The sequence below is a fragment of the Telopea speciosissima genome, chromosome 2 (genome assembly GCF_018873765.1).
Source record: "Telopea speciosissima isolate NSW1024214 ecotype Mountain lineage chromosome 2, Tspe_v1, whole genome shotgun sequence".
In the NCBI taxonomy this organism is placed as follows: Eukaryota; Viridiplantae; Streptophyta; class Magnoliopsida; order Proteales; family Proteaceae; genus Telopea; species Telopea speciosissima.
This window is the reverse complement of record NC_057917.1, coordinates 4,332,998-4,442,663: the sequence shown is the minus strand read 5'-3', so window position 1 is coordinate 4,442,663 and position 109,666 is coordinate 4,332,998. Positions and strand designations below refer to the sequence as shown.

The following is a 109,666-nucleotide window of genomic DNA, read 5'->3' as shown; positions in this document are numbered from 1 at the left end:
GAGCTTTGAAAATCACCAAAGGAAGCACTTTCTTAGGTTCGATAGATGGAATCTGGACAATGAGAAGGAAAAGTGATGAATGGGAGCGTGCAAAAAACGAATCGTTATCCCCTCTAATTCGCTGCCCCCTCCAATTCCACCAATTGCCTACATAGAGGGCAGAAATGATCACCTTACCCCCTGCCCGAAAACACTGCCCAAGATGGGATCCACTCTCCCCTATTAGAGGAATTGGAGGTGCCTGCGAATTGAAGGTGATAATTATTTGAAAAAAACTGGAGAAGATTCCTTTACTTTGTAGAAGATGTGCCTACACGTCGAAGTAGTAAAGGCCTCCGAATAAAGCCCGAGACTTGGGGTGTCAAACAGTCGGTTTAGTTCGATTTCAATTTTTACGTATATATCAAGATAGATCGAAATCGGATTGATAAGGTGTTCGGTTTGTAAAAATCAAACTAAAACCGACAGCTATTGGTTCCTATTGATTTCGGTCCATTATTGATTTGTTTTTAATGGTCTTTTATCGGGCTATAATCGGTCTGGTCTCTATTTTTCATATATAAAAAGGTAAAGGGGAAAGCACACAGCCACTCCAAGTAAGCAAGCGGGCGGCAGGCAAATGGGAGAGGGGGAACAAGGGAGGAGGTCTTTTCACTAGGAGTGGAGAGAGGCAGACACAGGTTGGGCATGTTGAATTTCATTTTATTTTTCCAGTTTCGGTCCAAACGGTCGGTTTCAATCCCTGAACAGTTTATAAAAACAAAACCAATACTGAACAGTAATGGATCGTTCGATTTCAATTCAATTAAACAATCCGAGTGGTCTGGTTCGAATTTTTTGTGTGTGTGGTTCCCTGACCGGTGCGGCTCCCTAGTGCCTCTCACAAGAGAAGGGTGGATCCCACCCAAACAGAGTGTTCGATCAGGTATCCTGGGTGGATCCCACACCCCTTCTTGTGAGAGACACTAGGGAACCGCACCACTCATGAACCGTAGACGATATAAATCTGGTTTGGTTCCGGTATCATACACCCTCTCACGCTCTCTTCTCCCTTGCATGTTGGCTCTTCTTTTAATCATGCAACGTCCCCTCCTCATGCTCCCATTTGTTTGGCATGTGAAATTCCATCCCACACTGGTTGCATGTTGATTCCCTACACAAAGTTCTATTTTTTTTCTCAATCTCCCATCCAAACTGGATTGGGCTCCTCTGCAGCGCGGCAGGGCATCCAGCACACATCAGACGGCCCTGGGCACGTAACCCAACACGGGCAATGTATGGGACCGTGTGCCTGGGGCAGCAAGGCCATCCGATGTGCATCAGACACCCTGCCGCGCTGCAGAGGATCCAGGTTCCCCCAAGCTGTTAAATGGAAGGCACAATACCCAAAGACATCAAAGTAATAAATGCTTTCAGACAAGTTTCCTGTGACCTTTTAAATACTTTATGTAAATGATTTACAAAATACCACTGAGCTCCAATTTCACCCAATCACAATTGAATATATAATGTTTTTTTTTAAACAACTAACTTTCAAATGATCCAGTTTGATACACACACAATATTAATACTTACATTAATATTTTGGAATCACATTCCTAAAATATACAATTTGACAACTTTAACAACTACATGTTCAATTTTGTCCCTAATTGTGAACAATTAAAGTTCAGTCTAAGAATAGCCTATTGCCCATAAAATAATAATGCAAATTAAATTTTATTTAAAAACTTTAAATTGAGTTTGACGGACACATAAATCCAACAATAAAAAAATTCTGTTCCTTTTCCTTTTTTACACCGTAGTTATTATTCCAAATAGTTTCCTCATCTCTTTCAATCTCTCTGACTTACCAGACAGATTGATATCAAGAGCACAGTACTATGGAGCTCTGAACTATCAGATTTGGACACAAGCCAAATCCTTCCTCCCAGTGTGTGCTGCCAGAAAGATTCTATGAAACTTGCTTGAGCAGTTTGAGTCACTCTCAGCTCCAGTCCTGCACTCCTGCTTCCATTACAGCAGCACATGATGATCCTCAAACTGTTGCAGGCATTCTCTTCAGGTACAATGATCTAAAGTCCCAAAGGAAGGGACAGTACAGGCATGCCATGTAGCTAAATGGGCCATCTCATTGCCATCACCTGGGTTCTGGACAGCTCCCTTGCTTATGGAACCGCTCTGGTGTGTAAATTCATGAACTTTGTTTAATGAAATCTGGGATTTTTTGGTACCCCCTCCCCTAAACAAAGAAAAAAAGAAGACAAGCTGTTGTAAATGCCCTTGTGATCCAACCTAAGAAAATGTAAGGGTGATTCTCTTCCCTCTCACATGAATCTTCCTAATCATAGTCTCCTCCAACAAAATATGATTAGGCAATGAAAAAACTCTCTTCCCCACTCTGTCTCCACTCTGTTTCGCTACCTCACAGGGAGTCTAGGCTGATGGTTACCTCCGTGCTGAAATATCCTACAATTCAACTTCCTCTAACCTTTAAAAGCATGTATCCCCCTTTTTGTGCTGTGGCTTCATGTCTGTTCTGAAAATGTATTGCATCAAATTCTCTCTCTGAACTCTGAGCTGATATTCCTTCTGCAGGCAATATCTGATATCTTTAAATCTTACTGTTAGCATTTCCATTGGCTTCAAATTGCTTAGTTTGAAGATGGAGGCAGAGATACATACCATGTATTGTTAAAATTGACAAAGCCTCAAAAGCTTCCTCCATTACATCAGCACCAGTTATGAGAAGATACAAGAAGTAATAATGGTTCACATAGATCTTCAAGATCTTCAGAAGTATGAGCTTGATGAAAGGTTGTAATGTGAAAGACTACCAAGTCACACTCTTGCCTTTTCTCATCATCCCATCACTTTGTGATTTATAGAGCATTTCCAAAATTAGGGAAGAAAAATGTAGTATATGATCAACTGAAAGTTAAGTTCAGTTGCAAACAAGAAACTTCCCAGAATCTAGTCTAAAAAGTTCAAGAACCTTTCATAACGAGTTAAAAACACATATTGAACAATGTGCAAATGCAATCATATTGAAGGAAAAACAAGAAATATACTAACCAAGCATTGCAAACCATCATAAGAATATGATCCTCTTCTTTCCACATCCAATGGTTCCACTTATTTTGTAAGACATGGTAGGCACCAGTATAGTTGTATTTCAATTTATTACTAGGGTGCTATAGTACATGTCCGTTCCTGACAGACTGCCTAGGTATTTGCATATGAGATAAAGCTAGACGGACTATGCATGATATTTTTGTGTTTAGTGCCTAGCAGAATTTCTGTATGGCATGTACTCCCACTGATTCAGATCACCCAAAATATTGTGTTACAACTTGTAAAAGCTGAGAATAACTTTATGGAATTAACTCAAAACTATTACAACATAAAAAGTGAGAACAAAAAGAAAAAGGTGCATACTTACAACCTATACATGTTTTAGCTAATGTTGCACTCTCTGGAATTTCCAGTAATACCTTCCTCAGAAGAAGCATCGCCGTCCGACAATCCTAAAACATAAGCCACTCCTCCCTCGTCTTCTTCATCACTCTCAAGATCAGCCCCAGGGAACCTCCTTTCAAAGTAAGCCAAAGTTTGCCTTCTCTGCAGCCTTAATACATGCATGATAACATCAGGAGTAAGTGTTATCCGTGAACGGTCCTCTCTGCCCTGTCTGTTAGACTCCATTATCTGTTGAAGAAGAAGAGAAAAGATTAGAAAACTTGGAAGCTGGAAGCATTTGGAGATGGGACTGTAATTTGAATTTAAGGACATACCTCATCTGCATTTCCAGGCAATGATTTGGAATCCTTGGCGATTGGAGCCCAGAGCTTGACATTCTTATCTAGTCCACTGGTAGCTAGAACAGGAACATGTGGATGGGGCTCAAGATGGTTCACTATGTGCCTATCACCTTTTATTAAACGCAATAGTTCACCTCCCTTCTTCCTCCAGATGAAAATATGACTACAATCAGACCCACTCAAAACATACTCATCATTAGGGCCGAATAAACTCACTCCTTTAACTGTTTGTGAATTCCTATGTCCTTTGTAGACCTGTGGTTCATCCAGTTTCCCCAAATCTTCAGTTGGGATAGACGATGGATCGGACCCCATGCCCATGTTCTTTTGAAACAGGTAGACAAGTTCATCATTATATGATACAAGCAGCTCACTCTTGTAAGAATAAGCCAATGCAGTGATGTGAACACTTTCAGTTTTGATCAAGTGACGGGGGCAGAATGTATTTACTGGCCTATCTGCTTTACTTGACGAATCCCATTGGCAGTTCCTTATGTCATAAACACGGGCATATTCATTGGAGCCTCCCACAGCAAAATAGTTAGGATTTCGTGGGTCAATCACAATTGAATTCAACCTTATGCTTCTGTGAGCCTTATTGGTTTGTGGGAATGAAGAGCAACATAAAATCTTGGTAGCACAATTACTTCTTAGGTCAAACTGCAAAAGTAAATCATGAACCAATTTAAAAAAACATGGAGCCAATTGGAACTTGTATTACAAAAGAGACCTACATGCTGTATGAAACCATCCTCGCCACAGCTGTAAAATATGTGGGGACTCCCTGGCTCCACAGAAAGCTTGTATATACGACCCTGGTGCTTCCCCAAACATTTTGTATCAACCTTGCCATTCTCTAGGACCTGGCCCAGCCTGACCTGAAATGCAATGAATATGCTCACATTTTTGGAAATGTGGAAGCAGGTTAGATGGTATCTGGGAGATGAGGTTCAAAGCATGCCATATACAAATTCTAACTCCACCATCGAAGAAACGTAGGATCCCCTACAGTGTAGAACTTTCAAAAGGAATCTGGCAGACACAAATTTTTATATACGGTCATATTGAGGGAGTAGTTCAGCAGGCACCCTGAGCAAGCTCATATTTCTCACTTTGCCCTCAAGCTATATTCTTGGATATTAAAAATAAAGGAATAAACTCTATGCTTGAAAACCTTGTTGCCATATTTTAGTTACAATATCAGAATAAAACTCAACCAGCCTAGATTGATGAACCACGTGATGCATAGTTGTCTGAGTTTCACGGGCTGTCAATTCTTTTTCAAAAACGAAAAGAGGAAGAAAGGACAAACGAAAGATGCTAAAAGAAAAGAAAGACAAGAGTTTTTCAAGACCTTCATCAAATCCCAATTCATTGTGCAAATAATTTGTGAGGCACTTACTATCCAACTAAAATTATCAAATAGGCAAGCACATTCACTATACTCAACACTGAAGCTCAAGAATGAATATAGAAATATACCTGACCATCACCACCAGAGGTTACTATTGTTCTGTCATCTGTGAAAGGCATAATTCTGGCCTGGAATATATTGTCTGAATGGCCAGAAGAGTAAGAGAATTTTTTAGTTTTGGCTGCCCAGTTCCAAAATATTACTTGTTTGTCATCAGAGCCTGACACTAGAAGGTCACCAGCAGAGTTGAATTGCGCAGAATTTACACAACCTCCATGACCCTCTAGCTTCCCGTAAAGATCAACCCGTTTCACCAGAGCCTGTTCCAGAGATAAAGACTAAATAAGAAAACTAGGCAAATCCCCAAAGACCTAACTATTTAGATATAGAGTGGGAAGACACAGGAATTAAGAGAATTTGCATTCTTAGTTAGACACAATTAAGAAAAAAGTATTGAAATAATTATAGAAAATACTACCCAGAACGAATTCTTCAAATTTTTTTTATCGAAACCTTTTTTGTGGATGGAACGAATTTTCTGAGGTCGATATTTGAAATTTGGGAATGAAGACTTCATGTAGACTTTCTTCACCTAGCCAATGGCGCAAACACGGAAAACATCCTTTTACGTGTTACAAAATATGTCTACCCATTCCAAAATAAACCCCGAATTCAGACTAGAATTCTGCGATAGTCCAAGCTTCACACTAATTAAACAAAACTTCAACATCGAATTATGATTCTCAGCATCAAATTCGATTCCTAGAAATGAAAAGGAAAGAAACTAGAAGAGAGAAAGTAAAGGATCCAGACCTCTGAACCACCAATTCGATAGGCAAAGGTTCTAGGTTGAGATAAACCAATCTCCCTCCGCCGTATCTCCGCAAACCCACCTCGAGATACTTTGGAACTAGACTCCATTTTGCCGATTTCAGAAAACCCTTTAGTCCTTTACTGTCTCGGATTGAGAACCTCTGCAACAAATCTTGTACGGCTATTTATGTCTGAGAGGGAGACGAGATCGAATCCTCAACCTTTAGGTAGTCGATGATGGGAGAAAAGATATGCAACCGACATCACCTTTGGTTTGCTGAGACTCTGAGAGTGGCAGCCAATGGAGTGTTTTTAAAGGAAAAATATATTATGTGGAAAGGGGATTACACATTGCTAGTGACTATTTTCCACAGAGAGATAAATAACATATCTGACTCTTGGTTCGGAAAGTCTTGGCCTTATTTCCCTGGTAGTTTCACAAGTCATGGTCATATTTGAAAAAAAAACAATGGAAGTAGTTTTGTATCCGGGAGTGGCCTACTTCAGCATTCTCACTGTCTGTCTTTCTTTTCCTTCAAATAAGGGTACAGAGGTGTCTTTCACATAGGGAGGAGGGAGATAGACTCATGAGAACATGGTTCGTGATCTTGGTATCGGCTGGATCGGATCGGATCGGCTAATACAGATCGGGATCCCCCAAACTCGGACAAATATGACACTTTTGTCTCTGTTTTCTTATTAAAAAGTTAATTTTTTTTACATTTTTACCCTTATCGGTACAGCTGGATCGGATCGGTATCAGAATCGGTCTTGGCCAATACCGATCCGATCCGGCCAAAATCGACCTATCCGATCCGATACCTCAAACCATGCATGGGAGTGTTGGACATAGTTCTTTTTCCCAAAAGAAATTTCATAAGCAAGGTTTCAAACATTGGTATCGATATAATATCGATTTATTAGTATCGATTGAGGCAGATATTGAAATTTGGCCAATATTTTATCAATGTAATGGTGTGATTTTTGTATCAATGCTGATTATGCATTAGAACTCAAGCAACACTCAAGTTCAAATACATCGCAAAGAAAATAAGGGACAAAGATAAGTAGAAGAGTTTGCAGATTGTTAGCTGGATAAGGATCGCCAATCACCCCGATATAGATATAGTAGGTGATATGGCATATCACATATTGATATCTATATTGCTATCTTTTCCTGATAAAGTGCTATCCGTGTATAGCATCTCAATTGTATTTATCCTCTATTTAAGGATAATAGATCTCACCCTCGATAACAAGTTGAATTGGGGTTCTCTTTCTTACCGTGGAGTAGGCTTCTAAGGAAGACCGAACCACATAAATCATGCTCTCAATGTGTGTGTGTGCGCGCACGTGAACATGGTATCAGAGCAGATTTGGATATGAGGAAATTCATCTGGTGCTATCGGTGATCTAGTTCTTCGCAGCAGCGAAGTTCTCTTCGATTGATGCTTTGGTTTTCGCAACTGGTGATCTGGTTCTTTGCAACAGTGAAGTTCTCTTCAACTGGTGTTTCGTTTTTCTCATATGGTGATATGCTCTTTGCTACAACAACGATTGAGCTTGTTCCTTGCAACAACAAATAAATCTCTTTCTTCTTCTTCCATTCATGGTTAAGTCTAGTACATCCATGGATGCAAGTAAATCGGTTTCACATGACGTGAACAATCGTCTTACATTAGTTTTGCTGAACGGCAGAAGTTATTTGCCCTGGTCCAAGGCTGTTTCCGTTGCTCTTGGTGGTCGATCCAAGTTTGGCCATGTTAATGATCATATTAAGGCTCCTGAACCCACCAATTCTAAGTTTACTGAGTGGCAAGCTAATGACAATTACTTGGTTATGTCATGGGTTTTTAATTCTATGAAACCACAAATCTATGAGATATTTGCATATTTTGAAACCGCTAAAGTCATTTGGGATTCATTGAAAGATATGTACAGACAGGTTGCAACTCTTCTCGAATTTTTGAGTTGCAACAAGAACTTGTGCATATCGAGCAATCATCCAATCAATCCTTTATTGAACATCTTGGTAACTTAAAAAAATTGGGATGAACTGCATCAATATCGCCCTCCTGTTCAAACTGTTGACATCTATGCTCAGCGTGAAGAACATGATTGTATTTTTCAATTGTTGGCTAGTATTCGGCCTGAGTATGAGGAACTCAAGCGCCAAATTCACCATACAGAGAGAAGAAACTTAAAGACGAGTGATGCACTTTGACTCCAAGACAGAGGGAGAATCAAATGAAAATTCTGCTCATACTGTCAATGCCAATACCAATCCAAATCACCAACTTGGCAATAGTAAGTGTTCGATTCTCTTCTTCCAGGGGCAGAGGGAAAGGTCGTAGTTCTGGTTTTCGACCAAATTTTCATTGTGAGCATTGTAATCGAGATGGTCACATTAAGGACCGGTGTTGGGTTCTATATCCCCACCTTGGTATCAATATCATATCGATTTATTAGTATCGATTGAGGCAGATATTGAAACTTGGCCAATATTTTATCAATGTAATGGTATGATTTTTGTATCAATATTGATATTTTTTTTATCGAAAAAAAATTATGCATTAGAGCTAAAGCAACACTCAAGTTCAAATACATCCCAAAGAAAATAAGGGGAAAAGATAAGTAGAAGAGTTTGCAGACGATGCTAAAAGATGAGTAGAAGAATTTGAAGACCACAAAACATCGATATTTGAAACCATGTTCATAAACTATGCATTTTGGCTTTCTCCATGTGACAAATGAATAAAATTTTCTTATTAGAAAAAAAAAAAATGTTTGTGTGACTCTTAACAATTTTTTTCCTGATACTCTCTCTCTTCCTTGTTATGTGAGCTATCTTTAATTCTTTATATGAACTAAAACTCCTTCTCGTGCTCCCATTGGCCTTACATAGGAGATTCAATCTCATACCAAGAATGTGTAGATCTCTTTAACGATGTCAAACGGTCAGTTTAGGCTAGTTTCGATATATATTTTTTTTATAGTTTTATGTTTCTTGGGTTGAAATTGGACCGATAAAGTATTTGGTCGATTTCAGTTAGATCCAATCAATTTCATTATGTTATCGAATTATCAATCTATTAGTGGTCTGGTATGAAATTTTCATATATATAACTAAGGGGGAAGTTTTCATACACAGCCGTGTATGCATGCACGATCATGTCTCCTCTCACAAAGAGTTGAAAAGTCATAAACCCCCACCCATTAATTAATGCCTTGAAACTCCCACCCTCTTATATACACGACTTACACAACCGTGTATGAAAACTTTCCCCTATAATAACTAAAATTTTCATATATATAAAGAAAAAAAAAAAGTGTACACCCATATTTTGTTTTGGATCAAACCCATATTGAGTTTTGTCGACTTCAATCGGTCTTATCAACCAGTATACTCGATCTCGATTTTTAAAGATTTCTAAAAACCTAAAAGAGTACAATGGATTTCGATCTTTTCAATCCACTTTGTCTCTTTTTTGACACCCCTAGGTCCCTTGTCCATATTGCAACTGTTTTAATCATTTCTTCATCCATTTTAAAAATTGGTATCAATCTGACCAATATATCGATGTGATTTAACTTCACTTTTGTTAATAATATTCAATTTTTGAAAAAAATTATTTTAAGAATAAAATTTTATTTTTTTTGCATGAAAACTCCATCGGTGGAGCAAATATATTAAATCTCATGGGGGCATGAGGGAGAGAGTACAATTTCGAGGAGATCCTCTAAATATAAAGATTTTCCCGAGCCCAAATAAAAGTAGCACACAACAGAAAAGTATCTCCTTCAGTTTTCTACACGGCCCAGTTTTCTAGTTCTTCTAATAGAGAGTGGTGGATTTCACTTGGGCAAAGTGTTTGGACAAGGGTAAGGTGGTCATTTCAATCCCCCTTATTAGAGAAACTAGAGAAGTGGGGAACTGGAGAACTAGGTTGGGTAGAGAACTAGAGGGGCTAAAGATCCAGCACACATCCCACTTAGAGATAATAGGCACAAACATTGTCATCTCTTTGATGGAAAAAGAATTCTGTCCGAAATGTGATCTATGCTAACACTCTCATAATTCTCTCTCTTCTCTTCATATGAAAAGACACCTCCATCCCCTTATTTTGAAAAAATAGATAGAAAACCTTATTATTGGATACATTTACAAATTTTTGAGTGAAGTGTTTCGCCATGAAGATGAAAGTAAATTCACAAAAAATAAAAAAAAAAACTGACGGACGAGGTGAAGTGGGAGCAAAAGTCCTAAAGTGAGTGGGATCATAAATTTTTATTTTATTTTTGGATAAAGAATGGGACCATCAAATTGATAGATGTTAAACTCATTTATCACATCAGTGGATAGTGGGTACGGTGGTTATGAAATCTATTTGTCATTCTGTTTTGAGTTTGAAACACAGAAGTTAGTAATACTTGTATTATTAACCCCCCCCCCCCCAAAAAAAAATAATAATTACTAGTATGGTTCTAAGTATCGGTATCATATTTGTGTATCGGTCGATATGTATCATTATATCTGATATAGTCTAATTTCAACCCATCCATATCAGTAGTGTAATTGTATCCACTGGAACTGATACAGATTGATACCGTTACATACAATTAGGGGTGTTAATCGGTTGGTTGGGTCCGATTTTGATCAAATTGAATCCATTACGATTGATAATAGGCCAAACCGAAACCCAAACAGTAAATCAAAATTCGGTTTGATCAATTTCATTTGGATCGGTTTGTTACTGGGTTAACATAACGGTTTCTTATGGAGCCATTATCAGGCTGCTATTTGTTCGGTTTCAGTTTTTCATATATTGCATTTATAAAATAATGAAAAATGGCTTTTTAATCAAATTTTTTTCTTCCAATTTTTATTGGTTTTGATCAGTTTGATTGGATTTCAATATCTTCCGATGTCATAAAACCCTAAACTGAAACCAAACTGATACGGATTCAATTTGAATTGAACAAGTCGGTTTCAATCGGCCTGACTAGTTCAGGCAAGAAATTGACACTTCTACAAGCCTACCTCTAATCTTAAGTCTAAGGCATGATTTTAGGTATCGTATTAGTATTGGTAGAGACCGATATTGATTTTTGACCGATTCCATAATGATGTAGCAATACAGAGGAGAGACCAAGGATAAAAGGTTAAAAAAAACAAAAAAAATCAATTTTTAAGAAATCAGGGTAAAACCATATGCACTGATGTTTTATTGTACAGGTTTTGAATTATGGTATTATAAGCCCGAAATCAAACCAAGCTACATTGAAAACCAAAAGAACTCGAAACGAAACCAAAGTCAGCTCAAAACCCAAACCGAAACCAAAACCAACTATCTCGATAAGAAACCGACAACAATCTGACACCCAATAAAAAACAGATTTTTTTCATAATTTTATATAAATATGTATGTTAAACCGAACTCAAATTAGACTGAAACTGAAGCCAATCCCGATAACAAATTGATACAATTCCAAAACCAAACCAAATCCAAGTTAAAACCGAACTTTCTTTATTGGTTTGGTTTCAAATTCATTATTCTCACACCAAAATCAAACCAAACCTAAGCTAAAGCCGAACTTTCTTTATTGGTTTGATTTTAGATTCATCATTCCCACACCAAAACCATCCGAACCGATCTTTATCCACTTCTTGGTTGATAGATGTTTGTAATCTTTATCCCCTATATTCCACTAGCCCTTTTTCGGAATAGAAATCCCTTTACCAAAAAACAAAAAATTCTCTCATACCGTATGGAACCCTCAGGTCTTTCGATGAAAACCTATGCTTTACCCAATTACCCCAATATGCAATGGGAAAAAGGGAGAAGTTTCCAGTTTTACTTTTGTTTTTGGCAAAAGCCAAAAGGTACCATGGACCCATAGCCCATACCGTTTCCCACAAGCAATGACCCGTGTGTTGCACGGGAAATTAAAAAATTAAATATATAGACCAGATCGAGTTTTCCTTCAGCCACGGTCAGGGAGGCCTTCCAATGGAATTGAGAAAGACATTAATGACCTTCAATGAGTGTATGTTTTTTTTCACACTAACAGTGAAAAATGAAAGAAAACTTTTTCCTAATTATTATAAGGGAAAATTACAAGATTAGCTAACATTGGGTTTTGGTTTACAGAATTAACCACCAAATGTTTATGTTAACGGAACTAGCCAGTTTGAGTTTGGGTATTACAAAATTAACCAAAACAGTACCCCACCAAGGATCGACGGCGATGAAGACTCATTCCAATCTTCGATCTCCATGAAATCCTTTGTCCCCAATTTTGTCCCTGTTCTCTCTCTCTCTCTATCCCAATAGAGCTTCTCCCACTCCCTCCGGCAATGGCTGGCTCTGGTTCAGGTGTCGGTGCATGTGGAGATTTTGGTGGATCAGATTCAGATGAAACAATCTCAAGCACAACCTATTTGTGAGGATCGACAATGAGAGGCAGGGGCAGCAGTGGCCGTGCAACAATAAATCCCCAAGTTTTACTCTACTGATATGGATTGAGTTATGTACCTTGGTGTTACTGCATGCATGGGGCTTGCATGGCTAAGTATAAAGTACCAGCATCTATGTGTAGTTGTAGTTTTAGTAGTTCAAATATGTAGTTACGGGAGTGGGAACTGGTAAGTAATTTGAATAAATAAATAATTTTTGGGAGTTATGAAGCATGATGGGAAAAGTTATTGAGTAGAGAACTAAGTTCGTGCATTATACATGTATTCGTACATTTTATTGAAAAAACATACTTTTTCGTATAGATTATTAAAACGGCTAAAAATTGCATATTTTACAAGTGATCGTATTATACATATATAAATTCAAATAATACTAATATAATACTTTTTATTTTACACTAAGTTAATGTAATTAAAAAAAAAAAAAACGAAACTAAAAAACCAAAGTCCAAACCCTTGCCCTTAATGGCTTAACCCTTTCAGCCTTTCCTATTCTTCTCATCTTTTGTGTCTTTGAACTTTAGCTGGCGCCCGTCAGTGATACCCGTGCCCCATTGCTCAATGGTGCCAGCAAGATACCCACTGCCCTTCCTATTCTCCGTCTCCGTTCACGGTAGTAGCCATCGGATGGCCAGCGGCGTGATTGCAGAGGCGGACAAGCGGTTGCAGCGTTGAGTCGCCGACTACTCTGTTCCTCTTCTTCTAATTTTGCATTTCCTAGCGAAATCTCTGGAAGAATCCATGTCCATTTCTTTGTTTTGTTTCATCTATTGATCTTTCTCTGTAGTTTCTATAGAAACTTTATGTAGAAATTGGTATTCTGTCTTCTCTAATCTCTGCAGCCCATATATGTTGCAGTTTAAACTTTTAATTTTTGTAGTTTCTTCGGCTCAAGCAAAGGCTCTCTGCAAGATATTTTTTTGGTAAAATGATTTGGATAAGATGTAATTGGGTAATTAGTTGGTTTTTAGTCATTTACGGGGCATGTTTACGGAGTATTAGTTGGTTTTTAGTAATTTGCTCAAGCAAAGGTCCTCTGCTGATTTTTGCTAATTGTTGCGATTACCTCTCTTTAATCCAACACATTTAAAAGGGATATACGTACATCTCTCCATACTTAAACTTTTGCTAATTGCTATGATTACCTCCCTTTAATCTCCCTTAGTTAAATGATGTATGTTGTATTCCTTTAGAATGTTAGAGAATGTTTTATGGGATTTTCATGGTTCTAGAATACATTATGTCTTACTTTTAATTTTATGTTTGATGAGATACTGTTATTGATATTTTGATATGTTAAATGATAATCTTATGAGATGTAATAGGGAATATTATGTTGTGTTTATTTTAGTTGTGAAATTTCTTTTTGATAAAATCATTGTCTATATACATAGTGAATATATGCCCGTATTTTTGCTTATATAGAGGTTGTATTAAATACGTATCGTATTATTGCTGTATCTATTTTATGACGTCGGATTTTGAAAAATATTATCGTCGTCTAGTCCGTTTATTTGCCATACATATCCGTTCCCATTCAATTGTCATTCACGAACTTACTAAGTTAGAAAATATTTTATGTGCATAATTCACTTGTATGACACATCATTGTTTGTTAAGGGGTAAGGAATGTAAATTTTATAGTAGTATAGTAGAGATGCTGGCAATTTAAGTAATACGATGGACAATTAAAATCTAATAAAAACAAGTTTAGATGTGATTGGTTGAGATCTTGCAACAAAAAAGAGAAGTAAGGACCTTGATCTCTTCTACCCTAATGCAAACCTCCATGAAGACAAGGTATACACTAACAAGAAGGGATGGGTTGGTGGTAAATATCAGGTTGACTGGGAGCACAGATGAGAATGGTTTTCATTCTACATTGAAACCAAACATGCATTTGAAGAGGATTAAGGATGGAGACGGGGAGAACTGGTATAGAAAGTTAAGAACCCTATCTGAAATATTACAGCCACGATGGGTTATTGGAAGGGGAAGAGGAATTCCACATGAGAGGGTGAGTACTAAGGGGAGAATGAGTAGAACTTTAATTATTGGAGAGAAGGAGAATTTTGAAGAAGTTTTTTATAGTAATTGTCAATAGGCTCCATACAATGTCTATAATTCTAGATGCTCATAAAGATTTGAGACTTGTCAACTGGGGAGAAAAAATGGTTTTATATACAATAGAATTGCAATCATAAATTAAATCTACAATAGAAATAACTTTTCTGATTTTCTTAAACTTGAAACGCATTAGTTTATCCCATTTGCTTGTAGTTTGTATAATCATTAAACAAAGGGTTGAGAGTACACAAATTCATTAAACAAGGGGATGAGAATATCAAAGAGAACATTCTTATCTTGTTACAGAAAAGACACTCTGTTTATCAATTTCCTCCACCATCTCATTGTTAAATTTGGATTTCTTTTCATCTAGTTTATAAGAAAATGAGACACAAAAAAATGAACATATTTGCATTAGATATCTAAGTTTAAGAATGAGATCTAACATAAAAGATTTGGATTTACTATAGTTTTTGAGTGTGGGAATTTGTGCTGCTCTACTAACAGAGAAAAGGACTTAATATGCTGTAACTACCATTCAAAAAATTGTATTTATCATTATAACATTTGAGTTTTGTGTTTTTTTTAATGGGAAGTCATTTTAATTTTACCTTCCTATCATAACAACCTCATTTTTATATGCACATGACAAACAGATGAGATGAAAAACAAAAGGAAGAGAAACACAGATATTAATGCAAGTTACATGATTGAAGTTTGTAATACTGGATATTTATCGAAATTGTAAATTAAAGGAGTGTCTGAATGACACTTCCATTGGCGCATTTGGAATTTGACATCTTTTTTACTTTGCCCTTTGTTTTATTCTAAAATATTGTTGATTTGAAGGGTAAAAAAGAACTTTCAAGCTAATTTGAAACCATAACATTAAATAGATTGAATTACCATAGAGAAAGGAAGGAATGTGCGCAGCCTTACCCTTTACGCAAGGGTAAGGCTACATACATTATGACCCTCCCCAGGCACCACAGTGGCGGGAGCCTTGTGCACTGGGTACACTCCTTTTTACAATTTCCTTTTCCTCCTTTGCTCCATTTCCGCCCCCACAAAGCTCTGGCCTAATTCTAAGGTATGTAAACATACTGTTTGAAGGTTTTTTCAAGACCATAATCGAATTATGTAGACGAACTATTTAGGAAAACTCTTAATTTTTAGACGAAAATTTCAAAAACACCTGAAATTTATTTTTTGAATTTTTAATTCCAATCCAAAATTTTAAAACACAGACGAACTCACGAACACTACCAACAAACTTCTCAAACCAAATCGAACTTGAGCCGAACCAGTCCGCCGAATTTTTCAAACCCTAAATGAACTAATACGGCGAACTTTTAACCACTGACCAAACATTTGAAAACCTACAGAACCCTATCTGAACTATTTGGCAAACATTACCGGCCTTTCCAAACCCTAAACATTTTTGAACTACCGACTTTTATAAATAATCCTGGACAACGTGCCTGTTGGTTATCTCAGATCCACATGAGGACCAGATTTGATGGGCTTATCGATGGAATGGGATTATTATCCTCTCCAATTCCCTACAGCTAGGTAGTGTGGCAGTGCTAGTGTGGATGTTTGACATGTAGCAGCTCGGACATCCAACGGTCCAAGCTCATTGACTATGTTGAACTCAAATCGTTGGACGTCCGAGCTACCACGTGTCGGACATCCACACTAGCATTGCCGCACTGTCGAGCTATAGAGAATTGGAGAGGATAATTTTCCGATGGAATGGGAAGGGATAGAAATACTAGATGATGGATGGATGGATGGATGCCCTAGCTCCTCTCTCTCTCTCTCTCTCGTTCTTTTTTCTTCCTACCAACAGTAGGAACCGCAACTATGGGGACGGAAAAGGGGTAGATTAAAAATGGATCCCTCCCTCAGACCCCAATGAGGTAACTTCTATTAATAGCTGTGGGATATATTGTAAGCCAAACCCCAATAAGGTAACTTTTATTGATATTTTAATGCTTTGACAAAGGTATTGTAATGCTTGCAGTCCTATAGTTATAGTCATATGAGACCCACATGGGTTAGAATAGAAGAGAGTGCATTCATGCGGACTCCACATCTCAACATATGAGAGGTCACATGTTGGAATCTGCATTCCGGCGTTGTGTATATCTTTTTCCCATGAATTATAAAGAAAAGTAGGGGGAGGGAGTGTACTGCCCATGCCCAGACATTGGGGACAAATTGACCGCCTTGTCCTCAATGAATTAGGGGAGGAGGAATTCCACATGGGAGGGTAGGTATTAGAGGAGGAGAGGTGGAACTTTGATTATAGGAGAGAATAAAAAAAAGAGTTTAAAGAGGTTGTTGATAGGGAATTTTGAGTAAATATAGGGTGAATATAGAGGAATGATAGTAATTGCCCTAGTTTTGAGACTTGTTTAGACTTTAAACATAGAAATCGACAAAGAAATTCAAGGGAAGAATCTTAACGGAATCTTAACGAAGAACGCGTTCCGACTTAATGTTCCCAATGCCATTCGATAAATCCATATCACTCAACTAAATCCTTCCTTGTCGATGAAGACACTTCAACAAAGAAAATCAATACTAAGTGCCTAAATCCACCCCCTCCCTTGGAAATCCTCTTATTCAAGTTTTTCCTCTCAAATAAATATCTATATTGCCTTCAATTCTTTGTGATCACTTCGCCTTCTATAAAACAACAACAACAACAACAAAATAATTAATAATACTCATATATACAATGGAATTGCAATCATAAATTAAATTTATAATAGCATAATTTTTTTGACTTTATTAAACATGGAAGGCATTAATTTATCCCTTTTGCTTGTGGTTTGTATAATTATTAAACAAAGGGTGGACATGAGGGTACAATTCAATCATCACCATTGCCAATTCAAGAAAATATCGTGCACCGAACTTTGCAAGCAAGAGGTAAAGATTGTTTAAAGGCCTTTCATAAGATTACTATTGTCAATCAGGGGGTGTTGATCTCAAAGAACTGCCAATTTATCTAGATTACCCGTTCCTCAAAATCTTTAAAATAAGTTCGGTTAATTGTCGGGCGAGGCTTTGTGTCTTTTGATCTTCTTATGCGAGAGATATGTCGTAGCTTTTAGCTTTATTGTAATGGAATTGATAGCTTACTTGTATCAAGACCAGTTGGGAGACTATACAAATTCATTAAACAACATGATGAGAGTATCAGAGAGAACATTTTTATCTTGTTACAGAAATTTTTTTTTATTTCTTACAGAAGTGACACTTACTCTCAATTTTCTCTACCATTTAATTTCTAGATTTGAATTTCTTTTCATTTAGCTTATAAGAAAATGAGAAACAAAAAATGAAACTAATTTTCAATAACTAAAAATTTGCGTTTGATATCCAAGTTCAGGAATGAGAACTAACGGCAAAGATTTGGATTTATTATATTTTTCGCTCATGGGAAATTTTGTTGATCTACTAACAGAGAAAGATACTTAATATATTGTAACTACTAATACAAAATTGTCTTTATCATTATAACACTCAAATTTTATGTTTCATTTAAATCTTTTGATTGATTGGGAATTCATTTTAATTTTACTATCCTATCATAGCAACATCTCGTTTTTATATGTACCTGACAAAAAGATGAGATGAAAAACAAAAGAAAGAAAAACACAAATATTAATGCAAGTTACGTGATTGAAGTTTGTAATTCTGGGTATTTATTGAAATCATAAATTAAAGGGCGTATCCGAATGACACCTCCAATGGTGCATTTGGAATTTGACACCTTTTTTAATCTCTCTCTCTCTCTCTCTCTCTCTCCTTGCACAGCCCTCTCTAACACTCCCTGTAAAATTGCCACCACTGCTCACAACCCCCTCCTCATCCTACCAATTTAATCAATTCTTTCATAAAGAAATGGGTAAAGAAGACAAGGCTTGAAGAGTCTTCCATGTAAGTGTTTATATAATGAAAAATGGAATTATGAAATTTAAACAAAGGGGAAAATGGATAAAAAGTTTCATGAGAGGGCAAACAATTAAATTTGAGGTCGAAATTTGAGATATGGAAAATCTGGACCATCTGCTAGATATCTAACGATCTGAATTAACACACAATTCCTTTTCCTCCTTTTTGACTTCCTTTGTACCAACTAAAGCCTCGTTTGTATAGAGGGGACTTTTATATGGGATGGGGAAGTTGAGATGGGAAAATGCATGTGCCTTCAAAATCCCATCCCTATCTTTTTTGATTAATCTGGGGTGGTAAACTTAGCAAAACTCATGAAACATCATTAAATACTGTCTACTGATGTGACACTTCAAAATCCCACTCCTACCTTATCCAAAGCCCACCAATTGTTCATGGAAAAAGTAACTTTACCTCAACATTTTCATCCCTACAAAACCCCATTGACATGTAGGTCCCATCTTCCCAACAATCCCACCCAACCTTCCCCTCTAAACAAACGGGGCCTAAGAGTCTATTTCTTGATATGGAACTTTAGGCATCCAAAGCTCTATTTTCACTCCACAAAACTTTGGCTTAATTTGCTATGGTTTCAAGAATCAGGATCAATTGATCTTTGTTTTAAGGGGAAAACCCTAGATGCCATGAAAATATCGATTCTATACCTGATTCAACCCGACTTGGATCCTAATTCCAAGTTTTGAATACATGTACTTGGTTCAATATTCAATACGATGCAATGCTAGACTTAGCCTGAGCTTTTACTACTGCCACATTGAAGTTGAGTTGATAATGAGTATATATCGGTGCAAAGTCCACGATTCTTTGGAAATGGCAAACCTAGATAGATTTCATTTCCATAGTGGTCCAATTCGGTCGTCAAAAGTCAATCCAAAATGTTATAAGACACATCCATTAGCATAAAATAACGATTCTAAAATCCAAAGATACTCCTTCATCTAGCTTGTAACCTTGCACTCCCTAATAGAAAAAATATAGATTCCTTTACATCATTATGGATTTGAAAGATAGGTTCGCGTGCATCATTTTCCACAAGGCATCTTGCCCATGTCACTAATAGAACGACATATTTTACCATTGCAACTACATTTATCAAGCAATTCATGAGATTTATATAACATCTCTAAGTTAAAAAAAGAAAAAGAAAAAGAATTCTTCCAAATATAAATATAAAACAGTCAAAAGAGGACCTAATGAAATTGAAGAAATGCATTACGCATACCTGAACACATAATTATTTTATTAATAAATAAGTTAAGTTAATTATATTACTGATAAATAATAATAAACACAAATACTTACAAATAACAAAGATTGTACGTCAACTTTTGTATGTCATCAGCATTTACTTTGCTTTCATTTAGCAAGACGTAATAATGAGGAAGTCGACTTGTATAACCCTACAATAAAAAATTAAAAGGTTTTTACGAATAACAATATCTAAATGCATTTTTAGCAACAATATACTCATTATCAACAGTAGACAAAATATTTAATGCGACGATCATTTCACTCTCCCTTGAGTCTAGCATCAAGTCACTATCTCTCTTCATCTATCGTAAAATAATAATAATAAAAAAACCAAATCCAAAGATGATGTTGTTTGAACCGCATAGCCAATTAGAAATTGAGAACAGATAAAAAAGGAAGCTAGTTAGTTAGTTTTAAAGTTAACAATGAGTCTATGATCCTCTAAGTTTGGATCCAAAGAATCCAAACAACTATTCATATAAATCAAATTAGAGGGTGGTAACCCCCATTTTAAAGCTACAATGATATGATAGTATTCATTTAAGACTACAATCAAATATGTTCTATACATGCTGTGTTAAAAGTAAAACACTATACCTAGTCCATATAACTTCATATATAATCAGATAATTAATTTCCACAAAATTAGGTACTTTGAAAGACACCAATGGCAGCACAAAAAGTGGTATAGCTATTAAAGATAAATTTGGAAGTTTGTTTGGAAATTAAAGGTGTATCAACAGTTCAAAGATTTGTTTATGGAAAGTGTTGATTAATGGGATAGCTACTAAAGATAAATTAACCAAGTTTTACTCTAATGATATGGGTTGTGTTCTGTACTTTGTGTTAATGCATGCATGAAGATTGCATGAGGCTTGCATGGCTAAGTATAGAGTACGTAACAACATTTTTGTGATTTTGGAAGCACGAGAGTATATATGGGAGTACGGGTTGTTGAGAGAGATGAGACGGGGATTGTGAAAAGGGAAGGCCAAGCAAGGGTGGGAGAGATGTAGAGGGTAAGTTAGGGTGGTGGAGGAGCGGCGATGGGTTGTTGGAAGAGGAAGAGGAACACCGCATGGGAGGATCGATACTAGGGGGAGAAGGAGAAGTAGAATTTTGAATTAGTTTTTGATAGGGGACTTTGAGTAAATATAGGGTGAATGTAGAGAAGTGATAGTAATTATCAATATGCTCTATACAAAGATCTATAATTCTATATGCTCATAAAATTTTGAGACTTGTCTACTGGAGAGAAAAAAATGGCTTTATATACAATAGAATTGCAATCATAAATTAAATCAACAATAGCAATAACTTTTTTAACTTTTTTAAACATTCAAGGCATTAGTTTATCCCTTTGCTTGTGGTTTGTATAATCATTAAACAAAGGGTTGAAAGTACACAAATTCATTAAAGAAAGGGATGGGAGTATCAAAGAGAATATTTTTATCTTGTTACATAAAAAACACTTACTCTATGATCAATGTCCTCCACCATCTCATTGCTAGATTTGGATTTCTTTTCATCTAATTTATAAGAATATGAGAAACAAAAAAATGAAAATATTTGCAGTAGATATCTGAGTTCAGGAATGAGAATTAACGTAAAAGATTTTTAGATTTACTATAGTTTTTGAGTGTGAGAATTTGTGCTGCTCTCCTAATAGAGAAAGAGACTTAATATGCTGTAACTACCATTTAAAAATTTGTCTTTATCATTATCACATTTGAGTTTTGTGTTTTATTTAATGGGAATTCATTTTAATTTTACTTTCTTATCACAGCAACCTCATTTTTATATGCACATGACAAACAGATGAGATGAAAAACAAAAGAAAGAGAAACACAGATATTAATGCAAGTTACATGATTGAAGTTGGTAATTCTGGATATTTATTGATATAGTAAATTAAAGAGAGTATCCGAATGACACTTCCATTCGCGCATTTGGAACTTGACACCTTTTTTTACTTACCATTTGTTTTATTCTAAAAAGTTATTGATTTGAAGGGTAAAAAAGGATTTTTAAGCTAATTTGAAACCAGAACATTAAATAGATTGAATTGCCATAGAGAAATGAAAGACTGTAATATCAAACCCATTGAACCATTAATATCTCTCTCTCTCTCTCTCTCTCTCTCTCTACACAGCCCTCTCTAACACTCCCTGCCCCAACCTGCTCCATGTAAACTCTCCACCACTACTCTCAACCCCCTCCTAATCCGAGTCTGGTGACTCTTCATGTATATGAGTGTACATGAACGATTCACAACCGTTCAGATGGAATATTCTCACAGATTGGATTCCATCTAAATGACTGTGAGTCATTCATGTACGCTCACGTACGTGAAGATTCCCCGCTCACTCCTAATCCTACCCTCTCCCTTGTTCCCTATTTATCTAATCATCTCAACATTTTATTGTTGTAGTAATATTAACAATATCCATCGAGATCATCGACCGATTTAATCAACTCTTTCATAGAGAAATGGGTAAAGAAGATGGTGCTTGAAGAGTCCTCCATAGAAGTGTTTAGATAAAGAAAAATGGAATTATGAAATTTAAACATAGGGAAAACTAGAAAAAACAGATTTCATGGAAGTACCTTTTTTGGTGATGATGAATTTGGGGAAGGGTATGAATTACCAAAAAAGAATTTACAAGGGTATGTATCTTACAAATGAAAATTATTGGGGAACTAAAGGTTATAAGAATTTAAAAACATTGGAAAATTCAATTTTTTAGGCCATTATTTTTTTGGTTGGCAATCCAGAGCAAAATGATGGACTGGTTAAAGGAGTTGAAATTTTATAACCCAATAGAGTTAGTCAAGCGGCAAATAAAAGCATCTGAAATCCACAATTAGCAACTGAGTACCATAAAAAAGGTTCATAAACATTCCTACCCCAAAATAAAATAAAAAATAAAAAAATACATACACATCTAAAATGCACAATTACCAACTGGTTGCACAATACTTTCTATTAAAGGTTTTTCCAAAACCATAATCGAATTATGCAGATTTAGACGAAATTTAATCTCCGATTTTTTTTCATTACAACCAGAATTTTTAAAACCCAGGCGAATACTATCGACGAACTTTTAAAAATGACCCAAACTTTATCCGAATCAATCGGTCGAACTATCCAAACCCTAGCTGAACTAATACGGCAAACTTTTAACCACTGATAACTTTTGAAAACCTACCAAACTTTACGAACGTTGCAGGTCTTCCCAAACCCTAAAAAGTTTTGAACCACCGACCTTTCAAAAAATCTGGACCATCTGATAGATATCATAACAATCAGATTTAACACAAAAAATGGATTTGGACCATCATCTGCTAGATATTTAACTCTGCGAATTAACACACAAAATGGATAGAATTTCCTTTAACAATCCTTTTTTTCCTCCTCCTTTCTACAATTCTAAGAGTATTTTTTTTTACATGGAACTTTAGGCATCCAAAGCTTTACGCTCCCCACTAAACTCTAGTCTATTTTGAATGATTTTTAAAATCATAGTCGAATTATGCAACCCTAGACAAACTATTCAGACAAAGTCTTAATTTACAGAAGAAATTTTTTTTAAAAAACTGCTCCCAAACTGTATTTTCCTAACTTTTGATTATAATCCGAATTTGTAAACCATTGACGAACATTAACACCGAACTTTCCTATAGAATTTTTAAATTCTGGCCGAACTAATCTGACGAATTTTTAGATCTAGACGAACTTTTAAAAAACTAAATTAACTAAAACGCCGAATTTTTAACGTTATCCGTACTATTTGGCAAACGTTTTTTTACCGACTTTTCGAAACCCAGCAGACCCTGGTAAACTTACAAACCCTAAAAAATTTAGAGTGGAGTAGAAACGTTCTTTCTTACTTACCTCTCTGGGTAATGCTGCGATGGTTGATCACCTCATGCTGTTCTTGATGGATGAATGGCTGGAAGGAATTCCAGATAAGTGTTTTTTTTGCAGAGGAGAGGGTTTGAGCGAGCAAGTCGTGTAGACAGAAGATTTAAAACCGAGGAGGGGAGCAGGTAGCACACAAATCGCGTTTGACGAAAAACATTTTTAGGGCACATGAAACTGCCCTACGCTTGTAATTTATATTTGTTGTCTGGATTCAATTTTTTAACATTCTCCGATGTGGGATATCTTGTAAGCCAAACCCCAATAAGATAGCTTTGATAAAGGTCTTTTAATGCTTGTAGTCATATATTTATTTTGGTTAAAAAAAAAATAGTCCTATAGTTATAGTCATGGTAATAGCTATGTACTTCTAATATACTGTCCCCTCCCCCCCACCCATCCACACACCCACCCACCCAAAAAAAATTTTGGTTCACGAAAGTCAAATTTGTTCTCTCATGTAAAATAGTAAAAGTATCATACATCAGTGGGTAATTAATTTGCAAGAAAAATAAGTAGTCATGGTGCTACAAAAATTTTCTAAAAGGTCATTTGATCATTTTGTCAAAACTAAACCATATACCTAAAGTCTTAAACATAGCATTCCCAGGGACATATCAGTGTGTCAGCACAATCAAGGTTTAAAGTATCAATATCGGATATCATATTAGAAGGATGATTTTAAGAGATGTATAGTATCGTATTGGAGTTATGTATGAAAATGGTCAAGACACACATGGAAATACATTTTTAGAACAAAAAACAATACAAATAAGTAAATATATAACATGTATCATTCATAAATACTAAAGTAGAGAATGCATAACGAAACGAGAGACTTTTATTGATTTGAGAACAAATTTTTGCAAATGATCAAGTTTGATGTGTCAACTAACTTAATTTTACCTAAGTCTATTGATTTATAGGAAAAAAAAAATTTGATTAAAAACTATTATTTAAACACAAATATCAAGTTTTTATGAAGCCTACCTTTTTCGGCATCTCTTTCAATCCCTGTTCTCAAAAATAACCTCGTAGTCTAATAGTTACATGGGTCTTTAATGCCCATATCGACATGTAACGGTTGGTATTGACCACATCGATCTGTATCGAGCCATATGGCCAATACATAGAACAAAACCTTTTAACGTACATATTTGTCGGTATTGTATCGGTCAATACAATACGATACCAATAGAGACATACTATTTTTTTGTTTCAAAAAAAGATATATATCGTATCAGTATTGACCGATAAGATACAAACTAATACTTAAACCATGGTTACAACCAAGTAATTTCCACAAATAGGTACTTTGAGAAATTTGCACATCACACCAATGGCATACACAGTGCCCAAGGCTCCTGCCACTGCGGGGTCTGGGGAGGGTTATAATGTACACAGTCTTACCTTTGCTTTCACAAAGAGGTTGTTTTCAAACTCAAAAATGGTATCATTCATATGAGACCACATGGGTTAGAATAGAAGAGTGTGTTATTTGTATTTTTAATGAGTTTAGGGCATTAATGATCATGCAATTGGGTTAAATGAGAGTATCCGTAGGTACACATTCTTCTTGATTGTGTGGATTGTATTTTTTGGCTACAGACATATATACATTCAATTTAATTGAAGGCCTAAGTTAAATTAAGTTGTGATTAAGTAACGTAATAGGAGTTTATGGCATTAAGGGATCATGCAATTGAATTGAGTGAGAGTATCCACAGGTACACACTCTTCTTAGTTGCATTGATTGTATTTGTTGGTCCTAGACATAATTGTATGACATACTTCAATTTTAAATTTTATATGAGTTTAGGGCATTAATGATCACATGATTAGATTAGATGGGAATATCCATAGGTACACATTCATTTTGATTGTGTTGATTGTATTTTTGGACCTAGACATAATTGTCTCACACGTACAATTTAATTTTAAACTTTAAGGTCTTATGATGATCATTATGTAACAGTTAGGATATAATGAGAATATCCGCAAGTATACATTCTTGATTGACTGTGTTGATCTATATGTGATAGTCTAATGATAGGAATATCCACAGATATATGTCTTACTTGATTATTATGATAACTTGAATGTTTTATCCTAATGTTGTCTTCCAACTAATGTTAAGTGAACCACTATTATGTTACTGTCTCGATCCCGTAGGATTGATTGTAATAATGCAATAGGTTGCTTTTATGGAATTTAATATTCTATTATTATTGAAAACAAAATACTATATTTAATAAGCATGAATTATTATTTAGTGGGCTCACCTTTAACAACATAAATAAAGCTTGACATGAAACCCGAGTCGGTTAGTGTCATCTACATAGGCAAGCCATATGAGAAACCAGTAAGGTCGCAATTTGCAACAATTGCCCAAACACTGTTCTCCACAAAAAAAAAAGTACAAACACTATCAGATATGCTTGTGTTTTTTCGAGAACAACAATGGCCCAAGTTGCAGGTGGCAATCTGTTTGTCTTTGCTCCACTTGCTCTGCTTGTTTGTAACTTATTAAACTCATATGTTCCTCCTCAAACTGGAAACAAGAGCATTTTAAATATCTCATCACTTCCTCAATCCGAAAGACCTTCAATTTTAGCAATGGTGAAAGCCGTCATGACCTTTATCCTTCAGAAATGATCCGACCAACTCCAGCAACAGCCACTACTTCTGCATGGAGCCATGGAAGACGTCGAGTGGATTCTTGGCGAGCTCAAATCCCTGAGACCTTTTCTCAATGACGTAGAAAGAAGGATAATAAGAATCAAAAGAGACGCGGTAGTGGCTTCATGGATTCGATTACTCAGATGGGTTGTCTTTGAATCCGAAGACGTCATTGATGGGGTCATGGTCAGAATGGAGTCACGGAGACTCCTGGGTTCTCCGGAATCCATAAACTTCATTCACCAGCAATGATTCAGTAATCGATTCATGAAAGTCTGGAGAGAATTGGAAGATATTCACAAAGGAATTGATGGATGTGGATTTAAGGCTTCCACCAGCAAAGAGAGAGAGAGAGAGAGAGAGAGAGAGAGAGAATCGACCGGGAAAAAAAAGACCATTATATTTCAAAGATCGGGAGTGGGAAAGAAACCCCATTCCAGAATGGGCTGCATTCTTGGTCACAATCCAAGAATTTGAGAATAGAATGCTTAGCGAACAATTTTATTTACTTTTAAGAACACGTTTCTGGCCAAGAATGCATACCAAAACACAATCTTAGTTGCCATGGGTATTTGAAAATCTTCATGCATATCCACTGGATTGAGGAGGCATTAATAATATTAAGGAATTCCTATTAATGTGATTTCGTAAAAAACAGAATTACGCTAATGCGCATTTCTACAAAGAAAATGCCTCACAAATACGCAAGTCCTTTCGCCCCCCTGGGGTGGTCGTAGATCAACTAACTCAACTATTGCTTCATGCTTGGTTGCTCAGTACACATATCTTCTTGCTTGCTGAGTAAAGGAGAACAACAACACAGGTATGGTTCACATGATTAACAGTTTCTTCGAACATTTATACTATGATGGTCGGAGGTAAAAATATCAAAAATATATGCAGGAGAGGATTAGAATGGGCATTGTTAGGTACATTCCAGTAATATACATCTTTTTTTTTTATTGCCCAAGAATACGAAATTGACCTAGAATGCATACCAAACACAACCTCGTCTAAATTTGGGTATAATCTGGCATTTTTCCCTTTTGAAATAGATCATCCTAGCAAGGACACATCCCTGTTCAAGAGAATGAGAAAGGACATAGGAACGTAAACCAACATCTTCAGACCTCTTTTTACTTTATTCATCAAAATGTTGAAAAATAATGACATTATTATCTATCACAGAAAACTAAGAGGAAAGAGTTCACTGGAAGTAAAGCAATTAGCTCATCATGGGCTTTATTATACAAAAAAGTAAAGAGTTTAAACATGTATGAATTTGATGATACAAAAGCTCACTTCTAAGCGGGAAAGAAGAAAACACTCAAAAGGAAACTCTTTGAGAGCGAAGTTTCTGCAACATGCACATCTACTCTTAATATTTTTTTTTTCAAAATTCAGCTTCTCTGCAGAAGTGACACACTGGAAATGGTGGTGTATCAGGAATTCCAAGCTCCTCTTTACAAAAAAAATGAAATCTAATGCCTCTTTTGATTGGGGGATCGGAGACGCAGGGGGGGGGGTATAAAAAAGGTAAAAATAAATTTACAGGAGCTCAATTATGGATTACTGACTTCCTATTGTAGAATGATATTTTTTTTCTATACCCAAAAACTTCCCAAACATTTTGTGTAAAGATAGATATACACTAAGTGGAGCTGCGAATCACACAGCAAAGTGGAGTCATACTCTGCAGCCTGCATCAGATTCTTTCCTATATTGACCCAGCAAAATCTGTTCACTGCTATTGTTGGATCTCATGAGTTTCATCTTCACACTTCTTTTTCAAGATAGTGAGAAACAACATTATGGTAGGAAATTAAAGAGGATCAATCGTCCTCCTCTGGCAAGGATGCAAATGAGAAGGGTCTGAACTTATAGCCATCGGCGAAGTAAAACTTGCCCATGAATTCCACCCAATGAAGACGCAAAGCATGGAGGAAAGCACTGAGAGTTTCCATCATAAGTAATATGAAGGCAGTGGCAAATGCAAATACTGCAAGCCCAGCCAGTCTGATGAGTATGTTGTCAAACCTGCCACCATAATCAGCATTTGTATCAGTAAGAATCAAATTGCAGCACTTTATAAATATCCAAAATCAACATATAACTGATGTCTGCATGCACCTATCATATGCATTTGCAACTCTGCATGGAACCAGGGAATTTTCTAGATCGATTTGCTTACTGATTTAGTTATCAAATATTATATTGATTCTACTTGGGAAACCTTAAGGTTGCAGTCACAATATCTTCATAATATTCGCTGGACTAAGCAGATTTCGCATATACAATAAGTTGAAAATGAAATGTGCATAATACAAGTTCCCTACACCGAGTGGAATGACATCTCATTTAAGCACACCAGCCACAGCCAAACACTTTGAAAACCTGCCCTAGAACACACTGAAAATATTGCTTCTAGTATTTGGTTCGGTTTATGACTAAGATGGCATGCAAATTCGCCATCTTACAATCCATTTTCCATGCACCAATTGAAGATAAACAAAAAATTGAAAGGAGTAAGATTGAAGAGTACCAAAGATAGAGTTAGAACTCACCCCCATGCAAGAAGGAGGACTTTCTCATAGAAAACAGTTGATAATTCCGAGTGGGCTAAGCTGTTAGGGCAGAGCAGGGTACATCAGCCAAACAACAACAATCTGAATTGGAAATGAGAAGAGAAACAAGGAGCAAGATTTTGATGTACCTAAGAGCCCAAAGCCGAAGGTAAGAAGCAGTATTTGAGACTGCACCTAGAACAAACTCAATGGCATGAATCATTTGATGGACGAGGACCTCACTAAAATTGAATTCTTCATGACGTTGCCGTGCAGAACCAAGTTCTGAATCCAGATCCATCTCAGATGTACCTAGAAGCCCATATGTACGTCCTTGAAATCTCTAGAAACATCCACAGAGATGAAATCAGAAAAAGTTTCGTGATTATTCAGGTCCTTCAGGCAAACAGTCTCATTTTCTTGTTTTGTAAATATAAAGAAGAATATACTTCTATATCACATGGAGACCTCTATTTCAGCCTCACTTTAGAATATGAGAATAATCAACATTTGAATTAAAAGAAAATGAAATTGGTCAGCATAACAAAGTACATAAACAGGCAGTAATACTGTTTTCAGGAATTCCTAAAAATGCCTTTGATTCCCGATGAAAGCAACTCATGTAGTAGTAGTCATAAGAAGTCGTTAAGTTCTGTTCATAGTTTTTTAAGTTAATTGACAAAAGTATAGACAGAAAAGCATAGAAATAACACTATTTAAACAAGCCAGAATCATATTGGCATTGCATTTCAATTTTCTAAGAGAAATATATGGTTTCCTGACATTTCATGCAACAAATAATTAGAATGATCATCCAGATGTCTGTGTGTTGCATTGGTAAAGCCTACGGGTGTCATCCACAAGGCCTTGATTCAAATCCCGCCTTCATCCTTCCCCTTCCCCACTCCCTTAATCCCCCACGCTTTACTTACCCCATGGAAGAAAAAAAATTTAATCATTATGAGAAAATCTTAGTAGGCAACCTATAATTCATCTCAATCTGGTACCCAAAATAAATACATCTCTCATTAATATGATTAAACCAAAATTAAAAACTTCAATGACCAATGAAATACATTTCAAATATTTGTCCAATTCATGTATGATATTGGCAAATAAAAAACCAAAAGCGTAGCTAAACATTCAAAGCTTTCAGTGTTGATAAATGAAAAATAAAAACATTAGATAAATCACTACTGAAGGTGCAAGGGAACACCTTTTAATAAATCAGCAAGAAGAACTTGCTAGGTTCAAGACGTGGGTAAATGAAATCATTAGAAAAACCATTTAATAAATGAACTAACAAGTAGAAGCAACAAAAGGAAAAGGAAAAAAATAGAGCAAACGGGAAAAAAAACGGATCTTCCAAGCTTAGAGCTGACCAGCCAGACGAACAACACGTGAGGTTGACTTATTTCAAACATTATTAGATCCAAGATGCATCACATAAGTGAATCCGACATCCACATTACCTCTATATGAATCTTCCTCAAAATCAAAGGCTTCGGAAAAAGCATCCAAGGAACAGCAACAATAGCCAAAAGCAACAACAATATCTGCGAGAAGAATAACAAGATTCAGGCAACTTTGAAAAAAATATCGGGGTAATACTTAGCACCTAGTAAATCCAATGGTAAGATTAGTAGCCAATACCTGCAATGGTCTCTGAGCCCACAACAATTGATTATCACCAATATCGTCAGTGGGGCTCAAGAACATATAAATCATGACATGATATAAGTCTGCTTGAGACCCTGTGCACCACTTAATGAGAATGAGGAGTGCAAGATACCCAAAGAGGCTGTTGAAAAAGATCATCTGTGGGACAAATTGATACCTATAAATAGATTTTAGGATCAGAAACCTCTTCTCCAATGCCCTTTGGAAGAAGACAGAGAAATAACTTAAAAAGTATTGAAGGAAAAGGAGGGGAAGAGAAAAAAAAGAGGAAAATGGAGAGGACCTTATATCCAAAGAGCTGGCAAAGAATCTTGCATTGAAGTAACTTAATATGATTCCTAGGTTCATCTGAGCCACACCAAACAATATAGACATCTTCATTTTAAGGGAGTTAAGGAAAGGCAGCTCTGAACGATTTCCACGCCAGCTGGGATCCACACCAAATGGGTATGTATCACGGTACTTGATTAGACCAGTTGTACGCGCATCACTGATCAAAGCACGCAAAATTAATTATAAACCATCCAGCAGAAAGAACTCAAGTTTAGAAAACCCTGAAGATACTAGAAAAGCATACAAATAGCTGAAGTAGATCAATAAATTAAAATGCATATATGCAAATTACAGTGCTGAAACCATGTGTATGGAAGAAAAAAAAAAAAAGTGATTAGGTATAGAAAGAAAATTAAGAAAAGTCATAAGCGCAATTGCCATGTTATTAAACTGAGAACAAGATCAGCTGGTAAAATAGTTGCCAAATTTTTTTTTTTATGACTCGAGTATAGAAAAGGCTATAGACAAATATAATAAGTTAACACATCATGATATGATACAAATCAAATAAATGGTAAATGCAAAAAAAATGAAAGATTGCTCATAAGTTCACTATGAGGCTAAACCCCATTCAATATTGTAAAGATAATTAAAACACATAAAAAACACATTTCAGAAAATAATATTGCAATTAGAATCTCCTGGAAGCAACAAGTAAACCGATGGGGCAAGCATCTATACTCATTCCTGAATTCAGACGCTTCTCACAAATGCTCAGATTCATAACCAAGTAATTGACCATTTTTTCCAGAAATCCGAAACTGCATGTGGCCCCATAAAAGTTTGACAGTCCAGTTTCTGTGGCAGGAATTAAGAAGCAAGTTAAATTCTTACTCTCAGTTTTTCTCATTCTACATGCAAGACAATGACATTGTGTTACTGCTTTCCAAAATTTAATTTATACTAGGGTTAAGAATTATTTTTTTTGGTGAATAAAGAATTCATTGCCAAAAGAAGAAAGAGATACAAGGGGCCCCTATTAGAGGGGAAAGAGAGGAAACATTGCAGGAGAACAATATAAAGCAAAGCAAAACCCAACCGTCAGGAGAGAGGAAAGAGGGCTGCAGAAGGGAGATGGGTAAGCCCCAAGAAAAAACAATAAGCATGTTCCTTGGAGAATCATCAACACTACGATGGAAGACAAAAGATAGTTTGCTACTGACATCAAAAGAGATGGACCATCTTCTGAGATTGTGCTATATCCAAATATGATTGATGGCGGCACCAAAGGCAAGCTTACCAATGACGTTGCAGATTGACTTACCGGCATTAGTCATATCCACCCATATCTATTTTGTCGATAATGGGAAAACTCTTCTTCTTCTTGGCCAGCATTTACCCAGAAGCCCATTCCAAACTGCAAAGGAGAAGGGAGTCAAGGGACAAGCATAAAAGAGGTGATTCATATCAGCCACAGCATTCCAACAGAGGCAGCAGGAAGGAGAGACATGAATCTAGCGATAAATCAGAAATGATTGTGGTGGGACTTGGGAGGCAATTGGACAGGGCCTGCCAAACAGAGAAGCTGTGCAATGTAAAAGTTAGTTCTAGTAAGAACCACTCTACAGTAGGATCAATTGAACGTCCTCAGACTTGCAGTAGATCAAAGCCCACACAATTGCTTGGAAAAAGGAAATGGCAGAAGAAAGAAGGATAGTTTGAATTGAGCCTCTCACTCTCTCCCTTGAGTCTCTCACCCATGGCCTCTCACCGTCGTTGGGGTTGGCTATCTCAGCCAGGGCATCTCACACTTCTCCGCCACTCTCAGGACAATGCATTGCAAAACAGCAACATAACTTCATTCATTAAATCATGTGGAGGCCTCTAAGGGCATTACATTATATAGACTCAAGGGTTGAGCCCAAAATAGAAACTCTCTAGAAGAGCTGAGACTTGAGTTACAAGTGATTGAACATAGCTAAGAAACAAAATTAGAAGGTAACAAGAATAGAAACTCTAACTCAGCTAAGCAACTAAAATAGAAACTCTAATTTAGAAACAAATAACTACCAAAATAGAAACTAGGGATATGATATTGGCAACATCTAATCTTCCATGCCAGCTGTCCATATGGCCCACAGCACTTTTCCCATGAACAGTAACTCGTGGTACTGTTCATGTGAACAGTGAACTTTTTTTTATTTAAATTTCTGTCTTGGTCCCTTCTCTTCCTTCATGCTTCTATCTGGAATGGGGCTGTCTTATGTGATGCTCCATCAAACCAAGAAAAACCTGCCATATCGTCAGACCAGGCTGCCTCTCATAGCAGTTGAACCCCACAACTACACTGGGCTGGTTTTGGGGCTTGTTCCTGCGGCTACACATGGACCTGTGATCTACATCAGTTCTCCTCATCTTGAAAAAAACTCGTCCTCGAGTTTGGTAAAGATGTCGAATCTGACTTGCATGATGAATCTTCAATTGGAAGTAGAATGAAACAATCATCGATCGTGCCTACTGCCTTTCCTTAGCTCTGATACCAAATAATGTAGAAGTCAGTTCTAGTAGGAACCACTCTACAATAGGATCGATCGAACGTAGACTTGCAGTAGATCAAGCACACACGATTGATTGGGAAAATAAATAGAAAATAGAAGAAGGATAGTTTGGATCGAGCCTCTCACTCTCTCCCCTGGGTCTCTCACCCACGGCCTCTCACCGTTGGTGGGGTTGGCTATCTCAGCCTGGGCATCTCACCCTTCTTAGCCTCTCTCAGGACAATGCATTGCAAAACAGCAACAGAACTTCATTCATTGAATCATGTGGAGGCCTCTAAAGGCATTACAATATATAGACTCGAGGGTTGAGCCCAAAATAGAAAGTCTCTAGAAGAGCTAAGACTTGAGTTACAACTAATTGAACTTTGCCAAGAAACAAAATTAGAAGGTAACTAAAATAGAAATTCTAATTCAGCTAAGCAACTAAAATGGAAACTCTAATTTAGAAACAAATAACTAACAAAATAGAAACTAGATCTATTGATGCAAATACATCACCAAAAGAGGCTTATTTTGATGGGAATGTCTAGGGTTAAGTTATATACATGTTGGGCCTTTGATCTCATGGGTTTTCTGTGTAATAGGCCACTTTTATAGGCCTAATATATGGGTAATTAGGTTGCATACGGGATTCTTTAGTTTTATTTTTATGTAATTGGTGGTCATGTGACAACTTAAGTGGTCATGTGACTATTTAAGTTGGGCTGGACTAGGACTCTATAAGTCCAGCCATGTTTTGCGTCTATTTCCTTTGTTATTTCACTTTCCTAGTCAATTTAAGTTAACTAATAGGTTAAGGATTGAGTTAGGCCTTTCTTTTTTAGCGTAGGAGTCTATTTTTGAGTCTTTCATATAAGGTTGTAAAGGGGGGGGGGGGGGCAAGTTTTAAACACGAATTTTGATTTTAATGAAAAGCTTTTGCCGTTCTTTTTCTCCATTGAAGATTTTTGTCTTGTGTTTGATCAAGGCTGGTGGGATCGGTGTTTGACCCGATTGATACCTTGCGGTGGGAAGCCCGGGTGATTCGTTGGTGGGATTGGTGTTTGATTCAATCGACACTTTGCGGTGTGGAGCCCGGCTGGTTTTTTTGAAGCTCTCCTTCAAGTTTAAGTTCAAAGATTCAATTTTTATTCAAGATTCTCCTTCAAACAGCTGCTGCCAGGATAATTCTGCAACTCCAGTGAGTTTGAAACATTCTCCATCCCCATTATTCTTCTCCTAATCCTTTATAGCACTAACCCTAGCTACCCCCCCCCCTTTTTAATTTTCACTTTTACTACACCAACCATGAACCAGACCTGTCTACTCATCCACAAACCCCAAATTCAGACCACATACTCCTCCACCATCAAGCTCCAGTCGATCCTAAGCACAGCCACCATCTCCCATTAAAACCCTAACATCCCACCTTCTCAAATCAAAACCCGAAACCCTAATTTCTGCCCAGCCCAAACCAACCGTCAGAACAGTCTACAAATCTGACCGATTATCCATTATACCCTCCTAAGAAAACCATTCAAGTTTGCTTAACTTCTGTCCAGCCAAACCGTAGAAATCCATCTTTTCCTCTTTCTAAAAACCCGAAACCCTAACCCTAACTTGCTGCCTAATCAAGTTTACATACTTCCCTCCATCAAAACATCTCAGAACCTTCACTGATAGACTCCCCTACATCAACTTGACATAACCCATACATCAAACCCTAAACCCTAACCCTAAATTCACCAAAAACCCTATTTTTGACCTAGTTGATTCACCTGTTCATATCAGATCCTGGTTGATTGGCTCCTAGTTGGTCTCCTACCAATCTAGGACTACATTATCTATGCCAAAATACAAACTAATGAAATAGCAACTAGGAATATGATATTGGCAGCATCTAATCTTCCATGCCAGCTGTCCATATGGCCCACAACATTGTTCCCGTGAACAGTAACTCGTGGTATTGTTCATGTGAACAGTAACCTTTTTTTTTTAAAAAAAAAAATCCGGTCTTGGTCCCTTCTCTTCCTTCATGCTTCTATCTGGAGTGGGGCTGCCTTATGTGATGCACCACTGAACCTGCGACATCATCCCACAACTACATTGGGTTGGTTTTGGGGTTTGTTCCTACGGTTACACATGGACCTATGATCTCCATCACTATGATGGGGGATGTTACCTTTGAACCAAACTATCTTGCGCAAGGGAGACAAGGGGCCACAAGCTCTAAGGAAGTCCCAAGCTGATTCAAAGCTACAAAGGCTAGCATAGCAGCTTGACCAAACAACAATATCACCCCTTTTACGAGGCCCTCTGGAAATGGGAGGCAAGGCATTCCAGACGGCAGATAATAGGGGAGAGGAAGAAGGGGGAGGGGCCCAATCATCATGCTGAATGATGACTACAACTGGGGACTGCTTACAAATACCCAAATTGTAGATGGCTCTTGCACCAACTAAGTGGAGGACGACGTCCATAGGGTGCTAGTTGTCAACCCAAAGGTAGGTAAATGTAGTCCTAGATAAGTAGGAGACCTACTAGGAGCCAGACAACCAGGGACTGTAGAACTACTGGTTCGATGGGGCAGAATTGGAGTTGTAGGTCAAGTTTAGAGTTGGGGTTAAGGTAATTGGGTTGCATCTTATATGGTAATGCTAGGCAGGTTTATATGAGTTTAATGAGCTAGGTATAGTGAAGTTTGAATAAGAAATTCAAAAACAGAAAATTAGGGTTTTGGGTTTTGGGAAAGAGGAGAGTGATGGACTTTAGGGTTTAGAGGAGGATTTAGGGATAGGCTTTATCGAGTCCTCTGGGGTTAAGAAGGTCACTTGGCCAAGGTTTGGGGATTAGATGATGGCTGGATGTGATGGATCTGTAATTTGGGGTTTTGGGTTTAATGGAGGTTAAGGGGGATTAAGGTTTTGTTGAAAGGATGGGCCTAAGGTTAGGATCGAGTGGAGGGGGTGATGTGAGGGTGCTGTAGTTAAAGTTAGAATGAAATTGGATGGTGGAATTGGTCTGGACAGAATGTAGATGGTTAGGGGTTTGACAGATCGATTGAGTTTATGGGTGGATTGCTGATGGGGATCGATGGGACTAGGTTTAGAGGATTAGGAGAAAAAGGGTGATTGCTAAAATTGTAAACTACTTACTTATAATTACAGGTCTTCAATGGCAGCAGTTTGAAGATAGAGAATAGGTCCTCCCGATCTACAAGATGCAAGGAGTCGATTGGAGATTCCACCAATCCCTTCACCTTGATAGAATCCACAAGCAACACTCACGATGGAGCAAGGCAGCAGCAGCTAAGGCAGCAAGCAGAAAACTGAGTTTTGAAAATCTGAATTGTGGGGGAGCCTCCCACGAATTGTATTATTTATAATTTGGAAGCCAATGGCCTAATACCTAGTCAGCCTAGGAATTTGAATCTCAAAGCTGATTCTAATGTAGTCCTAGATAGGTAGGAGACCTACTAGGAGCCAGATAACAGGATCAATAGCAAAAGGGGTTGCTGGTTAGAATGGACAGCACTAAGATTTAGGTTAATTCTAGGGTTTAGGATGGGAATTTGGGAATGGGTCTTATATAGGTTTAATATGCAGGTCTAGAGTGCTTTATTGGCATATAAATATTAGGATTTAGGAAGGTTTTCAAATTCTGCAATTTGGACAGAATTGAGTTGCAGGTTTTGGGTTTAATGGAGTGCAGGAATGGAGGGGATAGAGTAGGAATTATGAGCTGGGTTTAGGGTCGAGTGTAGGGAGAAGTGTGGGGGTTGTGTGCTGGAAGTGTGGTTCGAAATTGATGGTCAGATCTGTAGTTAAAAGGGAATCCTAGTGAAGGTAGGAGTTGCAGGTTTAATGGAGATTAGGGTTTGATGGATGGAGGGGGGTGTGGATTAGGTTAGAGGATGAAGAGGGGAAGGATATATACAGAAAATTAAAATTACTTACTGGTTTGATCTCCTTCAAAGGCAGCAGCAACAGCTTGAAGAAGCTCGATTGAATAAGAAGAAGGACCTCTCGATCTATAAGATGCAAGGAGTCGATCGGAGTCCACCAATCCCTTCACCTTGATATTACCCACAAGGTAGCCTTGATATTACTCACAAGGTTCACTCAACAGAGCAGAGCAGCAGTTAATCCAGTTATGGCAGCAAACAAAAGCTTTTTCATTAATTAAATTCGTATGTAATGCTGGCCTCCCTTACAAACTTAAATAGAAGACTAAAAAATAGACTTAGACACTGAAAAGGAATGGCCTAACCTAATCCTTAATCTATTAGCTAACTTAAACTGGTTAGGAAACTGAAATAGACTCAAAATAGAGTCTTAATCCAGCCCAACTAAACAACTAAAAGAAAAACTAATAAAATCACTTAAATTGAACCATTGGTTGAACCAGTTCAATTTAAAACACCAAATAAAAAGCTAAGTATGGAAATAAAACTAAATATGGGAGCTAATCCCGTATGCAACTTATTTACCCATATTTTAGGCCCATAAAAGTGGCCTATTACATTAGAAACCCATGGGATCAAAGGCCCAACATGTAACCCAACCCTAGACTTAGTCCTAATAAAAGAAGCCCAGTTTAGTGATAAATCTGCATCAGATTCCTATTACAAAAACAAATCACTCCCTCAACATAAATCATGGAGGGGTGGGACAACTTAAATAAAAAGCTAAACAACTTAAAAGATTCCCTAACAACTAATAGAAATAAATCGCTTAAATTGGACCAGGATCTGAACCGGTTCAATTTAAGTTTACAATTAAACTGAAAAATAAACTAAGGCTCCAAACAGGCCCTAATCCTAGGGCTTCTTCTTCTTATGCTTGCGGATGTAGGTCCTTGGATCCGCATCAGAGGTAGTAGCACCATCATCAATGTCAGAGGAAATGGCCCCAAGAGCAATAGGCTTAAGATTCAGGATCTTCCGCCACACCCAAGAAGCATCAGAGATAATAGGAACCATCTAAATAGAATCATTGGGAAAAAGAGCAGAGTAAACCTGATGCAGATTGAAATATGAAGAAAAAGAGGCCAAAATACTGCTCATGTTACTGTTCACGTGAACAGTGTCACCGCCCCATATTGCCTTGGCAGTAATGCGACTAGAAGATCCTGTGGGGCCCAAGACCAGATCATTTTAAGACTTTTTTAGAAGTCTCAATTTTGTCTATGTGTGGGGATTTAGGAGTTTAGTTTAGTTTCTATTTTCAGAATTATTCTCTTAGATATTTGTGGTTGTCTATTAAGCAACCTTAGCTCAGTTTAGTTTCTAATTTCAGATTTAGAAAGTAGGTTTAGCTTTTATTTAAAAGTTTCTATTTTCAATTTGTTTCCTTTTTCTTGCAAGTTTCTAATTTTCTCTTACTTGTAAGGCAAGCATAGCTTCCCATAAATATGTAATGCCCTTAGAGGGCTCCCCCCCAATGATTAATGAATTGAATTGAGATTGCTTATGCAAGTTTTATTGTCCCAATTGTGACGATGAAGGGCTGAGAGCCTGGCTGGTGAGAGCCCAAGCTCCTTATCCCCTTCTCTTCTTCTTCTATCTTCTCCCCCTACCCTATTTGGTCTCCTTTTCTGTTGCTGCTGCTGAGACACTCCAACTGTTATTGTGCTACACTCTTGAAGACCAAATCAGCCACTAATCATCTCTGTGAATTGCTGCTACTGCCTCCCATCAACAGAGGGTTGCAGTCCTGCGATTCCAGTTTCTGACTAGATTTCCCAGCAAAAACTTAAAGTGTTTATATCTCCACAACCAAGCCTCATACTCAGCAGAGGTTTGGAGAGTTTTGGTGTTCTAAATTCCACTGGTTTGGGAGATCTGTCCTAACCTTCTATTTTGGGATTCCCTTCATATCTCCGTTGTTAGCCATCAGAACTGACTGAGATTTGGAACACAAGACCTACCCAGCCCCTGCTCCCTTCGATCCTAGTGTGACACCAAACTGCTGGCTGGATTACCTAGCATTTGTCACCTTCTATTTTTGTGTTTACCTTCTAATTCTGATTTGCTTCCATTATTGATGATCTGCTGCAACTATTAAATGATCCTAGTGTAGAGTGGTTCTTAGTTGAACCCCTCCCACATTAAAGCCCAGTCAACCCAAATGCTTATTGTTACTTGTTTGGGTAGGGTCAGCAATGAGCAATGTTGGTAATCATGTGATTATTTGTTATTGGTTATTATGTAGTTATTGTTGTAGTTATTTTATTAGTCATGGGGAGTTATTAGTGGATAATAGTGGAAGGAGAAGTTATAGGGAGAAGTGGTGTAGTTACGTAACTATCTGTATACTTATATATAGAAGTATTCAATGAATGAAAGGGGACTTTGAAAATCTTAAATTATTCTTGAGTTTATCTTGAGAGAGGTCGGCTACCTCCCAATAAGCCAGATGCCTGGCTTCGGCCATAAAGCCCCTCTATTTTCTCTCCCATTACTTCTCTCTCCACCTTAATTTCTATTTTTTCCTATTTTCTCTCTCCCTTTCCCTATTATTTCTCTTCTTTTTCTTATTTTATTTTTCTACATTATCTTGCACGTAACAAATGGCATCAGAGCCAGACGCAGCAGAGGAAATCGACAGTCCCGGGTCTATACGGGAATATCCTCATCTGTTTAACAGCAAAAACAAGGTGACCTTCCAACCGTGCAAGATGAAGAAGAGGCTCTCTATGACCTTCCAACCATGCAAGATGATGAAGAGGCTCTCCATCCAAAACCGCAAGTTGTGTTGGATTGTCCTTGGAAATTACTCCACCAAGATTTGGAATCCGGGTGGAATGATCTAAATTTTTATTTGTAATTTGGTGGTCTTGAGGACAAGACCAAATTTAGGAGGGATGAATTGTTACGTGTTTGGATAGGAGTAGCAATGAGCAATGTTGGTTATGGTTATTTGTTATTGGTACTTATGTAGTTATTGTTGTCGTTATTTTATGTCATTGGGAATTATTATTAGTGGATAATAGTGGAAGGAGAAATTATAGGGAGGAGTTGTGGAGTTACATAACTATTTGTATACTTATATATAGAAGTATTCGATGAACAAAAGGGAACTTTGAAAATCTTAAATTAGTCTTGAGTTTATCTTGAGAGAGGCCGGCTACCTCCCAACAAGCCAGACGCCCGACTTCGTTCATAAAGCCTCTCTATTTTCTCTCCCATTTCTTCTCTCTCCATCCTTAATTTTATTTTTTCCTATTTTCTCTCTCCCTTTCTTTTCCTATTATTTCTCTTCTTTTTCTTATTTTATTTTTCTACATTATCTTGCACGTAACACTTTTCTTCTTAACAACAAGCTTCCATATCAATTTGAGAATACCAGTGACCTCTTTGATTCTTCTCAAGCCCAAACCTCCCTCATCCTTGGGAAGACATATTGCAGCCCAACTAGGAGGGTGGAGGAATCTGAATGAATCAGATCCTTTCCAAAGAAAGGCATACATGAAGGACTCCAACGCCTTAATGGTGGACTGGGGTAAACCAAAAACACTAGACAATAGATGTAGGAGGACTGAAGGATTGATATGATCAATTCCAGACGACCGGCATAAGAGAGGAGCTTGCACTTCCAAAATTGAAGTCGCTTGAAAATAAGATTTAGCATTGGATTGTAGTGATGAGCTGTCAACTTGTCTGGGATCAAAGGCAACCCCAAGTACTTGACCAGAGGGCGGCCTAGGAAGAAACCCGTCTTCTCATAGAAAGTATCTTTATCCACATCAGAGATTCCAACAAAAAACAATTGATATTTCAAGAGATTGATCCGGAGACCCAAAAACCCCTCAAAATGGTGCAAATAGGACAGAATGGTCTCAATCGAAACAATATTTTCTTTAGAAAAGATCATGAGATCATCAGCAAATGTGAGATGGGATAGCTTAAGGGTCTTGCTAATGTAATCCTAGATGGGGATAAAGCCAACTAGGACCAGAACCAGGATTTACTAGGGTTTAATGGATTGGCTAGGGTGGAATTAGGTAAATAGTGAAGTTAGGGTTAGGGTTTGAGAAGGAGATTAATGTAGGGATCTAGGGTTTATAATGAGTATTATGGCTAGGGGCTTGGATCGAGTTTCCCAAATAGTGAGGGGGAGATTCGGTCCAAGTTTGGGCTGCTTCTAATGGTGGAATCAGGCTGGGCAGGTTTTAGGTTATGGAAGTGATGTTTGGAGATGGAGGGATATTAGGGTTTGGCTTAGAGGGTTAGGAACAGAAGAGTTTGGGGATGGAGATTTACTTACTGGTTATTGGATGGATCCTTGAACTGGTAGCAGATTTGGATAACTGAGCCATGAACCTTCAAACAATCAGCAGTAGCAAACTTGAACAAATCTGAATGCACACGAATGAGAGAGACAGTGAACTCGTGAAGGCTATCTCAGCCTCACCTTCACAACCTATCTCAGGACAGTGGAATGCAACAAAGCAAATTTCTTATTCATTAAATCATGGGGGGCTCAATGGAGCTTTTACATTATATAGCCTTCAAGGCTGGACATGAAATATAAATCCTAACTAGGACTAGGACTCAAAATAGGAATAGGAATGCCAACTAGGACTAGGACTCAAAACTAGGACTTCTAATTAGGATTTAGATTTGAACTAGGAATCCTAATTAGAATTACAACTCAATAAAGAATAAAACATAACAAAAACAAATAAAACAAATACTAATCTAAATCCCCACGACTGCTGTTGGTGTAAGGGAGAATCCCTACACCTACCCGATGGCTAATTATGCTAGTGTAGGGAAGAATCCCTACACCTGCGGCTGGTTTTAGACAGCCAGTTTACATAAACTCCCCCCTTCTCAAAAACATTCGTCTCCGACGAATGGATGAAAGACATGTAGCGCTCGTAGAGATCAGGATCAAGTAGCCTGAAGTCGTCGGCGTGAATCCAGGTACCGTCACTATCAGGGCGATCTTTCCATTTAACAAGGAAAGAGTAATAGCCGTGACCACCCCGCATAGTAGTAAACTTGTTATCAAGCACATTCTCAATGACATCAGCAGTAGGAGTGGTAAACTGTGGGAGGCGGAGAGCATGTGCAGTATCACCGTCGTCCGAATGGTGGCCGACATAAAGAGTGAGATCGGCCACATTGAAAAAATTGTTAATCTTCATAGACGGAGGAAGCTCGAGCATATAGGCATTGGTCCCAATGCGTTGTTGCACCTTGAAAGGACCCATTTTGCAAGGGTGGAGCTTATGATTGGCTCCAGGAGGAAGTCACTCAGGAGAAATACGGACCATCACTAAATCACCAGGTTGGAATTCCACGTATCGGCGATGACGATCAGCTGCTGCCTTGTAACCCTCATTGTTAATAGCAATGCGTCGGCGAACGTCGGTATGGACCTCGGTGATGTGGCGGAGGAACTCATCAGCGTCCACACTAACACGAACATGAGGAGGAAGAGGAAGCAAGTCCACGGGGCGCTTGGGTTGCAGACCCAAAACAATCTCAAATGGAGTACGGCCAGTGGTCCAATTGACAGAACTATTGTACGCAACCTCGGCAATACCAAGGACAGAAGGCCAATCTTTTGCATGATCACGAACAAGACATCGGAGGAGATTGCCTAAACTGCGATTAACCACTTCAGTCTGCCCATCTGTCTGAGGATGAAAGGCGGTGGAGAACTTTAGCTTGGTATTGGTCTTCATCCACAAGGTCTTCCAAAAATAGCTAGTGAATTTGACATCACGATCAGAAACAATAGACTCGGATAGCCCATGAATACGTACTACCTCTTTGAAGAAGACCTTGGCCATGTGACTTGCATCAAATGTCTTCCGACAGGGAATGAAATGAGCCATTTTCGAAAACCTGTCCACCACCACAAATATAGAGTCATGACCTCCCGTGTAGATGGGAGACCGAGAATGAAATCCATGCTGATATGTAACCAGGGTGCATGAGGCACTGGAAGAGGTGTGTAGAGGCCCGTGTTTTGCTTATCACCCTTGGCAAGCTGACAATCTCGACAACGCTGAGTCACCTGTTGGACGTCACGCTGAAGATGTGGCCAATAATACAAATCAGCAACTGCAGCATATGTCTTGCTAATGCCAAAATGCCCTCCCATGCCACCGCCATGTAGTTCCCTAATGAGGTGCTACCGAAGGGATGTGTTAGGGATACATAGGCGTGTCCTGAAGAAGAGATATCCATCACGTAGGGAGTATTTGGCATCAGTCCCGCCTTGCTGTAATGTAGTATGAATGGGGGAAAAATCAACATCAGCCGTGTACTCATCTCTGATATGTTTGATGCCTGTGCTGTGAGAAGAAGAGGTGGATAGGGTGAGAACTTTCCGACTTAGCGCATCAGCGACCTGGTTCTCTTTGCCTGCCTTGTACTTCAGAACGAAGTGAAACTCCTGGAGATAGGCGATCCATTTAGCATGGCGGTTGCTTATGGATCGCTGAGAATGGAGATACTTAAGGGCCTCATGGTCAGAGTATAGAATAAATTCTTTGCCCACAAGGTAGTGTCTCCAATGCTTTATAATCTGGATCATTGCATAAAGCTCCAAATCATAGGTAGAATAACGCCGCTTAGCATCGTTGAGTTTCTCACTATAGAAGGCAATGGGATGATTTGATTGCATGAGAACTTCTCCAATCCCAACATGAGATGCATCTGTAGCCACCTCAAATATGACATCAAAGTTTGGGAGCTATAGAACAGGTGCCTCGGTCATCTTTTGCTTGATCAAGGAAAACGCTTTGGTAGCAGCCGGTGTCCACTGGAATTTGCCCTTACTTTCTCTCATGCACTCAGTAATGGGTCCATGATGCCGCTGAAGTTCCGAATAAAACGCCGATAAAAAGATGTTAGGCCGTGGAAACTCCTAACCTCTGTCAAGGTGTGTGGCACTGGCCAATCGACTATGCTTTGCACTTTCTCCGGATCAGCTTCAACCCCGGCTGAAGATATAATAAACCCAAGGAAGATTACCTTAGGTAACATAAAAGAACACTTTTTGAGGTTGATGAAGAGTTTCACTATATGTAACACTCTCATCACTTGCTTTAGATGATCGAGATGCTCCTCGGTGGTGTGGCTGTAGATAAGAATGTCATCAAAGTAAACCACAAGAAACTTATCGATGAATGGACGAAGTACCTGTGTCATTACACGCATGAAGGTGCTTGGAGCATTTGTGAGACCGAAAGGCATCACCTTCCATTCATATAGACCATCCTTTGTCTTGAAAGCAGTCTTCCACTCATCTCTTGGGCGGACCCGAATCTAATGATATCCGCTCTTTAGGTCAATCTTCGAAAAGATGGAAGCACTTGTGAGCATGTCTAACATGTCGTCAAGTCTTGGAATAGGAAACCTGTATTTGACGGTGATCTTGTTTATTGCCCTGCTATCAATACACATCCTCCATGTACCATCTTTCTTTGGAGTAAGTAATGCTGGAACAACACATGGGCTCATGCTCTCAACAATAAACCCCTTGCGAATCAGGTCATCCACTTGTCTCTTGAGCTCGGCATGCTCAGTAGGGCTGAGACGATAAGTGGGTAGATTTGGTAACACCGAACCTGGTACTAGATCAATGGCATGCTGAATATCCCTCATAGGAGGTAGCTCATCTGGAAGATCGTCTGGTACTAGATCTGAGAAATCATCAAGCAGATCTTTTATGGACTTGGGATGAATAGTGGTAGGGGTTGGTGACACTGCTCTCGTGACCAGGTCTAGTATCAACCCTGTCTCTTCACTTGTAGTAAGGAATTCTCGGTGAGGCAGGGACAGAATTCGTTGCTCCATGGGTTGTGCTTTAGTAGTACTAGTACTAGCATGTGGTGCCTTGCTGCTTGACCCTCCTTTCATTGGCTGTCTATTGTCAATAGTTTTCAAGACCTGTTGTCGCTTCAGCTGGGCAGCTCTAAGCCTTGGCTTCATCAATGGTACATTGAGGGGGTTGAGAACCAGTGGTTTCCCTTTGAAGTCAAAGAAACACTGATTTTTTGTACCTCCCGTCAATACATTGTTATCATACATCCATGGTCTCCCAAGTAAGACATCGATCGAATCATAGGAATTATATCACACCGGACATTCTCCTCGTAACCAGAAATCTTGAGTGGCACTGAGCATCGCTGATTAACCTCTAAAGTATCATTATTAAGTAAGGATACCTTGTATGGTTGTGGGTGAGGTTCAGCTTTAAGCTTCTCTTCAATGACAAAAGCTTTAGAAACCACGTTGACACAACTACCGCTGTCCATGATCACTTGTGCTGTTGCTGTCCAGCTATCCATCAGTGTATAAAAGATGCAATGTTGACGCCAGTCCTCTCCTTTAGATTCAGCAACCAGAATGCGGGTTACTACATTTACCTCATAAATTTCGTCTTCCAAAGTATCATCATAGTCTTCTCCCTCAAGAGCAGCATTAACGGCCCAATTGTCATTAAACTGCGGGTCACAAACTTGGACATCTGGACTAGTTTCCATGGCTGCAAGCACTGAATTGGACTTCCCTCTTTGGGGGCAGTACCTTGCATAATGACCATCTTGTTGGCAATGGAAACACTTGTTAGGTGTTTGACTACCCATGGGGGCCTTACCCTTTTCCTCTGTAGTTAGTGGAGCTCGGGTAGGGAAACCACTAGATCTGTTAGGAGTAAAAGTTCTCCTAATATCACCGGACTGCGGTGTGAATCTTCGCGGGGCAGCTTTGATTAAATCTTCAGCATCCATGGCCTTTTCAAAACAGTGATTCAAATTATATATTTCAACCACGCCTATCTTGTCTTTAATGTCAACCCTCAATCCCAACTTGAAACGGGATATAAGCTGGTCATCATTCTCATCTACACCCGTACGTGAGAGTAAGTCATTGAATTTATCAATATACTCCTCAACTGTTAAGGTACCTTGTCGTATAGTGTTCAGTTGATCATGCAAACGCCTCTGATAAGGAGGTAAGTACTTCTCTTTGAGAATCTCTTTCATAGCTGCCCAAGTAATTGGTTCCATGTGACGACGGATCAACCTGTCTTCATGTGTACGCCACCAATCTCTGGCTCCTCCGGTTAACTTAGTCGTGGCCAGCTGCATCTTTCGGTCTTCAGACAACCGAAACCACTTGAAGTAGTCATCTAGAGCACTCAACCAGTCATGGAATGCAATAGGGTCATGTTTCCCGTTATATTCCTTCAGATCCAGTTTCACCTTATGCTTATCATCACGGTAATACTGATTTCCATCGTGATCTTCATCTTCTTCATAGGCAGAATTGTTGTTGATCCTGTGTGTCTGTAGTGTGGGAACCCTTTGTGGTAACCTATATGGATGTCGGTTGTTAGTGTATGAAGCAGCAGCTTCAGTTTGTGATATTTGTTGTGGAGGTGCAGTAGGACCTTGTTGTGACAGTACATCAACCTGTTGCTTGATGGTCTTCACATCTTCAGATAAAACCTTGACTATCTCAGCCAGTTGCTGTAGAGTGGTTGGATCACTTGATTTTGGAGAACCCATAGCTAGGCTCTGATACCAAATAATGTAATCCTAGATGAGGATAAAGCCAACTAGGACCAGAACCAGGATTTACTAGGGTTTAATGGATTGGCTAGGGTGGAATTAGGTAAATAGTGAAGTTAGGGTTAGGGTTTGAGAAGGAGATTAATGTAGGGATCTAGGGTTTATAATGAGTATTATGGCTAGGGGCTTGGATCGAGTTTCCCAAACAGTGGGGAGATTCGGTCCAAGTTTGGGCTGCTTCTAATGGTGGAATCAGGCTGGGCAGGTTTTAGGTTATGGAAGTGATGTTTGGAGATGGAGGGATATTAGGGTTTGGCTTAGAGGGTTAGGAACAGAAGGGTTTGGGGATGGAGATTTACTTACTGGTTATTGGATGGATCCTTGAACTGGTAGCAGATTTGGATAACTGAGCCATGAACCTTCAAACAATCAGCAGTAGCAAACTTGAACAAATCTGAATGCACACAAATGAGAGAGACAGGTGAACTCGTGAAGGCTATCTCAGCCTCACCTTCACACCTATCTCGGACAGTGGAATGCAACAAAGCAAATTTCTTATTCATTAAATCGTGGGGGCTCAATGGAGCTCTTACATTATATAGCCTTCAAGGCTAGACATGAAATATAAATCCTAACTAGGACTAGGACTCAAAATAGGAATAGGAATAGGAATGCCAACTAGGACTAGGACTCAAAACTAGGACTTCTAATTAGGATTCAGATTTGAACTAGGAATCCTAATTAGAATTACAACTCAATAAAGAATAAAACATAATAAAAACAAATAAAACAAATACTAATCTAAATCCCCACGACTGCTGTTGGTGTAGGGAAGAATCCCTACACCTACCCGATGGCTAATTATGCTGGTGTAGGGAAGAATCCCTACACCTGCGGCTGGTTTTAGACAGCCACTTTACATCACTTGCATTTAGGAATGGGGGAGATAAGAAGCTAGTCTGTATTAGATTGGACACTTCTGGAGAGGACTTCAGGACCAAGGAGAAGATGAATGGGGAGAGGAGACAGCCCTGACGAATACCCATAGGGTTAAGAATTAGATCGTTGGATCTTGAAGTTCCATTGGTTGCACATACTGCAATCCAACCCTTATCATGGATTATATATGTTGCCTTTATATGTATACCGGAAGGAATATAATAGAAATTCAATGTGTTCATACATTAAACAAACTGAAAGAATGAATCCTCATGAGCATCAAACGGGGAAAAAAAAGCAGCTAAAGGTACGAGAGGAGTAACCAGCTCGGTAGGGACAAGCTTAGCTGTCAACATTTTGAGGCAACAATAGATAACCACCCCATTTTAGGAAACATAAAGTACCATAAGAAGGATGATCTAACAAGAGGGATACAGGTCATGAATAAATGCAGGTTCCAAATCCAAGACCATTTTCCCGTCCCCTTTCCTTGATCTGAGTTAACAGTTTTTTCTTTCTTAAAGATGGTAAAACCCGAAATAACAGAAAGGAATATGATTAATGGTCAGATTTTGATTTTTTTTCTGTGATGTTCGTAGAGGTACTAAGCTCCATTTGGTCTATAGTGAAGCAAATGTAAACATGAAGTAAACTCAACAAAATTTTCCACTTTACTTCCATCAAAATAACTCATTGAAAAGTTTCATTTCTCTTTCTCCAATCCATCTCTCTGTACTTACCAATAAAAATTCTGTTTCTTTTTCACTTAAAATCACTTCACTTCAATTATTAACCCCTTAAAAAAAAAAAAAAATTCACTTCTAAGCAATGGGGCCAAGGGTGGAAATACAGGTGTCAGATATTGTATTTATTAAGTTGCTATTCAATATTTGATGGAAGAAAACAGTTCTTGATTCAGGATATGGAAAATTAAGCAACTGTCCATACCTGCATGTAGAATCACGACATTTGTAAGCGCTCAAACCAAATATGTGAAATGGAACAGAGAAAAATTCATTGTAAATCAACCCACAGTAGATAGAAAACACAGCCATTAGAAGGATAACATAGCGTCCACCAAACGCCAACTCCATAAAGCTGCCAAGTTTCTGACAGGAAAACAATATGTAAGTCATAATCTCCAAAACAATGTGTCTCCATCTTTGACTTAAGTTTACATGTTTCAGTAATGGCTAATGTTCACATTATAGATTTCATTGTATGAAAATGTAGTTCACATTCATGATTTCATAGTGAGAAACTATAGATAGCATCATGCAAAAACCACTCTCACTTCCCCCTCTTTCTCTTGATTTCCTGAAAATTTTAATGCAAAGAAATCAGGAATTTGGCTCCAGCTATACTAATTCTTCCTCATAATTTTATTAGAAGGAAGGAGCAATATGCTTGTTTAACAGATATAAAATTTCTCCATAAGCTTTTGCCTTTGGTACCTGGACAGTAAGGGTGATGCAGATTCATCACCAAATAGGGCTTGTTTCATTGGGAATAAATCTAGGGTTGGGTTACATACATGTTGGGCCTTTGATCCCGTGGGTTTCTAATGTAATAGGCCACTTTTATGGGCCTAAAATATGGGTATATAGGTTGCATACGGGATTAGCCCAATACTTAGTTTATTTTATGTTTTTTAATTGAACCGGTTCAAATTGGTTGCATCCAATTGGTTCAATTTAAGTGATCATGTGACTTGGTTAAGTGGTCATGTGATGTAAGTTGGGCTGCATTAGGACTCCATAAGTCCAGCCATGTTTTGAGTCTATTTCTTTTAGTATTTTAGTTTCCTCGTCAGTTTAAGTTACCTAATAGGTTAGGGATAGGGTTAGGCCATTCCTTTTTAGTGTCTAAGTCTATTTTTGAGTCTTCTATATAAGTTTGTAAGGGAGGCCAGCATTGAATACGAATTTGATTAATAAAAATTAGCTTCATGCTTGTTGCCATTGCTGCTGCTCTTTGTGAGTGTATATCCTTGTGGATCTCAAGGTGGAAGGGATTGGTGGATCTCCAATCGACTCCTTGCATCGTGAAGATCGGGAGGGCTGCTACTTATCTCTTTGCATCGTGAAGATCAGGAGACCCCATTGTTCATCTTCAAAGCTGCTGCCATTGAAGACCTGCAACAAGTAAGAAATTCTGCAACTATTCTTCTTCCTTCTAGAAGGTAACATAAGGTGATTTTTGAGATCTACCAAACCAGCCATCCGATTGAACTCAGATTTTCACCATACCTCTATTAACCCTAATTTGGGAAGTGATTCAAATTTGACCTAATTCCTGTGGCCTGATTTGAATATATTCTCATATTTTCCATTCTGCTTTCCATTCTGCCCCTACCTCCATTAAAGCACAGTTTCAAACCTTCAACCATACTCGATTCTGATTTCATGCTCAGAATCAGTAGTTGATTTCATGACATGTTAATTCTGAATTTAGTAACCTAATCATATCTCTAAACCCTAGAATCCCCTTCTCCTACCTCCATTAGGAATTGTCTCAAATAACCTTATCTTGCTGCCCAACTCACCTAACCTACTTCCATTCACTCAAACATCATAAAACCTATACCATTAGACTTCCCTACACCTGCCCATCATTACTATATAAGACAACCCTAACCTAAACCTAACTTTAACCCTAATTTTGACCTAAAACTCAAGTTTCACCCATTCGGATGACCTGTTCAGATTAGACCCTGGTTGAACTGGCTCCTAGTAGGTCTCCTACCTATCTAGGACTACATCCAAGGGTGTCAAAACCTAGCCCGAACTGTTAAGACCGACCAAAAAAACCCGGACCGAACCGAACCGATCCTTATTGGATTGGTTTTGGACTGGGATATGACAGGACCGGCTGAAAACCGGACCGCACCGGACCGACCAATAGCAAACCGAAACCCGAACCGAATGAAACCGATAAAAAAAATATTGAGTATAAGGTTATGAATAGGTGAATTGATAAAGAAAAATCATTGAGTTAGTGAACAAATTTCTGGTTGTAAGGGGGATTGTTACAAATCAATGAGTATGAGGTTATGAAAAAAAAAAAATTCATTTTAACAATGCTTCTTCCATTAATCTCCTTGTTTACTATACAAAATTAGTTGGTTGTCAAATAAATGATTTGAAAGTAGGGTTCATTCAGTGATTTCAATAGTAATTATCTTCTCAGTGACTATTCTTTGATTTCAATTTTAATTATCTTCCCCTTACAATTAATTATAAATAATTATATGATTTGTAACAATAATTATCCATTGATTTGAATATATCTTCCATTCTTCCCCATATAATTTATTCTTCTTTGTTTGAATTACAACATGAACATATTAAATCAATTTTCTTGTTTATGGTTGTATACTTGTTTTGACTTGGGGAAGGTGAATTAAGGTGTTTTTATCGAATCTTTCCTCACTATAAAGTATGAATTTAAGATTTCATTGTGCCTCAAACCCGAAAACAAACCGATCTAAACCGGTAATAACCCGATATTGACAAACCGAAATAAACCGAAACCACACCGGATCAAAACCGAAACCGACCAAAAACCGAAGTTTCTTAACGGTTTGGTTTTGGTCTCACCATTCCAAGACCGAAACTGAGCCGAACCGACAGTTTGACACCCAGCTGGACCCAATGATGCTGTGCTAGGCTTTGTGATGCAGCAGCTAGGTACCACAGCAGTACCAAAGGAAGAAGAAGAAAGAAAGGCCAGCTAGCCTGCAGTTTCAAAATTTTCAGAATGCAATCTTCCTAGGAATCCTATTCTCTCTGTGAATCCTAGTACTAATCTCCTTGGCCCCATTTGTTTGTCAGGGTCATGATGCGGTGGGAATGAACAGTAGTTGTCAGACTTTCCTTGGAAATACAAAAATTGGATTGTTTGGTTGCAGTGGGGAGGGGAAGTTGGATTTCCAATATTTTTCTTGTCTGTCCCTTATCGGCACCATGTTTCTCCCACCCCATCCACTTCACAGTCCCACCGTTTTGGAAGGACTTTGTGTGGAAGATGAGGGCAAGTTACAACAGTAATAAAGAACAAATGGAGCGGGACGAGGGGGATGGCACACAGTGGAGTCGGCCATGGCCGTTGTTGCTTCTGCTCCACCGGAGATAATGTAAGTCTGGATCACGAAGGACTTAGCCTCGGGCAGGATCTTCTTGAACCAAGTTTAATGCTGGTTTGGTCATTAAAAACTGGGCAACAGCAACAATTGATGAATGCCTAAGGAGATCAAAGGCTTAACGGTTCAGCAACACTCCCTCAATAACAGAGTTGCAGGTACTTGTTTTGTTGACCCTTGATCAGAATTTCCAGCTGTAACCCCTAGGCCCTAACCACTTACCACTTTTGTATCAATCGATTGCAAGTTTAACAGTTGAAGTACACCATTGCTTAGATTAAGATTTGCAGCAGATACTCCATAAATTATTGCAGAATTTGCAGCATATCACACAATGAAATTGGTTGAAATTAAAAAAATAAAATAAAATAGAAGATAGAATGATAAACAGGATTGAGTCTTCCTCCCCCACTTGGGCCTCTCACCCTTTCATAGCTTAGGCATCTCACCCTCTCAACTGTATTTCACAGCCATTAATGGTTATAACCAAACTCTTTTTTTTTTCAAACTCGACTCGGCTGTTTCAGCCTTTGCTCTTTATTTATAAACTTCAAATCCCTCCTTGCGTGGAAAGGAATCCCTCACAAATTGAACTTTATCCTGCATAGAAACTACTTAAAACGATATTCGAATCCCAATCTAATTAACAAACTAAAGAGTCCTAGAAAAGGAAACTACTAATTACATAAAACAACCTATAAAATAGAAATTAATCTTTAACTAATAACCCCCCCCTCCACGCAAGGGACTATATCTTCCCTAAAATATAGGATCATGCAAGCTGGAAAAAGATCTTCCAAGCCTCCTTTACATATTGACCATGGGACCTACTCGAAATCTGGAAAAAATCTTCCTCTCGCATGGCATCTTTAATCTTGATCTCGAAACTCGCAGGTTGTGGACCCACACAATCTGTCCTCCTATAATAACTCTCTCCATGAAATCAGCAAAAGATCAATAGCTATATTCTCCCTCCCAAATAAGGCTGGCTGATAGCTATCCTTGGGCAGAATATAGGCTGGGACATTGAAATTAAATAATCCCATAACATGAGCCAGGTATGGACCCAGTTTGAAATCCAATTGATGTACCAATTCTGCATCAGGAGACCCACGAAGAGAGGAAGGCATCATAACCACTGAAACCAGATCTTATGAAATTAGCCAACAAACCTTAAGTCCACCCTAACCAGTTCCACAAAAACACCACCTCAATTCTCCCACATAAACCAGATCTTATGAAATTAAATTAACCTAGGGCATCATAATCATTGAACTACAAAAGCCAAACTACATTCCATAAAAATTTACGAACTGAAAGAAAAACCAAACAAACATCTCACTCACTCCAATCACACATCAGTGAATTTAGGGAACTCTATGAGAACCACAGTTCCACGAGCAATGAGAGGGTGTAAATTAAAGACTTCTGTCCTACGTTCTTCTAGAATTTCTCTACAGTTTATTGTGCTGCTTCTTTGTCTTCTTCTTCTTTCTTTTTCTATCCCCTCGAAAAATTTTCACTTTCCTTCAAGCCTTGAAAGCAAGCCCAGAACATAGTTCGAGATCTCGCCGAGTTTCTCGGTTTTTCGAAATCCTGAGACGAGACTGACTACGAGTCTCAAAATGTCAATATCTCGGAGAGATCTCGGATCTCGGGTCGAGATCTCGGTTTGACCTAGGAAAATGCCCATCTAGGTCCTTTATATGAGTGCTAGATCTCGAGATCTTGCTGGAAAATCTTGGTATACAGACACCTATCTATGCTAGGAACCAAGACAAGATAGACACTTATTTATCCCTAATATCATTTAAAGTAAATGCTTTTGTATTTGTATTTCATTTATTTAAGATATTATTCATAAATAAACAAATACCCCCCTATTTGAATCCAATAAAAATAGTTAAAGAATCAAATTCCAAAAGGAAAAAAAGTCAACCCCCCAGTTCAAGAACAAAAACTGGATTTTCGACGGTAGGTGCAATTTTCAACTTTCTAATGTTGGGGTTTTTCTCAAATCTAAAAATTTCATAAATCTTAATATGGTAAAACATTGCTAAAAACCAAAAGTGCGGTAAAATATTCATTTGTTTTCATGTCCAAAAAAATATTTTCATTCAGAGCGATTTTGACAGCATTCGCGCACACCGAATTAAGTTTGACCGGTACATCACTCCTTCAATATAAATCAGATTTTAGCAATCTTGGACTTGTTGGAACAAAAATGTACCGGTGGTTCGCGAAGCATCTGGCTTACCGGTAATCTCCCATTCCCGTCGTCAAAAGACTATAATAACTATAGCATGCCAGAAACGGGGAGTTGAGGTGGTTAGATCTATACCCCGAAATGCTCCCAGCATAGGAGCCTATGGTTCCATTCTTGTTGTTGCTGGAGGGAGTTGTGCTCCTCTTGGTGTGGAGCGATATACGAGAAATAGATGCTCAGCCTGCTATGTCCGATAAGAGACCGACCATATACCATATCTTGGGTTGTGGGCTACTCTGAAAGGAGTGGTGACCCAGCGCGATAGGTTGCTTTTACTAATACTGGACTGGCTTCCTGGTCAAGTCAGCCTCCTTTAGTTTGTCTTACGGACGGAGTGGGCTTTTCCCCAATGGGGTGCTTTCCAACAAGTCCAAGATTGCTGAAATCTAATTTATATTGAAGGAGTTATGTACCGGTCAAACTTAATTCGGTGTGCGTGAATGCTGTCAAAATCACTCTGAATGAAAATATTTTTTTGGACATCAAAACAAATGAACATTTTACCGCACTTTGGTTTTCAGCAATGTTTTACCATATTAAGATTTATGGAATTTTTAGATTTGAGAAAAACCCCAGCATTAGAAAGTTGAAAATTGCACCTACCGCCGAAAATCCAGTTTTTGTTCTTGAATTGGGGGGTTGACTTTTTTTTCTTTTGGAATTTGATTCTTTAACTATTTTTATTGGATTCAAATAGGGGGGATTTGCATATTTATTAATTGTATCTTAAGTAAATGCTATACATAAGTGTGTTTGTCCTGTGTCTATCCTGGTTTCTAGCATAAGTGAGTGTTTGTCCTGTTTTCCCACTAAGTGATATTAGGCATTTACTAATGATATTAGGCATAAATAAGTGTGTTTGTCCTGTGTCTATCCTGGTTTCTAGCATAAGTGAGTGTTTGTCCTGTTTTCCCATTAAGTGAAACTCCTATTTGGACTTTGTTTTTGTAAAATCTGATAGTGTCATTGTGTTTAAATGACCTAAAATAGGCTGAATACCAAGTTTCAGACCCAAACTAGGTCTAAAACCCACCGAGATGAGGCTTCGAGTCGGGGGGAAAAAAAAAAAGTGCACCAACTCGGCGAGATCTCGACTCGACTCGGTTTTTCAAGTGTCCGAGTTGGCACCGAGACCCGAGTTTTCGAACCTTGGCCCAGAAAACATAGGCCAGACCAAAGACATAGAGGAAGAAGATGCCCCCCTCTCCCCCCACTCCCTCCCTTTCTCCCTCCGCCAAAGAAATCACCGAAACGCTCCGCTTCCTCTATCATTGCCTCGATTGGCCCAATCTCAACAAGCTCAAAGAAAACCTACCTCTACCACTCAAACATGTAATTGCCCCCATCAAACTCAACAAATACGCCCTCAAAGCCCCCGGTACCCCTCACACTTAGCCCTTCCTCCTCACCATCATCCACTAGCTCGTCTAGGTATTGCTCTACAGTGTATCTCGTTGATGCAGATACATCACCAAAAGAGGCTTATTTTGATGGGAATAAGTCTAGGGTTAGGTTATATACATGTTGGGCCATTGATCCCATGGGTTTTCTATATAATAGGCCACTATTATGGGCCTAAAATATGGGTAATTAGGTTACATACTAGATTCCGTACTTAGTTTTATTTGACTTGGTTGAGTAGTCATGTGACTATTTAAGCTGGGCTGGATTAGGACTCTATTAGTCCAGTCATGTTTTAAGTCTATTTCCTTTGTTATTTCACTTTCCTAGTCAGTTTAAGTTAACTAATAGGTTAAGGATTGGGTTAGGCCTTTCCTTTTTAGTGTAGGAGTCTATTTTTGAGTCTTTTATATAAGGTTGTAAGGGGGGGCAAGTATTGAACTCAAATTTTTGTCTTGCGTTTGATCAAGGCTGATGGGATCGGTGTTTGACCTGATTGACACCTTACAGTGGGAAGCCCAGGTGGTTCGTTGGTGAGATTGGTGTTTGATCCAATCGACACCTTGTGGTGTCAAGCCCGGGTGGTTCTTTTGAAGCTCTCCTTCAAGTTCGTTGAAGATATCCTTCAAGTTCTAGTTAAAGACTCAATTTTTATTCAAGTTTCATCCTCAAACAAGCTGCTGCCAAGAGTAATCTGCAACTACAGTAAGTTTGAGACATCCCCATCCCCATCTTTCTTCTTCTGATCCTCTACAACCCCAACCCTAGTTTTCCCCTACGATATTTTTAGTTTTCCCATACCCTAAATTCCCCACAGACCTAACTAGCCATCAGAATTTCATCAAACTTCAACCACAACACCCCCTGCCTATAAGGAGAACTCGATCTCCCTTTCTGCCCATTCCAACCACTGAAACCCTAATTCCCCCCATCTCAAATCAAAACTCAAAACCCTAATTTCAGCACAGCCCAAACCAACCATCAGAACAGTCTACAAATCTGACAGATTATCCCTCATACCCTCCTAAGAAAACCATTCAAGTTTGGTTAACTTCTGTCCAGCTAAACCCTAGAAATCCATCTTTTCCTCTTTTCCAAACCCCGAAACCCTAACCCTAAATTGCTGTCAATTCAAATCAGCATACTTCCCTCCATTAAATATCTCAAGACCTTCACTGTTAGACTCCCCTACATAACTTGACATAACCCATACATCAAACCCTAACCCTAACCAAACCCTAACCCTAAATACACCAAAAACCCTATTTTTGACCTAGAATATAGATGTAATATGTATCTTCATATATGTACATATAAATTACATATATGTAATTTACATGTACATAGTACCCCCCAATCCAGAAGCAATATTTAAAGCGGCAGAAATCAGTGGGTTCATGGTAAACTCCTCGAACCAAAATAAAGAAATGGTTAATGATACAATCAACCAATGAATTATGAATGCAATCCGGTAAGTCTTTTCTTCCATAGAGTCATATAATATATGTGTGAATGTGGATAATTCATATATATTTTCTAAAGATCTATTTACTTCTTTTGATTCTTGCTCGAGCTGGCCTTCGGCATCCAGGGGTCACGGACCGACCATAGAACCCTGTTAAATAAGTGGAACACATTAGCTACCTACTCTCAGGTTGGGCAGTAAGTGTCGGAGAAGAGTAATCACTCAATTAAACTTGGCCAGATTTTATATATATATATTGAATATGTTCTTTCAAAGGGTGAAGGAAAAAAAAGCCAAAAAAAGACCCTATATATATATATATATATATATATATATATATGATTCAACCTCAGAGTCTCAGACCCATTTGAATGTAGCGGACAACAGCGGGGCTTAAGAACATGAACAGTTCCTGGAGATTGAGCACCTTTTTTGAGGTTTGTCTTTAGTTTCAACCCAAGTTGTTTAGCAACATCGCTAGCCAATATACTGTGCATGGCTCCAGTATCTTCCATAACCCGCACAGCATGCCCATTGATCTTCATATCAACGTACAGAATGGTGTATTGGGTGAATTCAATACCAGATGTCTGTTGGCATTCCCGCTTTCCTTCTCCTTTAGGGCTTATCCGAAAGAGAAACCAGTACCTCTTGGTCCTGAATATCTGAATAGGACGAACCGGCCCCCGTGGATATCCGTCAGACAAAGGCATGGAAACTAATATTTTTTGTATAACAGGATTCTTAATTATTCATTGGATTTCTTTGGGACATTTCCCATTAAGTGATTTCTATGAATCATTAATGTTCCTTTCATGGAGTTTCTCCATTATTCATATAGTTCCTAAAATATGGAACCATAAAAATCATTTAAGCGTAATAACACAATGTATCAAGCGCAAACCAATCGTTCTATGATTCTTGGATAGAAAGAAATCACAAAAGGTATGTTGCTGCCATTTTATTATGATTAAGGATCGCCAAAGTAATTTTCTCTAAATCTGGTTGAAGTTCCTTTCTCTGCAATTCTAGATTCCAATAACCCTAATCTGTTAGGAGGTTAGACAACCCCACTAGTTTGACAATGATCTTGGTACCCAAAGAATGAAGAAAATCCAAAATTATCCTAGAATAGCAAGGGGTTGGGGAAAAATCAGGAGAGCTTAGATGAGCTTACTTTAAGCTTAAGGTTAAGAGAAGAATTGAAAACAAAGTGACTTAGGGTTAAGGTTTTCAAGGGAGGATGTTGGTAGGTCTTGGTTAGTACTAAAGAGAATCCATGGTCTTTAAATATATAATGGTGAAAAAAAAGGGCTGGAGCTGGTTCTGCTATAGGTTAATAGAAAATATTTTAGCAAGGACTGTCTAAAGGTTATACAGTGTTACTGCTAAGTGACAACGAAGGATCCATGGAAGTTTAATGGAGAAAAGGGGGGAAGGTTGGTCATGTAGACTAATATGAACAGTATTTTAGTGGAGAAAACCCCATTTGATTCTTTTCACTTTGTTACAGTATCTAATGACGTAAGAACAAAAACAGTATTTGCTTTGAGTGGGCTTGGAAACCTTGCAATCTTTATTTGAAACTGCAGAATGAAAAAAAGAAAAAAAAAAGTTCTAGATGATATAAAACTTGAATTAGCAGAAAGCTAAGAATTGTAACAATGCCACAAACTAAACTGATATTTTTTAACACACTAACATTGAGTATATACTATATTATGCATAACCTCATACAGTTCAGAGTGCCAAGAAAAACTAGTTCACAAACAATACACTGGGTACTTTCACTGAAACAAGATAAACAAGAAGTTTACAGTAATGCACTAGAATATTATGAAAATAAAGCATACCTGAGAACCAAGTCTTCTCTCACGAGCTATTAGAATTAATGCTCCCAACAACAAGCATATTCCATGACCCCAATCCCCAAACATCACGGCAAAAAGAAACGGATACGTAATTACAGTATAAACTACAGGATTTGCTTCTTGATATCTAGCAACTCTGCAAGAATATTGGGTATCAATATTCGTAAGGGCTGAACAATAAAGATTTGAAGTAAGGAACAAGTAGCATCACCACAGAGTAATATAAAGTTCCTCAACTCATCAAGGAAAGAGTTAAGCATCAAACAGTGAGTCCCTAATTCAGATTCGGTTTAAATTTGGGCCAAGTTTTATTATTGGTTTGAGTTTGGCCTTAGTTTTTTGTCTTCATTATTGTAATGGACTGAAATATAAAGCCCAAAAGCGAGGGTCTTAAGAGACGCACGAAAATTAATATAATTTTAGTGGATCCCATGGTTATAGTCACCATATTTTAGCTGTTCTAGAGTCTTATTGTTAGTAATGTTAGGCAACAGTCCTTATTAGCAAAGTTGATCTGTCTGAGTGTCTTAGATTTAGAGGATTTCCTTTGAGCTTTTTTATACTAGATGTAACCACTCCCCTACAATTATGGTTAATAAATTAATTTTATTTGACTAACAATGGCCTGGCTGGCTCCTCCCATCTCCCTCCTCTTAATTTGGTAAGAGAATCTCTCTTTCCTCCTCTTTTTTCTTCCTTCTCTCTCTCTGCCTCTCATTAACTTCTCTATTCCCCTCCCACGGCTGTCATTTTTCCCCTTTATTATCTCCTATTTCTTCTCTTCTTTATTGGGACATCTTGACAAAATTAATTTCCTTTATTTCCTCTTCCTTCCTCCCATCACAGGTTAATTTTAGGATCTAACATCCCCACTTCATCTTCTTCCACCACACCCATCAATCACCCTTTTCTCTCTCATAAATCCACCCCATCAATCCCTCAAAAACTCTGTTGAAAATATCTTTATTTGAATTCGGAATTTCAAATATTAAAATCTGTTACCACCTTCCAATAATTCTGACTGTTTGATATGAGATCAGATCTGAGTAATCTAAACCATCGGGTCTGTTTGGTAGATCTAGGCATTATAAGAAGCCCTTGAAACAGAATCTTAAAGGTTGGAGACCATCAACGGCAGATTGAGCTTCATCAATCTGCATCAGTCCCTTATACCAATGTTTTAAAAAGAGGCACCAGAGTTTGGATCATATTGGCCCTGCTATCAGCAGCAAGGATTAAATTATCATGCCGTATCGGTATTGGCAAAGTACCAATACAATACAGTACACGACAGTACTTGATAATTAAAAAAATATATTGTGTCGTACCAATTGAACCAGAGCAGAAGAAATTGTATCGTATCAACCATCTAGTATCCTATCATTGGACATAATTACTACTTATTTCTGATGTATTATGCTGCAAGAAATGTATTTTGCATGTATCCTATGCATTTCCTTGTGTTTCTTGACCATTTCAATATGTATCTTTAATGTATCTTGCGTCTCTCCGATATGATACGATATGATAGTGCTACGGCTCTTAAAATCACCCTCCTGATATGATACCTGATACCGATACTTTAATCCTTGATCAGCAATCCAAACACTCATTGTGGATGGTCTCAACAGCTAAAGTAAAATACAACATGTTGAAATTCTAGGGGTATTTCGGTCTTGCTATCTATTTTAGTTTTATCTTTGTAAGGCTGTGCAAGGTACAGGGGTATTTCTGTCCCCCTGTATATTTTATATATATATAATAAAGGGGGAGGGACCTGCGGTTAAACACACAAGTTCTAGCCTCAGGCAGCCTCCCACGATTTGGGCTGTCTCTCCTCTCTTCTTTCTCTTCTTATTCTTCCCTCCATTCCCTTTGCCTTGGTTTGGTTGCAGGATTCTGGTTTTATAACACAACACACAGAAAAATTGATAATATCATGCCAGTAAACGTCATTACTTCAACACATCTTCAATTTGGTGATAAAGACCCATACATGTAGTTTACTAGGTCTATGGTTCAAGTCTTGACCAATTACAAGATGTCTCAATTAAAACTTTTCAAGCCTTCCTTACCAACAAAGGTCAACAGACCAACAAGGTTTGGACAGTCCAACCATTTTGACCAAGCAATCCATTGACAGAATGCATAGTTCTGACTTCTCTGACCACAAATGGTTATAATCATCTTGCAGATGAGCTTTCCCTTACATATATTGAAAAAAGAATCTTATGTACCCTTTTAATTTTTGGGGAATGGATTTTCTGTAGTTTTGTACACTAAATTAGTCGTGAAGCAGAACTAAATAACATACCCATATGCGTCAACAATTTCCTGAAATGCATGTGTGAACTTGTTGGTTCTAAAATATGTAGGTGGTGATTCCACAGCATCCATCACATGAAATATTATCCCCACTTGTGAATTGCTATCAAAGGTTGCACGTTGCAGTACCTCCTGAATCTGTTGCACAATGAGAGACATTGTCTTTTAAAACCAATATCAATCTTCCAAGATTATATCCACCAGGGGAAAAAAATTCTAAGTAATTATCACAAAAAAAACACTAGTTTTCAGATTGCAATATATCTGTCCTCAGAGAAAGCAGTGATGAAATTTAAATAATTTATAAATTATTAAAAAAAATAATGCCAAGAATGATACCTGAGGTTTTGCAAATATTGGGCACCAACCCTCCCCTACGAGACATTTCTTTGTCACATCAAAATTCAGCATATTCAGTGTATCATATACTGCTTTCTCCTTTCTTACCTGGAAGCAGATGGTATACAACATCAGAAACCCATGATACTCTAAAGAGGAAGAATTCAACGTGACATTCCCACAAAAAGAAAATGAAGAATACTGTATCCAGTTACTAATGAATAAATTATTCCACAATCTTTAAACATGTACACCTGCAATTCCTCTTCCTCGCAAGTTTGTCTTTTCAATATCATCACAGATTAAAAAAAGGGTGTCCCAGTGCACGAGGCTCCTGCTACTGCAGGGTCTGGGGAGGGGTAGATGTATGCAGCCTTACCCCTTTGTGGAGAGGCTGTTTCCTTTGTTCAAACCCACGACTACCAGGTTGCAACAGAGCAACCTTACTCCGTTGCGCCAAAAAAAAAATATAGTTTAAACCCCCCCCCCAACCAAAATAAAAAAAGGAATGTGCATGTTAGAAACAGACCACTCACCATATCAGTCCACTTCTTTAAGTGAGATCCAATTGAATTAAGGGCTGTGTTCCGATGGCGAATCCCAGCATCCAAGGTGGCTTCCAGTTCAGAGAGACGTGATAAAACCTGGCATGGAAATTTCAGAATAATAAGTAGGGAATAATTTTGGCTTATCAAAAACTGGATACTGGATAAAAAAGCAATACTAGGAACACACTTCTAAAATATGTCCACAGGTGAAAAAGCATTTTATGGGATGGATTTCACTTTATATGTAAAATATCACAGAGAACTATAAAAAGGCTGATAGCCTGATACCACATAATAGGGTCAAAAAGGGACCCCATAAGTGATGCAGATAATAGGTACTCTCTTAAGTACCAACGCAGGAGGAAAACCAGGCCAGTTTCTTAGCCTGCAGTTCTCTAATTGGACCAGTTTTCGGTTTTCTGGTTCACACATTCCTGGGACTTAGTTAGGCTGTCCTTTCTTTCTTTTATTTTATTATTCAGTTATGTAATCAGGCTGGGATACTAATTCCAGTCCTGTTTCTTTTTTGTTTTGCAAAGCCCTAGTTAGAAGGATACTTTCCCCCACAGCCTGCACATGGGAGTTTCCTAGTCTTTTTCTGCTTTCTTTTGTTCCTAATCTGGTCATGACTCAACCCAGCTTTCCTGAACCACTCATGACTGGATTTTAGCAGTCCCTATAACAAGTGTAAGGCTATACAGCCCTCCAGAATTTGATGAATGATATTTTGGCTTCAGCCTTTCAATTCTGTGAGATTCAGAATGCTTCTACTGTGGTGATTCAGTGGAATTTCTGGTGATGATTTCAAGGCAGTATTTCAGGTGGGATTCCTGAAATACATACCTCCTCTTTTATTCTTGTTCTAATATTATCCTTCTACTCAAATATCAGGTTAGTTCTGAAACTTCTTGTTGAAGATACATACGTGGGGTGATTCAGTGGAATTTCTGGTGATGATTTCAAGGTAGTATTTCAGGTGGGATTCCTGAAATACATACCTCCTCTTATATTCTTGTTCTCATCTTATCCTTCTACTCAAATATCAGGTTCGTTCTGAAACTTCTTGTTGAAGATACATAAATGGGGTGATAGGCTTAGCTAAGTAAATTGGGATTTAATTGTTATTTTGTTTCTCTTTCCTAGTATAATTATGTTTCAGTTTCCTATTGTAATTAGGTTCTAGGATTATCTAGGTAAGAGTTGTTAAGAGTCATGTTTTCCTTGTTACTCTTATTTGGTTTTTTATATATAAAGACATGGAGGCTGGTACAAAAGATATACACATTGACAATCGTCCAGCTCTTTTTTCTCCATCTCCTTTCTTTCTCTCTTTATCTCTCTGTTCTCTTATTCTTCTTCAGATTCTGGTTGGTATTATCTTTCGTTACACTTCTTAACTTGCGCATTCTTGTTTCAAGTTAATCAATTACTAGTCAGCTGGTTGCTTCCCTGTTCTGTTCTTCTTCTATTCTTCAGTCTGAATATCTTCACTGAGTTTTAATCCAGTTTCTGGTTTCAAGTTTCTATTTTTTCTCATCTAATTAGAAGAGCCCTAGTTCTGGTATGTTTTCTAAATTCTGAGTTATTTGATTTCTGATCTCTATTACAGGTTTGGGTTTCAGTTATCATTCTTCCAGTCCATTTAAGCCATAAAATAACTCTGTTCTAGTTGCTTTGTTTTGCAAATATCGATTTTCTGGTTCTGGAACCCTGTTCAAGTGTCCTACCCTCAATAGGATTCTTTTATATCTCAGAATCAGACCATCAGATTCTGATCAGATTTAATAATTGTTCCCCAGTTCATTACTATCCTTCAACCAGAGTTCTGGCCTTATCTGAATTATAAATTTGCTGATATCTGTTTTCTCTTGAATCTGGAAATATTCCCTAATCTGCGATTCTGGTTTTTGATGGTTTTCTAAACCCTATCCATTAGGTGGTTAGATCTCCATTAATAAGTCCCCACCCCCCCACCCCTTCTCTTTAACGAGCAAACTAAAACATCAATGATGTGTAAGCAAGCAAAAGTCTACAGGTAGATTGCATACAAGATGAAGATGTGTGTTAAAATAAAGGTGTTTTCATTTCATGAAATGGACATAAATCTGCAGCCAAAAGAAAAACAGGGTGGGATCTCAAACTCCTTAAGAACAGTTTCCAGTCCAACAAATTCCACACAAGTCCAGAAGCTACTAGGCAGAAGTCTGTACTTTCCTTCAAACACCCCAACGTTGAATATGAATAAGTAAAACAGCTTAGCTGCCGATGTACAATAGATTCTCAGTATAATAGATACCACTTTCATAAGTAGCATTTTTTGTTGGGATTTATATTAAAGTTGAAAGGAAGGATGCAAGAGTTAGCGACAGCAACACGCATTAATGTTTTTAAAGTTGTAATAGCAAAATACTTTTTCATCTCTGCCAATAGCCAAATCAGGAGGAAAAAAGCATAGAAACCATCTTTTGGGCAAAGATTTATGAATCATAGGAAGAGAAAAATTTGCCCCCTTGAGAGCTTGCATACCTCTTGAGTTATTTGCCTCTGTTTGGTAATATCTTCAGAAACAGGGTAGCAATTTGCACCGAATGCATCACAAATTTTCAGTATTTTTGTTCTTGCTTGCTCCCCTGAGAAGAAAACTACAAAAACTGATTTCTCAACCTGCACGAGGGAAGCCAGAAAAATTGGTACAACTTTAACCAAAAAACAAGGCAACTTATACTGTCTGACTACAAAATGGTCTACTTTTTAGAATGTTAATCAAACATTTTCTAGTTCCCATAGTATTCTGATCTTATAAGTTCCTTGATCCTACCTGACAAACTGCTAGAAACAGCCATTTTTCAGGTTAGGATTAAAGATTAGGTTCACTTGGGATTTTTCTATTTATTTATTTTTTTCAATATTAAGTAAGATATAATTGGGTTGGATTCAGGTTGCATGTACATGCTCAGGGTAATACCTATCTAAAAACTTTAAGAAAAACAATATTTTCTGATTACCACCGTAACAAGCATTTGCAATAAAGTAAATGGAGAACAATAAAAAGGAACTAAAGGAAAGGACATCCTAACAAACCACCTTGTAAAATTGACAAGGAAAATGCAATTCGAAAGGGCAAAGATTTGGAGCAGCACTGGTGCGGTTGATAAGGAGGAAACGAAATCCAAGGGTTATTGGGGTATCGTATTCCAGAATATACAATTGTGGACAAAGTAAAACATCTCATATTTTGAGCTGCTATTTCTCAAGAATTCAGGAATATGTATTTAGCTGATATCCACCTCAACGGCCACCACGCACACCAATAGATCTACCACATGTACCAAGAGGACGGCTATGAAGAGCCCAGAACCTCTCCCTAGTATGCCCAAGTCTCCCACAATGGTTGCATTTGGGCCTATCTGTGTCATCTCCATGGGGTGGTCCTTGGCCTCTGCCACCACCACACCAATCTCTCTGGAAGCTAGAACTAGAAGAAAGAGCAAATGGCTCAAGGGAGGGAGCAGGCTACCCCTCCGAGTTTGCTCACTCTATAAATAATTGCACACCTCATCAAGGGATGGAAGAGGAGACCTGCCCAAGATTTGTATATAGATGGGCTCATATTCTGGGTTCAAGCTACCAAGAAGAAGAACACGCTCCTTCTCAAGAGTCCGGTAAACTTTGACTTCATCTTCTGGGTTAGAAAGTTGAAGATCCCTATAATGATCATACTCTTCCCAGAGACCAATCATAGTATTATAAAATTCAGAAATAGTTCTATTCACTTGCTTCATTGTAAGGATCTTCTGGAGAAGTTGATACACCTTAGCCGAATCACCAACACGGTCAAAAGTCTTGGAAACACTATCCTAGATATCTTTGACAGTTTCCTTTCTCAAAAATCTCCGCCCAATCTCAGGTTACATAAAGAAGATCAGCCAAGTCATGATCGTAGAATTCTCAGTCTCCCATTTTGGATATGTTGGGTCGGTTGGGTTGGGAGCTTTGATGGTGCCATTAACATACCCAAGCTTGCCCCTACTCCGGAGGGAGAGCTTAACAGAATGTGCGGAGTCCAAGTACTTGGTATTGTTCAACTTCACAATGGAAATTTGGGTATTTGGGTTGTCAAACACCATTTGAGTAGGAGAAGTAGTACTCGAGACAACCTCTGTAGTGTCATTGCTGCCAGACACGATGAAGAAATACACTCACAAAGTAGAAATAACAACCAAAGTTAAATGGGGAGTCACTGCTCATCCCAAAAAAGGCTTTCAAACACTGGTAATCACAGCCCAGCAAGCAAACCAGGAAAATACTTCAACAGAATCCAACTCCACCATATGCTTCAAGGCACAATGATCTCACACAGCAACATGAAGGGCTCAAACAGCACAAATCACCAAAACCAAACAGTGGGAAATATCATGCTATCTTTACAAACAACACAGACAGAAACAGAGGCTGGCGATACCTTATAATCCAAGAGAAAGAGGAGTTGTGGAGTAACAACTCTTAGGGACATGAACCGAGACCATGGGGGTTTCAAACACACCTTAAGGCGATCCAAATGAGCTAAACCCCAACTCCAAAAACAGTCGGATGAAGAAGAGAAAGAAAAATTACCAAGAAGCTGGCGGTAACTTGCTACCTAGCTGGGTTGGTGTGATTTGAGCTCCAAAACCTATTTCTTCAAATAAAATCCTCCATTTCTGTCTCCATGGTCTTCATTCATGCTTCTCGCAAGAAATCTTCAAACATCTCACATAATAGTTCCTTCCTTGGAACCCCTTTGTAACCTAGGGTTCCAAAGAGAGGAAAGAAAAGGAAGAAGAAGGTGACTCGACTCTCAAATCAACAAAGTATGCTCTGATACCAAGAAGGAAGTTAAAAAATGCAAGGGAATAAGGGAAAGATGAAAGTAGGTAATGTCGAACCAATTCAGGGTAGAACTAGTCCCAAATAACCCAGGAATAATCAGCAATACAAAACTCAGATTAGGGGTTGAACCAGAAATTAGGGGGTTAAGAGTTTTGTCAAACCAGCCAATAGAAGGGGGTGAAAAGGGGATCGAGGGAAGTGGAATGGTGGTCAAAACCCAGCAGGGTTTGATGGAAGGATATGGAGATATTGGGGTTCAGATATGGCAGCAACCTTCAACTTGCAGGAGCACCACAAAGGCCCTCAATCGAGTGGACACAGCAGCAGCAGCTCTGGAACCTGATTGTTGCTTGGCTCAGGCTTCAAGAGGTCTTCACAGCACTTGTATAAGCTTCAGATGGCAGCAGCAATAAGAGGGAATCTGATGCAGATTCATCATCAAAATGGGCTTATTTCTTTAGAAATAAGTCTAGGGTTGGGTTATGTACATGTTGGGCCTTTAATCCTGTGGGTTTTCTATGTAATAGGCCACTTTTATGGGCCTAAAATATGGGTAATTAGGTTGCATACGGGATTAGATGTTTTAGTCCTATACTTAGTTTATTTTCATGTTTTTAATGTTTTAAATTGAACCGGTCCAAAGCTGATTTGAACCAAGGTTCAATTTAAGTGATTTTATTAGTTTTTCTTTTAGTTGTTTAGTTGGGCTGCATTAGGACTCTATTTTGAGTCTATTTCAGTTTCCTAGTCAGTTTAAGTTAGCTAATAGGTTAAGGATTGGGTTAGGCCTTTCCTTTTTAGTGTCTAAGTCTATTTTTGAGTATTCTATATAAGTTTGTAAGGGAGGCCAACATTGAACACGAATTTGATTAATAAAAACTCAGCTTTATGCTTGCTGCCTTTGTTGCTGCTGTTGCTCCTTGAGAGTGTTGCATCCTTGTGGATTTATCAAGGTGGAAGGGATTAGTGGATCTCCAATCGACTCCTTGCATCGTGAAGATCGGGAGGGCTGCTACTTATCTCCTTGAATCGTGAAGATCGGGAGACCCCATTGTTCATCTTCAAAGTTGCTGCCATTGAAGATCTCTTCAAATCCAGTAAGTTTGAATCTGAACTTTGTTTAAACCTTCTTCTTCTCACTCCTACCCTAACTAGGATTCCTCCATAACTTCAAATCTGTCCATCAGTTTCAAACCAAACTTTCAGCATACACCCCTTACATCATTATTGACACTCGATCCAAGTTTCATCAGACCCCTCAGACCCCCACCATCCTAAACCCTAGAATCTCCTTCTCCTACCTCTATTAGGAATTGTCTCAAATAACCTTATCTTGCTGTCCAACTCATCTAACCTACTTCCATTCACTCAAACATCATAGAACCTATACCATTAGACTTTCCTACACCTGCCCATCATTACTTTATAAGACAACCCTAACCTAAACCTAACTTTAACCCTAATTTGACCTAAAATTCAATTCTGCCCAAAATTGCAGAATTTCAAAACTCATCCAAACTCTAACTTTTTTATACCATAATAGCCCTCTAGACCTGCCCATTAATACCCTATAAACCCCTTTCCCAATATCCAACCCTAACCCTAGTTTTGCCCTAAATTGCTAAACCCTAACCCAATCGGCCAGCCTTTGTGTGTGACCCCATTACCCTGGTTCCTAGTGGGATTACTCCTCCCTAGGACTACATTAGAATCGAGCAGGGATAGGGGAAGAGGAAGAAGATAAGAGAAAAGGGGGATAGTGGGATTCGGCTCTCCCAGCCAGGCTCCTAACAGCCCTTCAAGTCATGAACACTTGATAAGGAAACAATACTTTTGCAGCTAGCAAATATTCCTCATTCATAAAATCGTGGGGAGGCTGAGAACAGCCTTTACAATATCAAGAGGGCATGACTTGTACCTCAAGAAAATAGAAACTTACAAATTAAGAAATTACTTGCAAAATAAGATAGTAACTAATCTAGGATTTCTTGCAAAATAAGATAGCAACTAATCTAGGAAAGAAATAAAATAAAATCCAAGTGATAGCTGCGATCTTCAGATGATCCCCACAAAGAAAGTAATCAGCCAGCACTTAAATCAAAATTGTGTCAAAAGAGTTGACACTTTTACCCCCACGATCTGGGTTTGAGAGACCCAGCAACTCCCAGCCCAGTTGGGCTGGCCCAACTTAAAGTTGGTTGGCTCTATGGCCCAAGGGACTGATCCATCGATTGGTGAAGTGAACCAGTCCTTCTCCCCTGACTGTTCCTAGAGTATTTCTTGCCAAACAACTTGGCTTCTGCATCAGTAGGAGGTTGAAGAAGAAAAGAAGAGAAAATGTGCAATGTTGTATGTTGGAGAATTGTCTCCACCACACCTATATTATTACTTCACCAATAATATAAGAGGAACTACATACACCTCCCTAGGGAGGGAAAAGGTAAAAACAGAAAATTACAATATTAGGTAACTAGACAATAAACTAGTTCCTAAAGTACCCTTATTACATGAACTCTAACAATCCACACAGACCGGAATCCCTTGTGCATAGCTTGCAGCTCTTTGGTGTGCATGTATAATATAGTTAAAACCCTTGTATCTTCCTCTCTCCTTTTGGGTTGGTTATCTTTCCCACCACCTAACAGATCTTGATTTATCCACAGGAAAATATGAGGGGTTGGAATGTGAAATTTGATTGGTATGTAGATCAGCCTTTGGGAAATAGACACATGGAGCCTCAACTAAAATTGAGTTTTTTATTTCTGGAAAGGACAACAATAAAAAATGGTCAATACACAGACCCTTTTTTAACTATAAAGAGATAAAAAGGGCATACCCAGTGCACAAGGCTCCCACCACTGAAGGGATCTGGGGAGGATCATAATGTACGCAGCCTCACCCCTGCTTTTGCAGAGAGGCTGTTTCCAGACTCAAACCCATGATCACTTGGTCACAATGGAGCAACCTTACCATTGCACGGTTGCACCAACGGTCAATAGATAAGGAGGGAAAATAGTGAGGCTGAATCAGGACGCATTTAAGTTGACAAATTACAATTCACAACCTAGCCTGAGTTCATGCTGAGTTCCAAGTTTGGCCTTCAGTCACAGAGTTGAAAGCAAAACAGACCCAACTGATTGCAACCCCTAAACACGACAGTGCAGAACAGAGACTATTTTCCGATAATAGAACAAAATTTTTCAGAGTTGTCAGAATAATGAAGATAGCATTTTAAAATGTAACAAAGAAAAGGCCAATAGGGGTGATGCAGGTGGGTTTCAAAAACCGTGGGCAATGGACCCAAATTCGAATAGAGCAATAAAATAGTATAAAAAAAAGAGAGAGAGATAGTAGAGCTTGCTCACCATGAACAAATTGACCATCAAACCATTCAAAAGAGAACCATTCCCTCAACCATAACCAAAAATTATTCCAGTTCATTCTCCTCTAAATCGATCACATCAATACAAACATATAGACTCAACTCTAATTGAGGAAAAAGAAACATTCCTAACCTATAAAAAAATTATAAAAAAAAAAACAGGAATTATAAATTAAACTAAGGACCAACAATTTTGACAGCTTGACTACATCAAGGGGTCATACCTTTTCAGCCAATACAGGGTCCATGACATACTCTTCGGCTGGTGCCTGATTAAAAAACATATTGCCCCTTGTAGCACGGAATAGCATCCTCTCAAATCTTAAAATTTTAGATTTACAAATAATACCACTAATAAATCTCAAACCAGCTTGGTTTGATGGCCCAGGCTGCATTTCCTGCAAAAGATAAAGTGTTAACAGATGCAAGCAGAGAGGTTTCAGATAAATAATTATGTAAGTGAAACAACACAATGAGCACCTGTTCAAGTAATGATGCCCTCTCGATATAGTCATTGTTTAAATATAAATTTTCCTCTAATTCTCTGTCCTCTGTAACTTTGTGGCTCTGAGCTGAAACAAGGAAACCACCTGCCTGGAATATATAAAAAAATGAGGTGCGGGAACAGAAACTCATTGCAAGGTGATAGAAAAGCTAAGTGACAGAGTCACCATACTACGGCAATTTAAGGATGGCCTATCCTGTGCAATGCAGATAATAAAAGGAAATATCTTGTCGAATTTAAACAGTGATCAGAATATGCAAGGAAAATCAGCATAAAAATTGCAGTTTGACAAAGATATAAATATTAACAGACAAGAAATTATACTAAAAGCACAAATTTAGGTACAGCAGTGCCTTCAGTTTTTAGGTCCAGAGACCAAGTGCGTCCTTGTTTCTAAATTTTTCTTCCACAAAGGAACACAAGATGCAAAAAGGGATCTTTTCCAGAACTTCGTCCAGGCAATAGCTTTTCTGTTGAATATTGGCTTTAAAACAGCATTTAGGTACTCTGAAAGTTGAATAAAAAGGGAATAATTATAACAAGAACAATAGCCAATACAGCCATACACTAAAGGCATTCCATAGAGTTTGAGCAAGAAGCAGCAAAGGTTTCTTCACTGGAGGAGGTTCACACTACCAAGTACTCCCCAATCTAGGACACAAAACACCTGAAGTAAGGAATCACAACCCATTAAATTATGACAACAAATCTATTGAAATCTGAGGAAAATCACGTAAAAGCATGGTTGATGCAGATACATCACCAAAAGAGACTTATTTTAATGGGAATAAGTCTAGGGTTGGGTTATATACATGTTGGGCCTTTGTTTCCATGGGTTTTCGATGTAATAGGCCACTTTTATGGGCCTAAACTATGGGTAATAAGGTTGCATACGGGATTAGTTAGTTTGTTTCTTTACTTAGTTTACTTTTTAAGTTGTTTTGCGTTAGTTCAATTGAACCGGTTCTATGTGGTTCAATTTAAGTTGCAAATAATTGTTATTAAGTGTTTTTTTTTTCCATCAACTTAATAAGTGTTTTAGTTGGGCTGGATTAGGATTCAATAAGTCCAGGCATGTTTTGAGTCTATTTCCTTTAGTATTTCAGGTTCCTAATTAATTTAGGTTACCTAATAGGTTAAGGATTGGGTTAGGCCTTTCCTTTTCAATGTAGGAGTCTATTTTTGAGTCTTTTATATAAGATTGTAATGGGGACAACGGGCAAGCATTGGACACAAATTTTTTTATTAATGAAAAGCTTTTTGCTGCTCCTCTTCTTCTCCATTAAATATTCGTCTTCAATGGAGACTGAAGATTTGTCTTGTGTTCGATCAAGGCTGAAGGAATCGGTGTTCGATCCGATTGACACCTTGCAGTGGGAAGCCCGGGTGGTTCGTTTGGTTACTTTTGTCTTCTCCATTACTGTTCTACATTCAAGTTCTGGTTCAAGGTTCATTCAACATCAACAAAATTCTGTTCAAGGTTGTTCATCATCAACAAGTAAGTCCAAACTTCCCAAACCCTAGATTCCCCCTTCTTTCTTTCTTTTTTCCCAACTCCTCCATTCTGCCCCAGCCCACTCTAGCCGTGAGAATCACTCCAACCTCAGGTTAAGTGCTCCCCTGCCCCTTTGGGAAACTCGATCCGAGTTGGGTGTAATTCTGCCCAGCCAAATCCTAGGAGTCCTAATTTCTCTCTCTCTCTAACCCTAACCCTAAATTTGACCTTGATGGAACCGCTTCCTCTAAAAGGCCGACCTTGTAGGAAAGGGAGGAAACAATATGTATATCATACAGGAGCTCTAACACGGTGGACTATCCAAAGGGGGACACGGGTGGATAAATAATTTCAACACCTGCCCGCTCTCAGGGGGACTCAATACCGTGACCCCTGCCTGCTCTGATACCATGTTGGAACCACTTCCTCTAAAAGGCCGACCTTGTAGGAAAAGGAGGAAACAATATGTATATCATACAGGAGCTCTAATACGGTGGACTATCCAAAGGAGGACACGGGTGGATAAATAATTTCAACAGACCTATTTCACCATATACCTTGCTGTCGATTCTGTTTAGAACCCACTGGGTTGCTGATTTCAGTTTAATTCATCACTGATATTAGTTAACCTTAACCCTAACTTCCATAAACCCTAAACCTAATTTAGCCTTTTCCATTAGTTTAAACCCTAATCGAGTCATCCTTTAAGTCAGATTCTGGTTTTGGCTTCTAGTTTGATTACTTTCAATCTAGAACTACATTAATGGTTTTTTATTAAAATGTGAGTGTGAAATTTTAGGAATTGCGACATAAGAACTAATAGACATCTAGGAATGGGTAGATACAAAAGAAAACCCTTGGAAATGCTTTATGATGTATGGCACTCAATGCAAGGCTTGAACAGAATAGATCATTCGACATGACTAAAAGACTAATGCGAATTTTACCCTTAAAAATACCAACTGTCATGAAAATTTTGGATTAGGTCTATGAATTCCTAACAAAATATTTGGTAGCAATAACTATTTTTTCACCAAAAATATTAAGAATTTTCTGTAAATACCATAAAAGTATAATACAAGATTAAGTTCTCTTGGCCTAATTTAACATTTTGGAAGAATAATTTTCCTTCAAAACTAAAATATTTTTATTTATTTTTGTCTCTACATTCTTCTTGGGGAAAAAAATGTGTTTTCACTCATTTTCCATCTTTCCACGTATAAATCAACTCACCAACTTCCTAAATTTGAGCACATGTACGAATCTTATATTTTTCATGCATTTATGTCTTGAGTAGATTTTATTTCTAAACCTAAATTAAAAATAATGATAAAATAGTAATATGGACCATGCCTTTTACTGTGATGAAAACCCTCCAAAAAAAATTGCTCAATAATTACTAACAGATGGAAGAGATCACCCAGAAGAAAAAGAAGAAAGTACAAGAGAGTTGAATTTGATAGGTCGAAATTATGGTTTCTAACAAAAGAATAAAGGAAAGGGAGAAGAGGAAGAAGAAGAACATGGAGATAAAGAAATTGAGAGAAAATGGGAAGTTCCAAAGTTCCCATGTTTGCTACATAATGAAGCTCAAGACACTACAAGCACTTCAGCCTTAGAAGCTACCCTCCAAGCCAGAAAGGGATGTCCATCAGAAGTCCTCTAGTTCATCTCATCCAATATAGGCCACATGATAGCAGCTCGAAGCATCTTCCAGATTCTTGCAAACAAAAAAGACCCATATCCCCTTGAGAACTAAAAAAACAAATGGACAACAATTTATATATTTAAATCCAAATACAAAATGTCCAACCAAGGCCGAGAAAGAAATTATCTTTCTTGAATTTAGGGTTCTGCGACTCCATCATCCCTTTATATTTCGCATACTTTGTCCATTGATTAGATTAACATGTAATATAAAAACAATATTCTTGTTGTAATATGGGGTATAAGGGTAGAATTGTCCTTGGGGTTTATTTGGTGTTGCCCTAGGGGTTATATTGTCTTTGTACCACATATCCCAGTATTAAAAATAAAGATGGGCTGGTGTCTCATAGACGCAAGTCACAACTCCCAAAGTCATCAATTCTCAACTGCTACATTCATTCATTTCATTAGTTATGGACAAGACATAAATATGCAAAGGAAAGAAAAACTATCTTATTAGCCAAAGGTCCATCAGGCTCTTAGTGAAAGATCAACACACAAGGAAAAGAAATGAAGGAGAATGGTTCAATGATAATGAGCTAGCCATACCTAAAATTAATTAAGATTTCAAAAAGTAAAGGATTTCTGAGTACATGCAGAAAAAAGAATACTAACATGAAAATTTTTCATAAATTTATAATTCTTCCAAATAATAAAAAAATCCAACATGCAGGGTTGCATACACCGAGAAATTCCCAGATGATGACAAACAAAAGATGTATCCTAATCAAAATTTATCTCAAGATTGGTGACCTGATCAGAATCTCATACCTTTTGCAATACCATCTTAAATTCCAGGAGCTCATTGTAAGTCTGTCGCAATTTCTCTCCATTTGCGTTCATCTCAACAAGTTCAGTTTCATGCTCAGCAAGTTGTGTCTGAAATCAAGAAGACTTAAATTAATAATCCTTATCAGGTAGCTGAAATACACTGTTCATCCAGTAAAAATAAAACAGAGAACCAAAATAATAATAAATAAAATAAACTACGGGGAAAAAAGGAAAAGGTAATCTGATAACAAAAGGAAATACGCTCATCAGCACGAGAAGGCTAATCAATAAAGAGAAAAACCTCTAATTCCTCCAAGTCAATATCTGGTTGTAATGTAGGATGTGTAAGAGGTAGCAGACTGGCTTTATTGATTTGATCCTTGAAAAATCGTAGCTTCCGTGACATCTCTCCGCATCTTTTTACCTGCAACATATCTCACAAAAATAAATCACAAAAGATAAAACCAGGTTCCAGGAATTAACACCTTGAGATTAGGGAAATGGGGAAAAACTGAACAAGTAATCAATGGCTTTAAATTGGACAGGAGTCACAGGCTTTCTTGAGCTATACAGACATCTCTCAACATTTAACAAGTTCAGTAGACAAGTTCCCTAGGAAAGAGGAATAACTAAATAGGAGCCACCTCCTTCCTAATTTTTTATTTTATGCCTTGTTAGCTATTCATGATGAGGATTTTTAATTTAATCAGGATTTGGAGTGACATTTATATGTACATTACAATAAACAGTTAAAAGGAGGTGGTCCAAGAAAGGTCCAACTACCCAAAAAAATAAAAGAAGTTGATTACTAACAGTCAACGTATTTACCTTAAAAGAGGGGGGGGGGAAGATAACACTCACCCCACAATTTCAAATGAATAAAAGCCAAGAATGATTATCACATAAAGGGTACAAACTCTTTCATGACTCGGCGAATTTGAAAATGAATTTTATCAACTAAATCTAGAGGTAGCCTAAAAATATCATATAAGTTAAATAACAATACGGGAAATCTTTTAGCTAACAAAACAGAGGAAAATACAGTACGTACATGGTTCAAAAACTGGCCGAAATTTCAGATATTTCGGTGATTTAGAAGGGCCCAAGACAAAATGCCACACAAATTGAAGGATTGACCATATTTCGGTCATTTCGGCCATTTACAGGGGAGTTGTGACAAGACTTCAAACATTTCTTCCGGCACAATATGACGTGGCCTGCATTTTTCATATAGTCGAGGAAAATTGGCGTCGGCACCATCGGTCCATTAGTGAGCTTGATCCTCCACGTCATAGTTCGTGGTATTAGCCATTAGGATGGCCTGCGGGGGTCCTCTTTGTAAAACAATGTAGAATAGGCAATATTACACAAGCTATACAATAGAGTTTGGCGTATACTGCCAAGTGCCAACCAAGGGTGCAAATCCAAACCACCACTTTGTATGACTTATTTTGCAATATAAAGGTTTACATATGTTTATATAAGCTAAAATAAGGTTTCCTGAAGCATCAGAGCTTAATATGGCCGTTTGCCACCCGAAATGGCCAACCGAAACATACTGGCAAAAAATGCAGCAGTTAACGGTATATTTTGGTCATTTCAGTCAGGCCGAAATGAGACCAAATCCGAGTTTTTTAACCTTTTATTAAACTCACTAGGCATGAAAAGTAGAAACACTCGATTTTCAAGCAAATAAAGGCAGCGCAACACATCTCAAATAAAAAATAGTAGAAGGCATTTCAACCATAATATGCATAACTTGCAGCCACATCCAATTTAGGAGACAGGTTCAGAACAGTACAGACCTGATTAACAAATGTTCGCTGAAAAGGGCTTTTATCATCATTCAACTGCCAGAAAGAAAAATGTAAGAAGGTCACAACATCTCATCCAATCAAATCAAACTACGGATACAATTCCATTAATATGAGTCAACCACAGAGAGAATAGCATATGGAAAACTCAGTTCAAGATCCTTTTTATTGAAAACAAACACGGGAAGAATTTAGGTTCACAAATTATCCATGTCCAACAAAATACAGAAGTAATGCATGACCTTTACGTGATCCATGGAGGGGGATTTTGATTAATTAATAGATGTGATGTGCAGCATTTACTAGTTACTTGCAGTAACAGATGGAACTCCGGTAGCATCAAAGCACTTTTATGCAAAATAAGCCCGGGCAACCAAGCAATTCAATACTTAGTACCATTCACATGAAGACTAATGGTACGACTAAAGAAACAACTCCATGTGTAAGATCTAAGAGTAGAATTTGTATTGTGAATGATACTGAGAGGAGGGAAAGGTGGAAGGAAATAAAAGATTAGAAAAACAATATTTTCCAGACAGGAGAATATCTACTTTATAAATTATACCAGAAAATGAAAACATTAATCATGTTAAGTCAAAATAAAATGCCGAGAAGTCTGATTACGGCCCTATTTGCTGACATGCCGTAGTCCAACAGAATATTCATACCTGCTTAAATTGTATAAAATAAAATTCCTACCTTAATTAATAGAAGTCATAAAATAAAAATAAAAAAGAGAGAGAAAGAATATCCTAAATTTACTTAACAAGTAAAACTCTGAATTACCCACGATTAAAATTCTCTCTCTCCAATTATGTGGGACCCAATTTAGTATAGAGGACAAGTAGGCTATAAAACTTACAGGTTATCCAGTAATAGGCCAAAACAAAACCCAATGGCAGAGGCCTGAGTATAGACCCGAAATGTAACCCACATCCAAGTCCAATGGGGGCCAAAATCTAGTTCTTCTTTAGGCCCATGCAAAAGTGCAAGAAAAAAGTCATTTTTAGGCAAAATAAAAGTCCATGAGCAGATATCCCAAGTTTTTCAGCTGTTCCTTCTGTGGACTGTTCGGCATATACCATGCTCCAGCATCATTCTGCCTAGATTCACAAAACTCCACCAAATCAAGCTAAAATTACCCTGTTTCTTGGAGACTTTAGGCAATAAGCACTCGTTAATGATAGCATCCAAACTAAACTTGTGATTTTAGCTAGTCTAACAAACAAAGTGACTGGAATTAGGAATGAGTTCTGCTGTATTTGCAATTGTAGACAAAATTTAAGGTGTGAAGAATAAAAAAGAAGTAAAATGGACCTATGAATGCAGGACGCTGGGAAGGAATAAAAGCTACTGGTTCACTGGTTGGCTGCAGGTGCATGATGTATGTTGCCAGCCCGTTAAAACTGAGAAACTAAGGGTGGGACAGGAATTCGTCAGGTTAAATGGTGAAAGACTTGAAAACAATCAGAAGGTTCAAGTGGGTTTTAACAAACCAACTATAAGCAAGGTTCGAGAACTCGGGTCTCGGTGGCATCTCGGCTAGGCCGAAACCGAGTCGAGCCGAGATCTCGCCGAGATCTCGGCGAGTTGGTGCAATTTTTTTTTTGGACTCGGACCCCCAACTCGGTGGGTTGTACACATATTTTGGGTCGAAACTTGGTATCCAGCCTATTTCAGGCCATTTAAACACAATGGCATGCCCAGATTTGCCAAAAAACAAGTCCAAATATGAGTTTCACTTTGGACCATAGGTTGGTAGGCGACGAGTCGTACTAAAAGTCTAAAACAACATAATCTATATATAATTTAGTAAAACATAGCAAATTAGCAATCAAAACATTCTAATTAGCACACATCAATCAAAACATTCAAATAAAATGTACATTACATCAATGTTCACTTAATTTGTTACATAAAATGAGATTGAACAAGAAATTCATCCCTATATCGATCCACATATAATTCCCATGTCATGGAATTGCTATAGTGTTGCAAATAGTGTGACACAGCTTCCATATAAGTCTTCTGATCAACATATACCAATCTCCCTATCTTAGGGTACATGGGAGAATGTTGGTATGAGGTGTAAGATCCACTGCTACTGTCATATTGAGTTTGAGGCATGTATGACTGGTTTGGGACTAGGAATGTATGCCCAACACCTGACCTAGAGCTTTGACTGTTATAATAAATAATTTATTAACTGAAAAAAAAATCCGACTCCATGAAGTGATAGATCGGGCAAAGATGTTCAACATATATTAAAACCACATGAATCTAACAAGGATTACAAAATTTTTTTTTGGAAAAAATAGATTTGGGGAAGAAATAGAAAACACCTTTGAAATCTTGCAAATAGGTGATGATGCTCCAAATTGGCACTTGAATCTTCACTTTGGCACTTCAATCTAACTCCAAACGATTGCATTCCATCCAACAATCGAAAGAAAGAAGAAGAAATTTGAAGGAGAGGTTTTTCCCCTTGGTTTAGAGCCTAAGAACTTCTGTTCTGCTCTCTCTTATGTTGGAAATGGTTTTGGGTGAAAATTGGGCTAAATACAACTAACTAGCATCTTTGGGCCCAGTGAGATCTCGCGAGATCTCGCGAGATCTCTCGCGAGATATTGGTTTTTTGTACTAAAAAAACCATGATTTTCACCTTCGAGATATCACCGAGATCTCGGCGAGATCTCGAGATCTCGGCGAGATCTCGGTCGAGAAATTGTAGTTTTTGTACCGACTAGGAACTCGACTCGGTTTTGCCCAAAACCGAGAAACCTCGGCGAGATCTCGGCGAGATCTCGCGAGTTCTCGAACCTTGACTATAAGGGTATGATTAGGGTTTCTAGAGGTGTAACTCGAATGACAATTCAACATTTGAACATAAAATTAAGCCATAAAAATCTAAATATCCACAACTTCCCCAGAGTTCAAATGTATTTTCTAAAGAATAAAAACCATTTTTTGAAGTTCAAGAATCAAGATACTCCTGCATCAAAAGGTATATGCTGGCAATTGTAGCTGACTACCTCACACTGTCACACATACAGAAGTGGAATCTTAATTAGAAAAGGGATATCACTACGAAAGTTTTCTTAAAAGAAGTATAATGGTGAAAACTTGAATGGACTTATTTTTTTTAGTGGATCTCATCCATGCATTGCATGATAAACTAGGACAGCATATAAATCTGTGAAGTTGTGACAGCTGCAGAAGTTGCATATTGTGATTTGCATTTTGGTTGACCAAGCTGGAACTCCAAGACAGACATCTACTAGTGTAATTGGTACTCATTCATTCCCCCTTCTCCACCCCCCCCCCCAAAAAAAAAAAAAAAAAACTCTCTTGGAATAAACCTTGCAAACCCAGTGATGACAACACATCCATCTTCCCAATATTTCTTTACCGTCAGAATTTTCTTGGCTCCAATTGATAAAGTGCATGTGACAATGGACTGGTGACATTTGAATCTTAACCTCATACACCAGTCTGAGAAGGACAGATCTGAAGGAGGTGATTCATGCCTACTGGTCGAGGATTAAAGGCTTTCCTTGATTAAAGAAAATCCAAAATTCACCAAGAATCTCAAAAGTTTTTACTGACTCGGCAACTTTGTGATGCTAAACAACTAATTTAAGGCAGTAATTGAATTCACCTATTTGAGTTTTGGGTGCATTTGTAAGCTGCTTGAAGTACTCTTCATCCTTCCACTCCCTCCATGATGTGGTTGACACATGGACTTGAGCTAGAGATCATTTTTATGCCTTAAGTGATTTTGTGAGGATAAATAGCTGTGAGCCTCTGATCCAACCATTGAGCCATCGTATGTATGCAAAGAGTCATTCATTGGAGGATATTCCAAGATTTTGATCCACTTCCTTTAACAACCTTCACATTATCTTCATTAATATGTATATCCTCAAATTCAGCACCATTCCTCTGGTGCTCCTGCAAGTTTGCATTCATCTGAATTCCTATAACAAACACATCAGCCTAGATCTAGAGCAGGTAAATGTAAACCGCCACAAAGTGCATTCAAATACAAGCTAATTTCTCACAACGCCAAAACATCCATCACAGCAAACCAATTGGTAGGTATAGAGACAATGAGATCCCAAGGTAAATTACATCCGGATGAACATTTTCCTTTTTCATTGTACCAGAGACTCTCTAAGTCAACCAAATTACTATAACAATCCAATTTATTTAACAAGAAATCAACGTAAACCGAAATTCCAGCGCTCATCACGGAGAGGAAGGGGGGGGGAAAAACTGAATCTAACGTAAAATGAAATGAAACCGAAAATTTTATAAGAATCTTATACTAGTGAAAAAAGATATATTCTTACATCTCTGAATTGGAGAAGACCGAGTTCGCCGAGATAAGAGATGGCTCTATGAGCAGATTCGAAAGGTATTATTAGCTGAACAAAGGTCATCTTCTCCGAACGCATAAGATCCATGGCTGGCAAGTTGTCGAAGAACTCCATTTTCCATAAACAGAGAACCTCTCCCTCCCGCGAGTTTAGATCTTCAGATCTGAAAGACACCCCTCTTCACTCTCTTTCTCTCTCTATCTCTCTCTCTCTCTCTCTCTCGGTCTCGGTTATTCTCGGTACCCAGATTTTCAGTTTTTTTGCTTTGCAAGTTGCAACTGCCGTTAGAATCGGGAATTTCGCGTCATTCTCAAAGCTAAAATAAATGTGAGGAGGAATACTTGGGTGATAAAAATATGTGAATCGAGTGCTATTTGAGGAGGGTTAAATTCAAAGGAGTAAAAGCCTAATGGTTACGGTCTCTGGTTTTCCACAGTACCGACAAGGACAATATAAGAAACTTCTACCAAAAAAATAAAAAAATTAAATAAAAAAATAAAATAAAAAAAAAGGGTAGTGAGGCCGTGAGGGTGCTGGGAAAGTGCCATGTTAGAGAGTAATCGAAGTCCGACGTGTTATCCATATAATCTTTATTCTTAGTAAATGTGTGGGTAAGGGTGGCTAGGCATGCGTCATGCCCCTTCTTCACTTTAGGATGGGCATTTACTTGAGCATCGCTCTATTTCTCTAATTTTATTGTAGATTTCTTTTGGATTAATTTTTTCCTTAGATTAGTGGTGATGTGATTATGTGATTGAATTTTTGTGTTATTATTAGTTTTTACCCTCTAATGTATAGATTTAAAATTACCCCTTCTTATAGCAATTTGATAATGCCGATTGATACTATAATCTATGAAAAAGAAAACTATACTGGCAATCACATGTTATTTTATTTGTTTGGAGAGAGATTTGTGTATTTGCGATCAGAACACCCCCAACCTAATGTGAATCTCAAGGAACATTCATAGATGGATTCATGAGTTGAATCTTTGGGGTTATCCATCGGATTATTTTGCAGATTCCATAAATACGAGTCTCCATCCTAGCCAAAACATGTTTGGGCTTGGTATTCAATTATTGGTTCATTCGAAATATCGTCTAGAACAACGAAAATTTTATTCCACTGCCTCCTTTTTTATGAAAAAAAAAAAACAAAATAATCAAAAACAAAAGTTTTCATGTACGGTCGTGCATGTGCACAATCGATATTAAATGTAGTCAAATCGCTATAAATGCCCATCCGAAAATGTCATAAACGTTCATGCATCCTTTATTTGACAGAATCGATGGGAGAATCTTTGTGTACGAATATCTTCCCCAAAAATAAATGTGAGATGGTATAACTCTGTCATCTCCCTCAATAAGATTGCTACAAGATCAAATATTTTGGCGTATTTTACAACAGCGCAAACCACGAAGTAGATGATCTGAAAAATCGAAGAATCTAAACCATTAATATTAGGGAGTTAAAAGAATAATATAGATGTCATGTGATTGAAGAAAAATTGGAATCCACATAGGAGATTTTTGTAATGGGATTATGGGAGATAACGTGAATTACAAAATTTCCTATGTGGTTGTAGCTCTAGCTAGGCATTATATTTGGTGCATGACATTTGGTTCATGCTTTAAAATACTGTGATCTGCTTGGATTGATGGAGTCTTTTAATGCTCTGTGTATACTTATAGTTTGTGTCCTCTTCTAATTGATATTTTAGAGTTAAATTGCTAAAGACAGCGTTTATCTTTTTGGGGGCAAAAGATAATTTTAATTAATGACTTCTCTGTATGTATAGTTAAATTTGACATATTCTTTGATTGTCCTTCTTTTTATTCTTAAAATTTCTTTATATTAGAAAGATTGACCATCGTTGGAAAAAAATGTAAGATTATAAATTTTCACGCCTTAAATGGGTATCGAGTTGTGTTATGAAAAATACCACAATTCAAATATATTTTTACATAATGCTCAGATAAGTTTTTTTTTTTTTTTTAAATAAAAATGACACTCATAGAAGTTGATGGTTTTTAATTATGAATGCATTAAGAAAAGCAAAATACTATAATTCAAAATAAAATACACTAATATGATTAAACACTACAAATGACATTGCCACAATATTGAAAATGTGATTAATTGTATATTTTGAAAAATTAGATACGGATGTAAATAAGAAAAGGGAGAGGCTTCTCTGAGCAAGTGGAACAGGGAGCGCACCAATGAGGAGTGAAGAAATGGTTCTGTACATAAGGGGTAGAGAAGTCATTTCATGTGAGGAGGAGAGAGATATAGAAAGAGGGTGTTAGGGTACCCATATAAATGACAGAAAATATTCCCACAAGTAATGATTCTTGACAACGGAATCGTAAAAAAAAAATCATCATATTATTGTTGGTTCGTTGTTAGTTTAGTTGAACAAAAAAACATTGTTCCCTCGTTGGCAACGGGATCGTAAAATTTTTTCAGGTGACTGGTGTCATTGATGCGGTTGCAAAATCGAGAATTGGATCAATGAATCGACCGATTCATGCCATAAAACCCTAAATCACTAAGTTTTCAGGTCTGAATGCTGATTCAAGGGTTCTTGGGACTGATTCTATTGAAGAGAACCAATTGATCACCACTTGATCCCCAATTCCATGTTTTGAGACGGTTGTTGATGAGCCAAAAACGTTATGGATTCTACATGAAAAACGTCAGAGGAGGAGGAGAAGGAAATGAGTTATAAGACAATGAGAGACACAAGCTTTCAACACAAAGCAAGATTAGATCGATCAAGTGTTTGACCCCAAAACTTGAGAGAAGTAGATAAACAAATAAAAAAAAAAAGATGACAAGGTAATTGTGTTGTTGTGGAAGAGTCGAGAGTAGCATAGGTTGCCAATGTTATAGGAATTGGTATCAAGATTAGCCTAAAATGCTTGAAAATGTCACTTTTTGGGATCAGACTTTATACGGACCAGATTGACCCAGTATCAGCCTGTATAGGTTCCTATCAACCCAGTAGCAGTTTGTATTGGTCCGGATCGGCCTACAAGTTTTTTATGATGTGATCCGGACCGGTACTCAATCTAAAAGTCGATACCAATCCTGACCTAGATTGGAAAACCAGTTTTTTACTTGCCTCGTCCTTTTCAAAACATGGTTAGTTGGGCGATTCTTTTTTTTTTTTTAATATATCTTACTTCTTCTCCTTCTGCGAGTGAAGAGGGATTGAGGTTATGGATGCTTCAAAGATGAGAAGAAGAAGAAAAAAACCGAGATGGCAATAAATAAAAATTCTAGAGTTGTGTTTAGTTGTAGACCAAATTTATGATCTATAAATAGTATATGCAACAATTAAAAAAAAAAATCAATGAGTTTCACATGATTCAGGCAAAAGGTTGTCAATAAAAACTCAGACTGACTCAGACCTGGTTTAGTCGTATACTAAATTTGGATGAGTCTTCATACTCTTAACCAGGTTTCATGGATTTTTTTTTTCACTCGATTTGGGTGACTCGCTTGAGTCAACATTGGTTTCCAACCATAGTTTTGGGTAGAACAGATTTGTTTTGGATTAATGTTTCTCTTTGCACACGTGGATGATGAATTTATTTACCATGACCATCAGCATCGTTGGATTGCTTTAGAAAGCAAGGTTTAAAAAATTGGAATCGAATCAGCCAATTCAGATCAGAATGGCCAATGTCGACCCCATTTCTAACTGATCTAGATTGATCGATCCCATTCCAAAATTTAGGGATAGAGAAATTTTGGGCTGATCTAACCGATTTCGATATGATCTCCTTCTTATCTTGTCTTCTTTTCTTACTTGATTTGCATACCCTAAGGGGTGTGTGATACTATTTCTCTAGATAGTGGTTATACACCCATAGTTATCATTTTATGATGTTGTTAGATTAGGGTTTATGTCATTTAGTCATGATTGTTATTCGCTTTCATCTTTCTTCGCATTCCTAGGTTTGGTTTTGCATATTTATCTCATGTTTCTCTTGTAAGCTTAGGCTAGGTTTTTTTTTTTCCCCATTAATTACATGATGAGTCAATGGTAGATTTCTTTAGGTGCTTCATTTTGATATGTTACAGTCCCACCATAGATGATGTTGTTTTCTTCGAATGTAGCATCTTATCTCCCTCTTATGTATTTTTATATTAGGTCCTTTTATGGAGGGTAGCATGTTATTTTTCATGTTTTCTTTAGCTAATCATGATGATTCTCATGCATATTGATTTTTTTTCGTAGGATGCACGTTGATTTGTTTGATTCTTGATATATCATGTGATAGTAGTCCATGGGTCAAATATAGTTTTGGTGTGGGGATAGCCAAGACAAAAGAAAGGCCTCTGCGGTGTCTTGGAAACAGTTGTGCTCTCCTACGTTTCTGGGTGGGTTAGGCTTTTGGCCAGCTCGTGTGCAAAACATGGCTCTTCTCCTCCGATTAGGTTAGAGGCTTTTGATTGAAAATCATTCGGTTTGGGCCAAAGTTCTAAAGGCTAAGTATTTCCCTCACACTTCACTTTTTCATCCTAGTACTCGTTTGAAGAGGGGTTCCTGGATTTGGAATAGTCTAACCAAGATTATTCAGCCGCTCCAATCATTCTCGTTAAGGAAGATTGGAAATGGAGCTGATACTTATTTCTGGACTGACTCTTGGATACCCTCAATTCCCCAATTTACTATCAAACCTTCTAAATCCCAGTGGATATACCCTGAAAAGGTTAACCTCTTCATTAATGCCTCCACTTGGAACGAGGGGTTGCTTAGATGCACAGTCCCTAATTATGTGTCTAATATCTGTAGCATCCTCTGTTCTAATACTACTGATTTATGGTGGTGTTCTTTGTTTAAAGATGGGCGTTTCGGCACAAAAAAAGTGACACATTTTCTTTCCTGTTCTTCTTTAAATGATTTCTCTTGTACCACATGGTGGAAATTTTTTTGGAAGCTTAATATTCATCCTAAGTTTAAAGTTTTCTTCTGCCGTGTATTACATACAGGGCTTCCGGTTAAGGATTTTGTTTTGAAATGGAATCAGGTTGATCCCACTTGTGCTCTTTGTGGCACTTGTAATGAGACCCTCTGGCATATCTTCCTCTCCTGTGATTAGGTTAAACATATTTGGGCAGCTGGTCCACTGGGTCTGAGGACGCAATTCATTTCTTCCCCCCTATCGGTCATTTTTGCATTTTGACTTTTCTTAGCCGCCGGCTTGATAAGAATTCTCTCATTTGGTTTTTCTCTGTTTTCATAATAACTTGTTATGTTGTTTGGTCTGTTAGAAACAATTTTATTTTTAATGCTGTTAAGCCTGATCCCCTTTCCGCATTGCGGAAAATTGAACAATGGCTGACGGATTTACATTTGGCCTCCCCCTAAAATTAATTTGGATTCTGTACTATGTAGTGATAACATTATATCTTCATGTCCTAATATTTGTTTACCTACTTTAGATTCTCCTGTTTTGTTATGCGCAGGGTTTGAACCCAGAGTCATAGGAGGTATAGATTACTCTGGCTGGGCTTTTTGCATTTTGCTAGATGGAAAACCCTTTTTGTTGGCTGCAGGGCAGATTAAATCTAGACATCCTCTGGAACCATAATTAACTGGGATCCTCTATGGTTTGGACCTTGCCACTAAGAGAGGTGTGAAGCTGAAAGAAGTTTGGTGTTCCGATCCGGTGTTACCAGGACTTCTTCCAACTCCATCCTGTTCTCCCTGGCCTTTGGAAGTTTTGAACCTCTTTTTGCAAATAGTGGATCGTGTCAAAGGGGTGTCTTTTTCAATTCTTACTGAACCTTCTCTCCGTGATTGGCTAAAGTGTTATAGTAGACTAACTCATAGAACTGATACTTGTTCTCTCTTGGACTCATGTTTATTACCCTCCTAATTTATAAAATTCACTTTTTCTCATTAAAAAAAAAAAAGTATGTAGTTTATATTGTCAACTGATATGGTCCGGTGTTCCCTTGTTCCCTGTATTGGTTATGTTCCTCATTTCTCTGATCTCCCGGAAGCGGAAGTTGAATCGGCTATAATGTAGAATATGCGTGGGATACGATCCAACATAGTTCATTGTTGGCGGAAGCCAATGTCTTGGGTCCCGGGGACTCATTCATGAAACAAGGGTGGGTCTTTACCAACTTCAAAATCAAAGATTGTTGGAAAGCAATCAAACTACTGCGTGGTAGTCCAAGGGTCAAATATAGTTTATATTGTCATCTTGGTATTTGATCATGATAGTATGCTTGCATATCTTAGGGGTCATCCTTACATTCATGCGTCATTTCACATGTTAGATCTAGGTTTTCCTTATATGTTGTTCATGTTTTAATTTACATTAGCATTTCATGCATCATTAGTTTGATCCGCGTTTTGCTTGCATGCTTTATGCTGTCGTTTCTTTCATGATTTTTCATCAGTTTTTTTAGGGTTTTGATCAAATCCATGTTTTTAGTGTTTTCCTTTGTGATTTTCACGGTTGGTTCTACCGAATGATGAATCTTGTTTTGTAGGAATTTTTAGAAATTTTTTTAAATTTTTTTATGCTTGATTTTCTCCTTAGGGTGTTTTGGTAATTTTTGTTGTATTTTATTGTGCACAAATTTTCATGTTTATTTTGTTATATCTTTTCATCATAGGGATTAGGGTTATTCTCTCTTAATTGATTCCTTTACATTTTCATGATTTCTGTCCATCTTTCATGCATTCATATATTTTAAGTTACTAAGTTGGGGTTTGAGTCCTCATTGCAAGATCATTGTCATGTTATCTCATATTAAATTTAGTATACTAACCTTGCAATCAAACCTTTGAGTATATGGTTCTAAACCCTAGCTTTTACTTTCTATACTTTTATGTAGTTGATTTAATCGCATATGTCATAGTTAGTTTAGCCAAGTAATAGGAAGACCAATATAACTGTGTGGACCGGGGTGCCTAACACCTTCTTTGGACCGTAATATTGACCCATTCTTAGATCAATGATTCGACCAATTCCCCCATTGGGTGGTCATAGAGTCAATTTGTGTTTTTTAAGACTCTTAGACCCTACTCAGTGGCGACTCTCAAATTTGATGCCTCTTCAATCTTTTGTTGATTAACTTTCATGCGTAATCAAGGGATACAATGAAGTCAAGTTATAGTTTCCATTTAACGCCTATAAATTTCAATCAAAATTGAATGACCCTTTAAAGAACTACATCGATATTGGTCTATAGACTACAATCATTTGGTTCACTACTTTACTGATGGTCCAATTGTTCAATTAAGGATGTCAATCGTTGTTCGACAAACTGATATATTGACCATTGATCAAGTGGTTCGGCTAGACTGGATATGTGTTCCTGATTTAAGGTTTAAAAGAACGAATATGGATTTGTCCTAGACTATTCCGATCCAATCCTCTATTTGAATTGAATTGGAATCAATTAGGATCATATTGGAATTCGTCAAAATTGGCCAATATATACTTTAACCCTAGAACTCCAGTATGGACCAATTGGAATCGGCCAATCCCACTAGTTCAAATCCGATCATCTTTCAAACCTTGACCTGTTTCAGACCATATCAAAGCAGCCATTAAAATTTAAAAAATTGCAACATTAGAGGTAAGGGTGTCAAATTGGGATCGGAACCAAGAACTGTCCCAATACCGTCCTGGTAAAACCCGGTACCGGACCGTCCCATTAGTAAATGGGACAGTACTGGTATCTGATTTTGGTACTAAATGATAAATGGGACGAGACGGTTCTGGGACGGGATTCCCAATGGTACCAGTACCGAAATACCTATTAGGTACCGGATGGTACCGACTAGTATCGTTTTAAAACAAAGAGTATATAAGATTTTTTTTATTTAAAAAAAGGGTATAAGAATTACGATTCATTAGGGTTCCACTAATTGTCCAATACGAAGAGAAACAACAGGTCAATAGCCGTAGCTTGAAGTCTCTCATCACAGAACCTGCTACAGTGCTACTCCTTGCTCCCTCCTCCCTCGACCAACTACATCTACCAGGTTCTTCCTTTTTGCACTTCGTACTTCGTACCATACTACCATGTGACATGTGTGATAAATAGAGTTTTGTTTGGGAAAATCAAAGAGGAAACACAACGGGATTCTTCCATTTTATAGGACTTCTCTAAATTCAAAAAAAAATGAGAAGCTTATTACATGTGATCTTAGGGAGTTTGAAGAAGTAAAACTATGATTTCATAATTTAAGTTGCTTTATAAAAAGCAATAGACCACTTAGATTTCATGATAGTGAAAAAATTCCACAACACTAATAAACCCGCCTTGTTAGAAACAATTAAACTTCTTATCTCTTTTTCTACAGTGCCTAGAACCTTTTAAGAACCGATACCGTCCCAACCCACTAGTAATTGGGGCTGGGATCTAGGTTTGGTCCCGTTAACTAAATGGGACGGTATTGGGATTGGCACTTTTGGTACCGATACCGTATCGTCCCATCCCAAATACCGGGAACCGTCCCAATTGACACCCTTAATTAGAGGCAATCGCTTCATTCAGTTCAATCGATGAAAGGGAAGCAACCCCACCAATTTTAGCATTGAGAGATGCATCTCGGAGAACTTGGATCTGAGAAGGATAAGAAGGAGAGAGAGAGGAATGGAGGAGGGTTTGAGAATTAGTGTGCTTGATTCTGACGAATGCCAACTGATTCCAATCGAAATCAATGGAGATTGACCAGTGCCCACCCCTAAGTTTTAAAATGTTGCTCTAGATTCAGAAACTTCGGATTGATCAAATTAGAATCGTTGAACGACTGCTTTTCACGGTTGGAATCTTCACCGGGGATTGATGCTTTGGCGCAGATATCTCTGGTTTTGCGTCCATATCTGATTTATGTTCATCGGGGTTAGCTGAATCCAGGGGGTAGGGGTGGGATTGTAGGAAGGAGGAAGGAAGAAGGGATGGGTAGGGCTTCTCTGGCGGCGGTACAAAGAAGACGACGGCCTCCTTCATGGATTTTTATCCTCTTCAGTTCCTTGCCCGATCCAATTCCCCAGTTCGTCTACCACGGGGAGCTGGAATGACCACCCTATCCTTGCCCGGGTCGGATCCACCACCCCCTATTCGAGGAACTAGGAACTGGCCGGGCAGGGAACTAAAGGTGATAATTTTTTCCCTTTCACTGCCCTCAAGGGTAAAACTGTCCAATAAGAGAGAAAAACACTGACTAATTTTGTAAAATCAAACCCAATTTTGTATAATCTTGTTAAACCCCAAAAGTGTCCAATCTTGTAATTTAAACTTTTATTTTCCTTTTATTTTCATTGACATCCAAACGCAGCCTTGTCGCGTTCGGGATGATTAAAGTTAAAAGAGTTCAGGCGGTGACCTGAAGCCAAGATACGATTCTGTTGGTTATTTCTCTTTCTCTATCTCTATCTCTATCTCTATCTCTCTAAGCTTCAAGTCAAAGCTAGGGTTTTGTTGGTTTGAGAAATTGAAGGAACGGGTTGTTCCTAATCTATAATAAATTTCATTCAAGGCAGCATAAAGTCTCTTGATTCTTCGATAGTTCGGTTTCTGAATGCTTTTCTACCATCTATTCGCATCTATTACTGGTTTCTTTCGAGTCTCAGGTTCTCACCGGTGGTGACCATGGTTTTCGTGACTTGCCTCGACAACAAAACACTAATATTAAACGTAAATCCAAATTCCACCACGCTTGGGGCCTTAAAGCTCGTGATTGAAGAGAAGTGTGGCATTCCCGCTAATCTACAGCGCCTCTTCTTGTCGCCGCGACGATTGATTGGCGATGAGTCAACGAACGTTTCTGATCTCGGTGTTGGATCCTGTTCAACCCTAGCCCTCCTCTCTCCTCTTCTGGGAGGTATGCAAGCTCCTGTCCCCCCGAAACCCAGACTGGAATTCCTCAACTCCAAGCCTCCTCCCAACTATGTGGCGGGTCTTGGTCGTGGTGCCACAGGTTTCACCACCCGTTCCGATATTGGTCCTGCCAGAGCTGCCCCTGACCTCCCCGATCGTTCCGCCACTACAATTGGCGGCGCTGCTGGTGCTGCTGGCGCTGGGAGGGGAAGGGGCAAAGGTACTGGGGGCGAGGAGGAGGAAGAGGACGAAGCGGACGAGAAAGGGTATGATGAGAACCAAAAGTTTGATGAGTTTGAGGGGAACGATGTTGGGCTTTTTGCTTCTGCGGAGTATGACGAGGATGATAGGGAGGCAGATGCTGTTTGGGAAAGCATCGATAAAAGGATGGACTCTAGAAGGAAGGACCGGAGAGAAGCTAGGTTGAAGCAGGAGATCGAGAAGTATCGGGCTTCTAATCCTAAGATCACGGAGCAGTTCGCGGATTTGAAGAGGAAGTTGTATTCTTTGTCTGTAGATGAGTGGGATAGCATTCCTGAGATTGGTGATTACTCGTTGAGGAATAAGAAGAAGCGGTTCGAGAGTTTCGTGCCAGTGCCTGATACGCTGCTTGAGAAGGCTAGGCAGGAAAAGGAGCACGTAACAGCGTTGGATCCTAAGAGCAGGATTGCAGGTGGTTCCGAGACTCCATGGTCTCAGACTCCTGTTACTGATTTAACAGCCGTGGGAGAAGGGAGAGGGACTGTGTTGTCGTTGAAGTTGGATAGGCTATCTGACTCTGTCTCAGGGTTAACGGTTGTTGATCCGAAGGGTTATCTCACTGACCTCAAGAGTATGAAGATCACAAGTGATGCTGAGATTTCGGACATAAAAAAGGCTAGGTTGCTGCTCAAGTCTGTAACGCAGACGAACCCGAAACACCCTCCAGGATGGATTGCAGCCGCAAGACTAGAGGAAGTTGCAGGGAAGCTTCAAGTAGCTAGACAATTGATACAGAGAGGTTGTGAGGAGTGCCCCAAGAATGAAGATGTATGGTTGGAAGCATGTAGGCTGGCTGGTGGAGAGAATAATAAGAATATGGAAGAAGCTAAGGCTGTGATTGCTAAGGGTGCGAAGGCTATCCCAAACTCAGTGAAGTTGTGGATGCAGGCTGCGAAGCTGGAGGATAATGATATAAGCAAGAGCAGGGTCTTGAGGAAGGGGCTCGAGCATAACCCTGATTCTGTTAGGCTCTGGAAAGCCGTTGTAGAGTTGGCCAATGAGGAGGATGCTAGGCTTTTGCTTCAGAGAGCTGTGGAGTGTTGTCCTTTGCATGTTGAGCTGTGGCTTGCTCTTGCAAGGTTGGAAACTTATGATAATGCAAAAAAGGTTCTTAATAGGGCAAGAGAGAAGCTCTCAAAGGAGCCAGCTATCTGGATTACAGCTGCCAAGCTTGAAGAGGCTAATGGTAATACTGCTATGGTTGGGAAGATAATAGAGAGAGGTATCAGGGCCTTGCAAAGGGAAGGATTGGTGATCGATAGAGAAGCCTGGATGAAAGAGGCTGAAGCTGCAGAGCGAGCTGGATCTGTGGCAACTTGCCAGGCTATAATTCGTAACACCATTGGCATTGGTGTTGAGGAAGAAGATCGAAAGAGGACATGGGTTGCTGATGCCGAGGAGTGCAAGAAGAGGGGTTCCATTGAGACTGCTCGAGCTATCTATGCTCATGCTCTTACCGTGTTCCTAACCAAGAAGAGTATATGGCTCAAAGCAGCACAGCTTGAGAAGAGTCATGGGACCAGGGAATCTCTTGATGCTCTACTCCGGAAGGCAGTGACGTATAGACCACAGGCCGAGGTCCTATGGTTGATGGGTGCCAAAGAGAAGTGGCTTGCGGGAGATGTTCCTGCTGCTCGAGCTATTCTCCAGGAAGCCTATGCTGCCATTCCCAACTCTGAGGAAATCTGGCTTGCGGCTTTCAAGCTGGAGTTTGAGAACCATGAACCTGAGCGAGCAAGAATGCTTCTTGCTAAAGCTCGAGAAAGAGGAGGCACAGAGAGGGTGTGGATGAAATCAGCCATTGTTGAGAGAGAATTGGGGAACACCACAGAGGAGAGGAGCTTGCTTGAAGAGGGGTTGAGACGTTTCCCTTCGTTCTTCAAATTGTGGCTTATGCTTGGACAGCTGGAGGACCGTCTTGGTTGCTTGGAGCAAGCCAAGGAAGCTTATGAGTCAGGTCTAAAGCATTGCCCCAGTCACATTCCTCTTTGGCTTTCCCTTGCTAATCTCGAGGAGAAGATGAATGGACTGAGCAAAGCACGAGCAATTCTTACTATGGCCAGGAAGAAGAATCCTCAAAATCCTGAACTTTGGCTTGCAGCAGTTCGAGCTGAATTAAGGCATGGACATAAGAAGGAAGCTGATATTCTGATGGCAAAGGGTTTGCAAGAATGCCCCACCAGTGGTATCCTATGGGCAGCATCAATTGAGATGGCCCCACGTCCCCAACGCAAAACGAAAAGTGCTGATGCACTCAAGCGGTGTGACCATGATCCCCATGTCATTGCTGCTGTGGCAAAATTGTTTTGGCATGACAGGAAGGTGGAGAAAGCAAGAAACTGGCTGAATAGGGCAGTAACACTTGCACCGGATATTGGGGATTTCTGGGCTTTGTACTACAAGTTTGAGCTTCAACATGGAAATGAAGAGCACCAAAAAGATGTCTTAAAGAGATGTATTGCGGCAGAACCAAAGCATGGTGAGCGATGGCAGGCAATTTCCAAGGCTGTGGAGAATTCTCACCAGCCAGTAGAAGCTATCCTAAAGAAAGTTGTGGTCGCCCTAGGAAAGGAGGAGAATTCTGCTGAGAGTACCAAACTCTAGAATTTCATAAGTATCCGGATTTGGACTTTTCTATTACCTGGCTATTCAGTTGTTTCTTGGAACTGTAATAGTGACTTGGTGAAAGGTGTGCCATGTCATTCTTTTCCTTTTATTGCAACCTTATGGTTTCTCTCTATGACAGAAGTCTGGCTCGCATTATTGCTAGAATATCTTCTCTATGATATCTTTTGATAATCTCAATTTTCTTATGAAGTATGTTAGTTCTCTTCAAATCAGTTGACTTCTGCAGCTCTAATGAAAATACCGTCCTGGTATGGTGATTAATTTTTGTCATTAATGGATTGGATGTCACTTTCTGATCTTCAAGTATCTTCCTGTGTTGCACCATTGTCAATGGCCTTATGTATCAACCAAAAAACAAAAAGTTGTTAATAGCCTTCTCTGGTTGTGCATGCTATATACTTCATACTGCTGCTTCTTAGATGATCATTCTCATATGCCTTGATATTTGGATCATAAGCTATCCTGGAGTGAAAAACTTGAAACAAAATGGTTACAAAATCAGATCTAAGTCCCAAAAGCTGATTTTTACTTCTTAGGCTACTAGGATGCATCTACTTTCTGTCGCCAATTCTGGAAATGTGGAGTATTTTTTGATCTATCACTTCAAACCCCCCCTCCCCCCCCGGTCTTAACTGAGTCCAATGAAAGTTATGCTACTTGCTGTTTATAATAAGCACCCTTTAATTCAACAAATATTATAAATTGATTCCAAGAGTTGAACCCATATAGCATCTTTGTTGTTTGCCGATTTTATGTCTGTCATCCTTTGAAAAAGTGGACATTAAGAAGAAACAGAAAGCAATGTGAATGTATGTGATCCTATATCTTGCTTCTTTTTTTTTTTCCCTTTTGTAGTTTACTGTTATTACTGATGTTCTGTTTATGTCGTCGTCTTTTCTTCCCCCTCTGTTTTATTGCCTTTTTGGATGTACAATTCCCTTCTTTGTTATTCTAAGAAACAAGGATAAGTCTCCCCCCTCCCCCCAGCTTTGGCATATATCAACCGACCATATCAACATCAGTTATTACCAAGGATAGCGACCTCCAACCAGTCCAATATGATGGACATCCACCTATAGGAGTTCTAATGCAAACAGTGAGTTTTGCCACCGTGTTTTTAGATCACCTACTTACCCAGAATTATTTAACATTTTTTAATTTTTAGACATCCAAAAATCTGTTCAAAATAGCATGAGGAAGTCCAATAAGCCTTGATTTGACCATATCAAAAACCTCCTTAGAGTCCCATCTCCAAAACAATATTAGGAAACCTCATCTTAACCACTATTAATTCTGGGGCATGATAGTCTCTGTATTCAATCTTTCTTGTGAGTCAATGATGGTTCCATGACTTCCATCTGTATAAATGAAAGCAACCAGTATCAGCTTTATTAATGACACCCAATGCTGCACCCTCATTTTTACTGAACCTTGCATCTATATCCATTGATTCAACTGCTGATGTGTCCTCTCATCAGAAGCACTGTTAAAAACTTTAACCTGCATATGATGCTGGCAATCATGAACCACGATCTGCATTCGATTAGGAGTTGCTCCTGCAATTTTATTTTCGTTCCAAGCCATTTAGATATGATAACCATCTGTGTGAAGCTCTCATTTCGTTTGAAGTTTCTCAGTCAGTCGTCTACCCCTCAATAAGAGGTTGAATCTATAGGAGAGAGCAAATTAGCTGAAATTGGATTTGCAAGGCCAAATCAAACAGCTCCTGAAAGCTGTCTTTGTAAAAGCAGATGCATCTAAGCATATATAGAGCCTGTCTCTCACTAACATATTTGTATTATTTCGTATAGGATTGAAAGCCCTCCTAGGGAGCATTAGTTGTGTCTTCCTCTTCTTCTTAGTTGGCTGGCATATGATATTGGGAATGGGGAAACTAGTGTTTGGGGGAACTCCTTGTGGTATGAGTGCTCATTAATGGACCCCTTTCCAATGTTATATCTCTCGTCTGGTCACAAATTCCAGCTCGTGGTTTCTTGTTATTTTATTTCGTACTTTTAAGGAGGGAGAAGTAGCAAAACCTTTCCCTTTTACTCTAAGATACCTATATCTCTTCTAATAACATGGATAAAAGGATTTGGGTTCTAAGGGGGTATTTGGTAAGCAATCCAAGATGCTCAATTCTGGATTAGAATCCAGGATTCCCTATCCAAGACTTGGATAGTGTTTGAGTGAGTTGTATCCTAGATTGCAATCCGTGAAATTAGAATTGACCATCTCTGTGAAACTCTCATTTCATTTGAAGCTTCTGAGTCAGTCGTCTACCCCTCAATAAGGCTGTGTTTGGTAACTCTCTGGAAGTGATTTCATTGATTTCTTGCTCATTGGGGGCAGATTGCGAGCAGAATAGCGTTTGGCATGCTGGTCTGTTTTTTTGCTCACGGAGAGCAGTTTCGGTTCAAAAAGTGTTCAGTGAGCACTTTTGATAAAGCAAAAAAAAGTTGTTTTTCATGTTCGCAAACAGATTTGTAAAAAAACGCGAATGTGAAAACACCCTCAACTCTCACGACCCTTGACATGGATTTTTCTCCTCTCAAGTTGTCGATCTACAATTTCCCTGGCAGTACCCCCCTGGGTGGATGACACATGGAGGAAACACATCCAACGGTCACAATTTGAAAACTTCAAATTACCTCTTAACTTAACTGTGGTTACACCACCCCTAGGCTAACCCTGGTAAAACCATTAACCCATCCTAACCTAACCCTGGTCACGTCCAAGCCCTTCCTCACTCTCCCCTTCGTCTCTGTGTGAGACTCCATCTTCCCCACCGACAACACATAGGACTATTTGGGAACATCTTCTCCGGCGACATTGCCATCTGTGGCTCTGCATCTCCCCACGAGGCCTTGGTTCAGCTGCTACAATAGCAATTACTTCCAGCACCGTTATGCCCCCGCTGCGATCACTGTTGCAAACCCTCCGTAATGCCCCTGCCATTACCGCTCCTCTATGCCTAACTGGTTTAATTTGACTGTTCCGCATTCCTTTCTTTTTTTTTCTTCCATTTGGATTGTTTGTCTGTCCGAGGTGATCCTCATAGTGGATTTTAATCCTATTATAAAACAATAATGGCCCCCAGAAATCTCTGTTAAATCAGTTCTAACTAAAACTAGTTGCAGTGCCAATTTCGGTCATCCAATTCATGATGCGAGGAGGAAGAAGTGGAGCCAAACTCCTGTAATCTAGATATCATGGTTTTTTTTTTGTTTTTCTCTTTTTTTTCCCCGTTTTCTATTCAAGCTATAGGTTTTAAAACTAGTTGCAGAGCCAATTTGTTGTCCAACTTTCATTTTTTTTCTTCTCCCGTTTTCAATTCAAGCTACAGCTTTTAGTAACCTATCCCGTTTTATTTCACTTCCAACCTCCTCAATTTTTCTAATTTTTTATTCAATCCCTCAATCCTTCTTATCTCTCGCTTTTTTATTTCAATCTTTAGAGTTTCTTTTGTTTTTTAATGAAATTCCTCACTTCTTTAATTCAATCTCTTCGTCGTCTTCTTCACAAAGGGGTTGGGGCGGTAGGGAAAAAAGGGGAGGCTGGAATTAGGGAAAGGGAGAGTGAGAGCGCGAGAGGGAGGGCACGTTTTAGAGGGGGTCCTTGACTCCCGGGAGGTGGGTTGGGGTTGAAGGGAAGGGTAGCGAGAGCAAGCATGAGGTGGGGCGAAGTTGCAGAGGGTGGTGCGTGTTTGACTGTTCTGCAAGGGGTGTGAGGGTTCTCTCTCTCTCGTTTCTGTGTAAGGGGTGGGGGTTGCAAAGAGAAATGGGGAGAAAGAACAGACGAGGGCGGGGACTGGGGAGGGGTTGTAGAGGAGATGAGAGTGGGGCACTGGTGTTTTGTGAAGAAGGAGAAGGAGCGTACAAGGGAGTCCTAGACTCGGAGACGAAAGGGAGAATGAGGGCTTGGTCGTGACCAGGGTTAGGTTAGGATGGGTTAATGGTTTTACCAGGGTTAGCCTAGGGGGTGGTGTAACCACGGTTAAGTTAAGAGGTAATTTGAAGTTTTCAAATTGTGACCGTTAGATGTGTTTCCTCCACGTGTCATCCACTCAGGGGGTACTGTGGTGCAGACCTGAGGTGGTTAGCACGCCAAGATTGAAACTGGTAGGGGATAGGGTTTGATTAGGCTAAGGTTGATTAGGATGGTTGTGATAAGGCATAAAACACCCCACCAATCAGAAGCTGCCACATGGCCGAGCCGAGGTCATTCCAAGAACCGAACCGAGCTCAGCGGAAGACCGGGCCGACCTGATCTTCGACAAACCTTACTGCTTGGTCGAGCTCGTCGGACACATCCAAGTCAACCGGACGCTGAGCCGAACTCGTACGGGTCCGACGAGGCCGACCTAGTAGGCCGAGCTCTTCGGCCGATCTCTGGCCGCACGGCACGGCAGATCAGTACCTACCCAAAGATCCCCCATCACGGCTGAGTTGCACGCCCGTCGACCCCATGGTCCGAGCCTACGCAGGTCGGCCTCGATTGGAGCACTATAGCGCGGCCAAGCTCACACAACTAATGATGACCCTCAGGTCATACAGGCCGAGGCCGAGCTCTCCACGAAGGCTACCATAACGCCCCACCGGAGATCACAGCGCCACGTCAGCACCACCCGAGAATCACGGGATAAGAATCGAGTCACGATCTCATCACGATACCGAATCACACTCCCATTAGGACTCTTGTCTTAACAAGAGTTCGACCCCGAAAGAAACTCTCCACTCCACTCCGCTCCGCGGGGAAGAACCTTACCAAACAAGGACTCTTACCATACTAGGACTCCTCCAACTGCCTCATCTCCCTCTATAAATACTAAGGTATGGAGCTTTATTGCTCATCTCACTTTTACTAGCTGTGACGCTGTTGCACTGGTGATCTAACTTTAGCATCGGAGAGTCCTAGGCCGGAGCCACACCGGCTCTCTTGTGCTCATCACTTGGTCTTTGTAGGCTCATCCGTGGGCGAACCAAGCATATGAGGTTTCCACACGCAACAGGTTGATTGTTGGTTTTGATGGAGGTAAAGAAAAGGCCATGGTTAGAGGGTTATAGAAAGAAGCTTATGTATAGGGTTTAAAGACAGCAAAAAGGGTGCAATGGAAGAAGGGTGCAGGAACAGAATATAAGATATCTTGATAACTTACTTGAAGATGATCTGCTGTAATGGATGATGGATGCTTGAGAATAAAGATGATAAATAAAAGATAAATTAGACAATTAGAGTCCCACTAGTGTCCCAGTCATAGGAGTCTCACCTAGACCACCAAGGGAGATGCACCCAAGGCCACTTGCTAACAAGTAAAGAACTCACAAGGAGATTAATTTGTTGGTTGTAATTCCTCCTTCCATGAGCAGCCATGGTCTCTTTATATAGTATGAGGATAGAGGCATAAATGCCTATAGGTTACAACCACCAATGACTTACAAACATGACTTTAGTAACCTACTACCATTGACTTTATTTACAACCTTGACTTTAGTAACCTACCACTAATGACCATGACTTTAGTAACTTACTACCAATGACTTTAGGTTACAACCAAGACTTTAGTAACCTACCACCAATGACTTTAAGTTACAACCAAGACTTTAGTAACCTACCACTAATGACTTTAAATTACAAACATGACTTTAGTAACCTACTACCAATGACTTTAGTGAAACTCTAAAGACAAGAATAAAGAGGGCCAGCCAAGGTGGTCTGATCTGGTCCTAGGCCCAAGAGGATTAGCCATGGGCTAGGCCTGCTACTGTTGGCCAGGCTTGGGCCTATACACATGAATTCTTAGTTGGGCTGGGCCCTTGGTTGTTGCTGGGTTGTGGGCTTGGACTGGGCCTTTAGCCTAGTATACTTCTTAACAAAGTAGTGATCAGGCCTTCTTGATGGTGGGCTGTTGGCTGGATCAGCTGGATGCTCTGCATCAACTCCCCCCATGTTGAAATCATTCATCCCCGATGAATGCTGGATAGTCATGACTCTGCATAGAGATCCGGATCAAGGCGTTTGAAATCATCGGCATGGATCCAAGTAAGATCAGTTCTCGGGTGTCCTTTCCATTTGACGAGAAACTTGTGATACCCCCCGTTACGTGTTGCAACATAATGGTCATTAAGCACATCTTCAATGGTATCCTTCGGGGCAGCCTTGAATTGGGGAAGACGAAGGGAGTGCTCGGTATTGCCATCATCGGAATGATGACCCGTGTAAAAAGTGAGATCAGACACATTGAATACATTGGTAATATTCATGTTGGGTGGCAACTCTAAGAGATAAGCATTAGGACCAATTTGCTTGAGCCCTTTGTAGGGACCCATCTTCCGTGGGTGCAACTTGTGGTTGGTTCTAGACATAATCCTCTCAGCAGGAATACGAACCATAACCATGTCACTGGGTGAAAAAGTGACTAAACGCCGGTGCTGGTTAGCATTTGCAGCATAAGAATCATAGCTAAGGGCAATACGTCGACGACACATCTACATGTACCTCAGTGATGTGCCTAATAAACTTGTCCGCCTCAATGCTGACCCGTGCATTAGGAGGGAGTGGGACCAAGTCTATTGGACGTCGGGGTTGGACTCCAAGCACTATCTTAAAAGGGGTGTGACCCGTGGTGCGATTAACCGAGCTATTATAGGCAAACTCGGCTATGTCAAGAATAGATGGCCTAGTTTTCTCGTGATCCCTTACCAAACAATGAAGGAGATTACCTAAACTCCGGTTGACAACTTCTGTTTGCCCATCGGTCCAAGGATGGAATGCCGTAGGGAACTTCAACTGGGTATTGGTTTTCAGCCATAGAGTTTTCCAGAAGTAGCTCATGAACTTGGCATTACGATCCGAAACAATAGACTCAGGGAATCCATGAAGGCGAACAACTTCTTTGAAGAAGAGTATAGCAATGTGCCGTGCATCAGATGTCTTACGGCATGGGATAAAATGGGCCATTTTGGAGAAACGATCAACAACCACAAATATAGAATCATGTTTGTCTCGAGTAGGAGGAAGACCAAGCACAAATCCATAGTTATGTGAACCCATGGTGCATGTGGAACGGGCAGCGGGGAGTGCAAACTAGTATTTTGCTTAGTTCCTCTTGCAAGTTGACACGTACGACATTGTTTGATCTCATGCTCAACATCCTTGAGGAGGTGAGGCCAATAGTAACGATCAACAACTTGTAGGAGAGTTTTATCACACCCAAAATGTTCACCTAACCCTCCTCCATGTAGTTCCCGAATAAGGTGCTGCCTTAGGGAAGATGCGGGAATACATAAACGAGTGCCCATAAACAAATAGCCATCATGTAGTGAGTATTTGGAATCTGTCCCACTTTGCTACAAGATGTTATAGACCTCGAAAAAATCCTTGTCTGTGTGTTCATGGCATGGCATGGGCTGAAAAAGTATTGAGCACCAATACTTTTCGACTGAGGGCATCGGCCGCCACGTGCTCCTTGCCTGCCTTGTATTTTAGAGCAAAGACAAACTCTTGCAAATATGCTATCCATTTTGGCATGTTTTTGGCTAACCGACTTTTGTGAATGCAAATGCTTGAGGACCTCATGGTCGGTAAATAAGATAAATTCTTTGCCAATCAAATAATGGTGCCAATGCTTCAAGACTTGGACCACAACATACAACTCCATGTCATAAGTGGAGTAACGCCGTTTTGCATCATTGAGCTTCTCACTATAAAATGTGATTGGGTGTCCAGCTTGCATAAGAACGTCACCAATACCAACATGGGAAGCATCAGTAGACACCTCAAAGATGATGTCAAAGTTGGGAAGTCGTAGGACTGTTGCCTCTGTCATACACTTCTTAATTTGAAGGAGGGCTTTAGTAGCAGCAGGTGTCCATTCAATTTTTCCTTTACCTTTGAGGCACTTTGTTATAGGAGTCATGATGGTGCTGAATCCTTTGATGAAGCATTGATAAAAAGAGGCCAAGCCATGGAAATTCCGAAATTCGATGATGGTCTTTGGAATTGGCCAATTGACGATTCTTTGAACCTTCTCCGGATCAGCTTCAACGCCTTTGGAAGAGACAATGAGTCCAAGGAAAAGAACCTTGGGCAGCATGAAAGAACATTTCTTCAAGTTGATATATAGCTTCGCCGAACGGAGAACTCGCATCACACAGCGTAAATGTTCCAAGTGATCGGTTGTGTCCTTTCTATAAATCAAGATGTCGTCAAAATACACAACTAGAATTTTACCAATAAATGGGCGCAATACCTGAGTCATCACCCTCATGAAAGTACTAGGGGTGTATTTTACCAATAAATGGGCGCAATACCTGAGTCATCACCCTCATGAAAGTACTAGGGGCATTGGTAAGTCCAAAAGGCATGACTTTTCATTCATAGAGTCCTTCTTTAGTTTTGAAAGCCATTTTCCATTCATCTCCAGGCCAGATGCGGATTTGGTGATACTCGCTCCTTAGATCTATCATTGAAAAAATATTGGAGTTGAAAAGCATGTCCAACATGTCATCTAGCCGAGGAATTGGAAATCTGAAGTAGTTAGCCCATGGCTATTCTTGCCATGGCCGAGTTTGCCTATAATAGCTCGGTTAACCGCACCACGGGTCACACCCCTTTTGAGATAGTGCTTAGAGTCCAACCCCGACGTCCAATAGACTAGGTCCCATTCCCTCCTAATGCACGGGTCAGCATTGAGGCGGACGAGTTTGTTAGGCACATCACTGAGGTACATGTAGATGTGCCGTCGACGTATTGCCCTTAGCAATGATTCTTATGCTGCAAATGCTAATCGGCACCGGCGTTTAGTCACTTTTTCACCCGGTGACATGGTTATGGTTCGTATTCCTGCTGAGAGGATTATGTCTGGAACTAACCACAAGTTGCATCCACGGAAGATGGGTCCCTACAAAGTGCTCAAGCAAATTGGTCCTAATGCTTATCTCTTAAAGTTTCCACCCAACTTGAATATTACCAATGTATTCAATGTGTCGCTTGGTGGTCTAGTTGGGACACTAGTGGGACTCTAGTAAATTGCCCTGATACCAATTTGGTGCAGACCTGAAGTGGTTAGCACGCCAAGATCAAAACTGGTAGGGGATAGGGTCTGAACTGAAATGGGTTTGATTAGGCTAAGATTGATTAGGATGGTTGACTGCTGGTTTTGATAGAGGTAAAGAAAAGGCCATGGCTAGAGGGTTATAGAAAGAAGGTTATGTATAGGGTTTAAAGGCAGCAAAAGGGGTGCAATGGAAGAAGGGTGTAGGAACAGAATACAAGATATCTTTATAACTTACTTGAAGATGATCTGCTGTAATGGATGATGGATGCTTGAGAATAAGGGTGATAAATAAAAGATAAATTAGACAACTAGAGTCCCACTAGTGTCCCAGCCGTAGGAGTCCCACCTAGACCACCAAGGGAGATCCACCCAAGGCCACTTGCTAACAAGTAAAGAACTCACAAGGAGATTGATTTGTTAGTTGTAATTCCTCCTTCCATGAGTAGCCATGGTCTCTTTATATAGTATGAGGATAGAGGCATAAATGCCTATAGGTTACAACCACCAATGACTTACAAACATGACTTTAGTAACCTACTACCAATGACTTTAGGTTACAACCATGATTTTAGTAACCTACCACTAATGACCATGACTTTAGTAACCTACCACCAATGACTTTAGGTTACAACCAAGACTTTAGTAACCTACCGCCAATGACTTTAAGTTACAACCAAGACTTTAGTAACCTACCGCCAATGACTTTAAGTTACAACCAAGACTTTAGTAACCTACCACTAATGACTTTAAGTTACAAACATGACTTTAGTAACCTACTACCAATGACTTTAGTGAAACTCAAAAGATAAGAATAAAGAGGGCCAGCCAAGGTGGTCTGATCTGGTCCTAGGCCCAAGAGTATTAGTCATGGGCTAGGCCTGCTACTGCTGGCCAGGCTTGGGCCTATGCATATGAATTCTTAGTTGGGTTGGGCCCTTGGCTGCTGCTGGGCTGTGGGCTTGGACTGGGCCTTTAGCCTAGTATACTTCTTAACAAAGTAGTGATCAGGCCTTCTTGATGGTGGGCTGTTGGCTGGATCAGCTCGATGCTCTGCATCATATTGCCAGGGAAACTGTAGATCGACAACTTGAGAGGAGAAAAATCCCCTTGACAGAGCAAAAAAAAGGAACAAGTATAACTGCTTGCTTCCTCCTCTCCGTCTTTCTCTCATAGGTAACCTCCATGGCCGCTCTATCCCTCTCTCCTTCTCTCGCTCTCGATCTCTCCCTCCCTTCCTCCTCCTCCTCTCCGTCTCTCTCTCTCTCTCTCTTTGCTTCTAGGGTTCATAGGGTATGAAAATCACGATGTATCTACTTTGCAAATACATAATGGGGCTCTGGGGATGCAGCGGCATAAGAAGAAAATCATGCATTTGTCGGTGGTAGCAGCGGCTAGGGTTGTGATTACGCAAAGGGAAAGAATTTCGCTGCCTCTGGTTTCTATTTTGCAGGTGCCAGTCGTCTTCGTAAATCTCTCATGTGTCTTCACAAATTTCTTTATTTCTCTGACTCTGTCTGATTCGAAAAAAGTTCATGAATCTACAGTTGCTGTGTTGCAGTTGTATTTGTATGCTGATTTCTGGGTATATAAGTTTCAGATCTGCCTTTGCTGCAGCTTGATATCTGCACAAATTCCACTACTGGAACAGATTAATCTCAGAGATCTGATGCTCAAAGCTTCTACTAAGCTCCTCTCTAATGTTGATTTTTTAAGCAATTTCAACCTGTATTTCAAATTAATTTCATTATTAAGAGTTTAGATTTCACTTGGATAAACACTGTCCTATGGTCTTCCAATTTCAGATTTATTTGTTGTTTCCAACCTGTGATAGTATAACTGCTTGCTTGACCATATGAATCCTTCAAACCATCCTCATAACAACTAACTTTGTTAGAATTTAATCCCCCCTACATCAGAACTTAGTTCAGTGATAAAGGGAATTCAGAGAGGTCCTGATCATGTTATTTTAAAAAGCTAGGAGAAGTGAATGAGAACTACAGTTCGAGTGAGCGGGTAAGCAAGCAGGTACGCCCGAGTTATGTAATAGTCTGATAGAACTACTAATTAGTCTTCTGATCTCTAAGCGAGCTAATTCCTAACAAGCTACACACCTTCTTGTACTTCTAGCCAAGTAAGGCAACGCAGTTGCTGTTGTTGAGTTAAACAAACGGTAGTCAGAAGTCAGAACTAGTAGTTATGAGTTCGTAGCTACAGTAAAACTGGAGCTAGGAACGTAGCAGTGAATGCAGTGAACAGAGCTACCGGCTAAACAAGTGAGCTTAGCCCGTAGCCGGGTAGGGAATTGTTGTTGCAGTAGTTGCTTAGGCCACAGTACCATATTATCAAATCAAGTTAAAGTAGCTAATTGTTTAATGGCGTCCTTTGCTTTTTAGCTACATTGGAATTAGACAGTTGCTGATTCGTCTTTGATGTATACTTGATGGTTAGGATTGTAGGGAACACTGAGATATCTGTTTGAGAGCTAATTTCAGATAGCTGATTCCATTTTTGAATCCTGGCAGCTCTCATGAGTGAAAAATGTTTGGCATTCAGGGGTCCAGCAAGTGACTTATATAGAGAGGCATTGTTTAATAAATTAACTGTTCATAAAATCCAATAAAGTTTACCTACTTTTGACAGCATGCACTACCAAAAGAACAATGGATTCAACCTCATATCCATCTTCAGTATACCACACATTGGGCAAGGAACAAGAGTAGAACTTGAAACATTGATACAGCTGCACTTGCTTCAATTGCTTTCCCTGCAAATTTGGCTTCCTTGTGACAGCTCCATAACTAGAATTCATAATTTAAGTATTCAAGATGCCTCCCCTCCGGTCCTCCCCCCGAAAACCCCAAATGAAGTAGCAAAAAGGAATGACAGGTAATCCGTTACTCTTCTTGAAAGATCAGCTTGAGTGAATGATTCCAAAGCTTGGCCTAGTTCATCTCACTTGAGTTTAAAAACTGGTTTTTATGTAAGTTCTAATTCATTTAATGCCCCCCTCCCTCAAATTGAAGTTTATCTGACGTCTCATGTGAATCATTTTATTTGGACTTATGCATGGCAGGGTGTTGGGGGCACTTGCAGTGATGGGGATTTGGTTTATTGGAAGGAACAACATCAGTATTCCTTGTATTTTGTCTGGATTCACAAGGAAAATTGCTACAGGAATGAAGACAATCAAGCGGATTATGGAAGACCCAAATTGGAGAGTGACCTTCAAAGCCTTGATTTGATTATATCAAAAACCTCCTTTAGAATCCTTTAGCTCCAAAACAATTTTTCGGAAACCTCATCTTAACCCCTATTCTGGGGCATGATACGAATCTTTGTATTCAGCCTTTTTTGTGAGTCAGTGATGATTCCATCTACAGAAATGAAAGATACCAGTATCAGCTCTACTAATGTCACCCAATGCTGCTCCCTCATTTTCACTGAATCTTGCATTTTTTGTTCATTGATTCAACTGTTGATGTGCCCTCTCATCAGAAGCACGGTTAAATACTTTAACCTGCAATGAAATTCAAAAGAGTGGGTATTCCGTCTTCTTTTTTTATGCTTGTCTATTTCTTCTTTATGCTCCATTTGTTTCAGTGTAAAATCTTACCTGGAAAATTTTCTTTGGTTAATTTTACTTCATAAATGTAAATTTTTATATGTTGAAATATTTTCGATGCTTTTTTCCATCAAGAAACAAACATTTGAACATTTTATTTTTTTGGTAGAAAAACATTTGATCACTTTTCAACATGTAAAAGTTTTCATGTCAAATTTTTTGAAGTGAAAATTTAGGCCAAAACAAACAGAGCCTAAAAAGAAGGAAAACTATCCTCTCCAATTCCCTATTGCTCGGTAGTGCGGCAATGCTAGTGTGGATGTTTGACACGTGGCAGTTCGGGCATCCAACGGTCCAAGCTCATTGACTATGTTGAGCTCATACTGTTGACGTCCAAGCTGCCACGTGTTGGACATCCACACTAGCACTGCCGTACTGCCGAGTTATAAGGAATTGGAGAGGATAATAATCCTAAAAGGAAGGAGTTGATCTTTTTCAACAATCGATGATTGAGAGACCTTAGCCAGTGAAGGTACGTATGGAAATAGGTTTCAGCATGAACAGGTTCAAAAATCTTTGATGCGGAATCCAATCCAGTAGTAGGAGTCCTTTTGATAAAGCCGTTGATGCAACAGAAGTGGACTCTTTATTTTAAGTCGATTCAATAGCCTATGTTAATGAGATACTACTAGAGGAGTACCTACTAGCTAGAGTTAGGCTAAGGGATAACCTAATAAACCTACGTTGGAAGGACTTATGGGAGAATTGTGGAAGACTTGGAGATTCCATCGAACCCTCATGCACTGATGTGCTAAAACACAACCCACTTATAATCCTAAGGCCTTACCTACCTACTATTATCCATACGCGACCATACCCTTTTTTAGTGAATCCTTCTATAGTGGATTGACCTTCTTGCTACATACTTTTTAGCTTGAGAAAGATAACTGGCTAGAGGCACCCTAACCATGAATAACAAGCGTCGCTAGTGAAGGTAGTAGTTCCATCAGTTAATCTTGTTGAAGAACCTAGAACCCCTGGATTCTGATTTGTTGGTTGAAGCAACCATTCTGAAACAATCCCTTAGTTTTACATCCTTCAGTTTTCTCTTCTCGGTCATCTATCTTCACATATAACAAAAAGAGAAACACATGTTGTGAAGGTTTTTGGTTTGCTTCATTGAGGGGAGACAATCATCGTTATTGTTGGAAGTGTGTCCATCAAATCCAATTTTACATGGTTTAATTTTCACCAATTTACATGATTTTATGTGCAGTTGTTGTCATAAGTCTTAATCTAAAAGTGTACATAACCATGAATAGAATTATAGAATTAGGTGTTTGTGCATACGGTTGTGACATTGAATATTTTATAAATGTTATTCCAAAATATAAATATGAGCATTCATAACCATTACCTTTGATTGTCCCAATGGTCAAAACCTTGGTATGGTGAAAACCCTCTTCTCTCTCTACCAAAAAAAAAGAATAAAAAAGAATAGAAAAAAGAAAACCTTATTCTCTCAAATATGAGCATTCATGTTGTATGTGTGCTGAATTGAATCATCCTATAGACTCTTCAATATTTATCTTGATCTCCAGACATTAGAGGTACTTTTTGTTGTTGTTAGACTTTATGTGTTTTGGTGTATTAAAGAAACTTAATTTATGACTGTGGTTGGAGAAAATTTTTAGTTTGATGGCATTTTTTGTAAATTATTTACAAACGTATTTAAATATTAATATTATTAAATAATTATGTGTGAATGATACCGATACTGTGGTGTGACCACCATGTCCTTATTATTACTATTATTTACATTTTTTTGTTAATAAAAAAAAAAAACGGCCTCTCTTCCTTCTTAGATACAAGGAACTAAAGATGTCCAATGGTCACTTCGGGCTTTGAATTTTTTTTCTTCTAATTTTTTCATATATCGGTTTGATCTAATTCCAAGCCAATAAAACATTTGGTCTATAAAATTAAAACTACAATTAATAACTATTGATCCAATCAATTTTGACCGTTATTATTGATTATCTTACGCTGTCTAGGAAAATTATCTTCTCCAATTCTTTAAAGTGTGGCAGTGCGACAATACTAGGTGGAGATGTCGACACTTGGTAGCTGTCGCATCCAACAGTCCATATCAAAGAGCTCGGACGGTTGGATGCTACAGCTACCAGGTGTCGACATCTCCACCTAGCACTGCCGCATTGCCACACTTTAAGAATTGGAGAAGATAATAATTCCCTAGTCTATACTATGCTTTTTTTTATAAATTTTATGAAAGTGTAATCATACAAACTACACACCAATCCACTATGTTTATTGAGTATCGATTACATATTAATATCAATAGCGGTATCAGCCTATACCATCCCTAAAACTTGGATCCGGATCCTCTCTAGTGTGCCAATGCATCAAGTGTGAATCCAATGACGGGCACACTCAACACACACATCCTAGTGTGTTGCCCAATCATCAAATGGGCGTCAGAGAGGATCTAGTTCATAAAAATCGGCCTGAGGGTGAAAGAGAGATTGAGAAGTCAATTCAGTCCTCTTCCCTTGTTGGATTTTAATCCTCTTCAATTCAATCCTCTTCCCTCATTGGATTTTAATCCTCTTCGATTTCTAAAGTTCAGTAGTATGACAGTGTTAGATGAAAATGCCAACACATGACAGCTCGTACATCCAACGATCTGAACTCAATACAGTCAATGGGACGAAAGTATACGAAAGTATAACTATATAAGCTTTCCCCTATCTCTCTCTACCACGTGTGCATACACACGCAGCGCACACGAGCACATCTACAATAGGACAATATCCCAAGACTTGCGCACCTTTTTTGAGATTTTTGATCGGGATAAATTACTTACAGTTGATCTTACGTATGAACTCTTGGATTGGAATAATATAAACCGAGATCTCACGTGGACTCACGCATCTAAATCAATTTTACCCCAAAAAAATAAAAATTTGACCTTTTAACTACCTAAAATTTTAGGTTTAAAAACTGCCTTAAAACTTCTGGACCCCTCTGTCT

At 38.8% G+C, this 109,666-nt stretch overlaps 3 protein-coding genes across 4 annotated transcripts; 1 reads left to right on the top strand and 2 right to left on the bottom strand.

Annotated features, from left to right (window-relative positions):
* Positions 1-3,286: 3,286 nt before the first annotated feature.
* Positions 3,287-6,346, bottom strand: LOC122651339 (DDB1- and CUL4-associated factor 8). Its single transcript, XM_043844687.1, has 5 exons — positions 6,049-6,346; positions 5,304-5,555; positions 4,556-4,699; positions 3,795-4,481; positions 3,287-3,708 (listed from the first exon to the last, which is right to left on the bottom strand). Exons 1-5 carry the CDS (start codon positions 6,154-6,156, stop codon positions 3,457-3,459), a joined length of 1,443 nt encoding a protein of 480 aa, XP_043700622.1. The 5' UTR covers positions 6,157-6,346; the 3' UTR covers positions 3,287-3,456.
* Positions 6,347-27,652: 21,306 nt separating this feature from the next.
* Positions 27,653-81,559, bottom strand: LOC122652770 (V-type proton ATPase subunit a1-like). 2 transcript variants are annotated; one of them, XM_043846618.1, is made up of 18 exons: positions 81,216-81,559; positions 76,855-76,899; positions 75,351-75,473; positions 75,050-75,157; positions 71,052-71,165; positions 70,796-70,969; positions 64,847-64,984; positions 62,309-62,416; positions 61,773-61,880; positions 61,423-61,571; positions 59,091-59,244; positions 48,913-49,073; positions 30,963-31,169; positions 30,653-30,836; positions 30,472-30,555; positions 29,149-29,342; positions 29,000-29,059; positions 27,653-28,472 (listed from the first exon to the last, which is right to left on the bottom strand). In XM_043846618.1, exons 1-18 carry the CDS (start codon positions 81,354-81,356, stop codon positions 28,268-28,270), a joined length of 2,457 nt encoding a protein of 818 aa, XP_043702553.1. In that variant the 5' UTR covers positions 81,357-81,559; the 3' UTR covers positions 27,653-28,267. The 2 variants fall into 2 exon arrangements, with proteins under 2 accessions (XP_043702553.1, XP_043702554.1); XM_043846619.1 differs by lacking the exon at positions 64,847-64,984.
* A 9,212-nt stretch (positions 81,560-90,771) lies between these two features.
* LOC122652769 (protein STABILIZED1-like) lies at positions 90,772-94,298 on the top strand. The gene is made up of 2 exons (XM_043846617.1): positions 90,772-94,056; positions 94,114-94,298. The coding sequence occupies exon 1, from the start codon at positions 90,879-90,881 to the stop codon at positions 93,969-93,971; it is 3,093 nt and encodes a 1,030-aa protein (XP_043702552.1). The 5' UTR covers positions 90,772-90,878; the 3' UTR covers positions 93,972-94,056; positions 94,114-94,298.
* The last annotated feature ends 15,368 nt before the right edge of the window (positions 94,299-109,666 follow it).

Excerpts from the sequence above, each read along its gene's own strand:
- LOC122651339 (XM_043844687.1), bottom strand. The coding sequence starts at position 6,156 with ATGGAGTCTAGTTCCAAAGTATCTCGAGGTGGGTTTGCGGAGATACGG. Across the intron at positions 4,482-4,555 it reads AGGATGGTTTCATACAGCAT|TTTGACCTAAGAAGTAATTG; the intron begins GTAGGTCTCTTT and ends TTACTTTTGCAG. Across the intron at positions 3,709-3,794 it reads TGCCTGGAAATGCAGATGAG|ATAATGGAGTCTAACAGACA; the intron begins GTATGTCCTTAA and ends CTTCTTCAACAG.
- LOC122652770 (XM_043846618.1), bottom strand. The coding sequence starts at position 81,356 with ATGGAGTTCTTCGACAACTTGCCAGCCATGGATCTTATGCGTTCGGAG. Across the intron at positions 31,170-48,912 it reads TGTCGTGATTCTACATGCAG|TGATGCGCGTACAACTGGTC; the intron begins GTATGGACAGTT and ends TGCTTTGATCAG. Across the intron at positions 30,837-30,962 it reads GCCAGCTCTTTGGATATAAG|GTATCAATTTGTCCCACAGA; the intron begins GTCCTCTCCATT and ends ATCTATTTATAG.
- LOC122652769 (XM_043846617.1), top strand. The coding sequence starts at position 90,879 with ATGGTTTTCGTGACTTGCCTCGACAACAAAACACTAATATTAAACGTA.